This window comes from Perognathus longimembris, chromosome 6 (genome assembly GCF_023159225.1).
Source record: "Perognathus longimembris pacificus isolate PPM17 chromosome 6, ASM2315922v1, whole genome shotgun sequence".
Lineage (NCBI taxonomy): Eukaryota > Metazoa > Chordata > Mammalia > Rodentia > Heteromyidae > Perognathus > Perognathus longimembris.
The window spans coordinates 66,890,737-67,029,927 of record NC_063166.1 but is presented as its reverse complement, the minus strand read 5'-3'; the positions used below and the strand labels follow the sequence as shown (position 1 = coordinate 67,029,927).

General features: G+C 51.3%; 6 protein-coding genes across 11 annotated transcripts; 3 read left to right on the top strand and 3 right to left on the bottom strand.

Annotated features, from left to right (window-relative positions):
- Positions 1 to 1,791: 1,791 nt before the first annotated feature.
- On the bottom strand, positions 1,792 to 18,889 carry Ccm2l (CCM2 like scaffold protein). The gene is made up of 10 exons (XM_048348982.1): positions 18,828 to 18,889; positions 13,149 to 13,316; positions 11,078 to 11,161; positions 10,787 to 10,970; positions 9,532 to 10,025; positions 6,130 to 6,265; positions 4,354 to 4,417; positions 3,774 to 3,903; positions 3,207 to 3,345; positions 1,792 to 2,559 (listed from the first exon to the last, which is right to left on the bottom strand). Exons 1-10 carry the CDS (start codon positions 18,855 to 18,857, stop codon positions 2,234 to 2,236), a joined length of 1,755 nt encoding a protein of 584 aa, XP_048204939.1. The 5' UTR covers positions 18,858 to 18,889; the 3' UTR covers positions 1,792 to 2,233.
- A 9,409-nt stretch (positions 18,890 to 28,298) lies between these two features.
- Xkr7 (XK related 7) lies at positions 28,299 to 49,663 on the bottom strand. The gene is made up of 3 exons (XM_048347450.1): positions 49,071 to 49,663; positions 30,617 to 30,819; positions 28,299 to 29,254 (listed from the first exon to the last, which is right to left on the bottom strand). Exons 1-3 carry the CDS (start codon positions 49,661 to 49,663, stop codon positions 28,299 to 28,301), a joined length of 1,752 nt encoding a protein of 583 aa, XP_048203407.1.
- A 13,279-nt stretch (positions 49,664 to 62,942) lies between these two features.
- Pdrg1 (p53 and DNA damage regulated 1) lies at positions 62,943 to 68,984 on the top strand. 2 transcript variants are annotated; one of them, XM_048348980.1, is made up of 5 exons: positions 62,943 to 63,123; positions 64,173 to 64,248; positions 65,269 to 65,343; positions 67,439 to 67,519; positions 68,139 to 68,984. In XM_048348980.1, the coding sequence occupies exons 1-5, from the start codon at positions 63,037 to 63,039 to the stop codon at positions 68,219 to 68,221; spliced, it is 402 nt and encodes a 133-aa protein (XP_048204937.1). In that variant the 5' UTR covers positions 62,943 to 63,036; the 3' UTR covers positions 68,222 to 68,984. The 2 variants fall into 2 exon arrangements, with proteins under 2 accessions (XP_048204937.1, XP_048204938.1); XM_048348981.1 differs by lacking the exon at positions 65,269 to 65,343.
- A 1,173-nt stretch (positions 68,985 to 70,157) lies between these two features.
- Ttll9 (tubulin tyrosine ligase like 9) lies at positions 70,158 to 110,327 on the bottom strand. Of its 2 annotated transcripts, XM_048348978.1 has the most exons (15): positions 110,269 to 110,327; positions 105,461 to 105,504; positions 98,805 to 98,897; positions 93,904 to 94,015; positions 93,632 to 93,817; positions 86,003 to 86,071; positions 85,668 to 85,742; positions 83,599 to 83,689; positions 81,990 to 82,030; positions 81,289 to 81,376; positions 77,008 to 77,066; positions 75,714 to 75,910; positions 74,109 to 74,222; positions 72,562 to 72,686; positions 70,158 to 70,558 (listed from the first exon to the last, which is right to left on the bottom strand). In XM_048348978.1, the coding sequence occupies exons 1-15, from the start codon at positions 110,281 to 110,283 to the stop codon at positions 70,482 to 70,484; spliced, it is 1,386 nt and encodes a 461-aa protein (XP_048204935.1). In that variant the 5' UTR covers positions 110,284 to 110,327; the 3' UTR covers positions 70,158 to 70,481. The 2 variants fall into 2 exon arrangements, with proteins under 2 accessions (XP_048204935.1, XP_048204934.1); XM_048348977.1 differs by lacking the exon at positions 70,158 to 70,558 and having other exon boundaries at positions 72,306 to 72,686.
- A 4,120-nt stretch (positions 110,328 to 114,447) lies between these two features.
- Dusp15 (dual specificity phosphatase 15) lies at positions 114,448 to 125,421 on the top strand. 4 transcript variants are annotated; one of them, XM_048348973.1, is made up of 7 exons: positions 114,448 to 114,690; positions 115,210 to 115,243; positions 117,100 to 117,182; positions 120,694 to 120,743; positions 121,526 to 121,600; positions 123,306 to 123,477; positions 124,848 to 125,421. In XM_048348973.1, the coding sequence occupies exons 1-7, from the start codon at positions 114,670 to 114,672 to the stop codon at positions 125,109 to 125,111; spliced, it is 699 nt and encodes a 232-aa protein (XP_048204930.1). In that variant the 5' UTR covers positions 114,448 to 114,669; the 3' UTR covers positions 125,112 to 125,421. The 4 variants fall into 4 exon arrangements, with proteins under 4 accessions (XP_048204930.1, XP_048204932.1, XP_048204933.1 ...); XM_048348975.1 differs by having other exon boundaries at positions 114,449 to 114,690; positions 115,210 to 115,296; positions 124,848 to 125,420; XM_048348976.1 differs by lacking the exon at positions 114,448 to 114,690 and having other exon boundaries at positions 114,995 to 115,296; positions 120,694 to 120,735.
- Positions 125,422 to 135,583: 10,162 nt separating this feature from the next.
- Positions 135,584 to 136,874, top strand: Foxs1 (forkhead box S1). The gene has a single exon (XM_048347449.1). It carries the CDS (start codon positions 135,584 to 135,586, stop codon positions 136,571 to 136,573), a length of 990 nt encoding a protein of 329 aa, XP_048203406.1. The 3' UTR covers positions 136,574 to 136,874.
- Positions 136,875 to 139,191: the final 2,317 nt, after the last annotated feature.

Below are 139,191 nucleotides of genomic sequence, written 5' to 3'. Positions count from 1 at the left end.
CTTCTGAAATGGAGGGGTTAAAAGGCTTTGGTAATACCATGGTTCCGTGGTGGGTGGGGATTTTTCTTGGGTGCAAGGGAAATTGCCTCACCCCCCCAGAGCTGTGGTGTAAGAACCGGCCCAGAGTTTCTCACAGCCCTGTCACTGCGCCCCGGCAAGGATTGTGGGCAAGTCTGAGTTTCCAACAGTTCCTCCTATCGTCTCCTCCCCCCAGGAACTTACTAAGGTTCCCACTGCCTCAGGCTCCCAATGCCTCTGCCTGGGGGTTTCTACACTCTCCGGGCTGGAGCATGCGCATTGCAACTCACCTTGGCTTGGTCACTTCCCTCCTGGAGCGCCAGCTCCCTCACCCAGAAATGATGGATGAAGGTATTCGCTATCAGAACTCCAGTAACCACAGAGTTGAACACTCTAGGAACTAGAGACTAATGCTGCCAGAGTGCGGTCCCTGAGCCATTTGCGGTCACCTGGGTCCCATTGGAGATTGCAAATTTCTGAGCCCCACCCTTGCTCTTTTGAGTCCGAAACTGTAAGGGTGAGGCTCAGCAAGCCTCCCTGGAGACCAGCTGCATGGAGCTCTCTGAGAACCAGTGCCATAGATAAGCCTAGCAGATGGGCACACTGGGAAAACAGACGGGAGCTCAACATCCCACCAGAGATTGCTGTCCAGGATTTGTAAGCTACTCTTGGGAATCACCATGGAAAACCCAGGAAACCCAACAGGAAATGAGCAAAATGTGTGCATCAACAGTGCATAGAAAGAGGAGACTCAATGCCTGAGGAGCAAGTAAGCTCAGGATACATAGAAAAATGCACTCAAACAAGCAATGTGATCCAACCTTAAATCCTTTAACTGATTGGTGACAATTCTAAAGTCAGGCGATGAAGATGTGGGGAGATCACTGCTGGTGGAACCATTCTGGAAGAACTGACATTCAAAACAGGTGAGCTGGGCATGGTGGTATGTACCTAGAATCCCAGCACTCAGGAGGCTGTGGCTTTCATTAATTCTTATGACCACCCTGAGAAGGTGGGTTGAAGTTATTTGTGTGTGTGTGTGTGTGTGTGTGTGTATATACGTGCGACGCTTGAACTCAAGGCCTGAGCACAGTTCCTGAGCTTTTGCTCAAGGCTAGCACTCTACCACTTGACCCATAACTCCCCTTTCTACTTTTTGGTAGCTTATCAGAGATAAGAGTCTCCTGGGGGCTGGGAATATGGCCTAGTGGCATATTGCCTTGTATACCTGAAGCCCTGGGTTCAATTCCCCAGCACCACATATATAGAAAACAGAAGTGGCGCTGTGGCTCAAGTGGCAGAGTGCTAGCCTTGAACAAAAAGAAGCCAGGGACAGTGCTTAGGCCCTGAGTCCAAGGCCCAGGACTGGCAAAAAAAAAAAAAAAAAAAAAAAGAGTCTCCTGGACTGTCCTACTTGAGCTAGCTTTCTATTTTTTTTTTATTAAATTTTATTGACAAGGTGTTGTGCAAAGGGGGTACAGTTACATAATAAGATAGTGAATACATTTCTTGTAATATCTTACACCCTCATTTTTCTCTCTTTTCCTTCCCTAGATTAGGTAGGCATATATACAATACCCAGTGTACCAAAATTATATACAGTAACCACATAGGGTACGCCACAGGAAATTCACCTAGAACTTTAAAAATAACATCAACAGTAGAATCCTCCTGTGTCCTTCTCTTGGAGTTGTTTTTGTTTATTCTTGCTGAGCTGGCTTTGAACCTGGATCCTCAGATCACAGCCTTCTGAATAGCTAGGATAATAGGCATGAGCCACTGGTGCCCAGCCTGGAACTTTTACAGATGAGGAAACGAGGTGTAATATTTAAGGAGAATAAGGGAATCCCCTCAAATCCTTTCTCCTCTCTGTCTCTGTCTCTCCCTATCCTCTCTTCTTGGTCCCAGCCCTTTTTAAATCCTAGCTTCCTAATCTGTGAAGCAGGATGAGCAGAGGCGTTTGGCACTATTACATCTCTTTATATTACCTCTTATTTTGTGTGCTTGGGGATCGGACGGGAAGTTCTTTTGCTCAGTCTACCAGCAGGTGGAGACCATCTTCACCTGTGGACTCCAGAAAGCTGAGTGGCCTGGAGGAGGACGGGTGTCCTGGCCGAAGGGGACCCCAGCAGGATGGGCTCCCCAGGCTGACAGCGCCGGTCTCGCGCGCCCCCTGCAGGGCACGCCCAGGACTGCAGGGAGGCACGGGCGGCGGCTACAGGTAATTGTCCTCGCCCGCGTCGCCCCCACCGGGGGACTCGTGGTCGTGGACATCGTCCTGCTCATCGTCGTCATCGTCGTCGTCGGGAGCCAGCGCCTCGATGTCGTGCGTGATGTCGGCCAGCAGCCGGTGGAAGGTCTGGTCCTCTGGCCGCTGGGCCGCGCCGTCGTAGCTGCGCACGGCCGACGCGGAGGTGGAGCTCATGCTGCGCTTGATGCGGCCGAAGCTGTCGGTCAGGATGCCGCCCTCGCGGATGCCCGCGCCCTCCAGGAAGCCCTCGAAGTAGCCGATGTCCTGGTCCGGGATGAAGGGCCGCATCCCTGCAGCCGCAGGGCAAGGGTGAGGCTGGGGGTGCCAGCCTTTCCCCCACAGGAACGGCCCTCTGTGGAGAGCTGAGTTCAAATCCCCACGTGCTTCACCCTCTGAGCCAGCAGAGGAGGATGCAGGCTCACTACTTGCTACCTCAGTCCTCCGCTGGTGGTATGATGTTGCCCTGTCACTCATTAGCTACATGGCCTCCTTCTCCTGGGTACAGAGAATCAACCACACCTGGGGGCCTGGCGCAGAGGAAACACGATGAGGCAACCCCCATACAAGACATCATGCTCGCTCTCTTACCATGCCTTTCTCTCATTTTGGTGCTTTGCTAATCTGAGCCTCAGTCTCCTGACCTGCACAGTGGGGATAAATAGAATGAGGTGGGGGCGGGGAGAGGTAGGCATTGGGGAAGGCAAGGCTTGAGACATGGTTACTGCCAAACATGTTTGCTGATTCAGTATCACTCATTTGATACTTATTAGTCCTCCTCAGGAGCTGTGCAGCCCTGGACAAGTCTCCTAGCCCCTCTGTACCTTCTCTCTCTTCCTCCTCTCTGTCTCCATGATCTCATGATCTTGGCCTTGTGGGGCTGAAGGAGAAATAAAGGCACCAAAGGGGGCCTTGGTCTCCCCCAGGGCCTGGGGCTTACCGAGAAGGAGGAACTTGCGTCTGTCTCCGTAGAGCTTCAGCAGGCCGGCACAGTAATCCTGGATGGGTAGCCCCAGCCGGTACTCCCGCAGGAGCAGCGCAAACTGCTGGATCTCAGGGGGCCCCAGCTTACTCCGCAACTGTGGGGTGAGACACCCTTTGAGAGCAGTCCCAAGGAGCTATTCCCAACCCCTGCAAAAGTGCCAGAGCCCTCCCTAGGGGCATGTCTGGCTCAGCACACCCCTGAAAACTCTTCCCTGGCTTCAGAGCTCTTTGGTTGCATCTAAGAATGGAGTGTGGATTCAAGCTAAGCCCCACTCCTGGCCCCTTCTGTGACCAGTTCTGTGGTCTTAGGCCTGAGGATGGTACCTCCCTCGTGGGATTGCTGAAGGGTACTTAGTGCCTTGTGTACAGTGAGCTGACATCAGGCAAGGGCCTTCACAAGCTGACCGTCCTCGCCTCCTCTTCTGCCTGACCTCTGGGGTCTTGGGCCTGACTGCTGAAATGCAATTAGCTCCTCCAGCCTCCAGGCCTTTGCTCTTGCTGTTTCCTCTCCCCACCTGCTCACCGTGATCATGTAATCCTGCAACTGCTCAAAGCCTGGGCCGCTGTGGTCACTGCCGCTGCAGTGGGAGCCGTGGAAAGAAGGCGTGGATGTGCCGCTGTAACATGCCTCAAATGTGTCCTGGGAGCCAGTGCTGCCAGACAGGGAGAAAGGGGTCTTCACTGGCTCCCCTCTGCTCCTCTCCCTGGGCCAGGCTGAAGGTGTGTGGGAGGACTGTGCTCTGGGCTTGACCCGTCAACCTAATCCCCCGTCTTGGCCCTGGCTACATCTCAACTACGTTTCTCACCATGCTCCTTCATATTCTTGCTGCGGTCGCCCTGCCTATTTGAGCATCGGCTGGCTGAGGGGAAGAAAGCCGCGGGCTGAGTAAACCCAAGTCTGAGTTCCAGGTCCCAGGGGTCTCTTGGGGGTTTGGATCCTTCGAGCTCACCCGAGCCTGGATCTCAGTTTCCTTCTCACCCTCAATGTCTTATGACTCAACACAGGTCTAGGGCAGTCCCTTCTCCTATCCTCTCTACAGGATTGAGCCCCTGAGCAGAGGTGAGGGGGCCAAGTGGAGGCCCTGGCGAGGGGGGGTACCCACAAGGAGCTGCAGCAGCTGAAGTCAGCGTCATAGGCGTAGGTCCCGTCTGTGCGGCAGCTCTCACCTGGGGCCACAGACACAGAGGGCGGTGAGAAGCAGCCAGCAGGGCCGAGCTGGCTGCTCCCTGGGGCCTGCCTCAGCCTGCCCCAGGGTGGACTCCTGCCAAACTTGGGGGGCAGTTCAGCTTTCCTACTATGGTTCTTTCTCTTCCCCAGTGCCCAGACAACACCACTTTCCTTCCTGCCTGTCTGGGGGTGGGGGGGGCGGGGCGCGTCAGGAGTAACAGGCAAGGAGACAAGTGTGTGGGTTGACATGTTGCAGGGGTGGAAGGAGTTGAACTCTTCTGAGGAATGCTGCACTATTTGCCAAGAACCTGCCTGTCCCAGCCTGCTGTGTGCCAGCCTGGCCCTCCTATCTCGGCTGGCTCTGTCACTTGGTCACCTTGACTTCTCAGTGAGCATCGCTCGTCCCCACAGCTGTCAGTGCTTAGCCATTAACTGTGTCTGCTGCAGCCATGTGATCTGCCAGGGGTCAGGGCCACGTGGGCTTTAGGCCATGGTATATACTGGTGATTAGTGCTGGATCTAGCTGGTATGTGCTCCATTAAGATGGCTGAGTTATTTTGCACTCTCGAGGGGATCATGTCACTTCTTTGCCTGTCACCCTTGTGAAGACCCTTGTGATGAATGATATCAGCATCCACAGATGGGACAGCGGACAGAAGACAAGCCCTCACCCCCTGCTGAAGTTATGCTAGCAGGGGCTGAACATGAGGGGGGGCATGTGACTGAAGATCTTACACCTAGGAGCTTTGGGCCCAGACCTGGTTTTCTTTGTTTTGTTTTTGTTTATTTGTCTGTTTTGTCAGTCATGGGGCCTGAATTCAAGGCGTGGGCACTGTCCCTGAGTTTTTTTCTGCTCAAGGCTAGTGCTCTACCTCCTTGAATCATAGCACCATGTCCAGTTTTCTGGTTATTAATTGGAGATAAAAATCTCATGTACTTACTGACCTAGGTTGGCTTTGAACCGTGATCCTCAGATCTCAGCCTCTTAAATAGCTGGGATTACCGGCATGAGCCACCAGCTGTGTGACTTTGAGAAACTTATTGGCTGTTCTGAGCCTTAATGTCCTTATCTGTAATACTGGAACTTATAAGAACTCAGAGGCAAGGACTCACTATGCAACTCTGGCTGGCTTTGAACTCAGGGTGCTTCTGCCTCAGCCTCCTGAGTGCTGGTATTACAGGTGTGCACTGCCAGTTCATTCACTCATTTAAATATACGTCTCAAGCATGTATAGATACATGGTCCTATGCTAGGATAACAGGAAAACAAGTTGCTATGAGGATTCACTAAGAATTGCTACCTTGGTGTTCTGCACATCACATAGTTTGTGCTCAATAAATGTCTGTTAGTTTCACTTTGATTCTGGTCCTTGATTGCATCCCTGGCTCACTCTGGAAATATCAGCTTTGACCTGATGGAGCCTGACAGCCTGGAGAGAGACTGAGGTGTCTGAATGTGTTGCGGTTTCTACAAAGCAGGGCCATCCAACACCAAAGGGATGAGTTTAAGTGTGAGGGGCTCGTTCTGAACATGGCAACCCAATCCTCTTTGAGCAGGCTGAAGTCATCAAGGTCAATGTTTTATCTACAAAGATGTGACCCAGTGGTTTTCATAGCCCTTAGGACCCCTAAAAGCCCTCCCCAGCCATTGAGCCCTGGGGCCTCACCCTCTCCCCACTTGTAGGGTGTTTCGTGGGAGTTTGATACTCACTGCGGCTGCTGAGCCACGGCCGCTCTGGTGTGGATGTGTAGTGGTAGCCGGCCCGGTCCACACACTCAATGCTCTGGTCCCCATAGGTGATCTGGAAGACCTGACAGATGAGGGCACAGGACTCCTCAGCAGCATCCTGGTCCAGGGGAAGGAGGGGAGTTCAGGTCTCACCCACTACCAGCCCCCCTTGTTTCCTCAGCATGAGCCAGTGCCCTGATACACACACACACACACACACACACACACACACACACACACACACACACCCCTATGGACCCCTTAAGACAACATCAAAGACAGTTCCCTCAAAATCATATGGCTTCTCCCTGGGTTTTGTGACTCCTTTATGGAGCCTAGAGACAATGGCTTCCTTCCTCTGCCAGAAAAAAATGTACTGTAACTTCTGGCAATTCATGGACTGTCCTGGGACTTACCTAAAAGGGACTCTAACTTAATCTCGTGTGCAGGTAGAGAAGCTGATGTCTGGTGAGGGGAAGTGACTCTTGGGGATTACAACTCAGGTCTCCTAATCACTAGTAGTACGGGGAACAATTTAAAGTATCAAACTTCTTACCAGGCACTGCGGGCTCACACCTGTAATCCTAGCTACTTGGGAAGCTGAGATCTAAGGATCATGGTTCGAAGCCAGTCTGTACAGGAAAGGCTGTAAGACTCATCTCTAATTAAACACCTGAAAACCAGAAGTGGAGCTGTGGCTCAACGTGGTAGAGTGCTAACCTTGAGCAAGAAAGCTCAGGGACAAAGTCCAGACCTTTAGTTCAAGCCCCATGAGCAACAACAACAACAAAAGAGCATCCAAATATTAGGCTCCGTTGATTACTACTACTGGTGCCATATATAGACAGAGTTTCACAATACACAGTACAAAAATGGAAGCAGGATGAACATATAAACTTCAATCTCCGATGGAAAAAAGGAGTTTAAGTTTTTAGGTGAAAAGTTTTTAAGACTGCACATCTGAAGAGGAATTTCTCTCTTTATGTCTTTAAGAAAGAGACACAGAAAGGTATTAACAATGAATAGACCATTTTCACATGTAATTCTCTATTTTGTGTCCCCCCCAAAAGCTCAAGGTACAAGTTAAGCTATGATACAGGACAGACAGCATGGGGAGAGCTAATCGCTAAAACAGGGCCAATTTCTCACAATCACTACAAAATGGACAGGGCAGAGAGGATCCTCATCTTATAGTGAAAGGCACTGAGGCTTATGGGGCTTGCTTGGACTCCCACAGCAAACTCTTGAAAGGACTGGAGGGGCTGGGAGTATGGCCTAGTGGCAAGAGCGCTTGCCTCATATACATGAAGCCCTGGGTTTGATTCCTCAGCACCACATATATAGAAAAGGCCAGAAGAGGCGCTGTGGCTCAAGTGGCAGAGTGCTAGCCTTGAGCAAAAAGAAGCCAGGGACAGTGCTCAGGCCCTGAGTCCAAGGCCCAGGACTGGCAAAAAAAAAAAAAAAAAAAAAGAAAAAAAAAAGAAAAAGAAAAAAAAGAAAAAGAAAGGACTGGAAATACTGGTGTGTGTGTGTGTATGTGTGTGTGTGTGTATGTGTGTGTGTGTGTGTGTGTGTGTGTGTGTGATGGTCCTGGGGCCTGAACTGTATTTAGGTGCTGTCTCCCTGAGCTTTTGTGCTTAAGGCTTGCACTCTTCCACTTGAGGCACCATTCTACTTCCTTCGACTGTTTTGGTGGTTAACAGAGATCATGATCAGAGTTTCATGGACTTTCCTTCCTCAGCTGGCTTTGAATCGTAATCCTCAGATCTCAGCCTCCTGAGCAGCTAGGATTACAAGTGTGAGCCAGGCTGTCCTTTCACTATTCTCTTGCTTCAGTTTCCTGAGTGCTGGAATTACAGACATTCTGGAATTACCATATTCAATTTTTTTCTTTGGTGGTGTTGAAATTTGAACTCAGGGCCTTGGGCTTGCTAAACAGGTGATTCTCGCCCTCTGTTTGGAAGCCAGAGGCTCAGATGCCCCTGGAAATCAATTCTTCATTTACCTACTCATTCCATAAATTCTTTTGTTGTTGGTGGTCATAGGGCTTGAACTCAGGGCCTGGGTACTATCCCTGAGCTTTTTTGCTCAAGGCTAGTGATCTACCACTTTGAGCCACAGCACTACTTCCATTTTTCTGGTGGTTCATTGGAGATAAGAGTCTCATGGACTTGCTTACCCAGGCTGGCTTTGTACTGTGATCCTCAGACCTCAGTCTCCTGAGTAGGTAGGATTATAGGCATGAGCCATGGTGCCCAGGCCCCTGTGGTTCAGTGGGACAGACACAGCACACTGTTGCCTCTGTCTGGAATCGGGTTTCCAGGGCCTTCCTCTCCATCCTTAGGACTGAACCAGCAGGAGTGGTGACAGCATGGGTCTGATGAGAAGATGGGACATGGGTCTGGGTTGGGACAGTCAAAGACTTAGGCAATGTTTGAAAAAATGAGAGTAGATACAGTGTGTGTGTGTGTGAGAGAGAGAGAGAGAGAGGAAAGAATTACAGGAAGGGAGAGGAATAGAACCAAGGACTTGCAAGGTTTCAGCCCAAGCAAGAAAAGAATGAAGGTACTGTTCTGCAAGGCAGGGAGACTAAGGAATCTCAGATTTGGGGAGAAGGTCGGGAGCTCAGCTTGGGGTACACTGGGCCTCAGATGGTCACTAGTTCTTGGACTGGAAAGGCTGAGTAGAGATTTGCTTAGAGGTGAAATTCAGGTGTTTAAATGACACAAAAGACTACAAATCCAAACGTGAATATGGATGCAGGAGAGAAGATCCAGGACCATGCCTGGGGCACTCCGATGTTGAAGCTGGAGAAAAGAGGAAGCAGCTTCCAAAAAGGAACTAGGGAGGCACAGGAGGAAAACTAGAAAATATCAGGTGAGAACGCATCTCAAGGTGTGGGCACCAGTTGCCTCAGAGGCTCGTGCCTGTAACCCTAGCTACTCAGGAAGTTGAGGGCGGATGATCACCTTGAAGCCAGCCTTCAGCAGGAAAGTCCATGAGACTCTTCCTCTCTACCCAAATGCCAGAAGTGGAGCTAGGGATCAAGTGGTAGAGCACTAGCTTTGAGCCCAAAAGCTCAGGGATAGTGCCCAGGCCCTGGGTTCAAATCCCAGGATTGGCACGCACACACGCACACACACGCGCACACACACAATGTTACTGCTGTCTTTGGTGTCTGGCTGGTGATTGCTGTCCTTGTGACTGTCACTGTGGCAGCGCGTGCTGACATGGCTACAGAGTTACAACCCAGCAGGCCGGGCATTTTGCTTTCTTCTCATGGGGGGACCCACGAGGCGGTGCCCTGAGGCACAAAGGCAGACCCCAGGACCCTCGCAAGGGGGCGGGCAGAAGCTGGGTCCCCAAGGTGTCTCCCGGGCTCACCCTGTTGGCCACAGCCAGGATGACCAAGTTGCAGTAGGCGTCCGGGCTGGGGTCCTGCGGGTCCAGCGGGTTGGAGCCCGGGTGGCGCCGCTCCCAGCTGCCGCCGCCGCCGCCGCCTCCGGCCTGCCGCCGCTCCCAGCTGCCGCCCGGCTTGCCCGCGCCTCCGCCCCCGCCGCCCCCGCCGCCGCCGCCCGCGTGCCGCCGCTCCCAGCTGCCGCTGAAGGTCTGCCGCCGCTCCCAGCTGCCCGACGCGCGCGGCGCCCCGGCGCGCTGGCGCTCCAGGCTGCCGCCCCCGCCGCCCGCCGCCCGGGCCTCGCCGCCCGCGCCCGCGCCCGCGCCCCACGCCGCGCGCCAGTCCAGGCTGCAGATGGTGTGGCGCCGCTCCGCGGTGCCCACCCGCCGCTTCTCGGGCGCCGCGCCCGGCGGGCCCGCCTCCCGCCCCGCGCCTCCGGGGCTGGCGTCCACGCCGGCGGGCACCGGATCCACTCCCAGACCTACGAGAGAGATCGCGGCCGAGAGTCGCCCCGGGACCCACCGGAAAGACCACCTGGCCGCTCGGGGTCCCCCCCCCCCCACGCCACCTCACCGCGCCCGCAGCCCACCGGCCTCAGGCTCCACCCCCTGCTTTAGCCCCACCCCCGGCCTCGGGGTGCTAGCTAGGTGGTTCCTCCCCACTCCAGCCCTGGCTTCTGATTCAAGGATGGTGGCTGCGCTGTGCTCTCCGTCTGTGCCCCTAGTCTGGACTGTGCCCCTAGTTTTAGCACCCCGATTTTGGGACTCTACTTCCTAACTCTCCTCAACCCGGCACTGGCCTTAGGCCACGCCCCTAGCGAGTTGATGTGTTAGCGCCACCATCCCTCATCCGTGAGCCCCGCCCCTCAGGGCGACCACCCAGGATAGCTCCGCCCCTAGCCGGAGGATTGAGCTCGCTCTCTAACTTCGGGCCCTATCCTGGCCTCTGGTTGCCGTCGGCCCCACCTGTAATCCCACTCTACCCCTTCTCCTGCCACCCAACATCTGGATAGTAGGGCAAGGCCGCCCACCCTTGGTCTTCATCCTCGGTCTCAGGCTTGCGTATAGCCCCTTCCACCTGCTTGGAGTCTCCCCGAGATGTGGTCAGCCCTTTAGCAGCCACCACCCGCCCGCTTGGCATCCCAGCCGCAGGCCACGCCCATCCCCACCCCTGGGGGCATCCTGGCCACGCCCATCCCCACCCCTGGGGGCGGTCCCTCTCCCGCCCGCCCGCCCGCAGTACCAGTCTTCAGGACTAGCAGGTGCAGCGCGTCGTCCTGCAGGTAGGAGGCAGCCGCGATCTCGTGCGTGGGGATGCGCAGGATGAGCTCCTCATTGTCTCGCCAGGTGAGCAGCAGGCAGCGAGCCGACAGGCTTAGGATGCTGTCCTGCTCCGGTGTGGTCTTCAGGGGCAGCTCCTTTAGCTGCTGCGGGAGTGGGGGCAGAGGAGGGGAGATTGAAAACCTGAGCTCCAGGAGGCTGCAGGACCGGAGGGGAAAGGAAACACCCTCCTCCACCCTTTCCAGGGCCTCACCCTGGCCGTGTCCAGCAGTTGCAGGAGCTCATCCCGGCTGGAGGGGTTCAGTGAGGAAGTCACCCAGGTGAGGTGGCCCAGGAACTGGATGGGAAACAGGGTAGAAGGGGCACAGAAACGTCACTCTGAAGCCATGAAAAACAGGCCTCCTCGCTGAGGCCGTCAAGGTAGGCAGTGAAGATAGGAATATCTAAATTAATAAAAACCAAATAGTGGGCTGAGAATATGGCCTAGTGGCAAGAGTGCTTGCCTCATATACATGAAGCCCTGAGTTCAATTCCCCAGCACCACATATACAGAAAACCGCCAGAAGTGGCGCTGTGGCTCAAGTGGCAGAGTAAAAAGAAGCCAGGGACAGTGCTCAGGCCCTGAGTCCAAGGCCCAGGACTGGCAAAAACAACAACTCCAAAACCAAAACCAAATAGCTAGGTACTGGTGGGCTCAAACATGTAATGTTCACTACTTAGGAGGCTGAGGCTTGCGGATCCTAAATTCAAAGCCAGACACTCTTATCTCTAACCACCAAAATGCCCAAAGTAGTGCTGTGGTTCAAATGCTAGAGCACCAGTCTTGAGCAGAAGAACTAAGGGACCACACCCAGGCCTTGAGTTCAAGCCCTAGTGCCAGCACATACACAAAAGTAACTTTTATTAAGCTTATAATAGAAACCAGACACCATTCTGAGAATCTTGTATATATTCATTCATTCATCCTTGCTTTAAAGATGACAAACCATGGCATAGTATGGCTAAGAACCCATGCCCAGGATTGTGTAGCTAAGAAGGCTAAGGTGACTGCACATGGCAAAGCCCACACTCTGATAATGTCTTCGCTCAAACTAGTTTAGCTATGGAATTCTACTGGAAAGCAACACACACACACACACACACACACACACACACTCCAAGACCAAGCCCTTGCATGCAAGGCAAGTACTCTAACATTTAGCTACACCCCCAGGCTCTGCTACTGTATCTTGTAAGAAGTGAACCGCTGTGCATTTCTTCCCTCTCTCCACCACAAGCATCATTGCCAAAGAACTACAAATCACTTATCCTCTTAATGATCTCTTTGCAGAAGTCAAATGGAAAAGACTGTGTATTGAATTAATATATCATTTTGGTAGAAAAAATGATGTTCCAAATCGATACATTAATTCTCCATTTATTCTTCGTTGTAATGATGTTATCACTTAAATGTTATTCAATACAAGAATTAACTTTTTCATTATTTTTAATGGCATCTTTCTAAGTGAACCCCACCCACCAAACCTTTTCCTCTTCTTTTAATTCTCCGTCCAATTTCAGCCCTCTGTTTTAAAGTAAATTTACTCATTAGATTCACTCTCTAGGTAGGGTTGCCAGATAAAATACAGGATGCCAGTTAAATTTGAATTTCAGATAAACAACAATTTTGTTTTCAGGCTCTTAGTACTTTTAGTTCTGTGCAATAATTGGGACACTTTAACACTTAGAAAAAGTATTCATTGCTTTTGAAATTCCAATTTAAGTAGGTGGCCACTACATCTTGCTGTTTGCTACATCTGCTAACCTACCACATAGCAATCTTCCTTAAGTATTGGGGACCCCTTCTGTTCCTCACTGTTCATTCAACATGGACTGAAATAGAAGTAAAGCTCTTGGGTACACAGAGTCCTTTGTGGTTCCTCCCCCCACCCCCATCCCATGCTTGAGATTGACCCAAAGGTCCAGAGCTCACTAGGCAAATGTTCCACACTGAGCCACATCCCCTTGTCTGTGCTGGGCTCTTAATCTGGACACTCTACCTGCAGCAAAGCCTCATAGGAAAGTAGGATGTTTCAGAGCACAACACACTCTCCCATCCAGTCTCCCCTAATGTAAGTGTTGAGCCCCATAATGAGATGGGAACACAGAGGCTCCATGGATAGAGGTCATTTGCGGAGGGAACACAGCGTGAGTGGGGGCTGGCTGTCATGACGCCAGGCTGCTTCCTCCGTGCGAGGCTGGGCTGGTCAGGATTTGTGTGGGAGAGTGTATAGAGGCTCTCCCGACCACAGGGTGGTCCCCACCCCTTCCCATCCTGCACTCACCTTGACCTCTTTCTCCAGGTAGTCGCACAGCAGAATCTGGGGGTCGATGAGATAATCGGGGGGATAAAGGGGCATGGAGTGCAGGGGCCGGCGGCTCACACTGTTCCGAAAGGCTGCCCGGCGTGCCGCCTTGGGGAACACCAGCCTTCGGATAGGGGACACAAAGCCCTGGGGAAAGAGAGCAATCATAGCACTGACTTTGTGGACACTTGTTATGGTCACGGTTCTACATTCATGACCTAAACTTTTAATTTTTTAATTTATTTTTATTCATTTTTGGTCGGTCATGGGGCTTGAACTTGGGGTCTACGTGTTGTCCTGGAGCTCTTTTGCTTAAGGATGGTACTCTACCACTTTGAGTCACAACTCCACTTCCAGTTTTCTGGTGGTTAATTGGAGATAAGAGTCTCATGGACTTTCTTGCCTGGGCTGGCCTTAAACTACGGTCCTCAAATCTCAGATCTCCTGGAGATCCTCAGAACTCCTGAGTAGGACTTAAACTTTTTAATTTGGAAAGGGCAATACTGAAATTTGAATTCAAGGCCTTACATTTGCTAGGTGCTCGTGCTTCCACTTGAGCCATGTCTCCCATCTTTTTTTTTTCTTATTTATTGTCAAAGTGATGTACTGAGAGGTTACAGTTTCATATGTTAGGCATTGGATACATTTCTTGTACTGTTTGTTACCTTCTCCCGCATTCTGCCCTCCCTCTTTCTCTCTCCCCCATGAGTTGTTCAGTTGGTTTACACCAAACAGTTTTGCAAGTATTGCTTTTGTAGTCGTTTGTCTTTTTATCCTGTGTCTCTTGATTTTGGTATTCCCTTTCACTTTCCTAGTTCTAATACCAGTATATACAGTTTCCAATGTACTCAGATAAGATACAGTGATAGTGCAGGTACAACCACAGGAAGGGGATGCAAGAGGATCATCAACAATAGAAGCTACAGTTTCACCTGGCATGTTGAAAGTAATTACAACAGTGATATATCACTTGTTTCCATAACATGGAGTTCATTTCACTTAGCATTATCTTATGCATTCATAGGGGCCTACCTATTAGGCTCTTGTGATCCTCTGCTGTGACTAGCCTAAACCTGTGCTAATTATTCCCTATGAGGGAGACCATAGAGTCCATATTTCTTTGGGTCTGGCTTACTTCACTTAGTATAATTTTTTCCAAATCTTTCCATTTCCTTATGAATGGGGCAATGTCATTCTTTCTGATAGAGGCATAAAATTCCATTGTATATATGTACCACATTTTCCTGATCCATTCATCTACTGAGGGGCATCTGGGTTGGTTCCATATTTTAGCTATGCATTTCTCCCATCTTTATTGCTTTTTTTTTTTCAGTGAGTTCTACTTTTAGCCTAGGGCTGACCTCAGAACAAGATCCTCCTCCTACCTGTGCCTCCCCCATAGTTGGGATCACAGGCATGACTACTGTGCCCAGCCTATTTGTAGAAATAGAGGCTTACTATTTTCCCAAAACTGAAATCTTCCTGAGCTTTACCTCCCAGAGTACCTGGGAATATAGCTTACCCAGGTGATCAGGTGCTCCCCACCTTGGCTATGCCTTAGAACGTCCTAGGCAGCTTCTAAAATTTCAGATGTCCAGGCTACACCCCAGACCAAGTGAATCAGAAAATCTATGCCTGGCACCCAAGTTTCAGGGCTTTTGAGGGTTCCTGAGATGATTTTAGTGGAAGCCCAGCTGCAAACCATTTGAGTATAGAGAATGTATGTTGTGATTGCGTATCCTCAGTGACAAGTTTAAATAAGATTACCTTCCTGCCCTGGGACTCACAAATGAGCAGATGATACAAGTCCACAAGAACTTGCACTCATTCTTCCAGTAAACACTAGTTGGCTGTATGTGTGGATGCTGTCTTGGGTACTGACCCCAGCCTTACTTCCAAGGCTGGTGTGAATGACCTTCACACGTGAGTCTCAGATTTCACTGTGGCCACAAGTTCTGATTCAGTAAGACTGGGGTTGGACCCAGCTCCAGCCAAGGTGAAAGCTATGGGGTTAGCAACCAGGATCTAAACCAGCAGTTCTCAAGGTGTGGCCCCACAACTAGCACTGCCTGGGAGCTTGTTAGAAATGCAGATTCTGCTGATGGCTCACGCCTATCAACCTAGTTACTTGGGAGGCTGACAAATGTCAAAATGCAGGATCATAGTTCAAAGCCAGCCTGGGTAGAAAAGCCCAGAGACTATTATCTCCAGTTAACCAGAAAAACTCAAGAGTGGAGGCATGGTTCAAGTAGGAGAGAAACAGCCACAAGCAAGAATGCTGAGAGTACAAAGCCCCGAGTTCAAGTTCCTATAGTTGCACAAGTACCAATAAATAAAACATGCAGATCACTTTTCAGATTTGATGGATAAAAAACTGGAAGAGCACTGAGCCAGTGCTACTCACTCAAGTTTTAGAACCCATCTCATGACACCTGCATACAGTATGTGAACGCTCCTAGAAATGAGCACCAAATAGCAGAGAGGAGGTGCTTCAAAAAGAGGGCACTGATGGGAATGTGGCTTAGTGGTAGAGTGCTTGCCTAGCATGCATGAAGCCCTGGGTTCAATTCCTGAGCACCACAAAAACAGAAAAAGCTGGAAGTGGCACTGTGGCTCAAGAGGTAAAGCATAAGCCTTGAGCAAAAGAAGCCAGGGACAGTGCCCAGGCTCTGAGTCCAAGCCCCAGGACTGGCAAAAAAGAAGAGGAAGGGGCTGGGAATATGGCCTAGTGGCAAGAGTGCTTGCCTCCTACACATGAAGCTCTCGGTTCAATTCCCCAGCACCACATATATGGAAAACGGCCAGAAGGGGCGCTGTGGCTCAGGTGGCAGAGTGCTAGCCTTGAGCGGGAAGAAGCCAGGGATGGTGCTCAGGCCCTGAGTCCAAGGCCCAGGACTGGCCAAAAAAACAAAAAAAGAAGAGGAAGAAGAAGAGGGCACAGCATGTGCAAATCCCCGGAGGCTTCACAGGCTGGATGTGGAGCAGCCCGGAGAGGCCACGTGCCACCTACTGTGGCTCAGTGATGAGATGAACAAGTCCTGCAGGCCTTGAAGGCCAGCTGCACAGTAAAAACTGTTGTGAACATGCAAGTCTTGTGGAATGGGATGGGATGTCTTGTCTGCCACCATAAATGGTCCAGCCCTGTGGGACATGCCAGGGCATGTTACATCAGAAAGAGGCAACTAGCTGGCCCCACCTGTCTCCCAGCCCAGGGGTCACATGTGGCTATTACGCTGGAACCCGGAAAGGCAATTCTAGCTGGCCCCGCCTCCCAGCCTTGGGACCACGTGTGGCTAAGATGGCGCCTGATAGTGAACCTGGAGGCGGTCCTATGGGCTGTGATGTAAAATTAGGCCAACTCTTAGGATTGGCCCCTTGGTCCTTCCACCCTTGACGGACAGCTCAGGCCTCCCCTCACAGTCCCTAGATAGGTGCATGTACACCCCTCCCCTTCCTGCCGATCTTTGATCTGATTGGCTCCTGTGCCTTATTTATTGGTGGGATCTACCTCAATAAGCGAGACCTTGCACTGACGCAGCTCTCAGACAGATCTGATTGTCCCCCGGTGAGGGAGGGCTGGGTGCGGGCGGTCTGCCGACCCTTTCCTTTCTTGGCTTGTCCGGTAGGGGCGTGCCTTCCCCATCTCTCCCGCAGGTCAGGGGAGCACGGGGGGCTAAAAACCCCGACATAGCCTTGCCCACCTCCCCAGCCTCATGTATCCACCCTCACCCTCACTCTTATCTCCTAGTCACCTGGCCATCTTTCAGTTCCTTCTCTGTTTCATTCCTTCCCAAAGCAGGGCCTTTGCACAGGCTGCTCCTCTGCCCCACTCTTCCCTACTCACTTTCCTTCCACCTATCAGGTCTCAGGCCATCCAGGGCTGAGTACCCGAACCTTCTATCTCCCACACTGAGTACGGGGCCTTTTATACACTCTTCTATTATTGCCCTTAAAAATTATTAGTGAGATAGGCACTGGTGGCTCACACTTATAATTCTAGCTACTCTGGAGGCTGAGATCTGAGGATCCAGGTTTGAAGACAGTCCAGACAGGAAAGTCCATGAGATTCTTACCTCCAATTAACTACCCAAAAAGCAGGGAGTGGAGTTGTGGCTCATGTGGTAGAACACTAGTCTTGAGCAGAAAAGGTCAAGGAGCCAGATTTTGGTGGGTCATGCCTATAATCCTAGCTACTCAGGAGGCTGAGATCCAAGGATCGTGGTTCAAAGCCAGCCTGGGCAGGAAAGTCCCATGAGACCCCTATATCCAGTGAACCACCTGAAGACTAGAAGTGGAGCTGTGGCTCAGAGACAGTGCCCAGGGCCTGAATTTAAACCCCATGACTGCTAAAAAATAAAAGATCAGGAAAAGCATCCAGGCCCTGAGTTTAAGCCCTGGGACTCTCTTTCTCTCTCTCTCTCTCTCTCTCTCTCTCTCTCTCTCACTCACACACACACACACACACAGACACACATACACACAGACACACACAGACCACCACCACCAACAACTTAGTATCTGTTTCCCACATAGACTGTGCGCTCCAGGGAGGAAGCAAGGACTTTACTTAATTTGCTCACCACAGCATAGCATCACTGGCACCAGGCTTTTCTCATGACACATAACAGGTGCTCAATAAATGTCTATCAAAAGGATGAGTCAAAGGCGGGGCATGGAGGGCGGGGGCGTCCTGCCTGTAATCCTAGCAATCAGGAGGCTGAGACGGGAGGATGGAGAATTCAAGCCAGCCTGGGCTACGTGTGACTCATGGTGTCACAAACCAACCAAATGTACTGAGAGGAGGTATGCACGTGGTGTAGCTCCCCCCTGAGCCCTCTGTGGCTCACATAGTGCCTGTTTTCAGAACACCCCTCATGCAGTTTCTGGGGAGGAAGGTCTGTGTGTGGTATGGGTGGGTGGGAATTTAGAATTTGAGGAGCTCCTCGAGCCAACTGACAACCAGAGGAGCCCAGGGAAAACAGAATCAGAAAGGGTGAGGTGGGGGAGGAAGATTTGGGGGCTGAGTTCTTAAAGGGCTTTTGTAAAAAGTTAAGGAAGACCTGAGTGCTGGCGGCGCAGGCCTGTAATCCTCGCTACTCAGGAGACTGAGATCTGAGGATCTCAGTTTGAAACCAGCCTGGGCAGGAAAGTCTATGAGACTCTTAATCTCCAATTAACCACAAAAAGCTGGAAGTGGCGCTGTGGCTCAAGTGGTAGAGAGCTAGCTTTGAGCAAAAAGAAGCTCAAGGACAGCTCCCAGGCACTGAGTTCAAGCCCCAGGACTAGTAAAAAAATAAATAAATAAAATAAAAAAGGAAGGCTAGGTGGGAGACCCAAACCTGAACAGGGGACCTTATAGCACAGATTTCCCTGCCTGGAGCCCTTGGGTCTGGTGTCTGAGAAGCTGCAGGGGGAGCCCCTCACCCCAGAACACCAGGGAAACAGATTTCCTGGAAAGGTTCCAGTCTGACTGTTCGGGATGATGACAGAGGCCACGGAGAGCAGAGAAAGAGCGGAGAAACAGCTTAGGGAGTTTAGAGCCAAGGATAGGGAGGAAGGTCCTGGTCCCTGGGGGCTGCTTGCCACCCTGCAAGGCCTCCCCTTTCCCCAGCTCTGGGGCCTTCTTCTACCCCACATCCTGCTCCATCTCCCACCTACCTTCTTCCCTTTCTTGACTTCATATTCCATGGCGAAGCACCCCTCTACTCCTGTCACCCTCCTGGCCGCCCCCACCACCCCCAGTTCCTTTGTTCTTTTTCCTGCCTGGTCGGAAACTCCACCAACACTGAGTTCCTGCCCCTCCCATCCGATGGCCGGGACATGGGGGGATGGAGGACGCAGCCTCAAGACCCTCCAGCCAGCAGGCATGCTGTCCAGTCAGCTTAGCAGTTTGGGTAATGCTGAGGAAGACACCCCCCCCCCCCAATGTTGGAGGTTACATACAATTGGAAAATCTTAAATTCAAATCCTATTTCTGCCACTGGTCTTGGCAAAGAAAGTCCTTTCCCCCTTTCAGAGCTTTTGTCTCTTCTCTAGAGGTGGTGAGTAAACATTGCCTCTTTTCCTGGGCTGAGAAGTCATGAGAAACTGAGTGAGAAATGCTCATAAACTATTCAGTGCTGTGTCCTAAAACATAGTCGTGGGCTGGGAATGTGGCGTAGTGATGGAGTGCTTGCCTAGCATGCATGAAGTCCTGGGTTCGACTCCTCAGCACCACATAAACAAAAAAAGCCAGAAGTGTCACTGTGGCTCAAGTGGTAGAGTGCTAGCCTTGAGCAAAAAGAAGCCAAGGACAGTGCTCAGGCCCTGAGTCCCAAGCTTCAGGACTGGCAAAAAAAAAAAAAAAAAGAAAACCCCCAAAATATTGTCATTACTCTTTAGGGAAGTTGTGTTGTAGGCTTTGGGGATTAGGTGGCTTTGCTACTTACTAGGATTATGAAATCTTGGGCAGTCATGCCTCAGTTTCCCCATATGTAAAATGGGCACTACTGCTGGTTTACGTTCATAGTGACTTCATAAGTATTAAGTGCACTTAGGAGAAATTCTTTTATTTTTTTTAAGGGCTGAGACTGAGACTTTAACTCAGTACCTGGTGCTTTTGTTCATTGGCTAGTGCTCTACTAACTGAGCCAAACCTCCAGCCTCATACTTAAGAGAGATTCTGACACATAGTAAGTTTATCTATCTCCTCCTTCTCCTTCCCTTCTTTTCCCTCTTCCTCCTCCTCCTCCTCTCTCTCTGTTTTTTCTCTCTCTCTGTTTCTTTCTCTGTTTCTCTCTCTCTCTTTTGGATACAGGTTCTCAGTATGTACCTCAGGCTTTCTATGAACCTGTGATCCTGCTGCAAAAACTTCATAAGAATTGAGTTTACAGGTGTGCATCATGCCTGGCAGTACTCAATAAATATTAGCTATTGGAGATGGGAGGCAGAGCACGTGTTTAGAACCTGTGAGGCCCTAGGTTCCATCCCCAGCGTTTGCCAAAAATTAAAATAAGAAATGGACTATTTATCGATGCCTAGGGGTCTGTTAGACTGTCTTGAGAGGGCAGGGGTGGAGTCGGGAGAGGCCCCTTGTGTGGCCATGTGCTGAGCACGTAACACAATCCATATCACTCCTTCCTCATGGTTTTGAGGAACCATTACTCCCATTACAAACCTGATATTAAAAACTGCCATGTAGCCGGGTGCTGGTGGCTTACGCCTGTAATCCTAGCTACTCAGGAGGCTGAGCTCTGAGGATCACAGTTTGAAGTCAGACCAGGCAGGAAAGCCCATGAGACTCTTATTTCCAATTATCCACCAAAAACCTGGAAATGGAGGTGTGGCTCAAGTGGTAGAGCACTGGCCTTGAGCACAAAAAGCTCAGGGACCCGAGTTCAAGCCTCAGGACCAACACACACACACACACACACACACACACACACACACACACACACACACACACCCCAAATCCAGACCTCAGTGCAGGAATGGCACACAGTAAGTAAGGGAACCCGGGCTCCTGGCTGGTTTGGGTCTGAAGTCTAGTGCCCCTTCCCTCTGTGTCCCAGGCCTGCTGCCTGCCTTACCCAGGACACTTGGCAAGGCGCTGAGTGGCCCATCCCCACCCGGCCATCATACCTGGCTGGTGGAGCCCCGTGCTCTGGAGTTGCTTTGCTGTGTGGCCCTGGCCAGGCTGCTTTCTGTAAGCCCTCAGGATCATCTTCCCCATAGGAAGCAAGGCCCTCAAGCCAGGGGTGGGAAGGCAGAGGCAAGGCCATGGAAGAGGAAGCAATGGGTGCAGGCAGGCGCAGGGCTACATTCGGGCTTGCACAGTGTGTTTAGGATGAAATGTCAGGTCTGCATCGGCTGGCAGTGCTGGAGAGCTAGGCTCCTGTTTGCCTTAGGGTGAGGTAGCTATGGAGACTTGGAGCCCCTAGTCCCTCTCTCCATTCTCTCCCTCCATCAGAGGGAAGGAGGCTCATGCTGCTTCCTGGCTGCTTCCTCCTGCTCTGTTTCATGGTGCCAGCCACCTCCCAGCAGCAGGAAGTGGGAGCTCCACTCAGCCTGCTGGGCCAACAGGAAGAAGTCAGGATGTGTGAGCCGATTCCTGGCCCTGCTCTGGACATCAGAGTTGTCCCCTAACCTTTTAAACCAGCCTAGAGTTCCCCCCTTGCTGGGAATCTCAACTAGGGCAAGAAATGTTTTGTTTGTTGGGTTTGTTGGTTTTTTGGCCAGTTCTGGCACTTGCACTCTGGGCCTGGGTGCTGACTCAGAGCTTCTTTTGCTCAAAGCTAGCACTCTTCCACTTGAGCCACAGCACTACTTCCAGATTTTTCTGAGTAGTTTATTGGAAATAAGAGTTTCACGGACTTTCCTGCTCTGGCTCGGAACCACGATCCTTAGATCTCAGACTCCCGAGTAGCTAGGATGACAGGCATGAACCACTGGCACCCAGTACAAGAAATGTTTTGAATACCACTAGATGTAGAAAACAATCTCTGCCTTCCCTGTAGTGCTCACCTCAGAGCCATGAGCAGACAACTTGCCTAGTCACAAGGTCAGTAAGGAAGCTGGAGACAGGAGGCCCTAGGTTCAAAGGTGAATGAACTTGAACATGTTCACCTCACCTCCCAGAGCCGCAGGGTCCTCGGGCATCAAAAGCAGGATAGCTCTGGTGCCCACCTCAGAGGCTGGTCCAGGGACAGAATGAGAAGAGAAGCATACAGTGATGGCATGTGTTATTGAAAATAGCTTGTGAGTCAAAAAGATGAGCCTGTCTCTGTTTTCAAACGTTTAACTATGGCAGATAGGATTCAAGTCCAGTTTATTGGTGTGGGCTGCCCAGAGAGCTGTGTAGAGGATTATAAAAACCAGATCTGGCTGGCTGGACCCTGGTGGCTCATATGTGTAGTCTTAGCTATTCAGGAGGCTAAGATCTGAGGATCACAGTTCAAAGTTAGCCTGGGCAGGAAAGCCCATGACACTGTTATGTTCAGTAAACCACAAAAAGTGGCAAGTGGAGCTGTGGTTAAGGTGTACAGTGTTTGTCTTGAGAAAAAAGAAAAAAATTTTTTTAATCTCAAGGATAGTACCCAGGCCCTGAGTTCAAGTCCCAGGACTTGAAGGTGCCAGGCCTGGCACAAAATGAAAATGAAACAAAAAATAGATCTCTTCCCAGCAGGAGAAAGGAGAAAGGGATTGATTAGTAATGTCTGGCTGGCTGATTGAGATTCTATCCAATCAACAGGGAAGTTTGTCCAATGTCCTACCTATTTGAGGCTACTGGGGATTGAACTCAGGGCCTTGAGTTTGCTTAGGTAACTGTTCTACCATTTGAGTCATACTTACTGCCCATGCTTTTCTGTCTTGAAGCCACAGGAATTATGGCAGAAGGAAGCCTTCCTCTCACCCTTTCTTTCTCATCCCCACCCCCATCCTACCAGAGAAGCCAGAACAATAAGACATAAGAAACATGTACTGAAATGATTTTTTAATATCTCATGTCGCAGCAAAATTAAAAATATACAAAAAGTTTGTGGTGTACAAAAGTCTCAGTACCGAAGCCCCAGCTTGGGGCCCCCTCTCCCTCCTGGGAGAGGCTCAGAAGGGCCAGTTTGTTGGATGGGGGGGAGCCTGGGAATGGCACAGATGTAGTAAATACCAGGAGGTGAGACAGGGAAGAGGAAACCGAAGGGGACAGCAGTTGAGGCTGAGCTGGAGGGATGTGAGAATCACCCAACATTGTGCTGACAGAGGGAAATAGGCCCCTCAGGCATGGCTAGTGGTTCCTGGAGAAAAGGTATTGGGGCAGAGGAGATCAGAGTTGAGGGTGTTCTTGCCCCATTCTGCCACCTACTTGCTGTGTGACCTTGGGCAGGCTGTCTCCTGTCTCTGGGCCAGCCCTTCCTGCAAACAAGGATGCTGGGTAACTAAACCACTGATTCCTACCTGGGGGTCCCTAAGCCCACCTGAGGGTCTGTGGTGGCAGGACATGGCATCTCTGAGTACTTTCTTGCGGGGAGGGGAGTTTTGCCTTAAGCAATTCAATAGCATATAGAAATTCTCTCACAAAGAACCTTGGCAGCTTCATCTGTTCCCAGATGAGCTTGTTGAATGTGGCGAAATGAATCCTTTGTCTAGAAAGGGGACTTGCTTGGGAGAAAAACCAAATCTCCCAAACTGCAGGATCCTCAGGAGCAGGGACAGTAAGGAAAGGCTTGGGGAATGGTGAGGGCTCCTTCCAGCTGTTTATGGCAGCCTTGGAAACGAGCCACCAACCACAAGCCACAAAGGAGGTTCTGGTTAGGAGTCTGGGATTTGGGTGAAGGAAGATGGAGGACGACCTTTCCTCGCCTCAGGCCATCTTCATCCATTTTGTTCCAGAGTCCCCTCCACTGGGAGTTTATTGCAAGCTCTCTGGGTGCGCCCCCCTCCCCCCCCACAACCCCCCCCCCCCGATCTTCCAGGCTGGCCAGGAGGGCCTTTCAGCATTGTGCATAGAATGAAGGCTAGGGTGCTGAGGAAAGGGTGAGGGGGTTGGAGTGGAAGGTGCCAAGCATGGGACCCTCTATCTGTGCCCTGGGAGTCTTGCCTCTGGGGATCAAGCCAGGCTGGGCTTTTCTTGCTCCCCTGTACTTTTCTCTATCTAACAACAACAAAGAACCAAAGAATGTCCTCTCCCCTACCAGAATGCCATATTGTACCCCCTCCCCGCTCTGCCAACCTGGGAATCTCAGAAGCCTGACTGAGACCTGGGGCCAGGCCCCTGTCCCACAGCTGCCCATGTGTCTTGACACCAAGAACAGGATGGAGGGGTCTTGGCCTTCAGTCCATCCTGTGTTGGAACTTTCTCCCATCCTGGTGCAAATATCTCCTAACCAGGAGCCCCCAGCCTGGAGAATACTCCTGCCCAAGGCCCTAGGAAGAGGCAGTAGCCATCAGATGCTGGCTCCCCAGCCAGGGGGCAAGGGCCTCCCAGACCTCCTCTTCTTTCTGGCTGAGAGCAGGGAGCTTTCAGCTGGCCAGGAGATGGGGGCTTGAGGGAGGCTGAGCCATCTCAAAGGGAGCCCAAACTTCTGCTCCTCACCTTTTCCCACAGGCATCTCCAGATGTGGCGGGGCTTTCCAAAAGAACTGTCTCCATATTTTGAACCAGAGATCTCAAAACCGGTGGTCTGGGAGCCAAATGTGAGTGTTTGGTTTGGCCAGTAGTTTTTGTTGTTGTTGTTTTGTTTTCATGTTAACCTCAGTGCCTATCCACAGAACATACTGTGCTTGGGCCAGTGTTCCCAGTACTCCCTATTGGCTAGCACCTCTGGGCCTTTCTTTCCTTTCGCTAGAGGCATTTGAGTTGGCAACCTGTGCACCCCACTCTCAGAGGCTTTCATGGCCTCTAGGCCCAGGAAAGTTCCCAGGGGAAGGGATCTAGGAACTTGAGTCTGCAGCAGGGTGAATTCCCAGCCTCTGCTTCTGCCTCTCTCATGGGTGGCCAGCCTCAGGGAGTCCCCGGGGTAAGCAGGGAGCTGGCTGAGGGCAAGGAAGATTTAGGGAAGAGTCAAGAATGAGGCAAAGGAAAGGAGCAAGGAAGCTCCCTTGTTGAGGATCCCCCTGCTGAGGAAGGCGACCATTACAAGGCACGCGCGATACAGCAGAGTGGAGGTGGGCTGTGGGCCATGGGTGCCCACTGAAGCTTGAGGTCTCTGGTTCAAAGGTGGGAGCTCAAGGACACAAGAAGACAAAAACAGGGGCTGGGAATATGGCCTAGTGGCAAGAGCGCTTGCCTCCTACACATGAAGCTCTCGGTTCGATTCCCCAGCACCACATATATGGAAAACGGCCAGAAGGGGCGCTGTGGCTCAGGTGGCAGAGTGCTAGCCTTGAGCGGGAAGAAGCCAGGGACAGTGCTCAGGCCCTGAGTCCAAGGCCCAGGACTGGCCAAAAAAAAAAAAAAAAAAAAGACAAAAACATTCCCAGGGGGGAATGGAGACAAGTCTTGTGTGCAGGGGGCAGGAGAAACAGGTACGAGGGCAAGACAGGGGCCCAAAGTGTCCTCTTCTTTTCTGCTCCCTGTGACATTAAGACCGACCTGACTACCGCTCATCCCCCATAGCCTTCCTGTGTGATCTTGGCAAGTACCTGGTCCTCTCTGGGCTATTCCTTCTACACAATGGATATGGAGGACAGTGAGTTTCGAGGACCCCCCCCGAGGGCGCTGTGGGCTGTAGTTCTTATTACTTTTAACTGTATGGCCCCCATGGGAATCCTGCCTGGGGTAGGAAAAGAGAAAAGAGAATAGACTGGATGCCAGTGGCTCACATCTGTAATCCTAGCTACTCAGGAGGCTGAGAGGATAGTGGTTCAAGGCCAGCCCAGGCAGGAAAAAGTATGAGAGACTCTTATCTCCAATTAACCACCAGAAAAACAGAAGTGGCACTGTGTGGCTCAAGTGGTAGAGTGCTAGCCTTGAACAAAAGAACTCAGGTTCATGCCCCATAACTGACAGAGAGAGAGAGAGAGAGAGAGAGAGAGAGAGAGAGAGAGAGAGAGAGAGAGAGAGAGAGAGAGACCCTATGAGGTCCCCTGGGGTCTGGTTCTGGTAGGGAAGAGAGGCTGGCTGAGGTAGATTGAGTCACAGAAAGGAGCAGGAAACAACAGCTCCAAGGCCCTGAGGCCTTGTCTATTCAGACCCCCCCCCCCAATGAAGCAAGGGGACAAGCCAGGGAGGAGAGGTACCTTAGGCCATGCAGAATGGGGGTCCTGCACAGCAGGGAGGAGGGGTACGTTAGGAGCTGAGCTCTCCTGAGGGAAAGAAGTAGAAGGTACCCAGAGCCCTCTCCTCAGGCCTTTTTTGATGATGAGAAGGTGAAGTTCAAACAATGTGAGCCTCAAGTCCTACCTGGCTCTGCCCCTTGTCCCTGGCTCCTGGAGCTAAAGGCCTCTCAGCTCCTAGCCAGGGTCTTTTCACTTTCCCATCTAGGATACTGGAGGATTGGGCCACTAGTTGAGTGATTTACATCCCAGGGGAGTACAAAGACTTGCCAACAGTGACCCTGGCATCCCCTTGCTGGGCCTGTTTCCTCACCAGCAGGGCAGACAGGGAGATGACACACCTCCCTTGGGAGGGAAGGATGAGGTGTGAGCCCGGGGAGGTGGGAATTCCTGGCACAGTCAGCCTGGAGAGACAGGACTTTGGTCTGAGTCCCCATCGTCCTCACTGCCTCACAGAGGCTGTGACGTGTGTAATGGGCCGTGGAATTAGCTCTTTCTGAAGACAGATCTGCGCAGAGGAGCATGGGTGACCCATCCCCATTGGCCTGGGTCAGGATGAAGCTAGCTGTCACTCTTGAAGCCGGGTTCCTGAGGCTTTTTAGAGATAAGAGAAATGGGAGGGAGGGCAGGGCTTTCTTCTGAGATGGCAGTGTGGGCTCATGTACCATCTTAACCCTTGTGTGTCTGGGCAGAGCCTTCTGTCCTAGTTAGGGTGCATGCTTGTGCATTCACATGCAGTCCTGCCCTCCCAGCCTGTGGGCTCACTCTGCACCCTTACCAGCCCATCAGTGCCCATCACCATTTGATGGGACAGTCCAGAGATGGCAGGAGAAGAGCTGTCGCTCAGCCTCGGTTTCCCTTTTGGAACCCCTAGAGAGGCTGAGCCAGGAAGGGTTAAGTACTGCCTCAAATTTGCATAGTCTAGGATTCTCATTGCCTAACTCACCCCAGCCCAGGTCTGTGTCTGTCCCTAAAATCCATGGATATCCCCTCCCAGTGAAGACCCCACAGTTGGCATGAAGCAGGGGGAGGGAGCTCCAAGCTCTGCCCACAGGCTCCTTCACCCCCACAGAGCTGCTGACCTTCCCACTCCCCAAACCACATACCTCCTCCAGGCCTGGCTGTCCCAGGCGGGGGAGTGGCCCTGGAGGAGGGGTCCCCTGCACACCCCCAGGATGTTCAGGCTTTGGGAATGGACCACAGGTCCAGTAGGTATTGCAAAACAAGTTTGTTTCCCAGATGCTGCCCTGGGGAGCTGCCCCTCTGCAGGATGGCAGAAAGCCAGGATGCAGGTCACATCCCCAGAGCCTTGTTTTTTCCTCCAGCTGAGAACCAGTTGTCAGCTGAAGCATCTTGGGAGTTCGGAGGGTAATTTCCTTTTAGAAAGATGTTCGGGGGCCATAGCCAGAGGCCTAAAACTCTCATAAGTCCCAGCAGTCTCGACTAGAGCATTCATTCTTCTCCTAGTGCATGAGAACTGGATTCAAAACTTCCCCTAGGGCTCCTGTGTCCTCATCCCTCTTAACACAATACAGAGCAGCTGTTCCAACTAGGTGTCTTAGAACGTTCTCCAGAACCATGTGGCCTCTAGAACAGGTCCTCAGTCAAGGTGCTAGAATTTCAGCTATAGTTGATCCCAGCATCTCTTCCTAGACATGTTTATGCTGTGTTCAAGACCTTGATCTGGAACAAATATTCACTTAGAACAAAGATGGCTCCTTGAAATTTTTCACCTGAGGTGTCAGAACCCTACAATGAAGTCTGTCTCCAGAATTTTCTCCTTCCCTCTCTGCCCTGGACTATGGTTCCTTCCCTTTCACCTTCCACCCCTCTGCACTTCTGCCAGCTCAAGCCCCTCAGACTGTTCTCTTCTGCTCACCTCTGCATCGTCAGCCCCCACCCCCAGCTCTTCCCACCCCAACACCCTCCTCAATTCCACTGCTGCCCAGTTTCAGGCTCAGGTCCTACAGAAACAGGTCTACCCTGTCCATGGGGCTGCTTCCTGCCCCCCACATGGGGCCTAACCCACGGGCCCACCAGGGTGGCATGTGGGGACAGGGGACAGGGAGCGGACAGCGAGGGCTCCTGTGCCAGGTATGTTGCAGAGGCCCCAGGAAACAGGGCAGCTTGTAAGGAGTATAGCACCAGTTGATTCCCTGGGCCCCCATTCAGAGGACATTAGGGAATGGGCCACAGGGCTGAAAATGGAGTCTGGATCTGGAGCCTCCACAAGGCTGCCTCCTCCTGGAAAAAACCCAGCGGTGGGCCTCAGACCCACAGCCCCACTCCCTGTGAGCCTGTGGTCCTGAAATTCCAGATCTAATACTGGTCACTGTGGGGTCACCCCAGCGTGCCCCTCTTGTGGGGAGCAGAGCGGGGCCTACACCGTGGTCTCATACTCCAGCAGCTCCTGGGAGGTCCCCAGGCTGCGGTACTGCAACCGAGGAGTGGCTGGTGAGGAGTACTCCAGAGCCAGGATGGTCTTCCGGAGCCGGCGGTCGATAAAATGCGCGTCCCAGGCTGGATACTTCTTGCGAGGCAAGTCAATCCGAATGACAGGCCCCTCTGTCCGCGAGGGGTGGGCCACTGGCGTGGGAGGCAAGCCAGGTCGCACCTGGAAGACAGGTGGCGTGGGGGTCCCTGCACGCTCACCTCCCACAGAGGCCCCATCCCTCTCTGCGCCTGTAGTCCTTGGCAGGGACCTTGGGGGACTTGTGACCGCATCGGCTGGCGGGCCACAAGGCCCTGGGGCTTCTGGGAAGATGCAGCCCGGTGCCTGGGGCCCCAGCATGGGCCCGTTGGGGTGCAGGAGACAGTAATAGACACACATGAAGAATATGCCCAGCGCGAAGCTGGCGGCCACCACGCACACCAGGATGAGCGAGTGGAAGTCGGTGGAGAAGTTGCGGCTGGAGTACCAGAAGCCGGTGAGCGCCGCGTTCTCCAACAGGATGATGCAGTAGTACAGGGTCATGCGGCGGCGGCTGCGGCCCTCCTTCACGTTGAACCAGCAGAAGATGTAGATGACGCCCACCACCATGTTGTAGATAATCTCCTCCCACTTGGACATGCAGAAGTCCGTCTCCCCCTGAATGACCCAGAAGGTCATGATGCACCAGTGGGCCACAATGAAAATGCCAAAGTACAGCTTGTAGACACTGGCAAAGAGGGCGAAGGCCAGGCTTCGGGCTGCGATAGTGAACAGATGCCACAACACCTGGGCCACGGCTCCCTTGTAGGACAGGGGTTGCTTGTCGTCCCGCGAGTCCCGCAGTACCTTCTGGTAGGAGGCCAGTGTCCAGGCCAGCGACACCAGGGAGGCAGAGGTGGAAAGGACTGTGGAGACAGGGTTGGGGATGGGGTGGGGTGGGTTAGGGGTGGGTCTGGGTTGGGGTCTGGGGAGAGGGGGAGGGTTCTGGGTCAGGAGCTGGGTTCTGAGGAGGGGCCAGGGGAGGGTCTGTGGATCAGTGGAAGTAGGGAGGCCCTGCATGGAGGTGTGTCAAGGGCAATGATGAGATGAGGCGAGGGTGGTCAGGGTTGGGTGGGAGCTTACAGGGATGGGAAAGCTGGGTGGCTCTTGACCCCAGGAGTCAAGTCTAGGACTCTCACACGGGGCCGTTTGGGTTCATGGGTCTTGTGGGAGGTGGGGAATTGGGGTATGGGACTGTGGGAGTGGAAGAAGAGGCAGAGAAGGGGTCATGATTAGGGCATGGAGGAGCCAGGAGGGGTTCTTTAGAAGCTAGAGACCACCAAGATGTGGCTAGGTATGGAGGGGTGCCTAGAGCTGAGCAGGCTGAGTGACGGGTGGGGTGGGGCGAAGCTTCCAGGTGAGACCTTATGTACCCTGGCAAAGGGTTCCTAGGGGGACTGATGGAGGGCGGGCTGGACAGGGTCTGGGTGGAGAGAGCGTGATGTGCTCCAGAGATGTGGGGATGTGGCTCTTCTGTGCCACTGGGGGTGGGGGGTGGGTTGTCTTAGAGTGTCAGGGAGGGGCAGGGCAGGATGTGAACAGGGCCTGTGGCAAGAGAGAGAACTAAGACCAGGACTGGGTGGGGGAGGGGTCCCCAGGATCTCCAGTGAGGGGGCAGATGGCCAAGTTTTCTCCAAACCAACGGGCAATTGGACAGGTGTATGAGGGAGGGGCTCCCCAGGAGATGGAGGCTGGGATTGGGGCCATTTGGGGAATGAAGGTTAAGGAAGTACCCCAGTAGCCCGAAGATGTGTGGTGAAGTCAAAGTCAGAAATGAGATCTGAGCCAAGCACCGGCAGTTCACGGCTATAATCTTAGCTACTCAGCAGTCTGAGGTCTGAGGATCGCCATTCAAAGCCAGCCCAGGCAGAAAAGACCATGAGATTCTTAATCTCCAACAAACCTCTCAGGAAAAGCTGGAAGTGGTGCTGTGGTTCAAGTGGTTGAGTGCTAGCCTTGAGCAACAGAAGCTCAGGGACAGTGCCCAGACCCTGAGTTCAAACCCTAGTAGTCACACACACACACACACACACAAGATCTGGTCTGTTTTGGCAATAGGGAAGGGAGCAAAGTAGAAGAGGGGCACCAAAGGGCCCTAAGGGGTGATGAGGGGATGGAAAGGCAGGTCAGAGGGTCCCTGAGTGCCCTGGAGGATGGGGAGGGGGCTGGGCCTCCTTTGGCCCTGGGGGGAGGGGGAGGAGAGGGCAGGGATCTCCCTAGGGGCTCACCGGGCAGCAGGTCGGGCTCCTGGCCATGGTGTACCAGCAAGCTGAGCTGCAGCACTAGCTGCGGCGCGCTGCGCAGGAAGGTCTCCAGGAGGCGCAGCATGCTCACGTCGGCGCTCTCGAACAGCATCCGCCAGTAGAAGTGGCGCCGCAGGTGCTCCCCTCGCCAGCGGCTCTGCAGCCCCAGGTACAGGGCCCGCAGGTACCTGCAGAAGGACCCAGCCTCAGCTCCGCGGCCCCTATCCCGGCTCTGGGCCCACGGCCCACTCGCTCGCACAGCCGCTTCCCCCTGTGCCCCACCTGCTCTGCAGCCGTATTCATGGTGTACCACCAGCCCCAGGGCAGAACTGCAGTCTATGGGACAGCTGATAACCAAATGGGCATCCTGCTCTTAGGCAGTTGTGTGGCTTTCTCTGTCAACAAGTGGGATGGGTTTGATGGCTCTGGCATCCTTTCAGATCTAGAGTTCTAGGACCTAGATTCTGTCACTTACCACCCCCCACCCCATACCTGTCTAACCCCATTTAGCTAGAAATACCCTCAATTAGCCACCTTCCAGGACAGGTAGCCAGGATGGGGAAGGCATAGTCCCTCGTGGTGGCCTTGGGAAATGCCAAGGCCCCACGGCCCAATTCCTTTTTCGGTGTTGCAATCCTTCCAGCGATTTCTCATTTGTGCATTTCTACCCACTCCCCATCTCCCAATGTAGAGCCCTCTGCTTCTGAGCAGCTCGAGGCTGGGCTGTGTTTCTTCTGATGAGCTGGGTTAGCTCCCCATGCCTTCCCTTCCATGGTTCCCTGCCTCTCCCCCATCGTAAGAGTACCTGCAGCAGACTCATTCACTCACATAGCAAGTGTATATTGACAACCCACTCATTGCCAGATTTGAGCCCCTGTGTCTGTATTCATAGTCCCACAGGGGGAAGACAAGGTAGGAGGTGACATGGATGCTACAAAATTCTTTGGAACACAGAGAAGAGATATGACACCTCTGCCTTGGGGAGGCAGTCAGAGAAGACTTCCCACGGGTTCGGTCTTGGGTTTTAAAAAGGGATTGACATCTGATGAAAGAAGCTGATGATGGGAAAGTGCATGGCAAGAGCCCAGTGCCAGTAGCTCACACCTAGAATCCTAGATACTCAGGAGGCTGAGATCTAAGGACCAGGGTTTGAGGCCAGCCTGGGCAGGAAAGTCTGTGAGTCTCTTATCTCCAATTAACCAGCCAAGGGAAGGCCAGAAACGGAACTGTGACTCAAATGGCATAGCATCAGCCTGGAGTATAAAAGTTCAAAGACAGCACCCAAGCACTGAGTTCAAGCCCCTATACTAGCACACACACAAAATAGTGCAATAGCAAGAGAGTGTGTGGCCTTTGGGGGTGGGGCGAGGGGTTTCAGCACTCAGGGGTCTGGCAGCCCAAACAGGAAGACTTTGATGAGCAGAGACTAAGACTGGGAAGAGCCTCAAATTCTGGCCTGGAGGCCAGGAGGTATAGCTAGTGGTAGAACACATGCTTAGTCGGTGCAAGGCCCTGCAACAAAACAAAAACAAAAACAAAAACTCAGGACTGGAGAGTTCAGGTTTTATTGTAAATCTGAATTCCATCCCAGAATCGGAGGTGATACAATCAACACTGAAGCTCTGAAAGCTCGTTCCAGAAGCCAGCTTGGAGAGAAGCCAGGAGAGGCTGGGGTTTGGTCCAGGCCTGCAGTGACAGAGCTGAGCTAAGACAGGAAACATAAGAGGGGCAGAAAGCAGACCTGAAGGTGGCTAGTGGGGGGGGGGGCTCTCTGATGGCTCCTGGGCCTCTGAGAGGCCATCTTTCCTAGCCTCCATCTCCCCCCAGTCCCCCCATCCCAGCCCATTTCTGCAGCTCTGGCTTTGAACTGAGAGGAGAGACCAGCTGGTCCAACATGAAGGGACCTGGGGAGTTGGGGGAGGGAAACACCCTGGAAGTTTCTCTCAGGCTGGAAGACCATCTGTTTCCGGACCCGGGTCAGCGTGAGAGAGGCCCCGCCCCGGCCAGCATCCATCACCACCTGACAGGCCACCTGCCACCTCCCCGCCCACTCCTGCCCTCTCCTCGCCAGCTCCCAGCTAAACACAGACAAAGGGCTCACAGCCCTGGGCTGTTGTGGGCAGGAGCAGCAACAGAGAGGAGCAGAAAGGAGGTCTCTGTACCCCTCGTCCCAGGAGCATGGGGTCATGGGGTGCACAGAGACCATGCCATAGCCTAAGTTTTGGCCTTGCTGTGCCCCTTTTGGCAAAAAGGCCAACACTATGGCTGTTTTTCCGCCGGCACTAACTGCTCACTGCCAAGGACCTGGGAGATGTTCATGGGCCTAGGAGAATGTTGGCTGTGTGTGGGACCTGGCTGCAAAACACAGGGAAAAAATTGCAAAATCAAAATTAAATAAATGTCTAATTAAACGTCTACAAAACAGAACATGGTGTCAGTCAGTCAACTGCAATTTGGATTTTATCTGGTTATATTTAATTTACATTTGATGTTGCTGCAATTTAATATGCTTGATAAATGTGGAGCGCACAAGGTCTTAAGGCAGTCCTGCCCAGGACATGCAACCTAATATTCCTGGTCTCAGTTTTCCCTTCTCTGAAACAGGGCTTGTCATACAGCCTGCATCACGTGATGGGTTCTTATCTCTGTCCTGAACTAGATGTGCACACATGGGGAAACACACACTAGGTGGAGGCCTCTGGCTCCCCATCACCAAGCAGCCTCTCTTGAAAATGCCTACAAGTCCATCCTATCCCATAGCCTACTCTGAAAGGCAGCTGAAAGCTAAGCGTGATGGTACATGCCTGTAATCCCAGCCCCCTCCCAGTGCCCAGGAGGCTTAGGCAGGAGAATCACAAGTTTAAGGCCTGCCTGGGTTATGTAATAACTAAACTAAAAAAAAACTAAAAAAAAACTAAAAAAAAAAAAAAAAAAGTTAAGTCTGAGCCAGGCACCAGTAGCACACACTTGTAACCCTAGCTACTCAGGAGGCTGAAATCTGAGGACCAAAATTAAGAGCCACCCTGGGCAGGAAAGTCTATGAGACTTTTCTCTCCAATAAACCACCCAAAAAAGCTAGAAGGGAAGCTGTGGCTCCAAGTAGAGCACCAGTCTCGAGCAAAAACACTCAGGGGCAGACCCTGAGTTCAGGCAGCAGAACTGGCACACAAAGAAAAAAAGTCTGGAGCTGGTTCCGCTGCAGAGTGCTTGCCTAGCAAGTTCAAGGTGTTGAATTCAAACCTCTGGACCACCACTAATAAGGAAAGAGAGAACAAGAGCAAGGGGAGGGGAGGGGACAAAGGAAAACAGGAAGGAAGGAAGAAAGGAAGGGAGGGAGGGAGGGAGGGAAGGGAAGGGAAGGAAAGGGAAGGGAGGGAGAGAGGGAGGGAGGAAAAGCTTTGAAAGATGTTGCTGTTAGCATGACCAGAGCTCACATACCCCCAGAGAAAGATGCTCCATTTGAAGGAAAGGAAGGGATCTGGGCTTTGGGGAAGGGAGCATACATTCACTTGTCTATCCATCACTCCAATGCCACCGTGTAGTGCGGGTGACTGTCATCTTATATCTGGACAGCCACACCAGCCTTCTCTGTGGGCTCCTGCAACCACTCCACATGGCAACCAGCAGAGTATTTTTAAAAACCTGTGGGATTGTGTCATACTTATAAAACTTTCCAAGGTCCTCTTATCACACTTGGACTCAAACCCAAGCCTCTCCCCTTGGCTTGCAGACTCCAAACCATCTGGCCTGCCTTTTTCTCCCACACTTCAAACCATTGTTCTCTTTGTTCTTCCCACTCCAGTGCTGGGGTGGTCTCTCCTGGGCCTCGCCTCTGGGTCACCTTGAGTCAGTACTAGGCAGGGTTCATGACCCAGACCCCGGTCTCCCTCCAGACATGCAGCCTCCACTGGGCCTCAGAACCTGGATCATTGTCTCTGTGTATCTGTGGCTCAGATCTGCCACATCTGTCTCTTGGATGCAGGTCAGCTCTTTATTGGATCCTCCATCAGTCCATTGGGACCTTTGGCCAGCCCACCTGTGAATGAGTCACACAGTTCCAGGTGTGATTTTAGATAAGTGCTCTCCAGTGCTCTGTCTACCTGTTAGTCTGACTCTGGATCTTGGTTAGCCTGTCTGTCTCTGTGGCTACTGCTGTCTCCCTGTCTGTCTTGGGTCCTGGCTACATTCATGGATTGGTTGATCTGTCTGTCCTATCCCTTGTTGCCTGGTCCATCTGCTGGTTTGCTGCTCAGCTCGTGGCTCCGTGTTACTGCCAGTTTTCCAGCCGTCCTACCCTGCCTGCTCCTCCTCTCGGTGACTCTGGGTCCCTCTCTGTCTGCCTGTGTCTCTCACATCCTCAGCTCCTCCATCTGTTGGTCTCTCCATGTTTCATTTCCGAGTATGTGTTCTCCCCCTCCCCACACCCCCTCACAGCTCTGGGCCAAAACCACAGCAGCTCCCAGAAGCTCCCCAGCTCTGCCGTCCAGGAAGCAGCCTCCGGGAACTCTCTGCCTCCCAGGAACTCTCTGCCTCCCAGGTGGGCCAGGCCCTGTAGACCCTGCAGGCTGCCCAGGGAGGGGCTGGAGAGTCAATAAACACCCCACCTGCCAAAACCTGCTCTGCGAGGGATAGTGTGCAGGGGTTAGCAACAATGCCAACACCAGCATTTACTACTAGATGCCGATCATATGACTGGCTCTGCTGAGCCCTTTTATCACACTAACTTGTGTATTCCTCAGAACAAACTTTTGAAGTTGGCACTACAATCACCCTATGTTGCAGATGGGAGACCCAAAACCTAGAAAGGGAGACTAGGTCTTGACTAAAATCCCATGGCAAGTTGGCTCCAGATCCAGGACTCAGACCTGTCTCTCCATGGCCCCTTGAGTCAGTGAAGGGCTTGATAAACTCTGATATAAGCTCCCTGAGAAAGGCAGCCAATGGCTGCCGGGTCCCAGACCAGGGACAGGGCCACAGAGGCTCCCTGTCAATACCTCCATGGGCTACAGACGGGCCCCAATCAAGGGTCCATTCTCTAGCACAGAGGAGGGGGTAAGATTAGGCCAGGACCCAGCTATTACAATGTGGGGAAGGCTTTCTGGAGGAACACGGTCTAAAGCCAGCATAAAGATCTCCAGATAGGGGCTGGGAATATGGCCTAGTGGCAAGAGTGCTTGCCTCCTATACATGAAGCCCTGGGTTCGATCCCTAGCACCACATATATAGAAAACGGCCAGAAGTGGCACTGTGGCTCAAGTGGCAGAGTGCTAGCCTTGAGCAAAAAGAAGCTAGGGACAGGGCTCAGGCCCTGAGTCGAAGGCCCAGGACTGGCCAAAAAAAAAAAAAAAAAAAGATCTCCAGATAAAGGAGAGAAGGAGGAAAGGAAACAACAGGAGCTAATGCCCTGTGGCAAGAAGCTGGGAGGGGGGGGACTGGGGAGTGATATGTGGTCAGAACAGTAGCTGCTCAACAGATGAGAGAAAATGAGAGATGAAGTGGGCCGTGGTGGAGGATTTGGCCTTTATCCAAGACCCAGAGTGAACTTTTCCTTTCTTTTCTTTTTGTTATTGGTTGCCTATCCTGACGCTTAAACTCTGGGCCTGGGTGCTGGCCCCAAGCTTGTTTTCTTGGTCCCTTTCTGGGGCTTGGACTCTGGGCCTGGTTGCTGTCCCTGAGCTCCCTTTTGCCCAAAGCTAGTACTCTACCAGCTGAGCCACAGTGCCATGGCTTTTTCTGTGATTAATTGGAGATAAGAGTCTCATGGACTTTCCTGCCTGGGCTGGCTTTGAACTGTGATCCTTAAATCTCAGCCTCCTGAATAGCTAGGGTTCCAGGCATGAGCCACCGGTGCCTGGCTAAAGGGTAAGTTTTAAACTGGTAAGTGCATTTTAGAGGGAGCACGTGCTGTGGGAGACAGGAGATCCAATGCCCAGATGGTCCAGAGGCAGTTGGCAGGCATTTGGAGAATTCACTTGCAGAAGGTCAAGCAGCCAGAAAACTCAGCACTATGTCATAGGGCAGGACTAACTGACCCCTGAAATCCTGCCTTGGGGCATAGGTCAGGCTGAGCCAGGGACTCATGGGCTTGTGGTCACCAGATGCAGTGTGGTCCCAGATGCTTCTGGGAGAATGCCCTGAGACCCCCCTCCTCCATCAGCTCACCCCTCAATTCTGAGCACTCCTGCAAGGATGCAAAAAATAGGACCTTCCTGGGATTGGCAGCCAAATGGATCCTAAATGTCAGTAAAGAATGTGATTTTACACGTTTTCCTTCCATTTCGTGTGCTGCCGGGTGCCAGGCTGTCTCCCTCCTCCTCAGCACCCCCCACCCCCCTCACAGAGTCACCTCTTCTTTTGCTAAGATGAAGCCAAACACTTTCCAGCCACTAGTTTTAGGCTCTGGATGAAAATCCAAGACCTAAGGCCAATGGTCCCTGTTTTTGTCCAGCAGATAAACAGGCAGCTGCTAGCAAACAGAGCATTTGGGACCACACCCCGGTCTCTCACACCCTTCGCTGTATGAGCACAGCCAGCTCTCTTCCTCAATCTGAACCTCAGTTTCCCCTTCTGTAAAATGGGATGGCAGAGTGGGTGGAGAGTAGAGACTAAAAGTCAGGATCTCATAACCTAAAAAGGCAAGGTGTTTTTTTTTTTTTGTTCCTTTCTCTCTTTTCCTGCTATCCTGTAGAGTTGAGATAATATGAGCTGGTGACATCTGAAGGTACAAGTCTGATTGTGAAATTCCTGACAAGTATAGAGTCTCCAACACCAAAGTCCAGAGGTGCTGGGCTGACTTCACCACCTGAGACCTTGGGAAACTATGGTGGTGTGCCCAGGCTGGAGGGGCATATACCCAGCCCATCTCACTAGCTGTCCTGGAGAGCCTGAAGTTCCAGTGACTGGAGTTTCCATCATTGGGTTTTTTGTTTGTTTGTTTGTTTTTTCCATGTAATTTTTCAAGGATAACCAGAAATTAGGATATTGATTCCAAAAGAGAGTGAGTCCTAATTTGGAAACTTTAGCAACTAATTAAAGAAACACCATATGAACTTTAAAAAAGCTAGGATTCCTTTTTATAGGTGTGATAGCACTAGTACATATTTTAAATGTTTTTTTAAAGTCTGTTTTTAGAGATAGATTGAATTATGTCTGAAGGCAACAATTTGAGGTCTGAGATTTGCTAACTTGAAGGGAAGGAAATGGAGTAGGTTCTAGACCCATGCTCTCAACAACTACACCTGCAACATAAGTTGCAAGTTGTACAATTTGTACAAGTTGTACAATTGACTTAAAATTCAATACAATTACAAGTTCAGAGTCAGGCATTAGTGGCACATGCCTGTAGTCCTACCTCTTTGGGAGGCAAAGAACAGGAGGATTGTGTTGAGGCCAGCCTGAGCAGAAAAGTTCGAAAGACCACTTCTGAACCTATAGCTGGGAGTTGTGAGAGGCACCAAGCTACATGGGAGGCTGAGAACTGGAGGATCCAAGTTCCAAGCCAGCTCAGGTAGGAAAGTCTGAGAGATCCTCATCTCAAAGGAGGGAAACTGGATACCACTGCATGCAACTGTGGTCCCAGCAACGACAGGGAGCCTAAAGTAGGCAGGTTCAGTTGAGGCATGTGCCAGGCCAGGCTGCAAGACCTTATCTTAAAAAAAAAAACAAAACCAATGAAGATCTGGGCATATGGCCTAGAGGTAGAGTGCTTGCCTCATATACATGAAGCTTGGGTTAAATTCCTCAGCACCACAAATATAGAAAAGGCCAGAAGTGGTGCTGTGGCTCAAGGGATAGTGCTAGCTTTGAGCAAAAAGAAGCCAAGGACAGTGCTCAGGCCCTGAGTTCAAGCCCCAGGACTGGCAAAAACAAACAAAGAAAACCAGGGTCAGAGGTGTGGCTCAGCGGTATCATGTCAGCCTAGCAAATGGCTCGAGATCAGTTCCTCAGTCCTATGCCCCATTCCAAAGTGCTCCATAGCCATAGGCATTGAATGGTGTGGATACAAAACATCCTGTCCTCACAGAGCTCCCCTGGGTGGGGCTGAGCTACCTAGAATAAGGTGGACCAGAAGTCCATAATTGTGATGGTAGGTGGGTCACTAGTCTAATTTCTACTTCTGTGTATGTTTAAATTTTTATTTAATGAAAAGTTGCAGTGAGTGTATACTATTTTTGGACAATGTAAAATAATTCTTACCTAAAAAAAAAGACAAACAACTACAAAAGCAGTACTTGCAAAACTGTTTGGTGTAAGTGAACTGAACATCTCCGGGGGGATGGGGGAGGAAAAGGGGGAGGAGGGAGGGGAGTATGAGGGACAAGTAACAAACAGTACAAGAAATGTATCCATTGCCTAACGTATGAAACTGTAACCTCTCTGTACATCAGTTTGATAATAAAAATTTGGAAAAAAAATAATTCTTACCAAGCCAGGTGCTGGTGGCCCATGCCTGTAATTCTAGCTACTCAGGAGGCTGAGATCTGAAGATCATGGTTCGAAGCCAACTAGGCAGGAAAGTCCCTGAGATTCTTTGTTGTTGTTGTTGTTGTTTGTTTGTTTTTTTGCCAGTCTTGGGGCTTGAACTCAAGGCCTGAGCACTGTCCCTGGCTTCTTTTTGCTCAAGGCTAGCACTCTACCTCTTGAGCCACAGTGCTACTTCCGGCTTTTTCTATATATATGGTGCCGAGGAATCGAACCAAGGGCTTCATGTATATGAGGCGAGCACTTTCCAAACCCCACCCCCGAGATTCTTATCACCAATTAATCACAAATGGCTGGAAGTAGAGCTGTGGCTCCAGCAGTAGAGCACTAGTCTGAGTGAAAAAGCTCAGGGGCAGTGCCCAGGCCCAGAGTTCAAGCCCCAGGACCAGCAAAAAATAAAAATAATATTTATTGAAACACCAACAACAAGAAACCCCAAACCAAGTAAGCAATGCTGGCTGAGGCTGTAGCTCAGTTGTAGAGTGCTTGCTAGATATCAATCTCTGTACTGCAAAAGGGAACAACTAGATAAAAAATAAAATGCCACTGATCTACAACCTGGGATGTGGCTGTTCAGCATCCCGGAACTGAGCATCCTAAAGCCCCAGGTTAAGCCACCAATTCTCCTTCCTCTCCCTCTCCCTCTACTTTTATTTCCTCTTTTTTTTTTTTTTTTTTTTTTTTTTTTTTTGGCCAGTCCCGGGCCTTGGACTCAGGGCATGAGCACTGTCCCTGGCTTCTTCCTGCTCAAGGCTAGCACTCTGCCACCTGAGCCACAGCGCCCCTTCTGGCCGTTTTCCATATATGTGGTGCTGGGGAATCGAACCGAGAGCTTCATGTGTAGGAGGCAAGCACTCTTGCCACTAAGCCATATTCCCAGCCCCTTATTTCCTCTTTTCTTCCCCTTCTCTCTCTCCTTTCCTTTTCTATCCAAGGGGGAAGTACTGAGGATCAAACTCAGTGCTAGGCAGGCACTCTACTCTGACCCACAGATTATTCAAACTGTACGTAGCTTTAAAAAATTATTATTATCTAGTTTGTCCCCTGTCCTGAAGTAGAAGCACTTACTACCTCATCTCTGCCTAAGTCAGCTACTTCCCTCAGCACCACCAACTGGTGGGCAGAGGGCCCATGCCTGATCTGTTTGTGAGAGGCCTGGGTGACATAGGGTTCTTGCTTTTGTTCAAAAGCCTCTGCCTCTCTGAAACTTTGGGTCACCATCCACATCCACACCTTATCTGGAGCCACAGAACAAGTTCCTTTCTCAACAGGGATCCGTGTGTGGGGGTCATCGAGAGTGGGGACCCTTAATACCCCTCTCCCACCCTGTCTCTTGGTACTAAGCAAGCAGGATGCTCTTTAGGCCACATTGTGTATTATGTGACAAGCCCTGTACATTTACATGGCTCAGAATGTCTTTCTTTACACAACATTACCATCATCCCCCTTTCAGAGATGAGATGGGGCTCTGGCTGACGCAGCAACTTGCCCTGGGGTCCTAATAGCTAGGAAGTCATAGTGTCTGTCTGGATCTGTGGGGAAATGGCATCTTCTTTATTTCCTTGCTCAACTCTTGGGAGAAACTCACCCAGAACCCATTGGATTTTCCAGTTGAAGTAATCAAACTCTGAGACAGTGAATGAAACAACTGGCCCAAGCTGTTGATCTCAAAGGTTCTAACTCAGTTCACATCAACAATTATGAAGCACCTCCTGTCTGACAGTTTTCTTGTCAGCTCCATGTGCACCCTCCCAGGAATCCAGATTTCCATTGCTCCTCTTACTTCTTCTGCATTGTCCATACCTTGTCTTGCCAACTGATGGCAGAAGGCTGAGGCGGGAGGCCTCACAGGCTTCAGTGCTGTACCCCTGACTACAGCAGGCTCCCACACTGCCTGAGCTCAGCCACTGACGTCACAGCCCCAAAGCCTGCTTCAGCAGTGTCAATGTTCCAAGCGCTGGTGTGGACCTTGCCGGCCCTGGACACGAGCCCACTGAGGATAACAGAGAAAGAAAGAACCCCTTTGGGGCTCTGGGGCAGAGGATGGATGATAGTGTTGAGAAGGAAACCGCAATGGGGGTGGACAAGGATGTCTGAGAAGAGCCCAGAATGTTAGCAGTGAGCGCTTTCCTGATAGGTTTCTCCTGTTTATCTTGTAGGATTATATTGTAAGAATCTACTGAGCCAGCGTGCTTAGTGGTTTTGCTCTCAGGCCTAATCCCATGGCTTCCAACTTTGACTTGGCCATGTACTAAATGGGAGGCCATTCTTTTCTGTGCCTCCCTTTTCACAGGTATAAAATGGGCCAACAAAGCTAGCTCTGTGAGGGCTGAGTGCTGAGTACTGCACAAAACATGCTCCTCATATTAAGTCAGTAAGCCTGCAATGTGGCCATTGTCACCATTCAGAGCCCAGAGAAGTCAATGACTTGCCCAGGAACACACAGCTTAGAAGCAGCAGAGCTAGGATTTTGACTCTAGAGACTTGTTCTTTATTACTGCACTCTCTGCCAGGGCTGTCATGGAGAGGTGAATGACCTAATCTACATCTTTCTGTCTGTTATTTTGAGATGGCATGGCTTGGAACAATTTTCCCTCCTTTGATGCCCCAGTGCTGGGATTACAGATGTGCTTAGAGCTTCCTCTAAGTCTCAATAAATGATAACTATGACTTTCAATATTACTTGACTTAAAAAAAATACAGGCTGGGAATATGGGTTAGTGGTAAAGTGCTTGTCTCGTATACATGAGGCCCTGGGTTCGATTCCCCAGCACCACATATACAGAAAATGGCCAGAAGTGGCGCTGTGGCTCAAGTGGCAGCGTGCTAGCCTTGAGCAAAAAGAAGCCAGGGACAGTGCTCAGGCCCTGAGTCCAAGCCCCAGGACTGGCCAAAAAAAAAAAGCCAACAGTAAAAACCTTTAAGCATCACAAGAAGTGGAAATCCTTCTTCACCATCCTCTTCCCTAAGAGATAATGGGAGAATCTCTGTTTAAGCTGCTCTAGCACTGCTGGAAATCTCAACCACCCAAGGAGAGTTCTTCCATTAGCAAACAATTTCCTTGTAGACTATAAGGACTTAGCTGAGCATTTAGCCGGCATAGGTGGCTCACGCCTGTCATCCTAACTACTCTGAAGACTGAGATGTGAGGATCACAGTTCAAAACCCGCCCAGGCAGGAAAGTTCATGAAGCTCTTATCTCCAACTAACCACCAAAAAAGCTGGAAGTGGGGCTGTGGCTCAAGCAGTAGAGCGCTCGCCTTGAGCAAGGACAGAGCCCAGGTGCTGAAGTCAAGCCCCAGGACAGGCTCACTCACTCATACAAAGGCCATGATTTGCCTGGTCATGGGGGTGGGAGATGGGGTCTGAGGACAGAGGATGGGTTGGTTCAGGAGAGGTTAGGAGTGAGAAAGGAAACTGCTGGAGGCAGCTTCTCAGACTAAGGAAATGATGGCTTACTTTGGGGGAGAGGAAACAACAGCAGGTCATCCTGGGGCTACAGCAGCAAGGAGACAGGGGCAGGTGGGGGCTCAGAGCCTTGAAGCCAAGCTAAAGCCTTTGGACTCCTTGTGGGGGGGGGAGGAGGGAGGGGGGAGTTGGGGCTCCAGGGCAGCACTTACATCACTTCAGTTGTAGATGAGGATCGAGGATTGGGGTGGGAGGTAGGGAGGTTGGCAACCGGAGGCTCACAAGATTTCCCAAGGGAGGAATTTGGACTCCCACACAAAGGCAGAGTAGTGAATGGAGGGGCCAGAGTGGCTCCCCAGAGACCTCTGCCCCAGCTGCCAGGGTTCAAAGCCATTTCCCGGCAGCCCTCCCGCCTCCAACTCCCCTGGGTTTCTCCTGTGTGGTCTTTATAGATCAAACAGGGGACATGGGGGCCCAACTGCCGCCTCAGTGTCTGTTAGGAGCAGCTCTAATGGCCTGCTGCAGCCGGATGGGCAGGGGGAGGAGGCTGTGGGGTGCACGGTGAGCTGGAGGGGAGGTTGTCTGGAACAACCTTGCAAAGTCAGAGCAACGAGGAACCTCCATGGAGGGTCACAGGCCAAGTTCAAGGGTTGTGTTCAAAACGAAATCCTGATTCATCAAAACAAAATCCTTAACAGAAAACAAAAAAAGATATTCCAAGATGCCCAGGTGGAAATGATGGCCAGAGGAACAGGACACGCAATTTGAAAGCCACCAGGGGGCTCAGCCCCTGATTCGTTTATATATACTAGGGCTAATGGTAATTGCTGAGTACTGCCTGTTCAGAGCACTGTGCTGAGCACTGCACACACATTATTTCATTTGTTATACCCCAAGCCACACAAGGTAGGTACCGTGGCTATGAAGAAGTTCTGCCCCTTGCCCAGAGTCACAGGAAGTGGTAGACACAGGACCATGGCTGATTCCAAAGAGTGGGTTCAAAACATTAACTCGAGGGCCCCAGTGGAGAAACTGAGGACCAAAGGGCAGAGATCTTGTTAGCTCAGCCTGAAGCATACCCCTTGCCCCTCAGCTCCTTCATGAGACCCCTCCTGGGTCTCCGGGCTTATCCTGGTCTCCCTCTAGTCTATTTGCCACCCAACAGCCAGAGTGGACATTGAAAACTATAGGTCAGACCCTGCTCTTCCTCTGGTTAGATTCTCTAGGTCCCCTTTCATGGCTTATAAGTACTGAATGATCAGGATGGCCAGTCTGTCCATCATTCCTGACACTCCTCCTCCACCTCCTCTGCTGCCTCCACTTGGGCTTCTTGCCTTCTGCTTCCCTTGACCTCAAACAGCCTTCGAATGCCACTCCCTCTCTTCCACTGGCTAGCTCTGCTCTCTGACCATGTGTCATCTCCTTAAAGAGACCTTAGCTGACCAGCTCATCTCAGCCACACCCTGCTCCCTGCCACTCCCTGCTCATTGCCCTGCTTCAGCTCTTCCTGTAGCACTTACCTCCATCTGGCCCATTACAGTTCATAGTATATATATGAAATGTATATTCTATTTGTTTGTTGGCCTCTTCTATTAGACTACTGAGCTCCAAGAGACAAAGACTGGCTTGCTTGTTCATTGTTCTAGACTCAGCACTGAGAACAGGACCTGATATACGGCAGGTGCTCCATAAACATCTGCTAAATAAATGATTGCAGATTAAACGCGTGACTGTAGTGTCCCCATGGCTTCAGGGTGCCTCTATCCCCTCACTGGCTACTGCTCCATGAATAAACCTTGCCCCCACAGGAAACAAATTCTGGCTGCCGCACTATGATGGTCACAGGTTTTGAACACTTAATGACGGGTCAGCCCTTTGCTAAACTCCTGATACACATCTCATTAAACTCAACCCAAGATATGGGTAGATACCATTATGGTCCCTATTTCAGAAGGGATGAGAGATCATGTGGCTGGTTAAGGAATTGAACTGGGAACATTTGGATCCAGAGTTCAAGCTCTTAGCCAAGAGTTAGCTTCCCAGTGGGGAAGATTTCCACACTCAGCAGGTCACTAGCTCACTTTGAGAGCTCTCTGGAGCAGGGCTTGTTAGTGGTCTAGACATGGAGAGGGTGTTAGCCCCCTGCTCCCAACGTTGAACTGCCTCTCTCCCCTCCTCTTTCTTCTGAGGTGCCCAAATCCTGAGAGTCTGTGAATATTTCCATGCCAGGTTGTCACACAGTAATTGGCTTAGAAAGCCATGCTTATCTGGGCAAAGCTGGGGCCCAAGAGTTCAAGATTAGGGAAAGCAGGATTCACGGCTTACTGCTCCACTACCCACAGGGTCATAGGAGACAGGGTAAGGACTTTAATTGGTTTAACAGCCCTCAGTGGCTTACTAGCTCAGAGGACTGATGGGGGAGGAGAGGAATGATGAATACACAGGCTGGTGTCCAGCTCAAGGCCAGATTCCTGCCTCACCAAAGGCTCTGTCTGTCCTTCTCTTGGGGATCCAATCTGTCACTGCACGGAAACATAGCTCTGTGGTTCCCCTAGCATAACCAGTAAGTGATGCCAGGGACAGAGCTGGAATTAGGGAGTGGACAAAGCCAGGCAGGCATCACACCTCTCCCCACTGAGAGTGAGTGGGTGATCTTGAACAGATCACTTGACTGTGTCCCTCACTTCCTTATCTGGCAAATGGGTTTGACAAACAGCCACTGGAGGGCAGGTTTCAAGGTGAGGGGGGAACAGTCTCCTAGAGCATCTTGCATGGCCTCAGGCCACAGTCAGGTAGGCAGTGTGAATGCATTCCTTCATTAGACACTAAACATTCTAGCATCTTCTGTGGGAAAAGGCCCTCATCAGTAGTGAAGAGCTTGCTTGAGGTTACAAAGAAGACAGACCCACAAATACATTTCCTTTGGTTGATACTATTTTTAAGAATCTTAATTAGTAGCTGAAAATTGGGAGAGTTCATGCAAAAATGAGAAAAAGTTAGTTTCTTGTTTCTCTTGAGAAATCAAGACTTGACGGTACTGGCCCACAATTTCCCCCAGCGCAGCTGAGGAAGCAAGGTGGTAGCTTCCACTAGTCTGGAACCCTTCTTGCCCTATGATGCCCCCTTGTCTGACACTCCGTGGATTTGTCTATATATCCCACCTGATTCCTCAAAGCATTTCAGTGGTTGATTCAGCATTGCACAAGGCTGAAGAGCTGGGGCTGGTGGGGGGAATCTTTATAATTGAAAATCTTATTGAGAATAGGGGTTATGAGATCAAGAAGTGAAAATTTGGTTAGCCAATCAGGCTTGACCCTGGAGCAGGCCCAGATTCACCTCTCTTCCCCACTGGCCCAGGCTCTCCACTCCAAACATCTGTAGAACACCTGGTGTGTTCACTCAACATGTGCCAACATGGCTTTAATTTCTAAGAAAGCTATCCCCAGTGGCTTCTGTACATCATTTCTGAATTTGCCTCATTCAACCAAACTCTCAGCTGGCTTAGATTATGGTACAAGGGTTCTGAGACTTTAGCCTTGATAACAGATCCAGAGGCAGAATTCTAGCCTGGGTAAGGAGACATAATGTGGATTTTGCATTTCCAGTAGGCATTTCTGTGAAGTCTTTCTTGATGAACTACAGAATCTAAATTCAGAGAGGACAGTCAGCCGTCACCAGTTCCTTCCAGATCTCTGCAGACCCTAGACCTGCTTGCTACTCTCTTTAAGTGATCGCTAGTCTGTGCGGAAAATGCACCCAGCAGGTCACTAACTCATTTCAGAGCCTCTCTGGAGTGCAGGGCTTGTTAGGAGGGACAGAGAGAAATGCTGTAGCCTAAACATAGAAGAGGTTTTCAGGGGGATGGAGAGCCCAAATCTACCTTGATAACCTAATAAGCTGTTCTGAGTAGTACCTGGGTACACCATGCTGGAACATTATAGAGTATCAGAAAGGCACTTTCTACCTTATGTCATTAATAGATCTAATCTCATTTTCACACAGTGGGGGGACTGAGGTCCAGAGATAGGAAGAGCCTGGTCCAAGGTCACTGTCCTGTCCTTCCCTCAATCCCAAATCTGGCACTTTCCTACAATACACATCCTGTTTCCTCATCATTACCTATAGGGTTGGGCTCCCTCTCTCTTCTTTCACATTCTTATCTCCATGCAACAGAAGCCTGGCTTTCTATCATTCAGGAATCTTGGCATAATTCTTCAAGCTTTGGAGGAATACTTTAGTGACAGAATTAGTAGCAATGTAGGTAAATTGAACTTGGGCTCTGAAGGCAGAGAGTCTTGAGTCCCAGCTATTCTAGACCCTCACTGTATGACCTTGGGCAAGGATGCCCTCTCTCTTAGCCTGCATTCCCTCATCTGTCAGGTATAAACTGTAATATTGACCTCCTGGCAAGATTATTTGGAGGGACAGAGGAGACAAAGCAGGCTTAAAGGCAACTGGCAAGGCTCAGCACAAAGTGAGTACTTAATAAAATAATTGTTACAGAACATTAGTGCTCTGGTTGCCTACGTGAGTGCCTAGAGAAATGGTCCAGATGTAATCAAAGAGTAGGCAAACTAGAACACATACACCTTGTCTAAATGGTTACAGGCCTGAAACTGCTAGAGCCAATGTTTTGCAAGAATTGCTAGGAGTCTGTGTTTTAAAAATACTATACAACCTACACAAAACACTTCCATAAGCCAGATTCCACCCCAAAGCCGTTAGATTGTTATTCCTGAAAACTCATCTCTCTCACTTTACAAATGGAGAACTGAAGATATAGTGGAAATAACTCTTTTCTTCTCTTTTTCCTTTTTTAAAAAGTATACTTTGGTACAAAGACTGAACCCAGGAAATAGCACATGTATCTAAGAAACCATGAATCTCAATGAACTTTCAATCATTTCCATTCCTGTGGTCATTTTTTTATCCTTTTGAGGGAACCTAAGTTTATGTTCAAGAAAAGGGAGACCTATTAGCTTCTTGCAAGTCAATGCTGAATGGGGAGGAAGGCAGCCAGTGTGTCATGGGGAAGCTGGCCCACTTTAGGTCGAAGGGAAAGGGGGAAGCATTGGCTACCAAGAATAGGAAGCTACCGTTTTGTAATCTAAAAATAACTTTCACCATCTGTCCACTCGGGGACAGAATGACAAATGCAGATTAGTTCCTGGATGTAGACATGAATATTTTTGTATATCAAGCTAATAATATTACCACCACCTTGTGTAGATGGCACTCTACTCTTGTACCCCCAGGGCAAGCTAAGTGGGTACACACAGCATCTTGGCAGGCACAGATGGGGAAACCAAGGCAGAGAGAGATGGAGAACACAGCAAGGGTGACACAGCAAGTGAACAGCTGGGACAAACCCTGGGAGTCCTGTTTCCTACCCTCAGGCCAGAACAGTTTTCTGAGTCAGACAGAATGCCTTAACAAGTAGCAGAATAAATATTACAACAGCAATAATCGTGTTTTGTGTTTGTAGAGAGACTTTTTCCCATGGTTCTTCAACATCACTGTAATCATAATCATAACATTCCCCTGATAAACTACTTATACATACCTTCTCTCATTTGACCATCTTAACAGATAGGAAAGATATAACGGTAAGCCAATTAGATGAGAAAAGAAGGGATTCCCTCTCATTTGACAGGTAAGGAAACCTGAGGCTTGTGGGGAGGAGGGAGAAGGTTTTGCCTAAGACCACAGTGCACAGTGCACAGTGCAGTCCAAGGTGCTAGAACAATTCACATTCAAGGGGAGCCTTCCGTTCAGACTTCACCCTCTCCAATGAACTCAGCCCAGCATCCACCCTTCATCCTGGCACAGGGAGAGGCCTGGAAATGAGCAGCCTGAACAAAGCCTCAATATTTCCTACCATTTTAGGATTAAAGGGCAGCCAGTGGCCATCGAATGTCAGGTTCAAGATTCCAAATCCTCTTGACCCTTTTTGGAGAAGAAGGTTGCTGAGAGAGTCCTTAGGAAGGAGAAGGAGCCAGAGAGGGTCCCAGGTGGGTCCAGCACACCCCTGTTCCCCAAAAGAAGTCCAAGAAGTTTAGGTGGGATGGTCATTTAACTGCCTCCAATCCTGTCTCTCCGGAGAGGCTGGGAAGGGGCTGCTATCGCAAAATGAGCTTCTTTAATAGCAAGGAAGGACTTCTGAGATCTTTCCTAAGTCTAGACTCTGCATTCTCAGAGAAGGGGGAAATCAGAGCGGTGGGGAGCCCTGTGACCCTGTTCCAAGCCTGGTCCTCCTCACTCCCTCCTTTCCTCCCCCCTCCCTTCCCCCTTGCAATGGTCACATCAGAACCGATGGCTCCGGAGCTGGGCAGGGTTTGGGGTCAGAGGTCAGGAGGAGCAGAAGGAGAAGAACCGAGAGCTGCAATAGGGTGGGGCAGGGCCGAGGTCAGGCTAGGAAGGGGGGGGGGCAGAAAGGTCAAAGCGGGACTGGGGTGCAGTCATCTCCTTGCGCCCCCGCCCCGCCCCCCCCCCGCCTCCACGCGGCCCCTATCTCCCGGGGCTCAGCCCCCTCCACCGGCTGGTCTCCTACCTCCAGACCTGGCCGAGCTGCAGGAGGTGGACGAGGGTCTGCAGCAGCCAGACGCAGAGGCGGCAGCAGCGGCGGCGGTGGCGGGCGGCGGAGGGCGCGGGCCGGGGGCGCCCGGGCTCCGCGCCGCCCTCCTGGGTCCGGAAGGTGCCGGCGCTGTCCTTGGTGCCGATGGCGGCGCCCGCGCCCGCGGCGCTGTCCTTGGTGCTGACGGCCGGCCCCGGGGCCCCGGCGGGCTCCGCGTAGTCGTAGACGAACCAGCGGAAACTGAGTAGCTGCACCACGAGCGAGGGCAGGAGCACGAAGAGCAGGGTGAGGCCGAAGTAGGTGCGCTGCCCCTGCAGGTAGTACGAGGCCGCCAGCCACAGGTCGGTGGCGCCGTCGGAGAAGAACACGAGCAGCGCGCACAGCACCCAGCAGCAGTCCCGCAGCTCGTAGCGCGGGCCCGAGCCGCCCGCCCCGGCCCCGGCCCCGGCCCCGGGCCCGGCCCCGGCCGCCTCCTCCCCGCGCCCGCCCGCGCCGCCCCGCGCCGCTCCGGGCGCCCCCTCCGGCCCCGGGCCGGCCGCGGCCGCCGCTCCATCCGACTTCGCGGCCATGTTGGCGGAGCAGGAGGCGGGGAGCGACTTCCGGGCGGCGGAGGAGAGGGGGTGCGGTGCGGAGCGGGGAGGGCCCTGGGCGGGCGGGCGGCGCCCGCCTCCTCCCCCTCCGCCTCCTCCCTGCCCGTCCCCCCCCCCCTCCGGTCCCTCCTCCTCCTTCCCCCTCTTTTTCCTCCCCCCTTCAATTATTCATTCCTCTCGGCGCCGCGCCGCCCCTCCCCCGCCCGGGCATGGGCCGGATTGGAGGGGGGGGCGCGGAGACCCGGAGTGGGGGTGCCGGGCTGGGAGAGCATCCCAGGTCACCTCTGCCTCCGTCCCCGGCCACATGCTCCTTGCCTCTCACCTTCCTTCTTTTTCTCTTTTATTGTCCCTCCCCCTCCCCTTTCCAATCCCCATCCTCTTCCTCCTTAGTTTCACCTCTGATAACCTGGTGGGGATGGGGTAAGGGTAGGTGTGTGTGTGGGGGGGTAGGCAGAAAGGCTTGGGCGCCCCTCCCTCCCCAATAACCCCTTAGCCATCAGTCGGTGCGAGCGTGGAGCGTGCCACTTGCTAGTTTCCGAGCGTTCACTTGGTGCGGCCTCCCCTCCTTTGATCTTGAGAGGTCCCTGCTCTTATTGTCTTCTTCTAGAAGCCGGAGAGAAAACTATCATTCTGAGTTGCTGTCCCTTCCCTGCTCCCTCTTCCCCTCCCTAAGGGACTGCTTTCATCTGGCCTCTGTCCTAGTAGAGGTGTGTGTGTGGGGGGGGGGGGGCATCCAGAAGGAAGAAGGGGTGGGAGGACAGAGCAGGTGTAAAGTGCTGCCCCGCCCCCCACCACTGGTGGGAGTCCGGATCTCCATCCAAGGTGCTGGGGAGATGGGAAGGAAGGTGCTGGAGGGTTCTGACTGTGAGGTGGCCTTTGGCCAGCCTACCATGGGGAAACCACTGCAGAATCTGAGCAGGAGACTTAGGTGGTCATGTCAGGATTTAGAAAGAAGATGCAGCAGCCAGAGTAGCAAAGTGATCCCAGAGACAGAGAGCAGAGATCTCTGTAAAGCAGTAAGTCCCTCACACATTGTACCTCCCCCCCCCTGCTCCCCAGCACCTTAGCCTAGATTGGATTTATTATACACTGTGTAATAGTTCCTCTTTGACACTGTTCTAAGCATTGTGCAATTACTACCTCATTTGATTCCTGCAATTTGTGAGGGAGTTTACCCTTCCCTACCCATTTTACAGGAGACAAAATCGAGTCATGGAGAAGTTACTGTATTGGGTTCAGTGCCACACAATTAGTAAGTACGAGAGCCAAGTTCAAGCCAATCTTCATATGGTTTCAGATGAGAGATAGCAAATGTTGTCTTGGTGGAGTGAGGAAAGGAGGGTGGAGGAAGGAAGAGGAGGACAGGGGAGGAAGAGTGGTGGAACGACCCCCTTGCCTCAGAGTGACAGGGGAAGGAAGATGAGAGGAGACAGCTGCCCTGCGTTCGGAAGGAGCAGCCATCTGCAGTCCTGCAGCCTGGCATCCCTTCCGTGCCCAGGGACTGTTTTGGTCTCCATAATACTTAGGAGGTTGAGGTACCAGCTGTTGCCCAACGCTGAAACAGAGGGGGGGAGAGTTAGGGATTCAAGGAGTTTTCCAGGCTGGATTCAAGGCTGACAGCCCATGTTTAGACTAGCAGAGGGTGGAAGGTCTGAGTGTTACTGGGACTTAGAATGAGCATCGCTGCCTTTTTGTCTCCTTGAACCCTGGGCAGGGAGACTTATGGAGGGCACAGGGCCCTTAGTGGTAGTAGGTACCAGAGGCAGCTCTGGCCCTGGCCACTCTCAGGGCTCTGGGCCAGTTTCTGAGTGTGTCTGGACACTGCCTTCTCACAGATGTATGGATGGGGGCTGGCAGAGTTAGGCTCTCTTTGACCCTTGCCTCAAATGGAGACAGCCCTTCTATTCCTCAGCCCTCCCTTTATCAAGATTGGCCCATTCAAACAGGCTATGGAGGTCAGGTTTTTAGGTCTGATACTCTGAAGCTAGAATCTTGATTTGAACCCCACCTATCCCTTCATGGCTCCCTAACTTTGGGTAAATCATTCAAACTTCAGAGGAGATATCTAGCACCTTCCTAGGGCTATGGTCATGATAATTAATAGGAATTATTAACTAAGATGAAGCCTCGTGCAGGAATCCCTCTCACATCTCCCATCCATTTCCCCTTCTCCTGTCCTTCAAAGAAATCTCCCTGACATTCTCTAGTTCTGAAATATCTAACACACCAGTCTTCCTTCACATCAGCACATTAATAGCTTGTCTGTTTGGAATTGCCAAAATCCTCTGTGAAGGTTACAATAATTCATCTGCTTTCTTCCACACCTAAGCTCCTAGTGCCCAGTACCATGGCTGGCACCTAATGGGAACTGGGTTAAAATCACTGAATAAGTTATTGAATGGCTGAGTGGTAGTCAACTCTAAAAGGTTTCCCCTTTCTCTCCTCATTTTATAAAGGTAACTTATATAGGCAGGGGCAATGCCATATGGAAATAAGCCCTTCTGAACATCTACAGCTGTAAAAACTTCTAAACTTACTTCTTCTGATTATTTGTTTGTTTGTTTACTGTCAGTCCTGGGGCTTGAACTCAGCACTGTCCCCTTAGCTTCTTCACTCAAGGCTGGTGCCTCTACCACTTGAGCCACACCTCCTTGTTTGTCTTTTTACTGGTTAACCAGATGTAAGAGTCTCACAGACCTTCCTGCCTTGGCTGACTTTAAGCAGCAATCCTCAGATCTCAGCCTCCTTAGTAGCTAGGCTTACAGGTGTGAGCCACCGGGTATCCAATCTTGAATTTACTACTTGTTATTCTCAAGCCAACCACTTTTAGGGTAGAAACTGGACCAGAAGGAAGTGCAAGGATATTGGTTAGAAAATAGCAACATTCAGGAGCCCTATGCTAGGTAACTAGAGAAAGTGCTATATAGGAAGGACTCAATGGGGGACTGAAGTGTAGGTCAGATAACCCAATGAACAAAGATATTGTAGAGGAGACTCCTCCCCCAAGAAGCTTGGACTGGTGTGTTCTGAGTGGCCCACAAGTTCAGAGAGCCTGATGGGGACCAAGGGGTGTACCTGCTTGATGTCCCACTGGTATGGGTGAGGGGATGGACAGCTTGGAGAACATTTCTACAATAGAGCTGAGCCATACACCTTCAAAAGCTGAGATTGCTGGGGGCTGGTGGCTCACACTGTAATCCTAGCTACTCCGGAGGCTGAGATCTGAGGATCTTGGTTCAAAAAAGCCAGCCCAGGCAGGAAGGTCCCCACGCAGGAAAGTCGGTGACACTCTTACCCCTCAATTAAGCACCAAAATGCCAAAAGTGGCAGTGTGGCACAAATGATAGAGTGCCAATCTTGAGCAGAAAAAGCTAAGGGATAGCACGTAGGGCCTGAGCTTAAGCCCCAGTAGTGGTACACACACACACACACACACACACACACACACACACACACACACACACACACACAAACACACACGGAGCTAAGAAAGAAAGACAGGACTGACTGGTGTGGAAGGAAAAGGTGGGCCACAGCTGGCCAGAACTGCACAGGTCCTTTGAGACCTTGTGTAGTTGCCTAAACCATTCTCACTTCACAGATGGAGAGACGCTGAGGTCTAGAGAGCAGCTCTGAATTAGCAAGAGACAGCCTTTCTGTAGTCCCCTGGGCTGTTAGGAACAGCTCTTCACTGCTTTCCTGACTGGGAGGGTCCTACAGAGGGATCCTTGCTTACTCATCCATCCTCTGCTTTGGACCAGTTCCTAATCATTTCCCTTCAGTTTCTCCAGAAATATTTGCACCTGTGCAAATCATGCGTGAGATCATTGATACTGCATTGCTTCTAACAGCAAATATTGGTTATGACCCAGATGCCCATCAGGAGCCTGGCTAAATAAACCATGGTGCTCATGACTATGGAAAATCCCAGAGCAGTAAGCACTCTGTGTCCTAATAAGGAAAGGCCTTGAGGAAGAGGCAGGGCAAAACGGGTGGAGCAGGGTGGGAGCAAAGGTGGGAGGAGGCAAACACTATCTCTGTTTTTGGTATGTTCCTATATGCACGAAGAAACTTGGGAAGTTCATGCAAAAAAATAAGAGATGACTACAGGGCCCTGGGCAGTATAGGGTAAGGATGGAAGAGAGATTCTGTATAACTTTTTGGCAATCATGTGACTGTATTTTCTTATTAGTAAAATCAAGTAATAATGAGGACAGCCAGATGTTATAAACACACTTATGTTCAGGTTCTCTAATTAGTCAAGAGAAGTCAGAAATCTCCATTTTACTGTAAGGTATCTCGAATTTGAATCGTTGACTCCAGTTTTTCTCAAATGCTTTTCAGGTTGATAAATAAGTCAGTGGGTCAGACATGGCCTGAGGGCCCCCAGTCTTCAGCCTCAGCGTTGACAGCTTCCTGCTCCCAGGGCTGGAGTTCCCAGCCCATCTCTAACCCCTGTCCTTGTGTGGGCAGGTGTAGGTCCCCAAGCACCTCACCCTGCTCCTGTCTTGGCCCCCCTCCAATACCTACTCCTTGGAACTGAGTTTGGGGCTTTTAACTCAAGATCTGGAAGGCAGAGAGGGGTTATGAACTCTTGGATAATTCTCTCCCATGGGGTGCTGCAGGCTTCAAGTCCCAGCTGCTTCCTGTGCCCACCCATCTGTCCCTGGGAGGTAGGGACAGGAGTGGGCCTGTCTAGGATGGGGGTGGGCGGGAGTCCCGATCTGAGCCTCAGACCACTGGGCTTTGTTTAGACCCAGACTCCCAGGGGAGAAACCTTGAGATGTCAGAAAAGACAAGGTGACTGGCTGTACCTGTTTGGCATGTACCCAGAGAGTCTGTTAAATGACCAAACTGCAATGCTGGGAAAGCCTTGAAGGCCATCTTGTTCAACCCCCTTGCTGAACACATGAGAGCAACTTCTGCTTCCCATTACACTACCTGTAATGCCTGTCACTCCTCCTTGATGCCTGTAATTCCTCTTTCCCTTTCCAACTTCCAATTCCCTTATCAGCCTTTTGAAAAAGGAAACCTGAACAGGCTTACCTGATTCGTGTGTACCTTCTATCACTTCCTTTGAGCGGAAGTCTTGAGCCCTGCCTATGATCTCTGTCCTCTCCTCCCCTCCTACCATCTTTCACACACTCTGTTCCAGTCATGGAGGGGCTACTTGCTGTACGTGTTGTTGTTGTTGTTGTTTGGGGAGATTGAACAAGGGCCTTGCACAACACAAGAAGTCAAACCTTCCTTGCTGTTCCTTAAAAAAGTCTGTGTGTGTGTACGTGTGTGTGTGTGCCCCTGAGTGTGTGTGTGCAAGCGCATGTGTGCCAGTATTGGGGATGGAATGCAGGGTCTCATGCTCTCCCTTGGCTGGTCCTCAAGGCTGACACTTTACTACTTGAGCTACACCTCCACGTCTGGCTTTTTGCTAGATAATTGAAGATAAGAATCTCACAGACTTTTCTTCCCAGGCTGTCTTTGAGCTAGGATCCTCAGATCTCAGCCTCCTGAATAGCTAGGATTATAGGTGTGAGTTACTATGCCTCCCTGCCTTATCATTTTTATCCATTTATTATTATTATTATTGAGTTTTTCAGTCTGTAACTCAGGGCCTACTAGGCCAGCCCTCCACCACTTGAACCATGTCCACAGCCCCTTGCTGTTCCTGTAACAAGCCAGACTTCCTCCTGTGCAGGGCTTTTCTGTTTTCTGTGTCCCAGGGATTACAAACCATGGTTCTCGTCTCTAAAATATGACTTCTTTAAAGGGGTTTCCTTGATCATCTCAACACACACTCTTTATTTTGTTTCCTGTCTGTTTTTTTTTAATTCATTGTATTTATTGTGACTCAACATTACCACACATAGGTATTGGTTTCCTCTGTGGAATGTGAAGGCAGTGACCAGACACATTGTTCCTGCTGGGTCCACAGTACAGAGCAATGCTCAGTGACCACAAGAAAGGGTACAGGTCTGCAAATTAAGTGGCAGCCCATCCCAAGTCTATTACAACTTTAAGCCAGTCCCCTATCTCTCTTGGATGGATTCCGCATTTGTAAAACTAGGGAATCACTAAGGTCCCTTTCAGCTCAAAAATCCAGGTATGTCTTCTTTATTCCAGTGTCCTGTTGAATCAGAAAGTTATTTAAATAAACCCAACTGTCTTGGCTTATTTGTTGAGTAGTTAATACTATCACATGATGAAAAACTCAAAAGTAGCCAGGCACTGGTGGTTCACGCCTGTAATCCTAGCTACTCAGGAGGCTGAGATCTGAGGATCACGGTTTGAAACCAGCTTGGACAGAAAAGTTTGTGAGGCTCTTATTTTCAGTTAACCACCAGAGAACTGGAAGAACTCAGGGACAATGCCCAGGCTCTGAGTTCAAGACCCACCACTGGCAAAAAAAAAAGCACAATTCAAAAGCACAAAGAGGATACACAGAAAAAAGTCTCTTTTTTTCCTGTCCTCCAGCCACCATCTCCCCTTCAGAGGCAACCAACAGTACAAGTTTACGTGTCTCTTTCCTTTCCCCCTCTACCTGTCTCTCATTGACCCACCTCCATACCCACTGCCACCATTTTAAAACAAATGACAGCTTGCTCATATCCAGCACCTCACCTTGCCTTCTCCCTCCCATGTACCAGGGGGATGTGTGTGTGTGTGTGTGTGTGTGTGTGTGTGTGTGTGTGTACGTGTGTGCATGCGTGCGCGGATACTGGGGCTTGACCTCAGGGCCTCACACTCTCCCCTGGCCTTTTCAGGTAAGACTGGCATTCTACCACTTGAGCCACAACTCCACTTCTGGCTTTTTGCTAGCTAATTGGAGATAAAAGTCTCATGAACTTTCCTGCTCTGCCTGGCCTTGAACTGCAATCCTCAGATCTCAGCCTCCTAAGTAGCTAGGATTACAGGCATCAGCCACCTGTCTCAGCTACACTGGTGTGTCTGGAGTTTACACTGAGTTATGGAGAGCCCCTTGATCGCTCTCATGACATTGAACTTGTCACTGTATGGATGAACTGTCACTGCTTCGCCAGGTCCCCAAACCATAGGCAATCAGGATGTCACCATCCTGTGACAATACTTCAGTAAGTAATTTGGTAGATGCACCATTTTTCCCATCTCTGGAATACATTCCTAGCTAACAACTTACCGATTCAATAGTATGTCTTGTTTATATTTTTGACAGCTGCCCTCCTCAGGGACCACACCAGTTTGTCCTTCACACACCAGCCTTGAGGGAAGGCACCTGGCAAAGGCCTTTGCATATGGACTGCAGTAAGGTGTATCTCCAGATGCCTCACTGATGTGTGTATCTCTCTACTGGCTAAGTCTCAGTCTCCTCTTCAGTGTGATGGAGGGGAGCAGGGGTGAGTCCCGGTGAGACAGTACACAGAGAGTGCTCAGTGCAGTTCCTGGCATAGGGCCGGACTGCTAGCTACTAAGGCAGCTGTTTTCCTCTGCTTAGTGGTATTGTAGGGAGAGACTGTCTGCCCTGATCATTGCTATAACATACTTCCCGGTGAATGGCAGGTTCCCTACATATTTATGGGGTAAATGCATCCATTTTCCAATTTTGCCTACTTGCAGGTCCCTCCACTATGACCTTCTCTGTCTTCCCACTTAGCCTCTCCAGTCCTCTGGCCCCATATCCTTGTGCTCCAGGCACTCAGGAGCCTCCTTCAGGATCCCCTGCGCCACAGTGCCTCTGCACCTCACTCCTTCCTCCCCTGATGATACACTCCCCTCATCCCATTCTTACCTAGTGCCACTGTTTGCTTAGTTTATTTCTAATCATCTTGAGATCTCAGCTTAAATGTCACTTTCTCAAGAAAGCTCTCTTTGCCCTCTGATTTAAGTTAGGGCCTGCCTCTTTACAATCCCACTGGACTCAGACTTCGAGTCTTATCACAATTAGAAACAGTTCAGGCCTGAATGCCAATCTTGTCATCAGAGCTAATCTTGTCCTGGGCCCAAGAGGCCAGAGTACCAATGAGTCTCTAGGGCCTGCACTATTAGAACACTCAATAACCATCACCCCGTGTGCATGAGTGAATCCCAACACCCATTTCGCAGATGGATTAAGACATTTGCCCCCACTTAAGAGGACATATTTTGACCCCCATTCCATCCTTTTTTCCAGTGGGAGGAGCCATTCCGGCCAGGTCCTGGTTGGTAAAGAGGTGGAGGAAGGGAGACTGGATCCTTCCCTCTCTCCAGAATCGTAGGTCCTAGGCTCAATCATTCTGCAGACTTCTCTCCTTAGTCCTCTCTGAGTTCATGCCCCCCGCCCCAAGGGTTCACAGACTGGTGTGAGAAAGCTAAATCCATGAAAGAAATGATCTGATCCAAAACAGGAAGAAGTGGGGACCAAAGTCCTTTAGGGAGTCCTTGGGGAGAGGGGGCAGGAGGACTCCTCGGAGCTCTTAGAGGAGGGTAGTCTTCCAGGAGGAGGGTCCTTAGGGGAGGGGGGAATAAGCACTTAGCAGGCAAGGAAGGCAAGCAAAGTACGTGCCAGTCGAGGGCACAGCCTGATGTAGGGCAGAGAGGAAGGAACGCCAACGCACATTAGGAGACTTAGGGCTGAAGAAGAGCACAGACCAGGCACCAGTGGCTCATGCCTGCTATCCTAGCTATTCAGGAGGCTGAGATCTGAGGATCAAGGTTCAAAGCCAGCCGTGGCAGAAAAGTCCCCATGAGACTCTTACCTACAATTAACCACCTGAAAACCAGAAGTGGAGTTGTGGCTCAAATGGTAGAGCACTAGCCATGAGAAAAAAAGCTCAGGGACAGCACCCAGGTCCTGAGTCCAAGCCCCAGGACCAACCAAAAAAAAAAAAATCACTCCCAAAGACTAGGGCTTTGGTTCAAGTAGTGGAGTGCTTGCCTAGAGTTTGCAATTTCTGGGTTCAATCTCCAGTGCCACCAAAAAATAAAAACAAAATCAAACACATCCAATTCATTAATATATAGGAAGACAGAACAAGCCCAATGAGTGAGCTCTGAGGTCACAGCTGACAGAAACACACCAAAGACATGCTCAGGAATGTTCACGAACATTCATGCACTGTTTGTGATGACCCCCAGCTGGAAACTACATACCTGTCCATAACATAGGCCAGTTTAATTGTGGTACATAAAGGCCTTACAGCATTGACAGTGACCCATCTACAACCACACATAACAGGACAGATAAAGTCATGAAGGCCAAGAAGTCAGACACAGAAGAATAGTCACCATGTATTCCACGTTATCATGTTCAAAGCCTGTGATGTGGTCGCCCTTGGAGGAAGTGGGGGAGAGCTGTTTCTTCATCCTCCTGTTGGTGACATGGGTGTGTTCAGGGCTGGAAAGTTCACAAACAGTTCTATAGTGACCTGGGGCTAAGTCCTGAGCAGTGAGATGAACTCAACCTTTTGTACTTTAGGGAATGAAAAAGTAAGTGCATATTTGAATTGAGGAATTGAGGTGCACAATGAGCCGTAGTGTTCATTCACTACAGAATATTTTGCAGCTGTTGGAAAAGAGGGGAGTCATTTGAATACACCACTCAAAGATGTTCTGAACGTGTTTCTCCATGTCTTCCTGCCCCCTCCACTCTTGGGGTAAGAATACATTCTCCTAAGAATTCATTCACAGAACTTCGCACGGATGAATGTAGGATTTGAAGGCCCCAAGAAAGGCCAGCTGTCGGAAGCATGGAGTGCTCTGGGCTTGTGCTTTCTTTGGGGTCACTTCAGATTTTTCAAGTCAAGCCATGAGGCCATCTGTTGCCTGGTGAAGATCAAGGCATGGAGAATTGGGAGACGTGTCCCCATCTGGCATCCCCATCTGGCTGTATGACCTCCAGAGGCTCATGGCCCCCTTCTTGGCCTTGATGTCCTCATCTGCCCAATGGGAGTCAGATTTCTGCCTATGCAGGGATGTAGGAGGTGGAAGGGAGGGGCGCAGGGAGAATCCTATGAATGTGAGGGATTATTCTCTGGGTCAAGGGAGGAGGGGGAAGGAGGCCTTGCTCCCACCTGCCAAGCCCACAGAGGAAGTGAGGGGAGGAGCTAGAGACCACCCAGGCCAGCACACAGCATCTATGGAACAGGAGGAGAGGCGTGGAGGCCTGGATCCTGCGCAGGCCAGAGCTGGTAGAACAGCCACGCAGGCTGCCTGGGGAATTGGGATACTGAGTGGCTGCTCTTCTGTGCCTTCCCCACCTCCGAGCAGCTGCAGTCCTGTTACCCTCTAAGCCCCAGCATCACCTTCCCACCCCCACCCCCCACACAGAGCACTCAGGAAAGTGGCCATCGTCCTCTCTCAACTCACACGCTGTCATAAGAGAAAGAGGGGATCCCCCCCCAGGCAAACCACATCACCCCCAGGCTTGCTCAACCTCCTCCCAGAACTCCCATGGAGCTGACACCATTATCACCCTGACAGCTTTGCAGACAACACCCAATTCCCAAATTCTGGAATGGAGCTAGGAACATGGATCAGATCTGCCTTGGATCTGCCTTGGTTAGAATTCCTGCTCATCTCCTCATTCATTCACTCTGAAATGTTTATGGGCAGTAACTGTACTAGACATTCAAGGTACATCAGTGAACAGATGAGACGACAATCCCTGTTCTCTGCCTAACACGGATGGCTCACACCTACAACCCTAGCTACTCAGGAAGCTGAGATCCGAAGATTGAGATTCAAAGTCAACTCAGGCAGGGAAGTCCATGAGACTATTATCTCCAATTGATTGCCAAAAAGCCAGAAGTGGAGCTGTGGCTCAAGAGGTAGAGTGCTGGCTTTGTGGGGGGAAAAAAAACACAATACTTCAGGGACAGCACCCAGGCCCCGAGTTCAAGCCCCAGGACCAGCACCAAAAAAAAACAAAACCCAGAAGGGGGAGAGGGATATTGTTCGTGTTGTCCCAGTCTCCAAACAACACAGCTCCAGGAGTCATATCCCTGGACTGGGCTGGCTGATGCAGGGACATGCCCCAGCCCCAGTGAGGTCAGGGAAGACTGAAGAACTGGAATCATCTCTTCAATATCCTGGCTCTGTGGCCATCCAGCCTTGACTTACCTGTTTTCTGTGGTGGGAGCTGGGTCCCAGAGTTTGCTCTGTTCAGTCCTGTGTTCATTCAGTAGACACTAACTGAGCACCACTGTATGTGGGACAACTTGGTTCTAGAGGAAACTAGCTCCATCCCAGAATGTGTGCAGAGACCCGAGATCACCCCTCCCCCAGCCCCATAGGTCGCTACCCCTGCTGCCCAAAGATGCTCCTGATGGCTGATGGCAGCAGCCTCCTCTTGAGTCTCCCACGGAAGGGCAAAGATGCTGGGAGATGCAGCCACTATGCCTGCATCCAGCCTGTAACTCACTGGTGCTCCCCACTCACCCTGGATCAGGAAGCAGAGACAAGCAGGAGTCACAGGCACACACAGCGAAGCACCCGTGGAAGGCTTTGTGTATTTGGGTGTGGTTCCAACAGCCCTTTCTTCCCTGCTCTGACTGCATCTCCTACATTCTCCCTGTCACTCATCTTGTTCTACCTGCACTGGCCTCACTGTTCTTCTATCTTGCCAAACCAAGGCTCATCTCAGGGCCTTTGCACTTGTTGTTCCCCCAGCCATCTAGCCTGGTCTAGCCTTCTCCACACCTTGCTCCAATTCCACCTCCTCAGAGAAGCCCTCCCTGACTACCTTATATCCAACAGCTCCTGTGTCATCCCCTTGCACCTTGTCTTGCTGTTGTTGTTTTTCACCACCATTCCATATATTTATTGGCCCTTCATTTGTTTGTTATCTGTCTCACCTACCAGCCTGGGATCACTCTGAAGATTGGCAGTTATGTCTGGTTTTGCTTCTGGTGAGTTTCATTCCCTATCACACAGCCTTGGAAGTTAACTGGTAAAATAAATGGTTCAGAAACCTAAGTAGTCTCTGAGTCTTTCTGAGCCTTGAATCCATAACACCCTTCCCAAACTTCCAGTACCCAGGGCTGATCTCTAGGGCCTGTCACAGCCAAAAAACTGCTACAGTGGGAATATGCCTCCACCCCTCCCACCCAAGCCCATCTGGCAGGGAGTAGGGGGCAGCCTATTCAGTCTTCTTTGGGTCTCAAGGTAGAAGAGACCCAGGGCTAGGGTACAGGCCTGAGAGAATGTCTGGTAAGGCCTATCTTTCTTTGGCAAGTGTCCCCATTTCTTTCACAGGGCCTGTGCCTGCATTTCTGAAGCAGAAGGTGTTTACACAAAACATCCTGGGTTTGGCGACAAATTCACCCTCCATGAAGAATCCTTAATGAATCTCCTCCCTCCCCATGCCAGGCGGCTGCAGAAGAAAACTAGCTCTGTCTCTCTTGGTGGAAGGCAGCCCAAGGCCAGGCAAAGAGAGATGCTGCAGACACTGCTGGGACCACAGTTCAGGGAAGACAGCTGTAGGATGGGGAGCAGAGCCTCTCTAGATCCAGGTTTGCATCCGATTGGCTGTGTGATGAGGAAGAGCCCTTCTGGTCTCAATCTGCAGCTGTGAAATGGAGCCATGACCATCTGGTCCATACAAAAGTGGGGGTGAATTCAAGTAAGACCGGTTATGAAGGCCTCAGTTACCAGGAGTAAAAAAAAAAATAAAGAGCCAGCATCAGGCAGGAGGGCAAATTCCTCACTTTCCTCTGCCTCTTGGGCTTCGCAGCTATCCAGTGAGAGGTTGGGCAAAAAAGTATATTTTGCCCTCCCCCTCCCACCACCTCTCCCCCACCCCCAGCCTCTCAGCGTGCCTCCTCTGGGAAGTCCTCCTGGATCCTCTGGCATACACTGATTCTCTTTTCAGCTCTTGCAGGACTGCTTTTCCGAGCTGGCATTGTTCCAGCTCCTTCTGTGCGTCTCAACAAAGGGGTGTAATGAAGAGTGGTCAGACGAAATGTAAAACGTTTACTGCTGCTTTTCCATGCGCTTATCACTACCCTCCATAGTATGTACTTGATTTCTCATTCATTGTCGATGCTTCCCACTAGGATGAAAGAAGGCAAAAATGTTGCTTTTTTAGCTGCGGCTGCCTTCTCAGCCTCGGAAACCGCGCACAGTAGGTGCTCACGGTGCTGGTAGAGCCAGCGCGGTGCACAGTACCGTCTGGGACCTGCAAGGGGCGCTCCAGCCCCACTCCAAGGCTAGGCCCCACCTCTTGCGTCCCACCGACGCGCGTGCGCTACAGCCTGCGTGAGGCCGTTCTTCGAACTGCGCAGGCGCGCCGGAAGCCCGGTCAGCTCGGCGCATGCGCAGAAGGAATCCATAGCGTCGGCTCTAGAGGAGTTGTAGTGGAAGCGGCCTGGTGTGCTGACCGCGGCCAGAGCTGGTGGGGCGCCATGCTGTCACCGGAGGCGGAGCGGGTGCTGCAGTACCTGGTCGAGGTGGAGGAGCTCGCCGAGGAGGTGCTGGCGGACAAGCGGCAGGTGAGAGGCTGCGCGGCAGGGTGGTGGTGAAGGGACCCGGGCCACCGACACGGGGTGGCGGGTGCGGGGCCTGGGCCCGGGCCGTGGACGCCGGCTCCGGTGGGGTAACCCGAATCTCTTCGCTTGGCGCAGCGCCACGCAGCCCTACTTTATCCGGCGGGTACTAGGCGAGCTCCTGCTCAGCGCGTGCTCGGCGTTCCCTTTCTTTTCCTCCTCCCCTTTAACCCACCCCACTCCACCCCCTGTTGGGAGGCTCGAGGCCTGCGGACACCAGTGGGACCCCGGCTAGGCAGGGGCCTCAGGGACTCGCACGAGGAGTTTGAGTTTGCTGCTCATTCAAAGACAAGTCCGAAAGCCTAGGATGGTGGCGATGCAGGATTTAGGGGTTTAGGGTTTGAAAGGAATCCTCTGGTTGCTGCGTGGTGTACGGTTATTATAGGGGCGCAGCGGTAAGAGGCAGGGAGGCCCGCAAGCGGCCTTTGCAACCGACATGGGTGCTGGTGATGGAGAGTGAACGAGTGGCAAAGGTGTTTTGGAGATGGACGCAGTAAACAGTGTTTGGCAATGGGGAAAAGGTGGAGGGAGCCCCTCCTGTCTCCACTGAGTAAGCTTGGGCAGCGGGGAGGCTTGGAGGAAGTATCTTGTAACTTAAATACTGTATTGGGGTGTGCCCAATGAGAGTAACAGCAGTTAGTTTCCTGGTGTATTGAGGCATGCCTGTAGTTCCAGCACTCTCTCAGGCTAAAGAGTTGCAGATCAACGTAGACTGCATAGCAAGACCTGACTCAAAGCACTAAAAAGAAAAAAAAGCTTGTCAGGTACCGCTAAACACATTCAGTTCCTTGTCCAGAAACCTACAACATAGGTGTTCTTTAGATCTTGGTTTTTCAGAGGACATAGGATAAAATTGCACAAGTTAGCTGGCAGCAGAATTCATACCCGGGTGTTCCACAGCTGTCACTCAAGCAGTGCTCTGTACTGCCACCTCCTTGTACAGTAGTGATCTTGACCAATGAAGTAACAGAGTACTGGTCTGCTCCTGGTTTCAGATTGTGGACCTAGACACCAAAAGGAATCAGAACCGAGAAGGCCTGCGGGCCCTGCAGAGAGATCTCAGCCTCTCTGGTAAGTTGGGACCTCCTCACTGTGGCCCTGGAGGCCTCATCAGTCTTCCTTTGAAGGACTGTGTTGTTCCTGATAGAAATCAGGCAGAAGGCCACAGCCGTGACTCAGCCTTACAGGCAATTAAGACAGCTTGTGGAGATGAGGGAGCAAATGTTGCAGGTCTGACAGACTGGTTCAGGATTCTAGCTGCTCATTTGAGTGACAGGCCATTAGCTCCTTGTTCATTCATGATGACAGCAGACACTGGAGAGTGCTAGCTGCAAAATGACTGTTTCAGTTTTGTAATACAGATAAGAAAAACAATGTAAAGTACATAATTATAAATTGTGAGAAAGCTAAAGATGGAATTGAACATAGGTGAATTGGGAACATTCAGGAGGAAGGGTGGAATGGTTTCTTACCTTACAAGCAGGGAGGAGCATGAGATAAGCCTGCAGAGATGAGCAACAATCAGACCATAATGAAGGGCTCTGGGGGCCAAAAGATGTCTGTATTTTTTTTAATATGTACACACTTGTGTGTACAAATTCTCCCATTTAGCAGAGTTTATAGAAGTCCATAATTGTTGTGCATGAAACCTTTTTAGTATCACTCCCTCATCTCATTTGTTGACTCGAACTGGTCCCTTCATTATTCCTGACACCTAGCACACTGCAGGTCGTTCTCATTTCCCCATCCAGTTTCCTTTTCCTTAGATGTCTTCATACCCCTATTTTCTTCATTTCTCTGTCCAAATGCCAATTATCAGGGACGCCTCAGATAACTGGTGTATCTGACATCTGTAATAAGTTCCTCTCCTACTCCAGCATTCCCTTTCCCCCTTAGCCAGCTTCATTTTTCACCAGATTTCTTAATACTATCTGACAGATCACACGTTGACCTCATCTTCCTCTGTAACATGAGGGCAGGAACTGTGTTGCCCTACTATGTTCTCAGCATCTGAAATAACACCTGGTAGGTAGTAGGTGCTAAAAAACATACCTGTTGAAGAAATGACCATGTGATCCCTTGCTATTTCAGAAGATGTGATGGTTTGCTTTGGGAGCATGTTTATCAAGATGCCTCACTGTCAGACAAAGGAGATGATTGAGAAAGGTAAGACCTGGGGATGGGCCAGGAATGGCACTGCCTTTTCCAGAGCTGACAGACAGACTTTGGGCAGTTTGATGGGGGCTGTGTTTACAGCTGTGTTTACAGAGTTCAGACTGCTGAGGATTTTCATGCCTGATCTTCCACTGTGGGTTATTTCCTCATTTGTAAGTGGGGAGACATCTTTATAGCAAAGTTATGATGCTAGATAAAGTGGTATGTGTATCTACATCTAACATAGTCTTGTTTATCAGTGAGGAACAAGTTGGATTGCAAACAACAGGAAACTCAGCAAATTGAGGCTCATGGAAATGTGAAGCTCTTTCTCACATAAGGAGTTGCACAAAGGACTGGCACAGCTGCCTGGCAGCGTCACCAGTAGCATATTCTCATGTTCATTGTGCCATCCTTACATTATTAGAGTCCTGTGTGCATGTGCCAGGCTTCAAGGGAAGGATAAAAAGCTTTCTCCCTTTTTCCATATGTGAGTGACTTTGCCTTCTGTTTGGAAAGAAGGACATCCTGCCAGTATCTCATTGTGGCTCCTCAGCACTGTAAGAGAACATGAGCCAGTGAGCTTTTAATTTCTGACTCCTTATACTTGGCACAGCTGAAAAATGGAGACTGGGGGACGGCAAACGTCTAGGGCCTGCCACTGCCTGGGCACTCAATATGAATTACTTAAGGCTCCCAAGCTGAGAGATTCTGGAAGGTTTTTGAGAAGTATAAAGGCACGGAAGCTGCAAGTTGTTCTTAGATGTGGAAGGGCAGGTTAGGCATAATTTCTCCTTCATATCTTTGAAGGTATGTAGGCCAAGAAGAGGCTCTCAGGATCCTTTTTCATCTCTACAGGCTTATCTCTTGCCCCTCCCCGCTTGCTTACTCTGCCACAACCACTGGCCTCGTTGAAGAGCCTATGCCTCCTTTGCTGTGTGTTCTCAACACCCATCCTGTCCAGTTCCATAAGACAGTGTGTCTCCTGTCTCCGTGCCCCCCCCCCCTTTTTAATGCTGGTCCTGGTGCTTGAACTCAGGGCCTGTACACTGTCCCTGAACTATTTTGCTCAAGGCTAGTGCTCTACCATTTGATCCACAGCTCCACTATCAGCATTTTGTTGGTTAATTAGAGATAAGAGCCTTCCAGTGTGGGCTGGCTATAACACTAATCTTCAGATCACAGCCTTCTGAGTAACTAGAATTACAGGCATGAGCCACTGGCACCTGGCTTTCATTGAGAGAACTAGATTTAACTTGGAGCAGAACTTTTCAGCTATTTTGTTGAGATGTATACATGGCCTTGTATTTTGACATTTGGCAGGGGTTACTGTGCAGGGTAGCTTTGGGCAGGCATCCCCACTTACGTTCAGGATCCAGTCCTGGGCCCTATTGGTCCATAATTATGGTCTGATCACTATACATTGAAGGGTTCTAGGTCTCTATTAGGGTTCTCAAGGACTGACACAGGCTAAACAAGCTCATAAGACACTTCCTTATTTACAATGGGAAAGAGAATCATTGCCCGGTCCACAAAGCTTGGCCAGTCAAAGCGTCTCTCTGTCAGGAAGAGTACAAGTCTGGGGGAAGGCAGACTAGCCATGCCATCACTTGTAGCTGGTAGAATGTGGCAAGTTATTATCGACCTTTCCCCCAGGACTGAGGATTGAACTTGGCCTTGCACTTGCTAAGCAGGTCCCCTTTCATGTTGATTATTTTCAAGATAGGGTCTTGCTTTACTTATGCCCAGGCAAGTGTGAGCCATGGTCCTTGTATTTGTGCTTCCTTGTGTCACTGGGGATGGCAAGTGTGAGCCATGGTCGTATTTGTACTTCCTGTGTCACTGGGGATGGCAAGTGTGAGCCACTGTGTCCTGCTATTTGAGATCTAGTTCCATGAGCTTCTTTTGACCTGAGGATGTCTTGAATTATGGTCCCTGATCTTTGTTTCCCAAGTAGCTAGGATTACAGGCTATTGTGCTCCACTACATACTTTAAGTGGTGAAATAAAAATTAGTGAGCCAAAAGTTGGGGCTCGGCACTCAAGTCCTGTCCTGAGTTGCCCTCTGTGGTATAGCATTGTCCTGTTTGCCCACCTCTTTTTTTCAGATCAGGACCACCTGGATAAAGAAATAGAAAAACTCCGAAAACAACTTAAAGTGAAGGTCAACCGCCTCTTTGAGGCTCAAGGTATTGGCCTGGGGGAACTGGCAACTAGGGGTGGGGCTGGAGGAGGGAACATCAATAAGTACTCTGAAGGGCAGCAGGGAGCAGCCCCTCAGAGGTGGACCGTGGCTGTGCCTGGATGTCTATGGCACTGGGACAGTGGCAGTGGTTATCCATAGCCACCCACAGCTAGAGCAGCCTGGGAGGTTTGTAGGCCTTGTTCCGGCCGCAGCTGCTTTTCTAGACCCCAGGAGGTACCTGGGATGATCTCCCATCACATGCTGGAGCATGGTGTGGGGATTAGGCGAGCTTAGACTAAGGAAACTCAGAAAGCCTTAATCTGGTGGTAAAGGTCAGAGCTGAAATTCTAGATAAACCCAAGCCCTATGAATAGGTCATAGTTGTGGTAAATTTGGGGTTCTCTGGGTGGGAGTCATGACTGCAGCAGGTTCCTGAGGGCCAGGCACTATGGAGACTCAGGCCGATCAGTTGGACCTAAGGCTGAATTTGACAGCATTCATGCAATGTTAGCCTCGGCATGGGCCTGAGCCTCCACATGGGCCTTTGTCTGGCTCTGGCTCTGGCTCTAGCTCTAGAACCAGTAAGATGTTCAGTTTGCTTATGGATTGCCTTCTTTCCCCAGGCAAACCGGAGCTGAAGGGTTTTAACCTGAATCCCCTCAACCAGGATGAGCTCAAAGCTCTTAAGATCATCTTGAAAGGATGAGACTCAGGTGTGAAGAGGGAATCTATTGCCAGCACCCTTCTGGGCAGGAGGACCGGATGTTCCAACCTTGAGTCCTGGAAGGACAGGATTGGCCCTGTGTCTGTGGTTCCTCTGCAGAAGTCTTTCTGTAGCTCTCAACTGCTTTGTGGTGGCAAGAGGGATCCCTCATACTGTCCCTGCCTGCCTGGCCTGGCCACCAGGGCTCAGTGGACACAAGACCTATTGACAAGCCTTGGCAGCTGCTAGTAGGTGTGTGGGGGTGTGGGAGCGGCCACAGTCGGCATTTCTCAACAGTGGCCTGCTGTTCAGATGGCCTCAGCAGGCAGGGAGCAAAGCAGGGGCTTCGTTGGGGTTCTCTGTTCAAAGGGGAGAGGCATCTTCACCCAGCTAGAAGACAGAAGGGGGCTGGCAGATGCCGCTTAGTGCTCCATGCTCACCAAACTTCTGCAACAGACACACTTCTCTCCCACTGCCTCTAGCTTTGCCCTTTGTCCTGCTGCCTTCTGGAACAGGGGCTGCTTGTCCATTGTGGCTGCTCTTGACTCAGGAGGGGTTGCAGGGCCCTGCCCTGGGGCTCCCTCCTGCTATGCTGCCCACAGGGATCGCCCTCCACGCCTCTGCCGACAGGGCTTGGCCAGTGCTGCCCAGAGTCCCAGCCACCTTCCTCATCTGCAGTCCTGGTTTGAGGGCAGAATTGTGCTTTGTGTTCATTGAAGGCTCAATAAATGTTACCCATGTGGGTGAATAGCTTCCAGTCACCTCATTCAGCCCAGCATCCTTGTATGGTCCACCTATGAAAGGACATAGTGCCAGCCTTGAAGTGCCATCTGCCAGTCCTGGCAGATGGCAAAACTGAAGGGTGGGAGAGCATTTCTCCAAGTCTGGCCCAGGCCTACAGTCCAGCATCTTGAGCTTTTTTGTATTTTTTTTTTTTTTTTTGGTGCTGGTCCTGGGACTTGAAGTCAGAGCATGGGCACTGTCAAGGCTAGCGTTCTACCGCTTTGCACCACAGCTCCACTTCTTGCTTTTTGGTAGTTAATTGGAGATCAGAGTCTTAACTGCTTGGGCTGGCTTTGAACTGTGATCCTCAGATCTCAGCCTCATGAGTAGCTAGGATGACAGGCATGAGACACTGGTGTGTGGCGTTTCTTGAGTTTTATACAAGTCTCTGGTGTCTTTCCTGTAGTAGGTGAGCAAGAACAAGCTTCCTGTCCATCTGCAGAGGACTGGTTCAGGGATCCGTGCTCCTGTGGGGGATTGGGACAGGATGCACTGAGAAGAGCAGGGGCAGGCAGCGTTCCATCACCTACAGTAGGCATGTTCCCCGAGGACCGCAGCTGCTGGTTTGGGGCACGAGGGTGGAAGGGAAGGAGATGGCACTAGATGCCCTCTGGTAAGATTTGAACTTTAAACCCTATGAGTATGTGGCATGTTTTAAAATACAAATGTAAAATTATAGGGAGCAGCAGACCTCACTTTAGTTAATGCTGTCTTGTATGACCACCTGGCTTAACATCTCTATCAGAACATCATCCCTGCAAAAATGCATCTGAGTCAGTGCCTAGGTGTCCCATGCACCCCTTTGGGGCTTCTTGTTTGAAGTTGGAAGCTGGGGTTTTTAAACCAGAAAGCTAGGATAGGCAAGGTGGTATGGACTGCCTTCCCAGTCCTTCCATGGGAGAGATGGGCATGCGCTGGCCACCAGGTGGTGGTTAGGAGGGTCCATGAAGTTCTTCCCTGCCCCGAGGTTGGGTGTTGCAGAAGAGAGGTGGTGTTCGGGGCTCAGCACTTCCTCAGGCCCCCGGGAAACACCCTTAACTGCTTTGCAAGCATGGCTTAAAGACAAATTCCCTAGCCCCAGGGGCCCTTTCTGCATGCCAAGAGACATCCAGATGCCAACACTGCAGCTAGCTGCCTCCCCTGAGCCCATCCCAGTGCCCAGGGACGCCAAGGAAGGCCTTCACTCGTTTATTAGGTGTGGTCTCTGACAGAACTTACTGCCCTTGTACTCGTTGGCCCCAGTCACCAGGCGACCTGTCAAGGTTAAACCCATCCAATCCTAGGGATTGGCTGCCTTCTGCTGCAAAGATGCCCAGGGCCGTGGGAGATGCAGGCGACCGGCCGCACTGCAGGCTGCAGCTGCTTAGCCAGCATTGCTGCTGCCAGTGTGGAGAAGGTGAAGGCTGCGTGGTGCGCTGTGCTGTCCGAACCGGGAGAGGCCTAGCGGCACCTACCAGGGCCTCCTCCCTCCGCAGTGGGGTCAGCTGGGGGTTTTCTTCTGCACTTGAAGGGAGTGGAACAGCTGCCTCAGCTGTTTTTCCCGGTCATTGATGCAGCCTGGAAGAGAAGTGGGGTGGTTGGCAGGAGGGCCTGTCCTGGAATGAGAGGGTAGAGGGGCCTGTGTACCCTTAGCTGCTTAGAAGAGACAGCAGGAGTCACCTACAGCCACAAAAAGCCCATTCCTCGCTACCTGCGACCAGCCTTGTCCAGTGAGCGTGGGGAACATCAGCAAAGGCTCTTAACCTCTGCCCCACGCTGCCTTGCCTCCTGGTTTTGTTCAAGTGAGTACATAGCACAGCGCCTGGTGTCTGACGAGGGGTGCACGGTCAGCTTTCTTTCCTGACACCTCGGGTGTGAGGCCTGATCAGTTGATGTAGATTTTCTCTGCCAGTGGCCCCTGGCCACAGTCTGTAAAGATACCACCTCCACCTTCACCAGCAACCCACTTTCTGCTTGCTCTCAGAGCTGCTTCCTAAGGCGACTCCAGGCCACTTAATCTTGATTACACTGATGATGCTCATACATGGTGCTGGGACGCTTGAGTACCTGTAGCCTCGAGATGAAGGCCCCTAAATCCCAAGCCCTGCCTCTGAGGTGCTCACCAGCCCTCCAGGCTCACTGAGCTCAGGCAGAGGGTGCACCTCGAGCCTTGCCAAGGTTTTGTTTTGTTTGGGGTCTGGTCCCGGGCACTGTCCCTGAGCTTTTGTGCTTAAAGATAGTGTTCTACGAGCTGGAACCATAGCTAGAGTGAAGACCTAAGTTCAAAACCCAGTACTTCCCCCCAAACAAGACAACCAGAAACTCTGTGCCTATCAGAGGTAAACATACAGATCTGGTCTGAGCATTGTATTTTGAGGACCATGGTTCAAAGCCAGCCTGGCAGGAAAGTCCAGGAGACTTTCATCTCCACTTAACAGTAAAACTGGTTAAATCCTGAAAAAGCATTCAAGGCCAGCCTGGGCAGGAAAGTCTGTGAGACTCTGATCTCCAATAAACTCAGAAAAAGGCAGAAGGAGCTGTTCCTCAAGTGGTAGAGTGCTAGGCTAGCCTTGATTGAGCACAAAGGAGCTCAGGGACATCATGTAGGCTCAGAGTTTAAGCCCCAGGACTGGCCACAAAAACGGTGAATATATTCTTATTCTTTTCAAAAATGCACCAGATTGTTAACGATGTTTTTTTTTTCCCCTCCAGTTTTCTCTTTACTTTTCAAAGACTATACAGGGAGTGTGAATAGCTGTTACAATCAAGGAAACTTCACTTTTGTTTTTCCTGCCAGTCCTGGGGCTTGAATTCCCCATCTGGGCACTGTCTCTGGCTTCTTTTTGCTCAAAGGCTAGCACTCTACCACTTGAGCCACAACACCACTTCCAGCTTTTTCTGTTTATGTGGTACTGAGGAATCAAACTTAGGGCTTCGTGCATGCTAGACAAGCACTCCACCACTAAGCCAGATGCCCAGCCCAAAACTTCACATTTTAAAATCAACTTTAGCCAGGCGCTGGTGGCTCACGCTTGTAATTGTAGCTACTCAGGATGCTGAGATCCAAGAATCACAGTTCAAAGCCAGTCCAGGCAGTCCGTGAGACTCTTATCTATAATTAACCACCAGGAAACTGGAAATGGCTCTGTGGCTCAAAGTGGTAGAGTGCTATGTGAGCAAAAAAGCTCAGGGACAGTGCCCAGGCCCCCCATTCAAGTCCCACAACTGACAATAAATAAGAACCAACTCTAGAGTTGAGTCCCGAAGTCCTTAATTTGTCTCATTATCTTTTTATCTTATTATCTTATTATCTTTGTCTTATTATGCTTTTGTTTGTTTCCTGAAGTCTTTTGAAATCTACCTTGTAGCATTACTAATCAGTAGGCAGCATCCTAGGTATATACAGAAGTTCTCCTATATCTGTTTTACAGTCAAGGAACAGAGAGGTTAAGTCTCTTGCCCAAGATTACACAGCTGCAGAGCTTCTGGTGAAATTAAATTTCTCTGCTGCACCAAGCTGTCTCTAGGCCACAGGGCATCTCCCAATCCCAGGCTCCCACTCCCTCCCACCCCCAACATACCCAGGTGTGTGTTGGTCACAAAGGTTCCTATCCCTGACAGGTCTGGCATCCCTTCCTCTCTGCTGACAGGGCCGTCATTCCACATGAGGTCAAAGCCCCCGACTCGCTTTTCCCTTCCTGTGAGCCTGGACAGGCAGGAGAAACAAGGGTCAGAGATGCCGCTTTGCCAGGCACTGGTGGCTCTCGTAATTGTAGCTACTCAGGAGGCTGAGATCTAGGATCTTGGTTAGAAGCCAGCCCAGGCTGGAAAGTCCTGGGTGGGGGGTCGGTCATGGGACTTGAATTCCACCTGCGTGTTGTCCCTGAGCTCTTCAGCTCAAGCCTAGTGCTTTGCCACTTGAGTGACAGCGCCACTTCCAGTTTTCTGGTGGTTAAATAGAGATAAGAGTCTCATGGACTTTCCTATCGGGCCAGCTTTGAACTGCAGTCCTCAGATTTCAGCCTCCTGAGTAGCTAGGATTTTACACCTGAGCCACCGTTGCCTGCCCTGCTATGTGAGACTCTTATCTCCACCAGAAAACCAGAAGTGGTGCTGTGGCTCCAAATGGTAGAGTGCTAGTCTTGAGCAGAAAGAGCTTAGGGACAGTGTCCAGGCCCTGAGTTCAAGCCCCATGCATGACCAACAAAAAAGAAGAAACCGACACCATTCCTGGCTGTTTCTCTATACAGGTCTCCTGGGGGTTGTCTGGTTTTTTTTCCCCTGAGGTCCCCACACTTGCCCTTGGAAACATGCCCCTCATTTGTGATTTCCTCCCCAGCGCCCAGTACCATGAAGGCAAGGGACTACCTCATGTCATGTCTGGCCTGGCGCCTAGTATGGCTCAAATGTGTTGGGAATGATTAGTGAATGTCACGTTCCTCCACCCCTTCTGTCTGCCTCAGCTCTTCCTGTAAGAACCTCCTTCACCTTCCTTTCCCTACAGCCCGGGAAGTGGGCATAACATCTAGGCCTGGTCAAGCAGTCACAGGAATGGTTCAGGGTTGGGCACGTGACTAGTCTCAGCAAGGACAATTCCCTCCAGTTCTGGGGAATAATTGGAGGAACGCTTGTATGAATGGAGGGAGGGAGAGAAAGAGAACACACGAGTACATACCAGAACAAGTGTGAGTATAAGCATACAGGCACATGGTGGGGGGGGGCAGGCAAACCATCACTGAGCATCTGGGTTTGCCCCTTCCTGAAGCCTGCCCTTAACTCCACTGTATACACATCATCAGAGCAATAAGTAGCCTCCTACCAGGTACATACTAGCATTTTCCAATGCCTTGTCCTGGTAAATTAACCCTACCACCTTGAGAGACCGCCAAGTTTCCCATTTCACAGATGAGGAAACCGAGGCTTCCAGGGTCCCACAGTCATGGGAGGTTCTGAGTGAGTTCTGAGAGACCACATCTCTCCTGGAGAAGCTGAGTTCTTAAGTCAGGACCGGATCCTGTGGATACCTCAGTTTCTCCATCTGGAAAATGGGGGCATTGCAAGGCATGGGGGCACTGAGTTTTCTCTCTGCCATGGAAGAGAGCCAGGCAGAGATGGGCAGTGGCCCCACCTGGCTTCCATGTCCACCACGTTCAGGGTGTCCTCCAACAGGCAGGTCTTCAGCTCGTAGTCCTCCTGGCTGCTGGCGGTGAGGGATGGGGATGCATTGACCTCCAGAAGCCACCTAGGGAAGACAGGGAGGGAGCTCCTGAGGGTCCCTGGGTGCCCAGAGCCCCGTGGTATTTCACTGAGGCTCTGGGAGGTTGAAGGCCCCTCTCCCAGCTCACCCAGGGAGAGGGTCTAGTGGGAGAACCCTGCCCTTCTAGTGAAAGTTCCACTATGGCTGCCCATAGCCCCTAGAAGCTGGGCCTGGAGAGACAGGGCATCCGTAGCGAGCTGGGAGAGGCAGCCTGTCATCTACAGGGATACAGCTGTGTGGGAGTGGGAGCCCAGAGTGAGAGCATAAGATTTTTTTCCCCATTCCTTTTTTTTTTTTGGGGGGGGGTGCTGGTTCTGGGGCTTGAACTCAGGGCCTGGGCACTGTCCCTGAGCTAACTTTGCTCAAAGCTAGTGCTCTACCAATTCAGCCACAGCTCCACTTCCAGCTTTTACTTTATGTTTTGATCGTTTAGAGAGTCTCACAGACTTTCCTGCCTGGGCTGGCTTTGAACCATGATCCTCAGGTCTCAGCCTCCTGACTAGTTAGGATTACAGGCATGAGCCACCAGCACCCAGCTCCATCCTAATTTTTAGTTAACATCCATTTTAGAGCTTGTCAGCAAACTTAAACACACAATAACATTCCGAATGCCAAACTCTGGCCAAGTCCCTGCATGTGCAGGCCAAGAGCAGCAGGACTTAGCCTGGGATGGTTTCCTGTTCTAGAAAGCTCTGTCAAAATACAGAGAGGGAAGACCCCCAGCAAGAGGCAAAGGAGCAAGAACCCCCCACCCCCCACCCCAACCTACCTTTCATAGCCTGCGGCCTCCTCCCAAGCTTCCCCTCCCCCCCTCAGTATGCACCCTAAATGTCTGCAGCGGTTCTCACCACAGGGCATAAAGGAGAGAAATCGGTGTGGGGCTGAGTTAGGGTTTGCTCTTGGGCCCTCCTCCTTGGCTCCCTTGGCAAAGGCGTGGTAGGCCGGGGTACGCAGCAGGACTGGGCGTGGGGGAGCGCAGTGCAGGCACTGAGAGCCTGGGCCTGGCTTTGCCGGTGACTTGCCACCAAGCTCACACTCCCTGAACAGCCTAGGGGTTCACACGCTGTGTGTGTGCTGTGAGGCCATCTCCGGGGCACCTGCCAACTCATGCCTGTTCTCTTGCCAACTCCCCCCCCCCCCCAGGGTGCTGTGGGAGCGCACCACATTCTTGGCAGGGCCTGTACAAGATTTCCTTACACAGCATTCTGCCTCCACCATGTGCCAAGACTTCCAGAGGTGAACGTTCTTGCCTGGTGTAAAGGGTGCATCTCTGACTCAGCTGACCATCAGGACAGATCTCAGAGAAGGGCACAGCTCCTTTACTCCTAACCATCTAAGGACAGACACAGGGCGCAGACCCATTATACAGACTGGCAAGCTGAGGCCCAGAAGAGGTTGTGCGTCCAGAGCTGAGATCCAAACCCGGGGGGCGGGGGCGGGCTCTGAGCGGTGAGGGTCCTGGGCCCCACCACGTACGGCTTAAGGTCCTGGTCAATGAGGATGTCGTAGCCGTAGAGCTCGAAGCAGTGCTTGTCGCTGATGATCACCTTCTGCACACTCTGCAGGCTCTTGACGAAGATGTTGTCCATGTCCCTGAAGAGCACCTCCACTGCCTGGGGGCCGTGCTTGGAGGCCAGGTACTGCCGGAAGCGCTGGAGCATCCATTTACAACCCTAGAGCCAGCAGCCGGGTGTGAGAGGGTTACCTGGAGCCCACCGGGGCAAGAGGCGCCCCACCCTGAGCACCATGGCTGGGGAGGGGATTTAGAAGAACTAAGAGAACTGATCTTCCCCTTGGTGCCCTACACTGCCCATGGGGGCCTACAGTCAACAAGTGTCCCCTGAGGACACTGCCTCCCCACCCCACCCCCTGCCGGGACTGAGTGTGGGCATCCAGGAGAGGGAAAAGACAGGAGTGGGTAGATTACAGCCAGGGGGCTCGCTCTCCTGGTTCCCGCCCCCCGACCTCAGCCTTAACTAGCCTTGCCAGTATAGAGATCAGATACACAGACAGAGGAGGATCAATCAGTATGATAAGATGATCAATGAGCTGATTGATAGGGAGAGAATATATGGCTTTGTTGTTGTTTTGTTTTTTAGTCAGTCATGGGGCTTGAACTCAGGGCCTGGGCACTGTCCCTGAGCTCTTTTGCTCAAGGCTAGCACTCTACCACTTGAGCCACAGGGCCACTTTTGGGTTTGTGGCATGTAATTGGAGATAAGAGTCTCACAGTCGGGGGAGGTGGCTCACACCTGCAATCCTAGCTACTCAGGAGGCTGAGATCTGAGGATTGTGGTTCAAAGCCAGCCAGGACAGCAAAGTCCATGAGACTAAGCTCCAATTAACCACCAGAAAAACTGGAAGTGGCACTGTGGCTCAAGTGGTAGAATACTAGCTTTGAGCTGAATAGCTCAGGGATGGCGCCCAGGCCCAGAGTTCAAGCTCCACGACTGGGGGGAAAATAAGTCTCACAGACTTCCCTACCTGGGCTGGCTTTGAATCATAATCCTCAGATCTCAGCCTCCTGAGTAGCTAGGATGACTGGCATAAACCATGGGCACCTGGCTTGCATTTTGGCTTTAGGGGCAAATTAGTTTGAGGGTCATGTGATTGGTGACCTTTGTTGTGTCCTTGCCCTGACTATAGATGAGAAAGGTGGGCCTGACCTCACTGGAACACCAGATCCTGTCATGGGCTCCTTGTCACGTGACTCATCCCACCCCATTCCATCCCAGAAGGCTGAACCCAGGGGAGAAGCCGGCGTCCTCACCTTCTTTGGGTGGTAGTCAGGAGATGTCTTCTGTACTGCGACGTTGGTCAGGTGCACATCTGGCAGAGGCTGTGGTCAAGGGCCACCAGGCACAGGACGGAAGGAAAAGCCCTGCCCCATGCTGCCCCAGGGACTGAGCCAAGCCTTTGGTTTCGAGTGTGGTGGGAAAGTCACACTGGGTTCAAATCCTAACAGCACCCGGACTTCACAGGATTACTGAAGGGTCAGATAAAAATCCTGTTTTAAAGAGCCTCTCAGAGTGCCTAGCATAGCTGATACGATAGGCTGTGGGGAACCCAGGGCCTGGGAGCTATTGCTGAGCTTTTTCACTCAAGGCCAGTGCTCTACCACTTGAGCCACAGCTCCACTTCTGGCTTTTTGGTGGTAAACTGAAGATAAGCATCTCATAGTCTCTTTCCTGTCTAAGCTAGCTTTAAACAAGATCCTCAGATCTCAGCCTCCTGAGTAGCTAGGACTATAGGCGGGAGACGCTGGAGCCCGGCAGCTGGTAGGATTTTATTATTATTTTTCAACCCAAGAGAAGATTAAACTTCCTGACAAAGATAGAGACCAGATCCAGATCGGCCGTCACCATGGTGGTGATTGAAAAGGAGACTCTCAGCCCTGGTCTTTCAAGGCCACCCTGACCCAGCCCCAGTGCAGGACCGACCTCTCCTCTCCTGTGGCTACAAAGAGGCCTCCCAGCTGCAAGTTGTCTGGTGACAGGCCAGGCCGCCTGGCTCCACCCTTCCCTGTCCTCCTCTGTTCCAGCTGCTAGAGTTGGGATGGGAGGCAGCTTCCCTAGGCTCAAAGGAGAAGCAAGGCTTCATTCTGAGACTCTGTGAGGATCCCCACTCCCTACCACATGCTAGGCTGACCTGCTGCCCGCTCTTCTTTGTCCCTTTGTCCAGCCACAAAGAGCAGACATAGTCTGCAGAGAAATGGTGTTGAGTAGCTGTGAAATCTTCAAGAAGGGACAGAGGGAAGGAGGGAGGAAGAGAAGGAGGGGGAGGGAAGGAAGAAGGGAGGGAGTTGAGGAGAAAGGACAGAGGAACCCAGTGAATTCCTATGGGATCAACTGTAAAAACACAAATAATCACATCAGGACAAGAATGAAAGGCAAGCATGAAAATATCATAGAAATTACTGGCAATAATGCATTATGACCTGGGGCTGGGAATATGGCCTAGTGGTAACATGCTCGTCTCCTATACATGAAGCCCTGGGTTCAATACCTCAGCACCACATATATAGAAAAAAAGCCGGAAGCGGCGCTGTGGCTCAAGTGGCAGAATGCTAGCCTTGAACAAAAAGAAGTGAGACAGTGCTCAGGCCCTGAGTTCAAGCCCCAGAACTGGCAAAGAAACAAAACCAAACAAAGCATTATGACCCTAATAAAAGTTGTGGAAACAAAGAAAAAGTGTAACCAGTAGACCATCGGGGAAGTGCTCCAAGTTTCTAGTCAGAGAAACCAGTCCAAGGGTTGTAATGGGGCTTTGAGGAGTGTGGGCTGGGGTTGGGCAGGATGGAGCAGGGAATGCAAGTCGCAGGAGATGGCAAAATGTAAGGCAAAACTTCCTTTCTCATGCTGGCAGAAAAAAAATCACAAATTACAAAAGTAGCCTAACTAACGTCCACCTTTACCTACATGTGTCCACTATCTTAGAAATGCCTCCTTAAAGTGGCTGCTCCCAGCACTGGGGATATGGAATAACATGGTATGTTCATGGAGAGGGTGGTGAATGTGTAAAGAATTCTTCTAGAAGAATCCTCCCAGATGCCTTTGGCCTAGTAGTTACTCTACTGTGACACCATTCAAAAGAAGAAATGTTAAGTACAGTAAAAAGTTTACTAAAGGGGCTGGGGATATAGCCTAGTGGCAAGAGTGCCTGCCTTGGATACACGAGGCCCTAGGTTCGATTCCCCAGCACCACATATACAGAAAACGGCCAGAAGCGGCACTGTGGCTCAAGTGGCAGAGTGCTACCTTGAGCGGGAAGAAGCCAGGGACAGTGCTCAGGCCCTGAGTCCAAGGCCCAGGACTGGCCAAAAAAAAAAAAAAAAAAAAAGTTTACTAAAAGTATAAGTATTCTCTCTCCCCCACCCCCCGCTCTTGCTCATGTGCTCGTGCCTGGATTCCTAGCTACTCAGGAGGCTGAGATCTGAGGATCGTGGTTCAAAGCTAGGTGGAAAAGCCCGAGGTACTCTTTCTTGTCTCCTGAGGGTTTGTTCTGCCAGCAACTGCTCTGTATCCGTCTATGTGCATTATTTGAGAAAAAAGCAGCAATAAAACTAACTAGAATTACATGGGATGGCATATGTGTGTGATAAGTGCTTGTTAGAACTGCACTACAAAATTAACATGCTGGAAATGAGATTGGCAAAGTAGAAAAACGAGCGGCTGGGGATATGGCCTAGTGGCAAGAGTGCTTGCCTTTATACATGAGGCCCTGGGTTCAATTCCCCAGCATCACACATACAGAAAACGGCCAGAAGTGGCGCTGTGGCTCAAGTGACAGGGTGCTAGCCTTGAGCGGGGAGAAGCCAGGGACAGTGCTCAGGCCCTGAGTCCAACACCCAGGACTGGCCAAAAAAAAAAAAAAAGAAAGAAAAAAGAAAAACGACACAGGCAGACTGGCCTGAACCCCATCCTGCACGCAGGCATCCTCCCCCACCCCCCAGGCTCTCTGGAATTGAGGGGGAAACCAGGACACAGATGAGAATCTAACAGTGCTGGCTGGGATTCCCGGGGTAAGGAGGAGGGTGGGGGACACCCTCTCTTCATACACAGGGGACCTCCACATGCAGGTAATGTACCTGCTGACTCAGCAACTATGCATTTCTGATCGCCTTCCTTCTGAAATTCAGGGCTAAAAACCTTTACTAATTTTTTTTTTGAGTAGGGGACAGTGTACAGTTCATGCTGACCTCAAATTTGAGGTCCTCCTGCCTCAACTTTGTGAATGGTGGGATTACAGATGTGTGCCACCACACCTAGCGAAACTTTTTCTTGCTTTTATTTTGTAGATAATACACTTGTATGGCTCAAAAGTAAAAAAAGTACAAAACATGTATATAAGGAACTATCTCTTTTTTTGCATCCCATCTCCACCTACCATATCTCCTCCCAAAGCCAACTTTTATATCCAGTTTCTTTTCCCTTCTTTTTTTTTTTCTTTTGTGGGGGTGGTGGTATAAGGATTGAACATGTCCTTGAGGCAACACTTTGCTATTGAGCTGTGCTCTGTCACATTCATTTCTTTCTTTTCTTCCTTCCTTTCTTCTCCTCCTTCCTTCCTCCTTTTCTTTCTCCCTCCTTTCCCTCTTGTCTCGTGCCTGCTAGGCTGGTGCTCTTCCACATGAGCAAGCACACCTCCAGTGTTTCCAGCTTTAGCATAAATGGAAGCGTCCTTTCCACTCTGACTACTTCCTTTCACTTAACAATCAATACATCTTGGAGAGCATTTCAGGGCAACACCTAAAGTACTTTCCCCAGTCATTTTAGCAGTTGCATAGTATTCCACTGTATAATGTGCCATCTGTCTAGCTCTGCTCTCACAAGCAAGATGGTGCAGAAGTAACCTTTAGTGTGTGGGTACCTGTTGGCAAGAATCCACAAATGCTAATTGCTGGATCAGAGGGCAAGAGAGTATCTGGGATCCAATAGATGTAAACCAGAGAGGGCCTAGCAAGGGCACGGCCCCAGTCTAGCTGAAACAGAGGGTTGTCCCATTTTGCACTCTGCCAGTCAGATAAATGACAACGGAATTGTACTGGAATGGATGTGAGTCAACAAGGGGAAAGGTGAGTTTGAAGGAAAAGATACATAAAAGATGTCAATGCAGCCAGGTGAGTTGGTGCAAATGCCTGCAATCTCAGCACTCTGGAGGCTGAGGAAGGAAGATCATGAGTTCAAGGCCAACCTGGGCTAGATAGCGACCTTGTCTCAAACAGAACAAGGCAAATAAAATCAAAACAGTAGGCTAACCTTCTGCTTTTTAAGGCTGAACAGAGATGAATGTGAAGCACACTGCCAAGACCACCATCCAGCAAAGGAGTTTGGGGTGAGCTGCTTGGAGCAGAGGTCACTCCCCCACGCCTGGGAGCTCCCTGAGGGAGGTATCGAGCCTATCTTGTTCACTGATGGTATTTCTCATGCCCAGACCTTGCAGGCACCCAGAATGCATCTGCAGGAGAGTAAGTCCCTTGGAGCTGGCAGGAGGGCAGGCTGGGAGTGGGCAGGTGTGCGGGGGGGGGGGGGGAGAGCGAGCTCTGGGATACACTGGTCATCAAGGCAGTTCAGGGTGAAGCGCGTGTTGGAGAAGCGGGCGAAGCCATCGCGGTACAGCCAGGCCCGCAGCGGGATGTACTAAGGTGGAAGAGAGAAAGGGCTGGGGTGGTGCAGACAGGCATTTCCACAACTCCTGGGCCTGCCCAGATGCTTCCAGCAACACCTGTCCTTTCTGCCCTGCCATTGGGGAACAAAAGGACCTGGCCTCTGGCTCCACCACCACGTGTGAGCCTACCAGACTTAAGAGTCCAGGAAGACAGGGACTGAGCCCACCTAGACACCCTCACCCTTGTGCCCAGCACAGAGCACTCACCATGAAGGTTTCAATATCTGATGAATGAATGAATGAGTGGAGAGAGGTTAAGAGAGGAAGCTCTGGTGGCTGTCTGGATTTGAATGCCAGTTCTGCCACTTCCCCACTGTGTGACCTTGGGTAAGTCATTCAATCTCTGTCTGTTCTTATCTGTAAAGTGATTAGGAATGGATGTGATACAGCCTGCTGAGTGCTAGGGCCTGGCACTTAATAGGTACTCAATAAATGTCCACTGTGGTTACTCCAGGTCAATGAATAAACGACAGGTAGAGGACAAATCTAGATATCTCTGGGCTTCTCTGGGCAGAGAAGCAAGCAGACAAGTTGACGCCATTCTCCCACAATGGCCTCTGCTAGAGGAAGGGCCCCGCAGCTCACCGACATCACCAGCACATAGACACGCAGGTCAAACTTGCGGCCTGTGGGTAGAGAAACAATGAATTCCTGCGGCACATATTAACTGGGTGTCAGACTCCATCCTAGGCTGGGGGGGCCCACAGACAGGAATGAATTGCTGTCTCTACAGAACCCCAGCCAAACCTCCCGGGAGACAGGACAGCTGGAAGAGGGTTTCCTCCCCCCATCCCCCTGCCAAAGGCTTGAGGTTTCCCCATCAAAGATAGCCCCATGGGAAATGATGAGTGACAGGTTGGAAGGTGTGGCCCAGGCCACAGTGGGTGAGGACAGAGGCCCAGATGAGCAAGGAGCCTGGGGCCAAGGCAGGAAGGGGGTGAGGCGGGTGGCAGAGCCAGGTCACATACAGACGAGGTGGGTGAAGCTGGCGGGGCCAGTTCCTGTGCGGTCTTTGGGGTTTGTTCTATAAGCCACATGGAGCCGCCAGAGGGAGACCAAAGTCCCTGGAAATGGTGGTGGAGTGGCGTGGAAGGGATCAGGGCAGTGGTGCATGCACCAGAGAGGTCAACACAGCTGCGGGGGAGGGGGACACAGCCAGGCATGCATGGGGGCCAGGAAGGTGGCAGATAGCTTCTAGAACTTGGTGAAGAACTAGAGGCCACCACAATGGTTCCTAGAGTCTGGCTTAGCCACCAGTGACCCGGATGCACAAGCTGGGGAAGAGCCAAGGCTGGGTGAGAGGGTTAAGTCTTGGGCATGCTGGGCTGGAGAGGCTGGAAGATGCTCAAGATATTTGGGGGTCGGAGGCAAGGTCTTGGCTGCCAACAGAAAGTGGGAGTTACAGGCATCTGGGTGGTACTTAAAGACAGAGACAGAATGGGTCACTGGAGGAAGGAAGAGAAGAGATAAGACCCAGGAACTTTCCTTGTCCATGCACGTGGGGGAGGCATGAACACTGTTGCAATGGTGTATCTCACACAAGACCCCCGGGGTCAGCCCTTGTCTCCGGCCTGCAGTCACAGACCTCATGTGGGAAAGGCGGGCACAGGGTTGGCCCGAGGAAAGGGTGAGGCTGGAGCCCCTACAGCCTCTGTCATTTCCCTCTCCCTGTATTCAGTGGCCAAGTCCACCCATGGGTGGACTGCTAGGAACCACTCGGGTCTCAGATCACACTTCATCTCTGAGGGCCCCCCTGGCACCCAACATTACTTCAAAACACCCACCACCTTGGGGAACAGTTGTCTATTTTTACTTTCCAGCCTGTGGCTGGCTGCTCAGCTAGGGAACAAGTCCTATGAGAGCAGAACAGCCGGCCAGAGCCCGGGACAGGGGTGGCGCATGCCCAGGACAGGGGCAGCAGTCACTCAGGAGGAGCCTTGGGACTGTGTGTTGGCTGAGGGCAGATGTGAAGGAACTGGTTCTCCAAGGAGGAGGAGAATGTCTGAGACCCCTGTCAGGCAGAGGGATCTATGTGGGCAGCACTTGGGTGTGTAGAGCTTGGGGGAAGGTCTCCCCCTCTCTCCTGCTGTCAGGCTGGTCCCTGGACAGTTTGCCTGCCAAGGCCTTTTGAGCTGACTGCATGACTGACAGGGCAGAACTTGGGGGTGGGGGTGGGGGCGGGGAGCCAGCTCACCGCCTATTAGGTATGGATTTTCGATGTAACGCTGAGCTACATAGTTCTCCACAGGAATCTCTTCTTTCTGGTCATCAGAACTGCGTGTGTCCTAGTTGTAAAAACATCAGTAACATTTAGCCAGCATTTCCTGTGAACTAGGCCCGATATGACGCACTATGTCTAGGCATATACAGGGCATTATGTCATTGGGGTATCTTCTTTGGTCCTTCAGTCGGACTTCTTATGCAAGTATTACTGTGATTCACATGCCATGAGAAACGGAAGCACAGAGGAGCTTAGCCAAGGTCACACAGCTGGTGAGTGGTACAGCAGGGGTGTGGACCCACACAGTTTGGGCCCTGGGCCTGAGCACTTAACCTCTAGACCTGTGTGGCCCAGAAGGGCAGCCACTGGCTACAAGTGGCTATGTCCATCCTGACTAAGAAAAGGAGAATGAAATCACATGCTGAGCCATGGATGGAACTTGAAAGCTTTATGGCTATGTGAAATGGTACTACTATCTGCTTCCATACATACGAGTTAGATGGAAGCTTCCAGAAGGGGTGAGGAGGAGAGTTCATGTACTATGGAGGCAGAGTTTCACTTTGAGTTGAGGAAGTTGCTCTGGATGCACAACTAGAGAACTGCACACTTAAGAATGACTAAAATGAGCTGGACACTGGTGGCTCATGCCTGCACTTCTTGCTACTCAGGAGGTTGAGATCTGAGGATCATGGTTCAAAAGCATGCAGCAAAGTCCATGAGACTCTTATCGCCGATTAATCACTGAAAACCAGATGTAAAGGTGTGGGTCAAGTGGTTGAGCACCAGCCTTGAGAAGAAAAGCTCAAGGGACAGAGGCTAGGTCCTGAATTCAAGCCCCAGGACAACCTCAACAAGAAAGTAGTCATTTCTTGACTTATGTAAGTGTACCCCCTCTGTACATCATCTTCGTAATAACTATAAAAAACAAAAATTTGGGGCTGGGAATATGGCCTAGTGGCAAGAGTGCTTGCCTCCTATACATGAAGCCCTGGGTTTGATTCCCCAACACCACATATATAGAATACAGCCAGAAGTGACGCTGTGGCTCAAGAGGTAGAGTGCTAGCCTTGAGCAAAAAGAAAAAGCCATGGACAGTGCTCAGGCCCTGAGTTCAAGGCCCAGGACTGGCAAAAAAAAACTAAATGACTAAAATGATGAAATTGATGTAATATATGGTTTACCACACTTTTTAGGGATGCTGGAACCCAGGACTTCCAACATGTCTAGCACATGCTCTAGTTTCCCAGCCACACCCCCACCCCCTTCACAATTTTTACTGAGGAAATGAAATTATTAAAAAAAAAATCGGGGCTGGGAATATGGCCTAGTGGCAAGAGTGCTTGCCTCCTACACATGAAGCTCTCGGTTCGATTCCCCAGCACCACATATATGGAAAATGGCCAGAAGGGGCGCTGTGGCTCAGGTGGCAGAGTGCTAGCCTTGATAGATAGATAGATAGATAGATAGATAGATAGATAGATAGATAGATAGATAGATAGATAGATAGATAGATAGATAGATAAATCGGCCTTAGGTTAGCTGGAACTGTAGCTGAGCACTGCAAGTGCCTAGCACGGCACCAGGCTCTCTGGATTTGAAACCTGACAGGGGAGCAGGAGGGTGTGGGGGGTCGGGAATTAGCCCTTTGGGAGCCCAGCCCCAAGTCCAGTGCTAGGTAAACAAGTGGCCAGATGTCAGCCTGGTGAGCGCCCTGATGTCACCTTGGCCATCCGTGTAGAAAGTTCTAGAGGTGTTGCTGCCCTCCCCCCTCCCCCACCAGCCGGCCCAGCTCTGGGCCACCGATGGGCTGGGCGCAGGTGCACCCATGCATATGCACACAGGCACCCCGACAGGTCCAGCCTGCCGTCCTTCCCGCCATCATCCCCTTGGGTCCTTTCCTGCCCACTGTCCCCCTTGCCAGCCTTGGGAGAACTGAGACCTAAGACAAGGGCCCTCCACTTGCCGGGCCCACGAGGCCCCCCACAGGGCAAGTTGCCCCTCTCCCGTCTGGGTCCCATCCCCCTCTCCCCGCTTCTACTCACGTGGCTGCCCGAGGGGTTGGCGGTGCTGCGGGGGGCCGGGGCCTCCAGGCCGGTGAGCTTCTTCCCCACGGTGCCCTGGCAGTGGTGGGGGGACGAGGAACGGGGCACACAGGGTGGCAGGGGGAGAGGCATCAACTGAGCACCTGCTGAGGCCTGCTAGCCGGGCCGGCCCACCCCACCCGCCTCCGTGACCGCACGGCCGGGTCCCGGGTGGGCCCTGCTAGTCCCGGGCACCACAGCTACTGTGGGGCCACGTCAGGATCTGCACCCAGACCATGTGCTCCAGGGAGCTCTGGGGCAGAGGTGTGGAGAGGAAGGGGGACAGGCAGGCTTACCTTCCGCCAGTCCATGATGTCCTTCAGCCTCCGGAAGAGAAAGATGCCCTTGCCCTGAGAACGGGCCACCTGGGATGGGCGGATGGGGAGAGGGGAGAGGCCGCTCTAGCACCGGGTTCCTTGCTACACCCCCCCCTCCTTCCTAGCTATACCCAGAGGAATGTCCAGCTCAGCCCCAAAGGGCTGGAGCTGGGAGAGCAGGCAGGAGGGGGGCCATTTGCATGAATAATGCAAAAGAACAGACAATTAAAAAACCATTTCTAACAGTCCTGGGAACATACCATCCAATTCTTTTTTTGGAAATCAATTTGCCTTCCTAATTAGGTTTTACTTCAGCTAATAGTGAAATCAGTCTGCCTCTGCGGAGCCCCTGCATGGGTAACTAGTGGCTGTAGAGAGGCCAGGGGCTCTTGCTGAGGGGTCCTCACCTCAGGCTTTGCAGCTTCCTATGAGAAAGGCCTCCAGTGGGAGCCTTCTGCAGCGCTCTTGCACACACACAGTGCGGGGGAAGCTCCCTACTTTACCAGTCTCCCGAATCACCCCCCTGTATTTCAGGCTAGCTTTGTTAAGCAGCTTTGTTCCTTGTTCCGGCCATAGGCTACAGGTGTAACTTAGACCTCAGTTGAATTTCTGCAGCCTAACCTACATTGAGCTCAAATCTGCTGACTGGCTTGGCTTTTCCAGCCTCCAAAAACAAATCTGACTCGGGAAGCCAGGAGTCCTTTTGTTATCCAAGCCTCTAAGCTTGCCCAGCATAAATGCACCCTGCAGGTGCCAACTCCCACTCCCTGAGTTCTCCTGTGCACGTGAGCCACTCAGGCTGATCACGCTGGCCCCCGGGGTTGCCTGCTGTGCTGTGTGCCCGGCTCAGGGATGCCTGTGCCCCGCGGGATGCCAGTGATGGTTCAGAGGCAGCCAAAGGTGCCCAGTGACTTTGGGAAACAATAAATCAGTGCACATCAAAGGTTTCCAACTACCCACTGCCTGGAAAAAGAGTTGAACAGGCACTTGAAAGACTAGCCACATTCTGTGACTCCAACTTATAAAGTACTAAAATTACCAAATCAGACCAAATAAATATACCTTATTAGAGGCTTGGGGTGTGTGTGTGTGTGTGTGTGTGTGTGTGTGTGTGTGTGTGTGTGAAAAGAAGACTGAGAGGAGTTGCTGAGTTGCTCGTAATGTTGTGTTTAAGATCAGGGTGCTGTTTACTTCTGCTCATTTGCTTTGTGAAAACTCATATTGTAACTCTTTCACTTGGGGACTTTGTTTTTTTTTGTGTTTTTTTTTTTTTTTTTTTTTTGCCAGTCCTGGGGCTTGGACTCAGGGCCTGAGCACTGTCCCTGGCTTCTTTTTTGCTCAAGGCTAGCACTCTGCCACTTGAGCCACAGCGCCACTTCTGGCCATTTTCTGTATATGTGGTGCTGGGGAATCGAACCCAGGGCCTCATGTATATGAGGCAGGCACTCTTGCCACTAGGCCATATCCCCAGCCCAACACTTGGGGACTTTGGAAAAAAAAAGATAGTAATAGGGTTTGAACTCCTGGCTAGGTAAGTATACTACTGCTTGAGCTACTTACCAATCCATGTTGGGGGCATATTTCAAATGTTTTATTTAACTTCAATTAAAAAGTATCTTTTAAGGCCATGCACTGGTGGCTCATGCCATAATCCTAGCCTCACAGGAAATTGAGATCTGAGGGTCTCAGTTCAAAGCAAGCCTGGGCAGGAAACTTCTTCATGAGACTCTTGTCTCCAACTAACTGCCAAAAAGCTAGAAGTGGATCTGTGGCTCAAGTAGCAGAGTACCCCCTCTTAAGCAAAAAAAAAAAAAAAAAAAAAAAAAAGCTAAAGGACAGTGCCTAGGCCCTGAGTTCAAACCTCAGTACTGGCAAAAAGCAACAACAATAACAAAAAGAGTATCTTTTTTTTTTTTTTTTGCCAGTCCTGGGGCCTGGACTCAGTGCCTGGGCACTGTCCCTGGCTTCTTTTTGCTCAAGGCTAGCACTCTACCTCTTGAGCCACTTCTGCCTTTTTCTATTTACGTGGTGCTAAGGAATCAAACCCAGGACTTTGTGCATGCTAGGCAAGCACTCTGCCACTAAGCCACCTTCCCAGCTAAGAGTATCTTTTAAAGTTATACTTTTTGATCAAATAACCCTAGTTCCTAATAGCTGCTTCTCTGGAGCAATCCCCTTTTCTCTTTTCTTGTTGGCAAAGCTCATTTCTCATATTGGGGGCCAGAAAAACTAGATACTGGTTTCCCCATTTTCCCTTATGGTTGGTAGAAACTGTGGTCAGCTCTGGCCAATAAACCCTAAAAAGATATCTGCTTAGAGATTCTGAGAATATCATCCTCTGGATAAAATATTGGTGGGAGGTGGGGGAGAGAAAGCAAAAGAGGAGGAGGAGGAAAGAAAGGGAGAGAGAGATGAAAACAATCTCGGTGAGTCCCGTCCTTTCTTTGAATGCTGTCTGTGAAAGTGATAATCTAAAAAAGAAAAGCAGCACGTTGAGGCTGCAAAGCAGACAAGGAAGAGCCTGGGCCTATGATGGCATCACTGAGTGCCTTCCCCAGCCTGGGACTGCCAACCTTTTTCTGTTTTGTTGTCGTTACTATTTGTTTTGTTTTGCAGTACTGGGATTTGAACTCGGAGCCTCATCTCATCTCCAGCCTTGTTTGTGTGTTATTTTTGAGACAGAGTCTTGCTTCCTGCCTGGGGACAAGCCTGGACTGTGATGTGAGCCTCTTATTTTTTGCTTCCCACCATAGCTGGGATGACAGATGCACACCTCGACACTCAGCTGCTTTGGTTGCGAGAAGGGTTCACAGCCTTTTCTGTTTGGGCTGACACAGAACCACCATCTTCCTGAATTCAGCCTCCCAAGTAGCTAGGGTTTCAGGCATAAAGCCTGAGATAACAAAATACCTTTAGTGTTTAAATCATTTTTAGCAGCTTCCTGTTCCTGTTCTGAGACCTGTCCTCTGAAGGGAACAGGCCCAAAGAGTGACAAATAACTTCTGCACAATAATCCTTCAAGGGTTTAAGACAGTAATCCATAATGGTATCTCCATTCCCGTGTGGGCTCCAGAGCTATCGCTTTCCCATTGAATCTGGGCAAGCCTTCAGTACTGACTTGAATAATCACATGCCGTCCAAGTGGCACTGTCCGCTTTCATCAGCTGTCTCTTAGGATGGCGGCCCTGGGAACCCAGTACCGTGCTGTGAGGAAGCCCAGGTCACACCAAGAGGCTACTGGGAGGATGCTGAGCCTCCTGGGCCTCAGCCCGGGAGGAACTCCCAACCAAGAGCCAGCACTGTCTGGGGCCAGCATGGGGGCAGCCCCAGCCCTCAGCAGGATGCGCCCATGGATGCAGAATTACAGAGGAGCCTGCCCTGGCCAGCTGCCCACGATGGAGGTCATGGGCTGGAAAGATGTGATTGCTGGTTCAAGTCTCCCACTTTGTGGTGGCTTATTACCCAGCAATAGATAATCAAAGCCCTAACTCTGTGTGTGTGTGTGTGTGCGTGTGTGTGTGTGTGTGTGTGTGTGTGTGTGTGTGTGTGTGTGTGTGTGTGTGTGTGTTTCTGGGGTTTGAACTCAGGGCCTGGGCACTGTCCCTGAATGTTTTTGCTCCAGGCTAGCACTCTACCATTTGAGCCATAGCTCCACCTTGGGCGTTTTTGTTGTTTGTCTGTATTGGTTAATTAGAAATAAAAGTCTCAGGAACTTTCAGCCAGGCTGGCTTTGAACTGTGATTTTCAAGGATCAGCCTCCCGAGTAGCTAGGATTCCGGGCACAAACTTTTAAATAATAATGACAGCAGATGCTTGCTCAGACCCACCTTCACATTACCTCATGTAAGCATAAATAAAAAGAAAGGGAGGGAGGGAGGGAGGAGGAGGGAAGGGAGGGAGGAAGGAAGGAAGAGAGGGAGGGAGGGAGGGAGGGAGGAAGAAAGGAAGGAAAGGAAGGAAGGAAGGAAGGCAGGAAGGAAGGAAGGAAGGAAGGAAGGAAGGAAGGAAGGAAGGATGGGAGGGAGGAAGGAAGGAAGGAAGAGCCCTATGGACAGGCACTGTGGCTCAAGCCTGTAATCCTAGATACTCTGGAAGAATAGACTAAAGGATTGTAGTTCTAGGCAGGCCCAGACAAAATGCTAGTAAGACCCTAACTCATATAAAAGATGTACTTGTGATTGAATATACTTGTGAATAAATCAGTACAGCTCAAGCCACTCATCCTTATCCCTTTGTCAACCCTGCCCTGCCCCTAGGGGGCCACATTTGCCAAGGGACAGTCAGGGGTGTCACCACTCCCCAGGTATTGAATGAGGTCGTCGGTGGGTGGCCTCCCATACAACCACCAATCATCTTCTTGCTGCCCAGTCCCTCCCTGCTCCTGTGGACTGGGAAAGGAAGAGCCCACACCCTGCCACTTGAGCCACGGCTCCACTTCAGGCTCTTTGGTGATTAATTGGAAATAAGACTCTCATGATTTTTCCTGCTTGAGCTGGCTTTGAACCACCATTTCAGATTTCAGCCTCCTGAGTAGCTAGGATTACAGGTACCCAGCTAGACCAACTATTCTTATTAAAAGATAGGTTTGTGGACTTGAGTAGGAAAGAAATTCTCATCTTTTTTTTCACTAGACTTTAGCTATATTTTGAACTTCCTTCTCCAATTGAGCACTTTACAGGAGTATTTGCTCTGCCTATGATGTTCCTAATCAGTGGAAATCAGTTCTTTTTATAGCACATTGTTGCAGCGGTCTCAAAGTAGTGTTTATGCAACTTGTGATTTGGAGATGATAGTAGCAATGGGGCCTGCTGTTAGGCCTTTAATAGTTAATGAAAAGTACAGACATTACAGTAGCACACGGGATTTTTTAAATAGCATGTGTGGTAGCCATCGAATGTACCTCTCAGGGCTGGGGATGTGGCTTGCCTAGCATGCATGAAGCTCTGGGTTTGATTCCTCAGTACCACATAGAGAGAAAAGGCCAGAGCTGTGGCTCAAGTGGTAGAGTGCTACCCTTGAGCAAAAGAAGCTCAGGGAGAGTGCCCAGGCCCTGAATTCAAGAACCAGGACTGGTCAAAAAGAGGAGTGCACCGCCCAGGCCTCCAGATGCAGAGGGTAATCCAGCCAGAGCCCCAGATGCTGCTTGCTGAGCAGAGCTGGGACCCACACCTTACCAGGCCTCCTCGCCAGGCATGAGCCCCCACAGCCTGACTGAATGAATGTGCCTTGAACTGCTCTGAAGGGACTTCCCCAAACCTGGGTCCTTCCTTCTTTCCTTTTTTCCTCCCTTCCTTCCCTCCCTTTCTCCCTCCCCCACTCCATCCATCAAGGTCCTCTAGCTATATTCCCCTCTCACATTCGCAAAATGCTGGCATGCTTCATGTTTCTGGGCACCTGTTTCTTGGAGGACTAAGACTAGCATGGGTGGATAGCTGTCTTCCAACATAGTTGCTTTCTTTTCTTTTCTTCTTCTTCTTCTTCTTTATTTATTTATTTATTTTTTTTTTGTCAGTCTTGGGCCTTGGACTCAGGGCCTGAGCACTGTCCCTGACTTCTTTTTGCTCAAGGCTAGCACTCTGCCACTTGAGCCACAGCGCCACTTCTGGCCATTTTCAATATATGTGGTGCTGGGGAATCGAACCCAGGGCTTCATGTATACGAGGCAAGCACTCTTGCCACTAGGCCATATTCCCAGCCCATAGTTGCTTTCTTTTATAATCAAATATACTTTATCCTCTGAAAACCACCATGGCTATGGTTATCTCTAAGTTCATTCATTGTGTAGCTTAAATGCATACAGGCTTTTCTGTTGAGTGTATCTCAATAATGGGGATTTGTTTTATTTTACTGTGCTGTACTGGGGCTTGAACTCAGGGCCTGGGCACTGTCTCTTAGCTTTTTTTTGCTCAAGGCTAGTGCTCTACCACTTGTGCCACACCTCCACATCTATATTTTTGCTGGCTATTGTCGATAAGAGTCTCATGGACTTTTGTGCCCCAGCTGGTTTTGAACCTGGCGCCTCAGATCTTAGCCTCCTGGGTAGCTAGGATTATAAATGTGAGCTATGTGTGATGCCCAGCTACAGTCAGGTTTAAGCAGTACCACTTCCCAGTGGCAGGGAGAAGAAAGGATGTTCCCTGCCCTTCTGGAAGTAGTAAGAAAAACAGCTAACTATTGGGCACTTAGAGCCAAGCCCTTGACACCCCTGATAATTCTCGTATGCAACATGTATAATTCAGTGGTTGTCTCCACCTTCTAAGGCTGGCTGTGACATCTGAGCTTGTGGGCGAGGAGGAGGATGTGGGTTGGTGGTGTGAGTAACCTGTGTGGGGTCACAGGGTCATGGGGTAACAGGCCCATGAGTGATAGATGCACAATTATCTAGAGCTGACTAGACAGCACTGCTCCTGGGACTAGGCCTTGCTACACAGGGAGAGGGTGAGCAGGGTGCGCACACGCAGAGCAAAGATCCCGCCTCTTAATTACAGCTGTCGCTGTGTGTGCTGTTAACAAAGGCCTTGGGCTGGGAAAGGAATCGACTTAATATGCAATTGCTCGTTCCCAATTAGCACAAATTATCATCTGTCTGAGAGGAAAATGTTGGGAGCTGGAATCCACTCCTGGTGGATGGAGGGAGCTCACGTGCCACACCTCTGCTGCCAGCCACAGCTCTGCACGGTGGCTTCCCAAGGGCTCCCCCTCCCCCGTGCAGCCTCCCTGGTTTGGGGTACCCTCTGGGCATTTTCTTCTGCTCTTCCCTGCCCAGACTCCCTTTCCAGGAACCTGCACTAGCTAGCTAAGCCTGCCAGGCAACCCCCTGTGTCTCTTCAGCTCCACAGGGAGGCTGCTCCATCCCACCCTGCCCTGCCCCTTTCCTGGTCCCTGGCACCTTCCTGGGCCCAGAGAATAGAAGCAGGCCTTGATGATGTCCTTCTGGGCAGTGAGGGCACACAACTGTGTGGGCAGCCAGCAGCCACAGCAGGAGGAAGGGCTGGCCTGTTCACAGGTGCTGCGCCTCCTTGCCTTTCACCCTCCCTTCTCTTCCCTTCCTCCCTCCCTCTCATCTTTCACAGCCTCTTTATGTAGCCCAAACTACCCTCAAACTCATGATCCTCCTGCCTCGGCCTCCAGCGGGCTGGGGGACAGGCGTGCACCACCATGCCCGTCCTTCTACTCCTTTTTTATTCCTGAAGGGCTTTCCCTTCCTCCCGTTTTCCTGAGTTTAATACTCATTCTTAGAGTCCTAAGGCTTACTGAGCACTTGGGTGTGTTACCCGAGCTAACTCGATTACACACGCAAGGCTGGGATAAGTACTGCGGTGTATCCCACTCTGCAAGTTGGGGGCCTGGGGTACAGAGAAGTGGGCTGACCTGCCTGAGGTCACACAGCTTAATAAGTGACTTCACGAGGGCATGGATCCAAGAGCCTCATCTCTCCCTTCTTCCAAGAAGCCACCCCCGCTGGGGAGGCGCCCTTGCCACTTCCTCTCTCGGTACTGCTCTCTTTGGGGATCCGCAGCACCCCTGTGACCACACGCGTGTGCTGGCTTGAGGGGCCTGCAGGGATCCGTGCCTGGCCGCTCTACCCGCCCCGTGCCCAGCACTCACGGGCTTCATGATCCAGGTGATCCCGGGGTTCTTCCGGAACTCCTCCACGAACAGGTGGTACTCGCAGGGCATCTCGAAGGTTTTGGGGAAGAAGTCGCACTTGGCGGCCTCCAGCTTCCCGGCCTCGCGCTCCAGCTGCTTCCGGAACCGCTTCAGGTTCTTCACCATGTAGTTCTTGCGGGTGAGCTGGGCGGCCGAGCGCGCGGTGAGGTCCCGCGCGCCGCGCCCCTTCCCCGGCCCTGCCCGGCCCCGGCCCCCCAGGCCCGGCTCACCTCGTAGTGGTTCCGGAAGTGGCTGATGCGCACGTGCTCGTCCATATAGATGTGGTCGAAGTTCTCCCGCAGCCAGCTGACGTCACACCAGTAGAAATCCCACTCCCCCTCGCTGGTGTGGGGGGGACAGGGGTCACACGCTCAGGGCTCAGCGAGGCTGAGGGCCTGGGGCTCCCGGGGTCGGGGGTGGGGAAGGGCCCTCCCAGCAGCCTTGAGCACTGTCCAGGAGGAGGCCGTGGACGCTCTGGCTGCAGATCCGGCCCCATCCCACCCGCTCTGCACCACAGCCCCCCCCCCCCCACGCCCTATGGCTGGGACATGCCTGTCCATGCCACCTGCCTGGGGCATCCGTTGTCTCCTGATTGAGTCACACCCGTAAGCTCTTACTAGAACCCCAGGTCTCCTCTCATTAGACCGCAGAGCCACCCCAGGAGGGAACAATGATCTGAGCTCTAAGGAACAATGATGCCATGCTCAAAGAAGACTTGAGGCACCAGTCCCCACGCCTGGCTGGGCCACGTTCTAACCCTGCCCCTCATCACCTCGCCAAGGAAGGGTCAGCAGGTACCCTACCAAACTGATGCCAGCACCGGGGCGCACAAAAGTTACGTGACAGTCAGGAGTTTGTGGCTCACGCCTGGCATCCTAGCTACTCAGGAGGCTGAGATCTGAAGATCATGGTTCAAAGCCAGCCCAGGCAGGAAAGCCGGTGAGACTCTTCAACCACCATAAAACCAGAAGTGACGCTGTAGCTCAAGTGGTAGACAGCTAGCCTTGGGCTGAAGAGCTCAGGGACAGCACCCAGGCTAAGAATTCAAGCCCCATGATCACCCCAATAAATAAATAAATAAAAGCACTGCTAGTACCATGGGACTGCTTCTACTTTTTGAGACGGGGTTTCACTGTATGGCTCACACTGGCCTGGAACTTGAGATCCTCCTGTGCAGACACCCAAGTGTTGGGATTCATTACATCAGGCATGTTTCACCATGTCAGGCTTAAATAATGACGGCTTTGCTTTATGCTGGGAATCCAACCCAGGTAAATCCTTGTACAGAGCAATATCACTAAGGCATAGCCCTACTTCCATTTTTTTTTTTTTTTGCCATTCCTGGGACTTGAACTCAGGGCCTGGGCACTGTCCCTGAGTTTCTTTTTCTTTTTGTTCAAGGCTAGCACTATACCACTGGAGCCACAGCGCCCCTTCCAGCTTTTTCTGTTTATGTGGTACTGAGGAATCGAACCCAGGGCTTCATGCATGCTAACATGCACTCTACCACTAAGACACATTCCCAGCCCCCTCCAATTTTTTTAGTTGAAAAATTATAGTCAATGCTGGGCACCAGTGGCTTACATCTATAATCCTGGCTCCTCAGAAGACTGAGATTTGGGGATCCTCACTTGAAGCCAGTCCAGGCAGAAAACTGTGAGACTCTGAACATCCCTTTAACCAAGAGAGAGTTTGAGGCCAAGGTGAAGCCCTATTACTACCACTCCCTTCAGAGTCTTCCAATGCAGCCCAGGCTGGTCTGGAACTCATGAGCCTCCTGACTCAGCCTCCTGAATACTGGTATTACAGGGGTGCTTTACCAGGCCTGGATAAGCAGATAAACTTTCAGATTTGTTACAGAGCAATCACACCTGGAGCCATGGCCCAGAAGTTTGGCTGCATGTTGTGAACAGAGTTCACTTTAGAATTTCCTTGTGGCTGTTGATTGGGTAGCTCTCCTGAGGGCTGCACCACACACACAGGAGCCTGTGACATGGAGACAGTAGCAGCCTAACACCAAGCTCAGAAGTGGCAGTGGGGATGGACTGGCACTGTGTGGTGACTTCTGTCAGTACATGGGTCTCAAACCTCCCACCTCCAAATACAATGTTACAAGTTTCATAGACATGTCCATGTTTCATGCTCATGGACAGGGAGGGGAGGGGGGACTCCACAGAAATGGCAGGACAAACCTATAATCTTGGGCTGGGGATATAGCCTAGTGGCAAGAGTGCCTGCCTCGGATATACGAGGCCCTAGGTTCGATTCCCCAGCACCACATATACAGAAAACGGCCAGAAGCGGCGCTGTGGCTCAAGTGGCAGAGTGCTAGCCTTGAGCGGGAAGAAGCCAGGGACAGTGCTCAGGCCCTGAGTCCAAGGCCCAGGACTGGCCAAAAAAAAAAAAAAAAAAAAAAAAAAAAACCAAACCTATAATCTTACAAATGCTATCGTGGTGATATGAAAACATTTTCATTTAAGCAAATGAGTCAGCCTAAGTACACTGCATACACCACGCACAGACGGCAGCACACTTGGCTGACGAATGACACTGGAGTCAGAAATTATATTCCCAAGTCAAGTGCCAGTGGCTCACGCCTATAATCCTAGCGACTCAGGACACTGAGATCTGAAGAGCATGGTTTGAAGACAGCCTAGACAGTCTGTGAGACTATTATCTCCAATTAACCACCAGATAACCAGAAATGGCACTGTGGCTCAAAGTGATAGAGTGCTAGCCTTGAGCAAAAAAGCCTCGGAGATGGCGCCCAGGCCCTGTGTTCAAGCCTCATGATGGACAAAAACCCACCCGAGGCACGTCACTGTGCTCTGTAAACTGCAAACACATAGCCACACAGTCTGGGGTATAGGATGGAATGTTCATCCAGGCACATTGGCCATCTTCTCCTTCAACTTGGGCCATGCCAGGCAAGGACCACCAAGCAGCAGACATGAGCCCTGACTCTGCTCCTGCTACATACTACCACACGTGTGTATGTGTGTTGGCCTGCCTCCCTGGGCCTCAGTTTCCCTACTAGGAAAAAAATCAAGGAATGGAAAGTCTGCTCAAGATGGGGGGGAGCGGGGAAACCAATAATAAACAAATAAGCAAGGGTATAAATTCCTTTCACTCAGAAGGATAGGTAATAAATGAAGAACAGATAGATTGAGTTAGAGTTCCCATTTTGGAATTGTAATGACAAAAAATGATTTAAACACACACACACACACACACACACACACACACACACACACACACACACACACACTGAGCACCAGTGATTCATGCCTGTAATCCTAGCTATTCAGAAGGTTGAGATCTGAGGAGGATCACAGTTCAAAGCCAGCCCAGGTAGGAAAGTCCATGAGACTCTTAAACACACACACACACACACACACACACACACACACACACACACCTAAAAGTAGAGCTGTGGTTCAAGTGGTAGAGCACTAGCCTTGAGCAAAGCAGCTCGGCAATACTGCCTAGGCCCTGAGTTCAAGCCCCAGGACTGGCACACGCACACAAAAAGAATATAAAATCATTCTGTGAAAATGTGTTGATGACAGAACATTTACAAAGTGTCCAAGTAACTTTCCACAAAGAGAACTAACTAGTTGAAAAAAATTAAAAAGACAAAAAAAAGCAAATTTTCATTGGTGATTCCTGGTGGGCTTTGCTTTAACTTGGTGATGGAGGACACATCCCCGTTGGTAAGACACAGTGGCATCGAGATCCCTGCATGTGGCACATGGGGGCTTGGGGAGGCATGGCACCGCTATGTGCCATTCCTGCCTCAGGCTGGCGGCGGAATGTGCTTGACTAGCATGAGTAAAGCCCTTGGTTCCATCCTTAGTGCTGCAGAAAACAAAGAAGCTGCTAGGATAGGGTGGAGTTACACCTGACCCTGCACACAGCTGGGTACAAACCCTAGCTCAAACGTGGCATGCCTATTCCTCTGTGCCCAGGTTTCCAATTAGTGAGGTGGGGAAGGTAAGAGCCCCCATTGGAAGACTAGTGAATAATCAATGTTGCTGCAGTGTCTGGTAGGCTTAGCTATTGCTACGCAACAGGTGTTGATTGACTAGCCCTCAGATCCCCTCCTCCTCCTCCTTTTCCTCTTCTTCCTTCCTTCCTCCTTCTTTTCCTTCCCTCTTCTCTCCTCCTTTTTATGCCAACATTGGGGCTTCAACTAAGGGCCTGAGCCCTGTCCCTGAGCTTTTGTGCTTCTACCACTTGAGCCACACCTCCATTTCCCAGATTTTTGCTGGTTAATTGGAGATCAGTCTCTGGGTCTTGTCTGCCCAGACTGGCTTTGAGCTGTGATCCTCAGATCTCAGTCTCCTGAGTAACTAGGATTTACAGGCATGAGCTACCTGCACCTGGCTTCCTCTCCCCATTTCTACAACCTAATTTCAGTGTTTCCCTGGGAAATGAGGTGGATATTTGCCAGATTTCCTTGCAGCTAGGTGAAGCTAGGCTAAGATCTTCTGGCAAGATGTGACTTTAGGATTTGTCCTTCCTGTTCTTGCCAATTTCCTGCCAGCTGCTACCTGGAGTCTGAAGGAAGGCAGGGTCAGAGCTGCACATGGAATCTGAGGCCTTGCTCAGAGGCAGGCAGAGTGGAAATACAGAACTAGACAGGTCACTGTGTGGTGCCCTCCCCATCCCTGACTCCCGATATGGACCTCAATGGGACCGACCGATACACAGCCACCCTGTGGAAGCCTTTGTTGCAGGCATCCCAACCTCAGCCTCACTAACACCAGCCAGCCAGTCTGTGTGGCCCAAGTCCTTGTTTCTATCAGGAGCCACTTACTGACTGTCCAACTGCCCTGCAAAGGAACCGCACACTTTCTCTGTGTGGTCTTAAGCAGTTGGTCAGCAACTCTGAAGACAGCTTCATCTTACTGGGTGGTTGTAGGGCTCACATACCACCGAGATGACGTCGCGGATGCACCTCACACATTTGGGTGCTAATGAATGACACTCACTTTAGACAGATTCTGTGGGTATCCAGGGAAGAAAAAACTCAGGAAGACAGGGCCTGAGACACAAAGGGGAGAAGGAATAGAGTTGGGCTGGTGGTGGGGGTGAGGTCTAGGGTGGGGCTGGAGTCAGGGGAACTTACTCTTTCACTTCCACCCATCCTGGCCTGTGGCGTAGAACATCCATGAGTGTGTTCATAAGAGTTGTCTTGAACCGGACTAAGGTTCTCTGCTCTCTGCAAATCAAGGCAACAGAAAGAACACTTGCTCAGGGGTCAACCTTTGTACTAGGATGGTCCAAAGATGGGAAAGGAAGGAAGGTCAAATTCCCCAGCTAGAATTCCAAAGCCAAGGCCAGAAGCCAGTGGCTCATGCCTATAATCCTAACTACTCACAAGGCTGAGGTCTAAGGATCTCAGTTTGAAACCAGCCTTGGCAGAAAAGTTCCTAACACTGTTATCTCCCATTAATCACCAAAATCCAGAAATAGAGCTGTGGCTCAAGTGGTAGAGCACCCACCATGAGTGAAAAAGCTAAGGAACAATGCCCAGGTCCCTAAGTTCAAGCTGTAGTACTTGCGCACACACATACACACACACACACACACTATATATATAATATTATTATATTATATGTTTATATAATAATTATATTATATGTTTATATAATATAATAATATTATATATAGCATATATATATATATATATATAAAACAAAGAAAATCTTTGAGGGATGGGAATATGGCCTAGTGGCAAGAGTGCTTGCCTCATATATATGAAGCCCTGGGTTCGATTCCTCAGTACCACATATATAGAAAAAGCCAGAAGTGGCACTGTGGCTCAAGTGGCAGAGTGCTAGCCTTGAGCAAAAAGGAGCCAGGGACAGTGCTCAGGCCCTGAGTTCAAGCCCCAGGACTGGCCAAAAAAAAAAAAAGTGAAAAGTGAAGAAAATCTTTGAGTTGTTGGAAAGTAGCAAGTATTTACTATGTCCCAGGCACAATTTGGCTGCTTTCCATGAGCCACAACAGATGCTTGCATCATATGACAAATGTTTGCAAGGCCTCTTCTGGAACTTCATCTGGGAAGATGGAACAGATGAACTTTCTCCCATTCCTCCTACACAGACAACTAAAATCCCTAAGCAGTGTGTAGGAAACAGACTTAAAATGACTGAAAGGAGAGAGGAAGGCAGACCAGACCAGTTAGGGACCTCAAGTCCAAAGGTGACACAGTGAGAATTCCTTGAGTTTGCTTTTTGTCTCATAAAGAAAAAGCCAGCAGTACTTATATGAATTGCTAATGGGCACATATAAAAAGGAAACCAGCTCTTCAAGCAAACAACAAACAAACAAACCAGCTGTCTAGCCAAAGGATGGAATAAAAAGCAGACAGACAGACAGACAATAACTGTATGTCCATTTGTGCTAGAGAAGGCCAAGCGAGGAGTCTAGACTTCCTAGGAGATTAAAAGATAACCCAAGGGGCTGGGAATATGGCCTAGTGGTAAAGTGCTTGTCTCGTATACATGAAGCCCTGGGTTCGATTCCTCAGCACCACATATATAGAAAAAGCTGGAAGTGGTGCTGTGGCTCAAGTGGTAGAGTGCTAGCCTTGAGCAAAAAGAAGCCAGGGACAGTGCTCAGGCCCTGAGTTCAAGCCCCAGGACTGGCAAAAAAAACAAAACCAAACAAAAGAAAAGATAATTCAACACCACTGCTGGGGTGGCCCCAGAGAAGGACAAGGATAAGGCTGTGCTTTTCCCTTGCTCCCCCTCCACACTTGCGCACGCGCGTGCGCGTGCGCACGCGCACACACACACGCATATCTGTGTCATTGGAGGCCTTGTAGGAAATCTGGACCCCTATTCACAGTCATGAGGTGTCCCTCCTACTGTAGGGTGATGCTAAAGGAGACCTACAGGAGAACTAGAGATTAATAACATCGCAAATCAAAAGTGAAAGGTTAGTTCTTGGAAAAGAGGTATGTTTTTTTTTAAATTGACAAATCCATTTATCAGACAATCTGACTAAGAAAAGAGAAGACACAGTTCCTGGAGGAGTGAGGAAATGGGGTTGTACTACAGACTCCACAGACTCTTCCTCCAACACCTGCGTGTAACAGCCGGAGAGGATGAGGTCCTGCAGAGCACACATCACAGCCCATCTGGAATAAAACATGGTGTTCAAACAGCTCCACAACTACGAAGGAAATTGAGGTCATCATTTAAAAACTCTCAAAAGAGACATCTTGGGGTTGGAGGTGTGGCTTAGTTGGTAGCGCACTCGCTAATGAGTGAAAGCAGCTGTTACAGAGCCAGACTTGGAAAAAAGAAGAGAAAGAAGACATCTCCAGGCTCAGAGGGTTACCCTAGAGAATTCTCCAAAATGTTAACATCAGATTCCACCCCAATTCAACACAATTTCTTCCAGAAAAAAAAAGAGGAAGGAGGATAGATTTGTGAATCTAGTACATAACCTGATCTCAAAATTGAACAAAAACAGCACACAAAAAGAAAGCTATAAGTTGGGTGTTGGTGGCTCATGCCTGTCATCCTAACTACTCAGGAGGCTGAGATCTGAGGATTGTGGTCCAAAGCCAGCCCAGGCAGGAAAGTCTGTGAAACTCTTTTTCTCCAATTAACCACTCAAAAACCAGAAGTGGTACTGTGGTTCCAAGTGGTAGGACACTAGACTTGAACAAATAAGCTCCGGGACAGTGCCCAGGCCTCAAGTTCAAGCAAAAAGCAAGAAAGCAAGAAAGCAAGCAAGCAAGCAAGCAAGCAAGCAAGAAAGAAAGAAAGAAAGAAAGAAAGAAAGAGAGAGAGAGAGAGAGAAAGAAAGAAAGAAAGAAAGAAAGAAAGAAAGAAAGAAAGAAAGAAAGAAAGAAAGAAAGAAAGACGAAAGCTATAGACCAGGACTGAGGGTGTAGCTCAGTGACAGAGCACTTACTCAGCATTCCCAAGGCTCTAGGTTCCATCTCCAGCACCAAAAAGAAATAATAAATAAATTTCAAAATCAGCAAATAGAATTCAGCAATACATACAAAGAATTGTATACCAGAGCCAAATGGATTTTTTTCTGTAGGTAAAGCTGGTTCAATATTGCAAAATCAATGTAATCTATCATCTTAATAGGTGAAAGAAGGAAAATCACATGATCATATCAATTGAGGCATAAAAAGAATTAGACAAGCCTGTGATCTCAGCTACTCATAAGACAGGAATTAGGAGAATCTTGGTTTGAAGCCACTTCAGTCAAAAAGTTGTTTTTGATTCTCATCTCAACTAATAAGATGGACATGTTGGTCTATGTCTGTAAGCCAAGCTACATGGGAGGACATAGGTAGGAGGATGGTAGGCAGTGGCCTGTCCCATACAAAAATGTGAAACCTTACCTGAAGAGTCATTAAAGCAAAAAAGAGCTAATGATGTGGCTCAAGTAGTAGATTACCTGCCCAGCAAGTATGAGATGCTGAGTTCAAATCCCAGCAGTGCAGAAAAAAAAGGGAAAATAAATAAACGTATTTGACAAAGTTAAACATCCATTCAAGATAAAAACCTAGGAAACATCCCCAGTGTGATGAAGAACACTGAAAAAGCAGGCAGCTAGTATTGCAATGTTGGACGAAAGGAAAGGCCTTTCGTCTCACCACTCACCCAGTGCAGTCCTGGAAGTCACCACCACCACCAGCCCAACAAAAGGAAGAGGACCCATGCAGATCACCAAGGAATAGAGGAGGCTGTTCACTTTGTTGTTGGTGGTGGTGGTTGTGGGGTGAACTCAGGGCCTAGGGGCTGTCCCTGAGCTCTTTTGCACAAGCCTAGCACTTTACCATTTTGAACCAAAGCTCTACTTCTGGTTTTTGAGTGGTTAATTGGAGATAAGAGTCTCACAGAGACTTTGCTGCCTATCCTGCTTGGAACTGCAGTCCTCAGATCGCAGCCTCCTGAGTAGCTAGGATGACAGGCATGAGCCACCGGGGCCTAGCTGTGACTATGTAAAAACTCTCAAGCAACCTAAAACAACTCCTGAACTCATAGAGGAGTTCAATTCAGTCAAAGGACATAAGACCACAGATAAGTCAACTGCAACCCCATGTACAATCAGTGCACACAGGAACTGAAGGCGTACAGTCACTACACAGCTCAGCAAATGCAGGGCAGGGAATAGAGTTACAGTACCCAAAAAAATGTGAGTTATGTTACCGTGAAATAAGAGTATTATTGAGGGTCTGGGTTTTTTTTGGTGACACTGGCTTTTTAACTCAGGGCCTTGCACTTCCTGAGCAGGTGCTCTACCGTTTGAACTATGCTCCTAACCCTGTTGTAATTTTAAAAATGAATAAGTATTTTACCAATTTAAGTTTCTAATATAACTATTGATATATACAAGCCACATAAACATGTTAATTTGGATCTACAATTATTTTTAAGTTGTAAAGGAATCCAGGGTTCAAAACTTGAGGAACATTGTTACAAAGTAACTATTTCAAAAACAAAGTAAGACCTGGGCATCAGTGGCTCATTCTTGTCATCATAGCTCCTCAGGAGGCTGCGATCCAAGGGTCATAGCTTGAAGCCAGCCTGGGCAGGAAATTCCATGAGACTCATAGCTCCAATAATCACACACACACACACACACATACACACACACACACACACACACACACACACACACACACACACACAATCTAGAAGTGGAGCTGTGGCTCAAGTGATAGCCCTAGCCATAAGCAAAATTGCATAGGTACAGCGCCTAGGCCCTGAGCTCAAGCCTCAGGACTGGCACCACCACCACCACCATAATCATCATCATACACAAACAAACAAATAAAAATAAGAAGTCGGGGATATGGCCTAGTGGCAAGAGTGCCTGCATCATATACATGAGGCCCTGGGTTCGATTCCCCAGCACCACATATACAGAAAATGGCCAGAAGTGGCGCTGTGGCTCAAGTGGCAGAGTGCTAGCCTTGAGCAAAAAGAAGCCAGGGACAGTGCTCAGGCCCTGAGTCCAAGGCCCAGGACTGGCAAAAAATAAATAAATAAATAAATAAATAAAAATAAAAATAAGAAGTCACATGCAGATTATCCCATCATTCCACAGATGGAGGCAGGAAGACTGCAAGTTCAAGGCCAGTGAGGGCTACCTAGCAAGAACTGGCTAACAAAATAATCATAATCAATTAAAGAAATAGGTTTAACTAAAACTCAACAGAGAAGATCAAATAGATACTAAAAAAAAAAAAACAGAAAGAGATACAGTTTTAAAATCCATTAAGTTGGAGAGAATGGTGGCATCATACAAACACCAAGTGTTCCCGAGAATGTGAAAAAAATGACAATGATCCCACATTGCCACTGAGAACAACCTGAATAGGCTTTGGAGAGCAACTTGGCATATCAGTGCCATCAGGTACCATGCCAAAAACCTACACATCCAAGTTTCATGTGGAAGCCATTTGGTGGCTTTTACTAAGGTATATGTCTGGACCTCTGTGAGTCTGCCCTAGGTGGGCACCTGCGTATCTACTAGGATGCTCGCCTAGAATTGCAAATGCTTTCTCATCTACAATTGCAAATGCTTTCTGGAAAAGAACCTATAGCACTTATAATTGAGAGGGGCAGTCTGCCCACATCCCTTAGACATTCTCCATTTCTGTGCATGCCAAACCAGCAGGCCCCTGCCAGTCCCTGCACCTCTCTCTCACACCATGGCTCTCTCTGGCTCCAGACTTGCTGGACCAGGACTTGGTCTTTGCACAGCAGCGCACACCCAGGGGAGCTGGAGAGGAATCCAGCTCTAGTCACTGAAGCAGATGTGCAGTGTGTGTGTGTGTGGGGGGGGGTGTCCCCACACTCTCTCCCAGGAATCCCCAGTGGGATGGATCTGCCCGCCCACAACAATCCCCTATCAGCAAAGGACCCCTCGCTGGCTTCCTTCCTCCCCCACTTCCGGTGCTTACTAGGATCTCTCTCCAAATCAGCTTGTTCACCCTTGTCTCCAGGTCTGGCTCACAACAGAACATTCAAAGCAGTTACAACACATCCAGAGCTACAGGCGTCTATGAGGGTAAGCTCAGAAAGCACAGTGTCAGGGGACAGAAGCAGGCTGCAGAATAGTAAGACAATATAATGCCCCTAGCATAACTTACTGCCCTAGCTCTCCTACAGATCAATTTAGATCAATAAACCATTGCCCCGGGTGTGCACAATGCAAACTCCAACAACCACCCAACAGCTTCAGGAAAGTGCACTGCTCACCTCTGCCTGATGCAGATGGATTTGTTAGGAAATGCAAAGAGGCCCTGCACGCAGGCTGCACTGCATACAGAGTGACAGGGGGCTGGGCCTGGGAGACACTGGAGGCATTAGGGCATCCGCAGGGTTGGTAAAGGAGCAGGAGAGCAGAGAGAGAGAGAGTGAGCCCCAGAGGCCCGCAGGCGGTGCCCCGAACTATCTGAGGATCTTCTTCAGCAAGTCATTTCGCCTCAGCTTCAGTTTCTCCATGGACAGTATCAACAGTAGCGTCTATTTCAAAGGGTGGTAGTATGGACTCAAGGATATGATACAGAGAAAGCAAGTAGCCAGGGTCTGGCACATAGGAAGTACACAACAGATGTTTATTATTATGACTACTTCATCATTATGGAATTACCATTAGAGCAGTGTCACTGTTACCATTATAATTCTTGAAGTAAAGAATGTAGAGAGAGATTGAGGGAAGGGGGAAGGGAGGAAAAGGGATGCAGGGAGTGAAGGAAGTTACTCCTGTATTTACAGACTGAATGGGACCACTCACCGCTCCTTTCCCTTTGACAGTCCATGGCCCTTGTAGTTTTGATTCTGCAAGGAGGAAAAGGAAGAAGAAATAACTGGCTTTGCATACTCACCTTCCTTTTGCCTGGGCCCTGACATGGAAAGGCCAGTGTTGTCAGATTCTCATCTACTAGTCATCATGAGCCCAGAAAACTGGGACAGAATTTACCTATGTGCTTCCAATGGACTCCTCAGTCACCCAGGGCCCACGTCATGGTAGGCTTGCTCCACAGGCAAAACCAATGCCAGGTGCCCACAGTGGGCGATAGGGAAATCAGTCCCTCAAAAAGGAAGTGCAATTGTATTCCATTTTTTCATCCAAGCCCCTCCAACTCATCCAGCATTCATTTGTCAAGCCATGCTAATCTTCTAAACATCTCCTCATGAATCCTATTTCTTGCTTTCAATTCTATTTTTCCATAGGTTGCACCAGAGCCTTTTTTTTCTTTTTCTTTTTGTTGGTAGTGGGATTTGAACACAGAGCCTAGGCTCTGTGCTCTGAGCTCTTTTGCTCAAGGCTAGCGCTCAACCACTTTGAGCAATAACACCACTTCGAGTTTTCTGGTAGTTAATTGGAGATAAGAGATTCACAGACTTTCCTGCATGGGCTGGCTTTGAACCACAATCTTCAGACCTCAGCCTCCTGAGTAGCTAGGATTACAGATGTGAGCCACCAGTGCCTGGCTCCAGAGTCTTTGATTGCAAACATTTTCCTTTGCTCACTGACTCGTACTAGTATGTCTGTCAAAATTCAGTCAACCATGTGTGTTTGGATTTATTGCTAGACTTGATTTTCTTTTGTTTACTTACTTGTTGCTGTCCTTATGTCACTGTCACATTACCTTAATTACTGTAGCTTTCTAGTAAATCTTGAAATCAGGTAGCATAAGGTAGCAACTGTTTTTTTTCCAATGTTGTCTTTTCAACTATAAGTCCTTTGCATTTATTTCATCTATTTTGGGTGCTGAGGGGTTGAACCCAGGATTCTGTGCATTCTACATGTGTTCTATCATTGAGCTCTATCCCTCTATCAATATAAGTTTTAGAATCAGCTTGCCAATTTCTACTAAAAGGCACATTGAGATTTTGATTTGAATTACACTGAATGATGATTATAGGTCATTCATGGGAAGAACTGATATCATAATGTACCGGGTCTTCCATGAATACAGTCCATATCTCCATCAATCTATATCTTTAATTTCCTTTCTAATACTTTCCTATTTTCAATATAGATGTATTGCATGTTCTAAATTAATTTTACCCATAGGTATATGATATTGAGATGCTGTTTTACAAAGTATTTTCATTTCATTTTTACTTAGTTGATGAATGTAACTTGTGATAGGCAGAATAATGGCACCCCCCGACAAAATGTGTCAATGTCTTACCCGTAGAACTTGTAAATATGCCACCTTACAAGGCAAAGGGGAAATGAAAGATAGCTTTAGATTGCTAATCAATTGAGCTCTTTTTCTTAACTACACTGCCCAACATCTAATACAGTGTTGGCTACAAGAGATGACAGCAAACAGTGACAACAGCTTGCTCCTGCCGTTAGGAGCTGTGATTCAAGTAGTACAACACTAATGCCCAGAGTTCAATTCTCAATACCAGAAAACAAAAACCAGATGCAGGTTCTAATATTTGTCCCCTACCAAACTGAGCACATTTATTATTAAGAGTCCTTAATTTTCTGAGGGTTTATCACAAACAGGTATAATTAGAATGTCATTACTTACGTAACTCAAGCATTATGAAGGTCAGAGTCATGGTTCCCTGAGACCTGAGACCCCAAGAACCAAAACTTCCATGTCTTAGAAATTCCTAGACTAGCCTAAAGACCCATCTAAGGTTAAGAGTTCTGGGGAGAGATTTGCTTTTGTGTGTGTTTTAAATATGCTATTACAAAGTACACAAACAATAATAGCCAGCCAGCAGGAATTGCTGAGTAGGGCAAGGCATATGAGGAGAGTACAGAGCTCCAGCGCCCTCCCCCTCCCCCAAACATCCACACCCTCTCACCCCTCCCAAGTGATCAGAAATCTATCCTGAGGCTCCTAGAGAGAAATATTTTTCCACTGAGCTCCCAGCTGAGGGTGACTAGCCTTCTAGTTGTCTTCCACTGCCCAAGGGTAAACTGATGCTATGGGCCACAGGGTCAGGAAACGAGGAGAGCCCTCAGTCCTGTGCAGTGGGCCCCACCATGCATCTCCAACCCCTAAAGCCTCTTTTTGTGGGAGAGCAAACTTCTTCCAAGGGGAAGAAAGAAATAGGAGTGACATTTTTGTTTTCCTTTTTTAATGTGCCTTGGAAATCTGTTACACACACACACACACACACACACACACACACACGGCCATATAAACTCAACTATTTCCAAAGGTATCTGTTATATTTTAATATAAGTGTGTCAGGAGTATTTTCAAGAAAGCTCATCTGCCATATTGCCTGAAATAGAAGTCCTATTACCATCTTGATGTGAAAAGCATTTCCAGGGATATGAATATTTCCCCAAACTACTAAAATAGTGCATTTAAATTTTACAAAATCTTTAGCAAATAGCCTTTGGGGGGAGGGGAAACAACTCAGCTGATTTGATTCTCACATTGCTTCGTACAAACTGGAAAGAGGGCATGAATGGCACAGTTGGTGCTGAGTCAGGAAGAGTACTTGCTCACGTCAGGGCCAGCTTCCTTCATGCCTGATGGTAAGGCGTGCCACAGGCCTTGCTTCAAGCCTCCTGGGGCTATCTGTCAGGTGGAGACATGCATGCTGAGACCTTCCACAGGGTGGCTAACATTGGACCAACCCACCAGAGGCAGCTTCACTGCCAACCTGGCTCCTTCCACCCTTGCTTCCTCTCTGCCTGAGTCAATCTGTTACCTCCACATGGCCCTTGTATAGTTCCCAGCATGCCTCAGTCTCAGAGCTGAGGCCAATGGGTCCAGGCCCTGAGAAGGGGAGTTGAAAGGTTGAAGCACAGGGCATTCTGACCTGACCCTCTCTGGACATCTGTTTGCAAAGGCAAACACAGTCTATCATGCATACTCTCTTAATATTCCCTAGATGACTTAAAAGAAACCCCAAATTTCTACATAAGCATGTAGGTAACAGTTGCTTCTCTATCCAACAGAAACAATGAAATACAATAATGTCACAAAGAAGCAGTCTGCTATTATTTCCCTCCCATCCAACATGGGCCAGCCACATTGATACTCTCAGGATAAACTGCTGACTGCTAAGACCTGCTTGATCTGTGTGATTAAAGAGCATTATTTTTCTATTGAGAAGTGGGCATGCACAATTCACAATAGCTAAAATATGGAAACAACCCAGATGCCCCTCCACAGATGAATGGATCCAAAAAATATGGTACTTATACACAATGGAATACTACATAGCGATTAGGAATGGTGAAATATTGTTATTTGCAGGGAAATGGTCGGAACTCGAACAAATAATGTTGAGTGAGACAAGCCTAGAACACAGAAAACAAAGGGGCATGATCTCCCTGATATATGACTGTTAACAAAGGGAGACGGAGAGACAGTAGAGACCAAGTCTGTGAATACTGTATATGTTCTTGATACATTGTATATTGCATATATGTCAACCTGACCTAGACAAGGGATAGAAAAACAGGTTGTAAGATATCATAAGAAATGTACACACTGCCCTACTATGTAACTGCACCCTCTTTGCACAACACCTTGTAAAAAAATTTATGTCCAATTAATAAAAAAAAATAAAAAAATTAAAAAAAAAAAGAGAAGTGGGCATGCTTAACATCAGGTAGCTGAGGTGGAGAGAAAAATGAAGAATGAATTCAGTATACATCTAGTGAGTTAGAAGAGAAGGTATTATGGGGTATGAGGAATGGGGGAGTCAAAATGGAGCACTGTTTTGTTTTTTGGGTTTTTTTGCTTGAGCAATTACATGGGTAGTCCTACAGTAGTAATTCAAAAGTTATCACCTCAAAGTTAGCTCTGAGCTGGGCGCTAGGGATGTAGAGAATGGAAGCTAGGTCCTAGAATCTGGCAGGGAAGACAGACATGAAACAGACATCCACAGGAATAAACAGGGGACATACAAAGCACTCTGAAAGCAGATAAATTTGTTTTTTGTTTGTTCTGTCAGTACAGAGGTTTGAAATCAGAACCTCACACTTGCTTGCCTGGCTGGAGCTCCACCACTTGAGCTCCTCCAGCTGTGTGTGTGTGTGTGCGCGCGCGCGCGTTGGAACACTACATAAGCAGGTTGGTGGTAGTGCTGACTCTAGAGTAATCCATTTGTCTTTCTTCTTCGCGTCTTATTTTTCCTAGTCTTCGAATGGAGCTGGCCTGACTGCCCCTCTAGGGCAAGAGCTTGTCTGATTTACCTCTGTGACCCTTGGCCAGCAATGAACTTGGAAAAGGCACTAATGAGGTTGTGCGGATGGGTGCACAGACAGACCATCCATCGATGGTTGCATGGGCGGGCGGCGGGATGAAGAGTCTCTGAAGGCTTCTCCAGGTCAGGAAATCTGGAGTACGGTTAAGACAGCTCAGCTAGGTAACTTTCCCGCCAGTAGGCCGGGCTCGCGGGGGCACGCGCAACAGCGCAGGTGTGGCGCGCCGCGGCATGCCGGGACTTGTAGTCTTTCTTCCGCTCTCATATGCCTCCCCCCCCTCACCCCTCGGAGCCCGAAACCATCCACGAGATCCTCCCTCCCCAGCTCTGAATCCCTCCTGCGGCTCCTCTCCCACGCCCTACAGACCACAAAAGCATCTGGAGTGCTTCCACTCCTACCTTCGGTCGTGACATGACACTGTTCCCCGGGGCCCGATACAAACCGCCAGCGCGCCGCGGGCCAGCCTGTGAGTCTCGTTGCCAGGGCGACGGAGGGGGCGCCCGGACTTGCCACTCCTGATTGGGCGATCCAGGGACACGCAGGCAGGCCCCGCCCAGTCCAGCCTCAGGAGATTCTTGGGCGTTCTGGCCGCCCAGGTCCCGGGACTTTGTCAACTCCCGGCCCCACTTTTCCGTGACCCTGGGGTACACCTGGCAAGTGGCTGACTGCCTACTGCGGGTACTTACTGTCCAGTGCCGCCCTCAGGTCTAAGCTTTGCATCTGAAAAGACTACAAGTCACTTTCCGTGAATGAAATAACATGGCTTCCTTATTCAAGTCACCGGGTCATTTGCTAACATGAACAATCAATCACTATTGCCCGTGCTTTTTTCCCAGTGTGGTAGCATATGAGTGTAATCCCAGCATCTGAAAGACTGCGACAGGATAACAAGTTGGAAGTCAGCCTGGGGGGGGGGGGGTGTACATAGTGAGACCCTGTCTCAAAAAGAAAGAGAGAAAAAAGAAGTCTCCTCTGTCATATTGGTTGACTGGGATAGAAACAATATTACCATGTTTTGTTGCACTGGGGTTTTAACTCAGGGTCTTAAGCTGTGTTAAGTACGTGCTTGATCACAAGTCACACTCCATCCCTTTTCTTACCTTAGATATTTTTCAGATAGGATCTGGAGCTTTTGCAGGACCTACTTCAGAACCCAATCTTCCTACCTAGGCCTCTCGTAACTGGGATGAAAGGCACACACCACAGTTTGTTAGTTGAGATGGCAGTATCACTTTTTGCTTGGGACTTGAACTACAGCCTTCCATATCTCTACCACCTGAGTATTTGGGATTACAGGCATTGGCAATCTTGCACATCACCCCTTACCGTCTTGATTCAAAATACAACACAATCCTTGTACTGGTGGCTCACACTTATAATTCTACCTGCTCAGGAGGCAGACATCAGAGGATTGCAGTTCAAAGGCAGCTGGAGCAGGAAAGACCAAGAGAGTATCTCCAATTAGCCACCAAAGCTTCCAGAAATTGAGCTGTGACTCAAGTGGTAGAGTATTGCCTTAAACAAAAAAGCTCAGGAATAGGGCTCAGGACTTGAGTTCAAACCCCAGGATTGGCATGCACACACACACACACACACACACACACACACACACACACACACACAAATACAACCCATGCCAGGTGCTGGTAGCTCATGCCTGAAGTCCCAGCTAATCCTGAGATCTGAGTATCTCAGTACAAAGCCAGCCTGGTCAAACATATATGAGATATTCTTATCTCCTATTAGCTAGCAAAAAACTGGAAGTAGAGGTATAGCACAAGTAGAGGTATAGCACCACCCTTGAGCCAAAAAGCTAAGCAAGAGCAGCAAGGCCCTGTGTTAAAGCCACAATACTGGCATAAAAGAAAAGCAAATGAGGAAAAACAGTCCAGAGATAGGAAACCATCCTTGTCTCTTGAGCCCTTTCCATCTGCAATCCAGAAATCACATTGCTCATCCTCTGCTTTTGTTCTTAAGAGTTTCTGGATCCTTACTGTCCCACCTTTGTCTTTCACTGACTAGGGCCCTCATCTCAAGATCAGCTGACTAGCAACTTTAATTCCATCTGCAATCTTACTTCCTTCCCCTTTCCACAGAACATAATATAGTCCCAGTTTCCAGGTAGCAGAGAGGGACATCTTTAGGGAATCACTTCACCGCCACCATAGTGAAGGATTTTAAGCAAGGGAATGACAGGGTGAGACCAGCCTTTTAGCATCTTCATATTAATGGTTTTGTAAAACAGTGACTTCATGACTTAAGGAAAATTGTGCTTTGCAAGAACTAACACTTTCATCAAAGTCTCAACAGTTCCTAGCTATTAAAATGTGCTAAGTCTGATAGCTACATCCTTTTGTTTTCCCTCAAGACTTTTAATCTGACATGTGACTTAGCTGTTTCCACCTAACTACTGAGTAGGGTTTCCAATGACTGTTATAATTGCTTTATGGATGAGGAAACACACTCAGGGACACTCACCTGCCTAGGCTGACAAAGCTACTTAAGGCCAGAACCATGATGGAGACCTAGTCTTGAGGCTCCTTTACCCATATTTCTTTATGATGGACGCCAGGAGCAGGGTATTCTGGGAAACTCAGGTCGATGTCAATACTCTGCTTTCATCTCTGTGGCATGGATTGTGATCTCCAAGACAGAGTCACCCTGGAATTCTTCCTTTTCTTCCTTCCTCCATGTTGAGTGCCTCCCTTCTTTCCAGCTTCTTTAGTGTACTCTGTTTTAGGGTTCCATCATCTCACCAGTGCTGCTGCAGTAGCCTCCTCGCTGACCTTCCAAAGAACCAAAGTGAGGGAGCTGGTGGCTCACACCTGCAACCCTAGCTACTCAGGTGGCTGAGATCTGAGGATCATGGTTTGAAGCCAGCCTGGGCAGGAAAGTCCATGAGACTCTTATCTCCAATTAACCACTAAAAAGCTAGAAATAGTGCTGTGGCTCAAATGGTAGACCACCAGCCTTGAGAAAAAAAAAAAAGGTAGGGACAGCACCTAGACCCTGAGGTCAAGCCCCAGTACCACCCCCACCACCCCCACACAAAGTAAAGTTTAAATTGCAGAAGTGCCTGGCTGGCACTCTTGGTAGTAAGCTGATAAAGGGAGGAGCCATCCCATCTTATCCATAGCTACTTATCATAGAGTAAGTGCGCAGAAAGTATTTGCTGAATGTTTTTCTGTAGGAACCGGGTGCAGGAACACGAAGAAAAGGGGTTTTCTCCAGTTACCGCCTTTAAATGGACTCCACGGTCTCGATGTCCTGCCTGAGCCAGCCTCCCCTGCGCTCACTTGCTACTATAAATGGAGGAGTAGAAGTGATGATAGGAGGAACAAAGCTGGGTCTGCCGCTTCTATTCAACCCCTTAGAAGGTGTCTGTTCTCAACTGTTTGACACATCTGATTAGTAATGGGGAAGGGCTGCTCTCTGCATCCTGAGACACCCAGATACAGCCTGCTGGGGTCCCATGGGAGTGTTCCCAGTATCACTCAATAAGTCAGAGGTGAAAGAGTATTTAACTTTTATCTTTCAGGGACTCTGAGGCATCCTGTTGTAATTCCCTAACCCTAGACTCAGTAGCTGGAACCTTCTTACATATTTCCTCACCTTTCCTGACTTCTTGGATCCACTAATTGCAATTAAGGCTGGTCCCAACAGAGCGTACCCTTATGGCACCATCCTTATAAGATGCTAGCATGGATAGAAAGAAGGGAGGGGATGGTGGATGGATGGATGGATGGATGGGGAGGTAGATAGGAAGATAGAGTGGATGGATAGAGGGTGGACAGATGGATGGGTAGATGGGTGGATGGATGGATGGGGAGGTGTATAGGAAGATAGGGTGGATGGATGGAAGGTAGACGGTGGACAGATGAATGGGTGGGAAGATGGGTGGATGGGAAATGAGTGGATGGATGCATGCATGGGCAGGTGAGTGGGTGGGTGGACGAGAAGATAGACAGATGCGTGAGTGGAAGGATGGACTGAAGGATGAATGGATGGATGGACGGACAGAATGAATGAATGGATGAGTAGGCAGGGTGGGAGTATGGCTGGCTAGAGGGGAAGGAAAGAAAAAGGGTGGCTGGTGGTAGGGTGGCTGCCTGGGTAGGGAGAATGTAACCGAAGAGATTTACCCACTTTCCTTGGGGCAAACCAACTGGCAGAGCAGAGCAACCAAGGCGCACGGTCCCCATCCAGGTTCCTCTGGAGAGCCGAGGCCAGAGAGGCTGGGGGGGTGGGGGGGAGGCCCCGGCGGAGGCGGAAGGGGGATCGGGGCTCCTGGGGGGGGTCTCCCCGCCGCATCTCCCCCGGGGGGGGCCCCGCGCCTGATGGTGCCAGGAGGGGGGCGCCCCGCCCCCACCCGCGGCGGCCTCTCCCACGCGGCCGCAACAAGCTGCCGTTGTCCCGCGGGCCGTGGGCCCGGCACAGTGGGGCTTTGTCCGGCCCCCCGCCACGACCCACGGGGGAGGGGGACCCCACATGACCAAGGGGGTAGGAGGAGCCTGCGGTAGCGGCGGCGGCGGCGGCGGCGGCGGCAGCGGCGGCAGCGGCGGCGGCGGCGGCGGCTCCATCGTTTCACTCCGGGGCGGGGGGTCGGCCGGCGGCGGCGGCGGCGGCGGCAGCGGCGGCGGCAGCGGCGGCCCGGTGTTGCTGCGCGGAGCCGCGGACCTCAGACCCCCGAGGCCCCCGCCAGGCCCCCGGCACCCGGCCAGGGCCGGCCGAGCGGCTGTGAGACAGAGCCTTCCGGGTGGTGACCTGGGGGTGCGCCCGGCCCCCCCGCCTCAGGGACCATGGGGAATGGCATGACCAAGGTAGGGGCGGGGCCCGCGCAGCCCGCACTCACCTGGCCGCCCCGCCCCGCCCCGCGGCCGGGCCGCGCAGGGCCGGGGTGCCCGCCGCTGACCTTCGGGTCCTGCCCTCAGCCCTGCGCGCCGCCTCCGCTCCCCGCCGCCTCCCCTGCTCTCCGGCTCTCTCGCCCGGTCCCTGCCTTCCCCCGGCCGCCGGCCACTCTCAGCACGCTCTCCCCATCCCCGCGTCCCTCCCCCCTGGCTCTGGCTCCTGGGACCCTGGCCCTCTCCCTCCCGGCCCTCCCCTCCTCCCCGCCCCCCTTCCCTCTCTTCCGTCCTGACCTCCCTGGGTCCTCCCTGTAGTGAACTTGTCACCCATGTCGCCCACCCACCGTTCCCGGAGCCCCCTCACAGCAGGGGGGGGACCTTACTCCCTCGGGTCCCATCGTGGGACAGAGTGTTCAGAGGTTCCCCTCCCCCCCCCCATCTGGGGTGGAAAGAGGCAGAGCCTGGCCCGCTGACCCCTGCCTGTCCTTCTTCTAGGTGCTTCCTGGACTCTACCTGGGAAACTTCATTGGTGAGCAGCGCCCACTCTGTCCCAAGCCCTGGCCCTCTGCCTTGTCCAGGCTGGTTGGTGTCCACCATTCATGGGGTGCCCACACACCTTAGAAGCTCTCAGGAATGGGGTTGGGGGCTGGGAAGGGTCAAGAACCCATGGAGGAGTCGTGGGTGTATGGTCCTTAGGCTTGAAAGGGAGGGGGGAGCATCAGAGGTCAAAGGGCAGCACCCCAGGCTCCTGGTCTGAGCTTCAGGCACTGCTCTGGGCCCTCCAGCCCTGGAGGGTTCCCTCAGCCTTGAGGCTTTGGGTTCAGATCTGATTGATGGTGATACCTCCAAGTAGGAAGTTGGGGTAACCCACTCTTCCACAGCCTCCGCTCCTCTAGGAGGGGGACAGGCTGGACCCCTGGGTAAACAGAGTCATGAGACCCTGAGAGGGGCAGGTGGGTGGCCTGGTGGGGAGGGGGGTATAGTGTATGACAAACCTACAAGCGTCTGCCTTCCCCCTTCCCTCAACCATCCCTTCTACAACCTTCCATGGGGCAGCAAAGGTGTAGAGCCTCTTGTCTCTGCTTCAGGGATTTCTAGGATGGCCAGAGCTGAACATAGACTGTGTAGGAGAAAAATGTGCTGAGGGGACCCAAAGTGGAAAAGTCACAGAAGAGAGAAGCTAAGGTCCTCCCTCCCCCCTCAGCTCGTGTCTGCCTGAGGTGTGAGTCCTCTGTTAGTGCGCAGGTTCCTGGAGGACAGGTACCATGGAGCTGGTCCCAGCCCCCCAGAGCTCACCCAGGACTGTACAGCCAGCTTTCAAGGAATGATTGCTGAATGGGGAAGTGGATCTGTGGAGATGGAGGGACTAGGTTGTTTCACCCTGATAATAAAAGGGGTACCTATGCTGAATACCCAGCCCTGAAACAGAGCCACTGATAGGCAGCATGGTGGGACAGACTCTGGGTTGTTGGTCATTTATCTTAGATACACATATATAATATTTTAAACAAAAGGAAGTCCCATTTTACATATTGTTCTGGAGCTGTGCTTCCCACTTCGAAATAATTGTGGACATCCTTGTGCATTAGTGCAAGAGATTATTTTAATCACTAAACAGTATGCTAATGTATTGATAGAGCTGGGCACTAGTAGCTCACACCTGTAATCTTAGCTACTCAGGAGGCTGAGATCTGAGGACCGAGGTTCAAAGCCAACCAGGACAGGAAAGTATGTAAGACTCTTATCTCCACTAAACTACCAGAAAAAAAAGGAAAAGGTGAGAAGTGGAGTGGAATGGAGCTGTGACTCAAATGGTAAAGTGTTAGCCTTGAGCAAAAAGAAAGTGAGAGAGCCTAGGCACACACACACACACACACACACACACACACACACACACACACACACACAGAGTATGTATATACCATTTCTTATCCGGTCCTTTTTTGATAGATATTTTGTTGGTCCAATGCTTAACTATTTCTGATTTAAGCACACACACATACACACACACACTGCTGCACAGAACAGCAGCCTCCACACACAGTTCAGTACAGACACTTGCGCATGCCGTTCCTAGAAGGAGAACTGTTGGTTTGAAGGATATACTGGTATTTGGAATGGGAAGAACAGCTTGAGCAAGGCTGGGGTTGCTGGGCTGTGTCTAGTGGATTTTCCCCAAGGCAAGAGGAGAGCCTTGAGGTGTACAGAACCTGTCACACTTAGAGTGGGAGGTGAGGAAGGAACAAGCAGCCAGTGGAAGGTGGGCCCGACTGGAGTGGGGGTAGGGTGGCGAGAAGATCTGTACACAGGCTTTTGCTGCACTTGGCCATTAGGAGCAAATAAGTCATACCTGCCAGCTTGGCTCAAGTACCCTGTTTCTTTCAGATGCCAAAGACTCAGATCAGCTGGGCCGGAATAAGATCACACACATACTCTCTATCCATGAGTCACCCCAGCCTCTGCTGAAGGTACTTGAAACCCCCATCCCCGGGCTGTGCATAGGTGGGAGGGGGCTGTAAACTCCCATACCACTCCTTTAACAAGTACCTACTATGCTAGGTCTGGGGCTGCATATTTTTTTCCTGTTCAGTACTATAGATGGGACGCAAGGCCTTGCATATGATGCTAGGCAAGTGCTTTATCATTAAGGTATGCGCTCAGCTCCTGGGCAGCCCTCTTGATTCAAGCTACCTCATTGATTCTCACCACTAGATCATTTGATGTTTTCATCTCTATTTGGAAACTGAGGCCCAGAAAGATAAATTAACACACCCAAGGTCACACAGGCAAGAAGCTGGCCAGCTGGGATTTGAATACAGGCCACCTGGCCCCAGAAATCTCACCCCAAGCCTTAAAAAGGCTCACTCACCAGGCACTGGTAGCTCATGCCTATAATCCTAGTGACTCAGAAAGCTGAGATCTGAGGATCAAAGTTCAAAGCCAGCCAGGCAGGAAAATCCATGAGATTCTTATCGCCAATTAAGCACCAAAAAAGCTGGAAGTGGAGCTGTGGCTCAAGTGGTAGAGCACTAACCTTGAGGAAAAAAACAACCAACAAAACAAGGACAGAACCTAGGCCCTGAGTTAAAACTCCAGGACTTGCACAAAAAGAAAAGAAAAGAGACTCCCTCATAGGCTTCTCATTGTACACCTAGATAGATGATTACAGATGATTCTGGGTCTTGCTGTGCAACCTTGATTGGTGACTTCTCCTCTTGGGGCCTTTTTAAAATTTTTTTTCAGGTAATTTATTTTATTTTTATTTTTATTTATTGTCAAAGTGATGTACAGAGAGGTTACAATTTCATATATTAGGCATTGGATACATTTCTTGTACTGTTTGTTACCTCCTCCCTCGTTCCCCCTCCCCCCTCCCCCTCCTCCCTTCCCCCATGAGTTGTTCAGTTGGTTTACACCAGTTTTGCAAGTATTGCTTTTGTAGTCGTTTGTCTTTTTATCCTGTGTCTCTCAATTTTGGTATTCGCTTTCAGTTTCCTAGTTCTAATACCAGTATATACAGTTTCCAATGTACTCAGATAAGATACAGTGATAGTGCAGGTACAACCATAGGAAGGGGATACAAGAGGATCATCAACAATAGAAGCTACGGTTTCACATGGCATGTTGAAAGTAATTACAATAGTGATATAACACTCGTTTCCATAATCTTGGGGCCTTTGATTCCTCAGTCCTGACTGCCCCCAGATGGCTGCAGCAAGGGTGCCAAGGAGCTGTAGGATGGTGGTGATACTGGACACACCCTAAGACAGGCCCCCACTGGAGGGTTGCTGCTGGAATCTAGGGGGTGAGACAGCTGGGACTCTTGCAAGTAAAGTAGGAAATCCAGACCCCTGGTGCTGTAATCAGGAGACACAGCTTCACATTTTCACTGGGTTACTCCCTGAGCCTGTTTGTACACCTTGTATGTAGGCATGTTGCTTTGAGCCTATGAATTAGCACTGATAGCATAACAAAACTCAAGTATCCTAGTCCCATAAGCTGAGCTTTATCTTCCTTCTTATCTGTTAGTGTGTGTGGCACACAGAAGGGAAGGAACTGTAGGTGGGCAATGGCTCCAGCTAGTCCTGCCATGGACTTGCTGTGTGACCCTCTCAGGGTCTTTTACCCTCTCTCAGTCTCAGTTCTGGTCATCTCTACAGGCAGTCTCTCATGATCTATGACTCTGAGTGTCAAAGAAGAAATTTCCAGGCCAGTGGAATCGGATTTTGCTTTTGTAGGGCAGCCTCATTTGGGAGTATTTGATCCAAATAGATTGCATGGGAGACTTGACAGGTTATTAATACATTTACTAAGGAAGTGACTGCTTACAAAAATGAGTCCCTGTCTCAGCAGTCCCTCCTCACTGGTGACCCAACACACACACACACACTCATCAGGAAATTTAGTAGTCAGGGTTTGGTACTCCTTTGCACTCCCAAGGCCAAATGTGTGGGAAAGAGAAACTGCAAAGCTTGCAAAAGATGCCAGTTTCATGACCTTGGGGGATTCACTTACGCAGAGAAGCCTCAGGCAAAGCTACAGACAAAAGAGGACAAACAGGACAAATGAGAAGGTTGAGTGGTTCTTTAGTCACAACCAGAGGTGGGCCAGGAACCTACCCCAAAAGATTCATTTAAAGTAAGTTTCAGAGGCTGTCCTTGAGAAAAGCAGTGAGGTCCTTGGTACAAAGGCAGAAATCATCTTTACAGCAGGGTACCAGTGCTCACACCTGTAATCCTAGCCTCTCAGGAGGCTGACATCTGAGGGTTGTGGTTAAAGCCAGCCCAGGCAGGAAAGCTCATGAGACTCTTACCTCCAATTAACTACCAAACAAGCCTAGAAGTGGTACTATGTCTCAAGTGTGGTAGAGTGCTAGCAGTAGGCGCACAAGCTCAAGGACAGTGCCCAGGCTCTGAGTTCAAGCACTAAGACTGGCACCAAACAAACAAACACCAGAAACTTTACAATAGTGTCTGGAGGTTAAGCATGAAGCAAAAGGTACCACGTGTGATTTTAAAAACATTACTGACAATGTGTTCCTTGACTATTCTAATAATTAGCAATGGTTTTTGTAAGTAAATATTCCGAACACCAGGAGTATGAATAAAAGACAAGAGCTGAAGGGCAAACTCAATTGACCAACAGATTTTATTTGGGATAAAAGCCTGAGATGGGTACCAAGTCTCAGAAAAAGAAAATGGCACCCCTCCTTTACAAGAGAGTCTCTTTTTATTAGGCAAGAAAAAAACAAACAAAACAAGTGAAGTCAGGCAGGGAAGCTGGAAGTGGGGTGAGCTGGAGGCAGGTGGGGGAGCAATGTCATCTTGAGCAGGGAGTTTCAGGGTCTTCTGGGCAGGGGGTGGGGCAGCAATGCCAGGCCTGGCCTTGGTCTCAGGCTCTTTTCCACTGGTGCATTTGTTCAGGGGGAAGGGGAGGGGGCCATTTAGCAAGGTGGGCACTGAAGATATTTCTGAGATACGGCTCTCCACAGGGAAAGTGAGTGCTTTCAGCTTGTTATTTTCCATCAGTGTTCTAGCTGTAATTCATGAAATGTAAACTTTTGTAGCCCGGGTTGGCCCTGAAGTCTTGATCTTCCTGTCTCAGCCTCCCAAGTGCTAGGATCACAGGCTTGTGACGTTATGCCCAGCTATTATTTTTTTAAGCTTTCCTTCTTGCCAAGATAACCTAATCTTCCCTTTCCTTTTTACTGTGTAATTTTGAAATCCCTGCTTGGAGGCGGTGACTTTAAGAAACCTTTTCCCAGCTGTGAGATGAAAAGTTTCTAAACCCTTCTAATCAAGTTTTCAGGGCACTGTCTTGCTCAGAATGTTCTGGAATCACAGACAAGGGTTGGGAGGCTCCTAGAGATTGTGTCTATTTTGGAGGGACAGAGAGATCATAATGGCTCAGAAGGGTGGAAGGGTGGGCAGCCTGGACCAGTCCCCCCTGCCTGAGAACATTTTGTGTGTGTACTTGCAGGATATTACTTACCTTCGCATCCCATTGGCTGATACTCCTGAGGTACTCATGTAAGTCCCCCTGGATGGGCCAGTGTGGATGTAGGCAGACAGCTGCTCCTATGCTCTAGGGGGAAGCAGGTGGGACCAGGGAGAGCAGAGAGTACTGAAGCCAGAAAGCAGTCATCGTTTCCATTGTCTCAACCATGTCCTTGATGAAGTCCCTGGCCAAGACAGTGAGCCTGCCAAGCCTGGGACTCCTCAACTGTGAAATGGAGGAAGTGCCCCGTCTCGTGGGACCACATGTACCAGCAGATTTGAAAGGGTCAGGCTCAGCCTGTATCTGGCCTTGGAGTTGAGACATCTGGCTTCCTGCCAAGCCCTGCCATTCATTTACTGCTAAGTGACCTTGGGCTTCCCTTCCCTGAGCTCAGCCGTCAAAAGGTCGCCCAGGAGACTCGTAAAGATCAGATAGCACAGGTTGAGAATGGAGAAGAGAGCCTGGTGTGTCACAGGGTCTCAGAAGGAAAAAAACAAAACAAAACAGGACTTTCATTTAGGTTGGTGGCCTTAGCACCCCGGTGTGGGATGGGCCCAGACTGAACTCCTTCTCCTTGCCCTTTGCTGTCATTGTTCTGTGTCCTCCCATTGCAGACACCAGAGGATGGGCCCCCACCCTTTATTGAAAGGCCAAAAGACACTCACAATGAGAACCAGATCCTCAGGACCCACAGACTCCAGAGCTCATTGTCTTCTACAATTCCAAAAGTGGAGGGGGAGGGGGGGGCAGGAGACAATTCCCAAGAGACCTCCCCAGCCCAAAGTGCTTCTCACCATATTGCTTTCTTTTCTAGAAAAAAGCACTTCAAAGAATGTATCACCTTCATCCACTGTTGCCGTCTTGGTGGAGGGAACTGCCTTGTGCACTGGTGAGTCCCCTGGGCTGAGAGGGACATGGGGTGGGCTGTGCCCCATCCCCAGCACTCATTCCTCCTTTGAGAAGGTGGTCCACCATTCACAGGGAGAGGCACCCTAGGGGCTGTGGGCTCTGGCCTTCGCCAGCAGCAGCTTCTCCAGATCTCAGTTTCCTCATCTGTTAAATGGGGAGACGAATGTTGAACTGGCAACACAGTCAGAGAGAGGCGATGACCCGTATTCATTCCCTCTGCACCCTTTCCAGCTTTGGAGGCTGGGCTGCTGGCCCAGAAACCCTGAGCTAGGCAGCGGGGCAGGGTCTCAGAGTTTTCTTGGAAACCTCTGGATCTGCTGGTATCATTCATTCCAGAACTTCTAACCAAGTACCTATAGTGCCCCAGGCCCAGGGCACTGACTTTCTCAAGTCTCATCTCCTCTGTTTCCCTGATCCTGGCCACACGCCTCCTACTCTTCAAACCCACTAGCTATCCACCTCATGGGCTTCATACATTCTACGCACCCCTTTCTTTTCCTCTTTATTGATTTCTATTGGCTGTGCTAGGTATTGAACTCAGGGCTTCCTGTCTGGTTAAGCAGGTACTCTACCACTTGAACTTCACCTCCAGCCCATTTACTTTTTTTTTTTTTTTTGCTCGTCCTGAGTTTTGAACTCTGGGCCTGGGTGCTGGCCCTGAGCTTTTATGCTCAAGGCTAGCATGCTACCACTTGAGCCACAGCTCCACTTCCAGCAATTTTTGTAGTTTAGAGGAGATAAGAGTCTCATGGGCTTTCCTTCCCCAGGCTGGCTTTGAACCACGCTCTTTAGTAGCTAGGATTACAGGTAGCCACCAGTGCTCGACCCATTTATGTTTTTGAGATAGGGTCTCTATGCCTATGTTGACCTGTGATGCAATCCTCTTAGTTGTGTTTCTCAGAGTCTCTGGGGATGCAGGGCACTTGTCACTGCGTGTGGGTACTGTACGTCCCCTGAGATGACAGCCACCAAACACCATGCCCAGCCATTGGTTGAAATGGAATCTTGCTCCATATTTTGCTTGGGCTATCCTTAAACTAATCCTCAGATCTCTGCCTCCCAGGGAGCTAGAATTACAGGCCTGAGCCATTGCACCCAACTTTTTTTGGGGGGTGGGGGGGGTGGTAGTGCTGAGAATCAAACACAGGGTCTCATACACAGTAGATAAGTGTCCCCCCACTAAACCATTTCCCAGCCCTAGCCCATACTTAACCTAGCCTTTACGACTCAGTTGATGTCACTTCCTAAGAGATCCTCTTCTCTGGAGCCTCCCATCCTCCAACCACAGCAATGCTTTTCCAGTGGGGGTTCCCCGGACCCAGACTTGCTTTCAAAACAGTTGCCACCCATTGAAACTACTTCGCTGGGTAGTATCTGTTCTCCAAACTCCAGGACAGCAGAGACATGTGTCTTTTATTCCCCACTATCTCCTCAGTATCTGCAAAGGAAAAGGCGACCAGGAAATGATTGTGGAACGAATGAGTGATATTTCCACCAGACCTTTGATGTGGGGAATGGGGTGGAAAGGGACCTCACAGACAAAGGCCTGGAGCTGAGTAGACAGGCTCTCAGGCTCTTGATGTTGGCACTCAGGAAGGCAGGATGGGGGGGTGGGGGCTGCTGTGGGAGGAGGTAACTGGGGATGCAGAGACCCTACCCGAAGCCTGGGGTTGCTGGGGGTCCAGTTTTGCAGGCATCTCCCGCAGCACCACCATTGTGACGGCCTATGTGATGACGGTGACCGGGCTAGGCTGGCGGGAAGTGCTGGAAGCCATCAAGGCCACCCGGCCCATCGCGAACCCCAACCCGGGCTTTAGGCAGCAGCTTGAAGAGTTTGGCTGGGGGAATTCACGGAAGGTAGGGGCTGGGCAAGGTTGGGTGGGTTGGGTGGGCCAGGGAGAAACCTTTGCTCCCGCTGGAGTGCAGCACCCATGGAAAAGAATTCAGCTGCCGACCTGGCTGGTAACTGTTCCGCATCTCCAACTGGTGACCTTGAGCTAATCCTGCTCTGAGGTGTAGTTTGTCTTAACAGCCAAGTGTCTGTCCCTCCCTCCCTCCCTCCTTCCCTTCCCTTCCCTTCCCTCCTTCCTTCCTTCCCCTCCCTCCCTTTCTGGCTCCTTTCCTCCCTTCTCCTCCTCCTTCCCCTTTCTCTTCTCTCCACCACTTTGAGCCAAACCTGTCCCTTTTGCTTTTAGATCTGATACCAGAGGCTGGGTTCAGATCTTAATTCTCTCACCTATGACTGGTGTCACTGAGGCAGAAGCATATACCATCATATGCCACTCCTTGATTGAGATGAGGTCTTGCTAACCTTTTGTCTTGGCTAGTCTCAAATTGAGGTCTTCCCAGTCTCTACTCCCTGAGTAGCTGGGATTACATTCATGAGCCACCACACCTGGCCTTCATTCCTTCCTTTGGAGACAAGGACTTGCTACACAGTCCAGGCAGGCCTGGAACTTTAGGTCCTTCTGCCTCAGCCTCCCTGGGGAGAACAGGCATGTTCCATCACACTTGGTTTGGTTTTTCATCCTTTTTATTGTTTAGTTAGTTTGTGCTGGTCCTGGGACTTGAGTTCAGAGTCTTGGCACTCTCCCTTAGCTTTTTGCCCAAGGAAGCTCCATGTGCAACTTTTGGCTAATTGGAGAGAAGAGTCTCATGGACTCTCCTGCTCAGGTCTGGCTTCTAGCTGGGATTCTCAAATCTCAGCCTCCTTGAGTAGCGGGTTTACAGGTGTGAGCCACTGGTTGCCTGGCCTTCTGGGTCTTTCTGAGGCCCAAGCAGTGGCTTTTCACTCCTCCTGAGCAGGTGGCATGGAAATGTCAGGAAGGGAGGGAATTAGGGGTGAGAGGGCAGAGTCTAGAGTGCTTGGGGGGTCCTGCGCAGGTGGCAGATATTGGGAGGGTGTTGAACTCAGCTCTGTGGACAGAGGACAGGCTGGGGGGAGAGGAGGTCCTGCGTTGCAAGTGGGAAAAAGGGTTCAGGCTGCAGAAAGGGGCACCCAGGAGAGAGGGGCACCCGGTGAGGGAGGGGCACAGAGGAGGGAGGGGGACCCCAGGAGGGAGAGGCGCCCAGGAGGGAGGGGCACAAGGGAGGGAGGGGTATCCAGGAGGGATGGGCCCCCTGGAGGGAGAGGCACAGAGGAGGGAGGGGGCCCCCAGGAGGGAGAGTCGCCCAGGAGGGAGGAGGCGGAGCGGAGGGGCGTGGCCTGACCTCCGCCCCGCCCCCAGCTCCGGCGGCAGCTGGAGGAGCGCTTCGGGGAGAGCCCGTTCCGCGACGAGGAGGACCTGCGCGCGTTGCTGCCGCTGTGCCGCCGCTGCCGCCGGAGCTCGGCCGCCCCGGCCGCCACGCACCCGGCCACGTCGGACGGGAGCCTGCAGCGCCTGGTGCCGCGCGCGCCCCGGGACACGCACCGGCCGCTGCCGCTGCTGTCGCGCGTCAAGCAGACCTTCTCCTGCCTCCCGCGCTGTCTGTCCCGCAAGGGCGGCAAGTGAGGAGCCCCCCGCCCGGGCACCCCCTTCCGACCCGCCGGCCCCTCGGCGGGCCGTCGGGGCCTCCCACGGCCGCGACGTGCCCGGAGTCTGTGGGGAGCCCCCGCCCCGCGCCCGCCCCGCTCGCGCGCGTCCCCTCCCGCCCTCCTGTGCGTCTTGTCCGGGCCGGCCTGCTGCAGCCACCTGGTGCCTTAGTCCTCGGGCTGGGGGGAGGGGGCCCCGCGCGAGAGGGGCCGACGGGGGGGCGGGGGGGCCGACGGGGTATTAAAGAGACTCAGAAGCCGCCTGCCCCCCGCGCCTCTCCGTCTTTGTGCCCAGGCCAGGCCCCGAGTCTGCTGCACCTGGGGGGCCCACGGCCTCCATCAGAGCCGAATTCTGAAGGCATGCTCCTCTGGCCACCGCCCCTCCAACTCCCTCCCCACTTAATACGCCAATACTGGGGCCCCCCCTCACACCTTCCCCTGCTTGAGTTCACTTTGTCCTCAGGGAGGCTACTGAGGTTCAGAGAGGTCAGGCAGCCTGCCCAAGGACGCACAGCTGGAGCAGGAATGCTGGACGGGAACTGCCGTGGTCTGAGTCTCATGACCTGGATGGAAACTCAGTCTGAGTCCCAGGACCACAGTTTGGAAGCAGCACCTTCCTCCCCTCAGGGGAGGCTGGTGAGAGTGGCCCGCCCCCCAGAGGTTAAAAGCCAGGACAGCCAGTGATGAAAGGATGAGTGATGTCATCAGAACTGGTTCTCCTACACTGAAATTAACCGGAAGATGAAAGGCGTGGGGAGTCGCTGTCACCACTAGCCACTTGAATGAGTTTTTTCTTAGGCATGAGTTCTGGACTCAGGGCTGGGGAGACTTGGATCTCGGTGAATGGGGGGGGGGGGCGGAATAAAGACGACCTAAGTCAGGGGTTAGGGCGGGGCCATTTTGCAGTTGAGGGGGGGGGGGGAGGTCCAGGCCTAATACTTGAAAAAGCCCCAGGTTAGCATGTAAAGAGCAAGGTGGCAGGACTGCCCAAATGTGGGGGACAAGCATCCTCCTGCCTGCTTGTGGCAGCGCCAGCCACTCACTTTCACGCGCCTTCCCATCTTAGATTCTGCCTTCCCCTATTTAAACCCCCAAGAACCCATCATGTACAAGACCAAAGAAAGCCCCCCCCCTCATCCATTGTTCCAGGTCCTCCTGGCACCACCTCCCCCACGCTGACTCAACAACCCACCACTCAATTTACTGGACCAAACACTTCATCTGCACCTCAGTTCATCCTCAAACAACCCACTACAGGCGTTGCTATTTATCAGCGGAGACTAAGGCTAGTGTCAGAGTGATCATCTAGCGAGCAGTGGGGCTAGGGTGTGAGCTGAGGCAGCCTGGCTGCAGGTTTCCTCTCCCCCCCGCCCACCTACCTTTGACTATCTAAAAACTCAGCCAACCTCAGACTTAAAAAAAAAAAAATGCATCTGGCTCACACCTGCAATCCTAGCTACTCAAAAGGCTAAAGCCAATCTGGTCAGGAAAGACTTTTGAGATCCCCAATTAGCCATCAGAAAACTGCAAGTGGCTCAAGTGGTGGTAGAGGGCTAGCCTTGAGCAAAAGGAGCTCAGGGACAGCACCCAGGCCTAGAGTTCAAGGCCTAGAACCAGCCAAAAACACAATAACAACAGAAAAAGCATCTGTAACTGAATGTGTGCAGATTTTTCTTGCCATTATGCCCTACATGGTGCAGTGTAACACATATGAAGATTTAGATTGGGTTCACTACAGCAGGTAAGAAGACATGGTGTAAAATCTGCAGAAGGATGCTCACTGGCTTGCAAATACCACCCCATTCTGTATAGGGACTTGGTGTCCACAGATGTCAGAATACAAGGGGGGGGGGGGAGTCCCAAACTAGTCCCGCATGGGGACCAAGGGATGACTGTAACAACCCAGATGCCCTGCTGGCCTGTGTGACTCTGGCTGTGTCTGCAGAGGGGTGAGAGCACCAGAAGGCTGCGCTAGCACACGAGGTGAGGAGAGATGAAGAACACGAAGCAAGCCCCTTGCTCTGTACCACTGCACCCACCTCTCTGCCCACTGCAGTAGGGGATTTTTTTTTTCTTCCGGAGCCCCACTTTCACCGCAAAGAAGGGATGGGGCAATCTGAGCTACTTAGCATCTTTCATACCATAAATATCTGTGGACAATAAAAGACTCAAGCCACATAGCCAGATATGGCTGCAGATGCCTGTAATCTCAGCACTCAGGAAGGTGATGGAGATAAGGAAAATCATGAGTTTGAGAGCAGCCTGGGGTATATAGTAAGACCCTGTATGTTTTTTTTTTTTTTTGTTTTTTGGCCAGTCCTGGGCCTTGGACTCAGGGCCTGAGCACTGTCCCTGGCTTCTTCCCGCTCAAGGCTAGCACTCTGCCACTTGAGCCACAGCGCCGCTTCTGGCCGTTTTCTGTATATGTGGTGCTGGGGAATCGAACCTAGGGCCTCGTGTATCCGAGGCAGGCACTCTTGCCACTAGGCTATATCCCCAGCCCCTATAGTAAGACCCTGTAAAAACCACTGTAAACCCTGTAAATCCACATTTTCACACAAATGCAGGGGTTCACAGATCCCACAAAATGGCTATAAACTCCAGTGTAGCTAACAGGAGGCAGTGTGGGGCTGTGTTTAAGCTTCTGGGCTCAAGCGCACAGAGACACACAGCTGTGGCCCTTTTCCCGGCTGTCCCACCCAGCTGTTTTAGGGCGCAAACCTCTCTGAGCCCCAGACTTTATAATACTAGAATAAGCCATTAAGCTCCCTCATGGGTGGCAGGCTTTGGTGGGAAGAGGTTAGGCCGCACGGCCTTCTGATATAAAGGCAGCATCCAGTCTCGTCTCGGAGTATACCATGCTACGCCCCGACTCTGTCCCAACGCCATCAAAGTTGGGTCTCGGACTTCCGGTCCCACATCAGATTCTGCAGGTGTGGCAGGGAGATCACAGGTGTGCAACTAGCCACTACCTCCCAAGTGTGACAGGAACACTTCCCTCCCTTTCCAACTGGGGGCTAAACCAGATCCTAAAGACAGATGGACAGCCGTGTGTGTGTGTGTGTGCGTGTGCATGTGCACGCCCCTAAAGTGAGAGGATCACAGAGTCCAGGAGTTCAAGACCAGCCTGAGCAACAGCTTGAGACGCCATGAAGTGGGGCGAGGTTACCTCTCTGACTTTTGCCTCAGTGCCCATGCCCCACCCCCCTGCCCTTGCTGTCCCTGTGGCCCCTGGATCCCCTGGCCCGCGGGGGTCCAGCATGGCCGGGGAGGGAATCCTTGGTGCCAGGAGGACGGGAAGGTACCGATCCCCTGGGCACCGATGGCGGGAAGCGTGGTCCCCAGCGTCCCAGCAACTGGCTGGTGGCACAGATGGAGAGGGGTGGACCGTGGGGCCTCACTGGGGCACCGGAAGACCCCCTTCCACGCCCCCTGGAAGCACACGGCGCAGTGGGGCTCTTCAGGGTAAGGCCCTGGGGGCGGGGGGGGGACTGCAAGAACCCCCCGGCCCAGGAGAGCTCTGCACCAGCCCAGAGATGGGCTGGAACACACTCAGACACAACACCCTTGAACCCCAATCCACCCTGGGGACAGCAACCCCTCTCCATCTCCCCTCTGGTGCCTTTCCTCCCACCTCGCAGGGAAGTTAGACACACACCCCCAGTCCTGCACCGCGGAGCCTCAGCACGAGGGGGGAACCTGTGTGCTCCCAGCCCTTTTTGGGGGGACCTCCAGCAGGGCTAGCAGCCCCTTCTTGACATCATTGTCCAAGCACGCTCCCTTCCACCAGGACTCCTGTTTCCCCTGAGCCACCACCCCAACACCCACGTCAGCCGCCTCCAGCTCCGCCTCTGTGCCTCCTCTTGCCTTCCATAGCAAGTAGCACCCAGGCACCGTCCTCCCCATGGCCGAGTCCCCTGCCCCCCCCCCCCCCAGCTCCTGGGTGGGCCTGCCTGGCCATCTCCCCAACTCCTGGATGCACTAACAGCTTTCCTGAGCCTGGCCTCCCTCCTCCACGCCTGTTTTCCTCCTACCTCCCAGGCCCTGCCCTCCTTCCCGCCTCTCACCACCATCCCGGCTGTGTTCCCAGACCTCCTTCCTCAATCTCCCCCCTCCTTCTCCACGGGCCGTGGGGCAGCTCCAAGCCTCTCCTCCCTGCCCCAAGCCTGCTGGTCTCACTGTCTGCCAGACACGGCTTCTTAGACAGCCCCTCCCCCTCAGCCAGAACCACACTCACCAGCTCCCCCACACCCCCACACCCCCTCGACTGAACCCTGCTGCTCACCATTCTCCAATCCCATTGCACCCCATTTCAGAGCTCTCCACCCCGGCTCTTCTCGCACATGTTGAATTCCTTTCCACATTTCCCCCAGGACAGCTACTGTGACCTCTCTGGGCTTCCTGCTTCCCTGGCCCTCAGCTGTTCCCTCCGTCCTCCAGAGTCCTTTCTAAATGCAACCATGGTCTCAACACTCTTCTCCCCAGAGGCCTTGCCCAGGTGACAAAGTCCCAGCTCCTCAAGCCTGGCCTCAAAGCCAACCAGAGCTGTCTCCACCACCACCACAACCTTATCTCTGGGCCACTCCTTTTCCTCCTCAACTTCAGTTCTTTCACATTCTAGATGCTTCTTCTCTCACCACTAGGGATTTTTACATGCTTTTCCTCATCTCCACCTTCTCCCCGCCACTGTGCCCATCACCCCAGCCTCAGCTTCACTCACTCACAGAGTCAATTCACTCCTCAGCAATACTGGGCACAGTGCCTGGCATGTAGTAGGTGCTCAATAAGTGTTGAACAGTATTTCCTAAGTATTTCCTAAGACTGACTTACTACTGTTCAAAGGAAGAGCCTCCTTCTGGTGCTCCCTCCTGTCCCTTCATCTGCCACAACACACCCGTGATTCCTCAGCTTCCAGACCTCCTGGTGCCCCAGAGTCCATGGGATCAAGCTTAGGACACTCATCATCTGGCTGCAACCAGCTGTCTTCCCTAAGTCGTCCTCCTCTTTCCCCCAGCACGTACAGCTTGCAAACGCTTCTGCTCCCTCTCACGTACTCGTCAGCCCAAAGCCAAGTGTTACATTGCTTTGGTGACTGTGTCGTGGACATGCAGAATAGCATGTGGTGCAGGGGATGGCACCCCCAGTCGCATGCATAATCATGTGTGTTACCACAGAGCCATAAATAATTTGGTACACTTCAAGCCCACGTCAGACAGGGCCAGTCCCTGCCTTGTTCATCCAGCTCTTGTGCTGCAAACCAGTTTCAATAGTGCCACGTGTGCGTGCGTGCGTGCGTGCGTGTGTGTGTGTGTGTGTGTGTGTGTGTGTGTGTGTGCTGGCTCTGGACTTGAAGCCAGGACCTAAGTGCTATCGCCTGAGCTTTTTGTGCTCAAGGGTGGTGCTCTACCACTTACGCCACAACTCTACTTTTGGCTTTTTAGTGGTTAACTGGAGACAAGAGTCGCAAGGACTTTGTTGCCAGGGCTGGTTTTGAACCATGATCCTCAAACCTCAGGCATGTGAGTAGCTAGGATTTCTGGTGTAAGCCTCTGGCACCTACATCTTTGTGCTTTTCTTTGGTGATACCACTGTTTAGAAAGACCCCATGCATGTTCCTGATGCACACACGGTGATGGGCCTCGCTCATAAACTTTGTTCAAGCATGAGGTGTAGGGCTAGAGGAATGAGTTCAATGCTAACACTGGTGTGACCAGTGGCTTGCAGGAATCTGGCCGTTTCCCCTAGGAACAGTGGCCATGTTCACATGCTCAGTGTTGGTGGAGACTTAATGAATAATGAGGAAAATCAGCTGTACACACCCCCTCAGACACACAAGCCCAACTCCAGCAAGCTCCAGCTGCTTGCTGTTCCTGAGCTGCACCGTGCCCTTCCGCACTGCCAGACTGCTGGTTCCCTGGGCCATGGAGGTTGGTCACCTGGCCAGAACCGAGCACCACCCATGCCAGGCAGAGCCCTGGGCCCGGGGATGCCGCAGTGAACAGCACAAAGCTCCTTCTGGTCATGCTGGGGCACGCTCTGCCCTCGTGCCCACATTGCCTGCAAGTCAGATGACAAGTACCACGAATAAGCGCTGTAACAAATAGGCTCCGAGGGCTGGGAATATGGCTTAGTAGTAGAATGCTCGCCTTGCATGCATGAAGCCCTGGGTTTGATTCCTCAGCACCACATAAACAGAAAAGGCCGGAAGTGGCGCTGTGGCTCAAGTGGCAGAGTGCTAGCCTTGAGCCAAAAGATACCAGGGACAGTGCTCAGGACCTGAGTCCAAGCCCCAGGACTGGCAAAAAACGAAACAAACAAATAGGCTCGTGTACCTGGTACTTTGGTCTACCACCACAGCACACACAACAGTCACAACAAATCCAGGCTTCAAAAGGACCTCTCTGTAGGCTCCCAACACAAGAATGGAGGCTTTTCCATTTGGTTCCTATGTTACCCCATAGACCTGGAGTTTCATTCAGCAGTTCCAACCCCCCTGGGCCCTAGATCTAAGAAATACAAGCAGTACATCTCCTCATGCCTTCCCTTTTATAACCCCAGCCCAGCCACGTTATCCTGACTTTCACTTACCAATCCCTTTCCTGCCGCCTTTACACATGCTATTCCTCTTCCTTAGACTACCCATCTCAGAGCTTTCTTTCTTTTATTTTGGCCAGTCCTGGGGCTGGAACTCAGGGCCTGAGCACTGTCCCTGGCTTCCTTTTGCTCAACACTAGCATTCTTACCACTTGAGCCACAGTGCCACTTCTGGCTTATTTCTACATATGTGGTGCTGAGGAGTTGAACCCAGGGCTTTATGGATGGGAGGCAAGCACTCTACCACTAGGCCATATGTCAAACCCCAGCCTTCTTTCCATTCAGGTTTCAGTCCAATGTCAGCTCCTCAGAGGTGATCCTGTGGCCTCCAACATCCCCACGTGCCCTTCCTAGCTCCCATCCAACCAGCGGGCCTTCAGTCAGCCCAGACCTGCCTCTGCCCAGACGGGAATGTGTGGCCATTCCTGTGGGCCTCTACCCACCCCCACCATTATGGCTGGCCCTCTGGCCCACAGCCCAAGGTGGCTGCAGATGAGCCACAGAGGATGAGGAGAAGGAACAGCGACCCAGGCTGGCCCCGCCTGGCCCCTTGCTACTAGCTACCCTCCTCCCAGACCATTTGGCTGACCGTAATAGAACTGGGTCTCCTTGCCCACCTGCCTTCTGGTCAGCCTACTCCTGGATGTGGAGGTGGAGTGGGCTGGGGTGAAGGCGCCTCACCGCTTACCCTCCTTCCCCAGACTACCGGGTGCCCAGGCACCCACCTTCCCGGAGTCCAACCCTCCTAGGACTTCAGCAGCCCTGGTGAGGACTCTACAGGCCCCCTCTCTTGCAAACCACCATGCAGAAGTAGGGAGGGATCAGGGATGCCCAAAGCCCAGACTCCCCCAAACCTTCAGCACCCACATTGGAAGGCTTCCTTTATGTCAGCAGGCCTCCTAAGCTCTTGCATGGCCCAGTGAGATAGGTGCTGGCATTGCTCCCCACTTTATAGGTGCAGAAACCCCAACCCAGATGTTAACTGTTATGTAGGACCTTGACAGAGGTCACCCAGCTAGTCCCTCACAGGTCACAGCTCTATGGGGCAGAGGGAGGACAGACTCCCAGGCCCTGGCCATAGAGGCCACAACCCTCATGTGGGCTGCTGCTGGGTTGTTAGTTCGTTAAGCTCCTAGAAATGCACAGCCCAGGGCTGGGAGGGAAAGGTCAAGCGCTCTCTTATTGTCAGATGGCCCCAGAGCTGTTGTTTGCTACCTCTGCTGCTGGTGGTGCTGGTGGAGCTGGTGGAATTGTTACTTGTGCGCATGACACAAGTCTGCTTCCCCCGAGCTGCTGCTGGCTGACCGTGCGCTGAGCGGCTGCTGAGCCACCTGGAGCATGGTGCACGGCTGTGGGTGGCACCCGAGGGCGTCTTCGCCAAGCGCCTGTGCCAAGGCTGCGTGGACTGGCGGGGCGGGGCTGGCACGAGGCTGGATAGAGAGAGGGTGGGCTCACAGCCTGCTGCCCCTGAAGGTGGAGCTCGCCTTCACCTGGGAAATCCTCCTGCCAGCCACGTGCCTCCATTCCAAAGCCCCACAGGGTGACCAACCCAGCACCCCGATAGGTGGTGTCACCCACCTTCTGATGCCTCTGAGAACTCTGTCCAAGCAGGCCACTTCCTTGCCCCACACCCACTAACCCACCCCCACCCACTCCCACCCTCACCGACCTGGGGGGTGCCCTTGCCACAGCAGGTGTGGAGTCCTGGCACGCAAGTGCAGAGGAAGGACCCGGCAGCTGGGCAAAAGGCATCAGCTGGAAATTGAATTTGACCTGTAGCCCCACCTTACCGGAAATGGGCCAAGGAACCACTAAATTGCATGCTGAGAGCCCATTGTGCCGATGGCTGTTTATCCAGAGCCATACAACAGTTGCTTCATCAAAGCCGAATTTACCAGCTCATTAGATCACCCAGGCTGTTTAAAGCCAGGCAAACCCTTAGCAAGATTGCCTGCCTCTGAAGGGCTCTGAGTCTCCAGCTCCTGCCTCTTACCTGTGCCAGTAGCCCTCCTATCTATCTCTCTGTCTCTTGTTTGTGGAGACCCGTGAGTCCACAGAGGAAAATCTGAGCACTTGATGTTAAGCTCTGAACACCTGCTCCTATAGTCCTGGTGTAACTGAGGCCAGCTCCCAAACACAGCTGGCTCTAGGTTGGAGGTTAAAGTGGAAGTCCCTCCCTAAGCCCCACTGATCCTTGAAGAAAATACTTTGTAGGGAACTCTTGAGAAAGAAGGGGAGTCCCCGCTGCCTAGTGGGTGTAGTAATTTTTGTTTCCTTTTCTGATTTGGGGCTTTATGTCTCGGAACCCTCTTGTAGATACCAGCATAATGAATCTCCTTTCATGAGATCTGAATAAGCCACTTCATCTTTGGTGCACTGGAACTCATACATGGTAAGAACACACCAGTTCTACCACTGATCTCCAACCTCAGCCAGTAAGCCACTTGGGAGGGGAAACCATGAACCCACCAAGGACAGAAGTCACCCGATTGCTTTTTTTTTTTTTTTTTTTACAGTCACTCCACAGACATTCAGTGAACAGTGCTGGAGACTAACTAACAGAGCAAATAGCTCTCCATGCTCTCTTGAAGTTCACATCGTTTTCTAGCTGAGGTCCTAGGACTGTCCTTACTCCGGACTTGAAAATTTCATCATTCACTAGCTGTGTGATCTCAGGCAAGTTACTTAACTTCTCTGAGCCTCAGAACCCTCCCTCATCTATTCAAAAGAAGCCATGAGGACTTCCAGAACAGGGTTGGTGCAAGAAGTAGATGTTACCCCGAGGAGGTGACCACTGATATAGGAGTGAGGCAGGCAGGGGGTGATACTGACCCATTCGTCAGAGGGGCTGTCATCTGGACGTCGAGCTTGGGGACCCTCAGTGATAATCTACAGCATGTCAGGCTCCCCTAAAGTTCTGGCTTCTGTGTAAGGGAGCCTGTGCCCTCACCATGGTCAGGACAGAAAAGACCTGTCAGCTCCATTTTAGAATGGGGAAACAGACCTGGCTGAGAAGGACCTGGCTTAGAGGCCCTGATGGCTGTCCTCCCCTCTCTAGTCACTAGAGGGCGCCAGAGTGCAGCAGAACTGGGTAGTGCAGCCTCCTCTCGCTGTGCCCAAACCCCATTTGGGAGGAGGGCTGGGAACAGAGTGGCACCCAAGGCTCTCTGCCCTGCGGAGAGGAAAGGAAATGGGGGTGGGGAGGAGCGATGAGGGGTCCGGACTGGAGAGGAGACCCCTGGAGACGTCCCCACTCTATGGAATCTCTGCTCAGATTTTGCCTATCGGTGGTCTCTCATCAAATCAGCATGCTCCTTCCCCTTGTCCCACCTTGGTCCCTACCTGTGTCTCTCTGTAGCTCCTTCCTTCCTTCTTTCTGTCTGTCTGCAGATTCGTTCCTTGTCTCTCTCTATCTCAGAGATTCACCTTCTCCCAGCATTATGTCCCCTCTGCCTCCCTCTGCCTCTGTGTCGGTCCGCTTCATGTCTCACCTTTGCCTCTTTAAGTCTGTTTCTTTTTCTTCTCCGTCATTTTGTTTTTTCTCTGCCTCTGCTTCCTTAGGGTTCTGATCCTAGCTGGCTTGGCTTCTAACTTAATTTCACATCCTGTCCCTCCCCGGCCACCACCACCCAGCCTGTGTGAGCAGAGGGGGTTTCTCTTCTCCCACAGCTTCCTGGGCTTGGCCTCTCCTGCCCGCCCCTCTTGGGCCTTGGTGGGGGGGGGGTGGCGGTGAGGAGGAAGGGAGGGCAGCCTGGTCGGCCCACCCCTTTTTGCCTTTCCAGGCTGGGAGGCTGGGCCACTGGGCCTTTTAACAGCCCAGGCGGGCTGTGCCGGGCCCGGCCAACCCTGGATACCACCATGGAGCAGCAGCCCCCATCGGGGCCCCTGCCCCCCTCAGCTGAGCCCACCAAGCCCCCCTACAGCTACATAGCCCTGATTGCCATGGCTATCCAGAGCTCCCCGGGGCAGCGGGCCACTCTCAGTGGGATCTACCGCTACATCATGGGTCGCTTTGCCTTCTACCGCCACAACCGGCCCGGCTGGCAGAACAGCATCCGCCACAACCTGTCTCTCAACGAGTGCTTCGTCAAGGTGCCCCGCGATGACCGCAAGCCAGGCAAGGGCAGCTACTGGACGCTGGACCCCGACTGCCATGACATGTTCCAGCACGGCAGCTTCCTCCGCCGGCGCCGCCGCTTCACCCGGCGAGCAGGCGCCCAGGGCACCAAGGGCCCAGCCCGGGCAGCCCGTGGACCTCTCAGAGCCACCAGCCAGGACCTAGAAGTCCCCAACAGCACACCCGACAGACAGTGCCCATTCTCCTCAGAGCTGCCAGACCCCAAAGGCCTAAGCTTTGGGGGTGCCATGGGTGTCTTGCCAGCCACCATGGGCCCAACCACCACGGATGCCAGGCCTCGGCTGTCCACGGAGCCCAAAGAGTTGTGCATGCCCAAGGCTGCAGGCCCAGGGGGGGGCCCTGGGGCCACCTCGGCCTCTCCATGCCCAGCCTTTGGCTTTCCTGCCGGCTTCCCCTCCGAGGCTGAGGGTTTCAGCAAGGCTCCGACGCCCATCTTGGCCCCTGAAGCAGGCAGCGGGAGCAGCTACCAGTGCCGGCTGCAGGCGCTGAATTTCTGCATGGGGGCTGACCCAGGCCTTGACCACCTCTTGGCTGCCACGGCCCCAGCACCACCCACCCCGCCAGCTTCACTCCGGGCCCCACTCCCCCTGCCAGCGGACCCCAAGGAACCATGGGCGGCAGGGGGCTTCCCTGTGCAGGGGGGCCCCGGCTGCCCCCTGGGGCTGCCCCCGTGCCTATACCGGGCGCCAGGAATGTTCTTCTTCGAGTGAAGGCAGCCACACCTCTGCAGGGCCCCTCAAGGCTGAGCCCGGCTCCAGGGTGGGAGCACCCTGGAAGGACCCAGGCCTCCCAGAACAAGGACACGGCCAGTTCAGGAAGCCAAGACAGGAGCGGCCAACCCTCAGCCGGGCCTCCGCACAAACTCGGGGTGAGGGGAAGCTGGGCCCTTTGGGATTCACTCTGTGGCTGTCGAGGCCAATAAAGGCAATGTGCTGAAGAAGGTCGGCCTGCTGGATGGTTGGGGGGTGGCGAAGGGCAGGATGCTGGGTTTCTGTGTGGGGTGATTGTGGGTGGTATTGGGGAGGGGAGTGGGAACTGGAAGAAAATGTCTCACTTGTGGCTTTCTCCTGCTGGGGATTTTCTCTGGGAGTTTCCCAGGAAGGCAAAAGAAGAGAAAGTGGCAAAGGAGGAGGAGCAGAGGAGGGGTACACCCCAGAGAGAAACAAGCAGAGTAGAGTTGGGGCTGGCTCTCTAACCTCAAATTGTAGCTCAGTACCCCTCATGATGAGTGGTCATGCTCAGCAAAATGGCATCGCTTCTGCCCCTGGCTGTAGCTCTGTCTCCTGGGTGGCATGGACTATAAGCCCACTGACTGTAGTGGACACTGAGGCTCCCCAGCTAGCTCTAACGTCAGGTGGCACTGAGGAAACCATACCAGGTGCGTGGGGGTCTGACCTGCAGTTGAAGGGGATACAGGGCGGGGAAGGGGGGGCTGAGGCACAGCTCAGGGAGAGCTCACCCTTGTGGTCCTACCGTGGGCGCCACCAGCATGGGAAATGCTGGCATGCCAGGAGTACAAGGGTCTCTTGTGCAGACAGGGATGCCACGGCACAAAGACAGTGCTGACCTGCTTCTTAGGACTTTCCACCCTCAGGGGGACCTCTCCTGGGTTCCCCCTGCCTTCCTTGAGGTGTGCTGGGGCAGGGGCAGGGGCAGAGACAGGGTCTGTGGCTTCCATCAGAGATGAATACAGAGTTTTGATCTTCTAGCCACCCCCTTTGAATAAAAACAGGGGGCATGGGGTGCTCATGGCACCCCTCTGAGGACCAGAAACATGAAACCTCATTGTCACCCCCACCCCAGCATTGGGGACACCAGAGGCCATTGGTCTCCTCCTGGAGAAGGGGATGGGGATGTTGGGGGTTCCCCCACTTTGGTGTTTAGTATGGGGAACCCTGGGCCCTTACATCCCACAAGGTGACACCCAGGGGACTGGAGACCCTTCCTTGGGCAAGCAAGCAAGCAGCCCAGGTCCCTCTGGAGGCCTTGCTTGGGCAGCCAGCCACACTGACTTCAGTCTCTGTGTTCCCCCCCCCCCCGCCCGCCCCCCCCTCCCCGCAGGTCCCCTGGGGCCGGGGAGGAAGCGAGCGCGGCTGGACAGGCCTCACTGTCTGGTTCCCACAGACTCCAGCGCTGAGACGGGGGGTGGGGGAGGACCGAAGGGGCACCCGCCCCCCTGTGGGTGGAAGGGGCTGGTGCCTGCCCACCATACCTGCCACACCCCAGCCTTGAAACCTGGGGAGGAGAGAGAGTCTGTCCTCATGCAGCAGCTTCACGGATGGGCAGGAGGGGAAACCATCCTCAGTGAAGCGAGAAGAGAGACCCGAGATGGATGCTCTCACAGCTGTGTACCACAGGGTACGCCTGTGCGTGTGAGACAGACAGGCAGGCAGACAGACAGGCAGACAGACAGGTAGACCGGCAGGCAGGCAGTTGGAGGGGCTGCTTTCTCCACTGGGTTGTGAAGGAGACCTCTGCCAGCACTGTGCCCTGCTGTGGAGCCCCAAGTGTGCCCTGAGCTGGTGGGGGGAGGTGAGAGGCCACTGAGGCAGGGGGTGTTCTAACTGCCCCTCCAACCCCCAAGGATACGCAGCCCCTGAGCTGGAGAGGGTGCTGTGGAGAACTCTGGGCCCCTGCTTTCTGTGCCCGCACACACGCAGAAGGCCCAGCCACCCCCCGGGGCACAGCTCAGCTCTGGGTGTACCCCGTCTCTGCCCCCCCAGATGACTTCTCTGTCAAAAAGTAAAGACAACGCCCCCCACCCCACACCAGTCCCAACCCCCAAGCAGAATCCAGGCCTGGGCTCCGGCCGTGGGCTCACGCTGCGAGCCTGGCTCATCGCCCGCTTCTCTGGATCTTGATTTCACTCCCTTTACCCCGCAGAGTGGGGTGGGCCGCCTGACTCGCTGGGTCTGAGTCCCCAGGGAGGGTCGGGCCTGGCTGACCGCCTGGAAAAGGCCCCATGCCCAGGGGTGCTGGGCCAGAAGGCCCAGACACCATGAGCTCATGCTGCCCTCTGCCCGCTGCCCAGCCGGGGACCCCACCCACTGGGCGGCCTGCCCTCACATTCTTTCCACCACCAACAGACACCTCTGGCTCCGTGTGATCACCACCACCCCACCCCACCCCTGGACCTGGGTGAGGGGTGCCAGAGGCAGCAAGTGCTCCTCATCTAGACCTGCTCAAAGAGCATCTTGACACAGATGGAGGCTGAGATCAGAGACGGCAAGGGGCGTGCTCAGGGTCACACAGCAAGGGGGATGCAGAGCTGTCTTCTCAGCCGGACCATGGGACACCCCCCCCCCTTTACTGTAAAGCTAGGGATGGG

Bases quoted from the DNA above. Each gene is read 5' to 3' on its own strand.
- Ccm2l (XM_048348982.1), bottom strand. From the start codon at position 18,857: ATGGAATATGAAGTCAAGAAAGGGAAGAAG. The intron at 10,026-10,786 runs GTACTGCGGGCG...TCTCTCTCGTAG, and splicing joins CCTGCTAGTCCTGAAGACTG to GTCTGGGAGTGGATCCGGTG. The intron at 3,346-3,773 runs GTGAGCAGGTGG...CTCACCCCACAG, and splicing joins TGCAGGATTACATGATCACG to TTGCGGAGTAAGCTGGGGCC.
- Xkr7 (XM_048347450.1), bottom strand. From the start codon at position 49,663: ATGGCCGCGAAGTCGGATGGAGCGGCGGCCGCGGCCGGCCCGGGGCCG. The intron at 30,820-49,070 runs GTAGGAGACCAG...GTCCTTCTGCAG, and splicing joins CAGCTCGGCCAGGTCTGGAG to GTACCTGCGGGCCCTGTACC. The intron at 29,255-30,616 runs GTGAGCCCCTAG...CTGTCTCCACAG, and splicing joins GGAGCCCGACCTGCTGCCCG to TCCTTTCCACCTCTGCCTCC.
- Pdrg1 (XM_048348980.1), top strand. From the start codon at position 63,037: ATGCTGTCACCGGAGGCGGAGCGGGTGCTGCAGTACCTGGTCGAGGTG. The intron at 64,249-65,268 runs GTAAGTTGGGAC...TTGCTATTTCAG, and splicing joins GAGAGATCTCAGCCTCTCTG to AAGATGTGATGGTTTGCTTT. The intron at 67,520-68,138 runs GTATTGGCCTGG...TTCTTTCCCCAG, and splicing joins CCGCCTCTTTGAGGCTCAAG to GCAAACCGGAGCTGAAGGGT.
- Ttll9 (XM_048348977.1), bottom strand. The intron at 85,743-86,002 runs GTAAGCCTGCCT...CACCACTGCCAG, and splicing joins ACATCATGGACTGGCGGAAG to GGCACCGTGGGGAAGAAGCT. The intron at 83,690-85,667 runs GTGAGTAGAAGC...TTTTACAACTAG, and splicing joins CCAACCCCTCGGGCAGCCAC to GACACACGCAGTTCTGATGA.
- Dusp15 (XM_048348973.1), top strand. From the start codon at position 114,670: ATGGGGAATGGCATGACCAAG. The intron at 114,691-115,209 runs GTAGGGGCGGGG...TCCTTCTTCTAG, and splicing joins TGGGGAATGGCATGACCAAG to GTGCTTCCTGGACTCTACCT. The intron at 117,183-120,693 runs GTACTTGAAACC...GTGTACTTGCAG, and splicing joins CACCCCAGCCTCTGCTGAAG to GATATTACTTACCTTCGCAT.
- Foxs1 (XM_048347449.1), top strand. From the start codon at position 135,584: ATGGAGCAGCAGCCCCCATCGGGGCCCCTGCCCCCCTCAGCTGAGCCC.